At 40.5% G+C, this 128,305-nt stretch overlaps 3 protein-coding genes and 3 non-coding genes across 6 annotated transcripts; 3 read left to right on the top strand and 3 right to left on the bottom strand.

The window, feature by feature from the left end:
- Positions 1-11,247: 11,247 nt before the first annotated feature.
- Positions 11,248-11,943, top strand: LOC112087547. The gene has a single exon (XM_024157455.1). The coding sequence runs from the start codon at positions 11,248-11,250 to the stop codon at positions 11,941-11,943; it is 696 nt and encodes a 231-aa protein (XP_024013223.1).
- Positions 11,944-16,375: 4,432 nt separating this feature from the next.
- LOC18020647 lies at positions 16,376-18,123 on the top strand. The gene is made up of 4 exons (XM_006403319.2): positions 16,376-17,047; positions 17,141-17,253; positions 17,336-17,577; positions 17,651-18,123. The coding sequence occupies exons 1-4, from the start codon at positions 16,376-16,378 to the stop codon at positions 18,121-18,123; spliced, it is 1,500 nt and encodes a 499-aa protein (XP_006403382.2).
- Positions 18,124-51,093: 32,970 nt separating this feature from the next.
- Positions 51,094-51,200, bottom strand: LOC112087688. Its single transcript, XR_002900233.1, has one exon. It is a non-coding gene; the product is annotated as a small nucleolar RNA R71 (small nucleolar RNA).
- A 23,667-nt stretch (positions 51,201-74,867) lies between these two features.
- On the top strand, positions 74,868-84,555 carry LOC112087546. The gene is made up of 9 exons (XM_024157454.1): positions 74,868-75,223; positions 76,063-76,256; positions 82,307-82,536; positions 82,612-82,905; positions 83,031-83,185; positions 83,314-83,650; positions 83,717-84,000; positions 84,063-84,328; positions 84,386-84,555. Exons 1-9 carry the CDS (start codon positions 74,868-74,870, stop codon positions 84,553-84,555), a joined length of 2,286 nt encoding a protein of 761 aa, XP_024013222.1.
- Positions 84,556-100,147: 15,592 nt separating this feature from the next.
- LOC112087707 lies at positions 100,148-100,253 on the bottom strand. Its single transcript, XR_002900251.1, has one exon. It is a non-coding gene; the product is annotated as a small nucleolar RNA R71 (small nucleolar RNA).
- An 11,708-nt stretch (positions 100,254-111,961) lies between these two features.
- On the bottom strand, positions 111,962-112,068 carry LOC112087670. Its single transcript, XR_002900216.1, has one exon. It is a non-coding gene; the product is annotated as a small nucleolar RNA R71 (small nucleolar RNA).
- Positions 112,069-128,305: the final 16,237 nt, after the last annotated feature.

Here is a 128,305-nt window from a genome sequence, read left to right as displayed (position 1 = left end):
GTTTTTATTACAACCTGTTTTTTTTCATAGAAACCTTTTGATTTATCCCATCTATTAAATTAAAACACAAACACTTTTAGTGTTTGCTTCCAAACATTCCAAAGTTTTTAAAAAATTAAAAACTTTGAATTTTTTAAAAAATTATCCAAATTTATCACAATATTATTTAAAAATATAATCGTTTTATATATACATTAATTCGAAAATTAAGATATTAATTTAGATATTTTTAGATTTCTTTGAATATATGTTATATTTAATTTAAATTTTAAATTATTCAAAATTTTAATAATTAAATTAATTTACGAAAATTTGGATTTCATTTAATTTAAAATTCAAAAAATTCAAAAAAGTTATAACTAAATTTTATTACGAAAATTTAGATAATAATTTTAATTACTTTAGTATTCTTTAAATACATATCAGATTAAATTTAATTTTGAATTAAATAATATTTTTATAATAGTGCGAATGCTAAACGAATATTGTATTGTATTTTATGATAATCAATGGGTCTAAAATATTAAATATTTAAAATTAATAAATATTTATATTATACAATAATATTATTTTATGATAATCAATGGGTCTAAAATATCAAATATTTAAAATTAATAAATATTTATATTATACAATAATATGATGGAGTTGATTAGGGTTATGTATTTATACTTAAGGTCGTATACGGGTTAGTTTGTTAAAACATGTAAGATTTTAAGATATTTTGAGATAATTAAATGAACAGGTTAGCCAATTTATAGATATATTTTTTTTATAATAGCACAAATGATAAATGAATATCATATTATATTATATTATAATCAATCGGTCTAAAATATCAAATATTTAATATTAATAAATAATTATATTATACAATAATATGTTAGAGCAAGTTAGGGTTATGCATTTATAATTATAATTTTATACAGATTAGTTTTTCAAAACATGTAAGATATTAAAAAATAATTTAAAATCACTAAATGGATGTGTTAACCAATATATATATATATTTATATATTATGTGTAAATCTAAATTCACATAATAAGAAAGTTCATAATTAACATTAGATCGATATATTCTTAATTAACTTATACTCTTATTCTACTAATATACAAATAACAAATTTTTTGATTTTAAAAAATAAATAAATAACAAATATAAATTATATCTAAATAAAAAATATATACAAATTATATTAAAGATAAAAAGCAAAAAATTCCCATGCAGTTTTATTATAAAACTATTTTCACAAACCTGAATTTTAAAAACAAATAAAAAAAAACTCAAAGGTTAAAAAAGAGTATACAACAGATGGTGTTTAGCTCAAGACTCTCTCGCGATGAACAAAGAGTTTGATCTAGCCAACCACAATGGAATAAAATTTAGGAGAGATTTTGTCTTTGTCACTCATCATATCTTTTTTGAAATTTTCCAAAAGTAAACGCACTAGATGACCATGATATTGTACCATATTTGCAAGAATATCTATCACACTATTTCGACACTGTTAACATTCTAATAAGGCAACTTTACCCCTATGCTCCCTATTTGCTAGCAAGCACAGCTGATCTTGATAAGATATTGGCGTCAGAGAGAAACAATAATATATTCCACAATAATTTGAAATTCAAATTTCTTTTTAATATTTAATAATGAGTAATAAGTCTCATCGATCAAAATAAATGTCGAACACTGTTAAACAATATTTTTATTAGGGTAATTTATTAGTTAGACTGAACCCAGAAGCTTCTTTCTCTTGTTTTCACCGCCGTTCATCCCTGGAATCGAGTATCATCCAATTTTACAGTCAGTGGTCGCCGATTTCTTTAAGTAAGTTTTTCGTTACACCACTTCTCGATTTTGGACATGAATTTTTGCTTTTGATATATGACTATTTGTTTTCGTCTGAAATGTAATAAAAGGATGCCTAACATTCAATTGCCTGAGAGAATTTTTGCTGCCGGCCAAGAGCCCGTCGGAGAGAGGGTGAATTCTTACCAAAAATGAAAATCGGTACAGGCTATTATGAATGCTCTCGACGAAGATGAAGCAAAGAGGCTTCGTGATTCCCAACTTGGACGGCTCCTAGAGACGATGGAGAAGCCTTCATTTTCCGGGAGCTTTGGCTATTACATGCTCGCTCGGCTGTTGCGTGTGAAGAAGAAGCATGAATTATGGTTTCTGTTTGCTGGTCGCCCAGTGAGATTTTCTCTCAGAGAGTTTGCTCTAGTTACAGGGCTCGAGTGTGGGAAATTTGCTCAGACGAGAAAGATTAAAAATCTTGTGGCCCAAAAACCGTACTGGCCTGAGCTCTTTGGGTTGCTTAAGTCATGCAATGTTGATTCCGTCATCCACATGTTACAGAAAAGAAAAATTTCAGACAAAGAGAAGAGATTCAAATGCGCCAGCCTCGCTGTAACTGCCTCTGTTTTGGTTCCTACCTCGCATGTTACCAAGATTGTCCCCGAGCATGTCGAGCTCATAAGGGACATAGATTCATTTCTTTCATATCCTTGGGGTAGAGTTGGGTTTGATTTGCTCGTATCTAGCATCAAATCGAAAGATGAATTGGAACTCTCGCAGAAGACAATCGCCGTAAAGGATTTTTTTATGCCATCCAGCTTGTAATGATGGCTGCGGTGCCGACGCTTACCGAGGTAGTTCAAGCTCCATCCGGTGAGTCTGATAGTGACTACGAGGATGAATGTGACACCGCCGCCGATGTATCCACCGGACAAGAGGCCAATCTCGGCTGCGATGCCTCTGATCTGGCTGAAAGAGCCACATCTTCCGGCGTTGTGAAAATGATGCTTAGTCCCAGCCATGCACGAGAAATCGACGAGGAGGAGAAGATAAATTACCTGACTTCTTGATACTGTTTACAATTATAGTTAACGGTTACATAATCTGAGCGTTGACAAATTAATAAGTAACCTTGGAAATATTTGTCACTCAGTTTAATATCAGTTACATTTTGTTGTTCAACGATACAATTTCCTGTAACCTATAACTTTCCCATTTCAGGCATTGGTTTATTCCATTATCCGTACGGACGGGGTCTGTGCTATCGAAGGGATGGACTTACGTTGGGCTGACGAAGTTGGTGATGAGTCCGTAGATGTTATGGTCAAGCTTATCGGCGAAGGTTATCGTTTTTCAGGTGATATGTTCACGGGTGGTCTTACAACTGCTGACTTGGTCCGTATGCGAACTGATAAGGCTCTGAAAGAGAAAGAAGCTAAAGACAAGAAGAAAAAAGACAAAACCGGCGACAGTTCATCCTCATTTGCTACGGTTGATCAGGAGGGGATCGCTGAGCTGGTGCTTGATAAATTGAAGCCTGAGTTGCAGTCCTTCAGTAATAGGTTACGGGCCAAGGACCCTTCACCCTTTAGTTGTGCCTTCCCTGCCAGTAATGTGTCACAATCTCACCTGACTCCTCCAGGAGCAAACACCACATCCCAAGACTTACCGACCCAGCTTGCTGAGGTTAGCTTTTCACCACCCATGTAAAAATATAGTTGTCTACATATACTTGTAACATAGTTACAATATATATTAACGAACACAATTAGATATAGAGAAGTATTATTATTTGTACATGTTTACAACACAGTATATCACCGAGTCTATTATTGTTTGTATTTGATGACGTCCCTCTCTAATGTCCCTCTACCAGCTCGCACCCCAACATCAATCTTGCACCATTGGGGGAAGCACGGAAGCGGTATAAGCCAATCTTTAGTATTTGTTCTGTTGTTACATACGAATCACTAATTTCCATATATTGAATGTAGATGGATTTACTGTTGTCCGTGTCACCATCCTTTTCTCTCGGTTTAACGCAAGACGAACAATTTGTGGCCTAGAAGCCCGATTACATAAATGACAACGTCTCCGACAATGATGAAGTTCTACCACGCAAAAGCAAATGAGTCAAGACCTCATCTGTTGTTTACAAGGATTATCAATGCGCTTTCAACCGTCCAGCAGCTGCTAAGTGCACATTTACAATGCCATGCGACCCCAATGTCAATTATAGTGCTCGGTTTGTGGAGCTCAAAGCCAAGCTCACGCACGACAAGTAATACATACAGCAAATTATCTTTATAATAAACGTTTTACCCGATATATTTATTATTATCCGTCAAATTTCGTGTTAACGTAATAAATTATATTTTAGACGTCCAATGGAGATTTACGAGGGTGCATCTGTTGGTACCGAAGATGTTCTTGCTATCGGCGACCGCATTCGTGTGCTTGATTCTAAGGTAACACTCTGGAGACCTAATCCCTCATATTTAAATTTGTTTTCTTCAGTTTACAACACTTTGTTAACATATAGTCATTAATTATTTTCTAGATTGTGGACGCCTTAATGTTCTACGTCCGTCACGTTTCCGGCCCTCAGATGTATCCGATGAATCACACAAAGATAGAGTTTTTTTATACGATCTTCCTAAGTCTTATTAAATCTCAATATGCTAAATTTTCCAAGACCGCTGTCAAAGATCGTTCGAAGTTTAAAATCGACGGATCGCTGCTATCGTACTTCGAGTCAGACAACCCGCGGCGCCCTCTTCCGGAGGCAATGTACTTCCCATTCAACTTTGACAAAAGACATTGGGTTGGTGTATGTGTGAACATTCCTAGGGCTGCTATTGTTGTCCTCGATTGCAACGTTGCTTTTCGTTCTGACACTGCCCTCAAGCGTGACTTCACCCCCATCTGCAATATGTTTCCTTTCATTGTCAGAGCCGCAAGCACGAAGGCTTTACGTGACGAGAAACCATTTTCCCTGGAGAGAGTTACGGGCATTCCACAGAACGAGATCAACTCAGATTCAGCCGTCACCGCTGTTTTGCTTATGCAGGCCCATGCAAGTGCTGGATTGGACGGATGCCGAACCATTACCCCTGAGTTGCTGACATCGGAGGCCTATAAGTTAGCTGTTATGTTTTACGATGAGTTTGGGCCGAGTCCTTAGCCTTAGCTATGAGAACGTTTCATGTGAGATGCTAACATTGCTTTGTATTTTACAATTACTCGTTGGATCTTTCTCTAGTTCGTAATTCATGTTGACTTTATTTTAGCATGTTAGCATTAATAAATAGTTGCTAAAAAAATTGTTGGATGTATGATTATGTTTAACAAGTACCAATGTTCCATATAGATTCCCTTCTTAACTTGTTGATCGTTCTATTAAATAACTTTATTTCTTACATACACTATTTTTTTCGTTAAATTGACTTTATCTTTTTTTTGTGGGCTTAGTATATAAATTTCTGTTATAATACGACATTACTATATTTATCTGTTAACTTTGTTACTACCAATGTTCTTGTTGTCTGCTTCTAAATATATTTGGTAAAGCGATATTGACATCAAGTTACGCTTACTTTATACTCTACAGAATTTAGTTCACACCCAATTAAACTCTTACGGTCTAAAGTCAGTCTTACCCTCTTACACATTTAAGTCTAACTCTCTTTTTACTTTCTAGCACGCTTTCTTCTAACAAATCCAATTCACTCGCATATATATTTCTAATATCTAACTGTCTTTTTAGCCTTTAACATTTTAATTCATAAACATATTATTTCACATTGCTTCAAAGCAGATACCATAAGTATTCAAACATGCATATTAAAAACGGGAGAAAGGACATCTGAAACATTCCGAGACTGTATCACACACGATTCAGTCTTATCAAGGGACTTACGCTTAATATTATACAAACACACCAGATGAAAATTTGGCCGGCCCTGAGTTCGGCTCACTTCCAAAATAAAACACGATCGCTTCATAGAGTCCTCCTCCCACTACCATCTTCTTATATTGGATTCTTACAAGTGGCTCGGTTGTGGCCCCGACCACCACACCAACTACATATCGTAAGACGCCTCACAAATCGCCCCTGCAAACTTAAGGGATAAATACACTTCGTTATAAACTTACTTTTAATGCTAACGCTTATTTTACCGTCCACACATATAAATGCTTGTTAAATCATAACTTACTCTGAATTCACCACGTGAGTATATACGCTGCTTACGTGGGCGTCCATGAGGGCGTCTGGTGGCGGGTGGCAGTAGGGCAAAGTTTGAAATAAGGTCACCTTCTTCACTGGGCGACTGATAATCGGGCACTGGGTAAATACTCACCGCGTAAGCCATTCGCCAAAATTTGGTCGTTAATTCCTCCCCGAACAGCTGTTTAACATTAGCATTTGACCTTACGGCAGCTGTTACCGCATGCGAACAAGGGATAGATAAGAGTTGAAACTCGCAGCAACTGCAACTCTTCTTGCATAGATCCACACGGAAAGTGAACCCTGCTTTGTCTATCACTTCGAACTCACTATCGTTGATGTGCTTTACCACATACCCGGTCCCTTTCTCGAAGTTAGAAGCCACGATTGCCTGAACTCTTTTCGTTAGGACACCCGAGTCGTTTGTAGCCTTCTCCCGCCGTCCATTAAACCAACCCATCAGGGTGGTGCGAATGTGTTCCAATAGAGCCAGAATTGGAAAGCCCCGAGTTTCAGCCATTGTAGCGTTTAATGACTCAGCTATGTTGCTGGTCATGACCTCACTCCACTAAAATGTGCACGGGTCCATTGCTCAAATCCTATGGCGGCGAGGTATTCTGCACAAGAACGATCGATTTCCACTATCTCGTTAAAGTGTGTGTTAAAATCCGAGATGTGATATGCTCTGGCTGCCTTGGATATCAGATATGCTAGTTGCCGTTTTTTGAAGATGGCTCGGACGTTCCTTTGCAAGTGAACAACGCAGATCCCATGCCTAGCTTGCGGATACACCTATAGGTAAACAATATTTATTACTATAGAGGTCTAACTTAACAAGTTACACACAACTTAAAATTTCCCCATAATCATCGATTGTAGTTCATACCTTGCTTAAGGCAGCGTATATTGAGTTGTGCCGGTCGGAGACAAAGACCACGTCGTTTGCGTCGGGAATTACATTCAGCAGATTTTGAAAAAACCAGGTCGAGGATTTGTCATTTTTCCCATCCACAATGGCGAATGCCACCGGAAAGATATGAAAATTTCCATCATGCGCGCTCGCAGTTAGCATACAGCCTGCCTAATTACACTTGAGATGCGTCCCGTCCACTACAACCACCTTTCGCATATACCTCCATCCTTGCACACCAGCTCCAAATGCGACGAAAAGGTATTTGAAACGCTGCCCCTGGCCTTCTTGTATGTCGGTCTCTAGATTAACAATCGTTCCAGGATTTGTTATCACCAGTTGTTGGAGATAAGACGGTAACAACTTGTACGACCCGCCGTTATTCCCCTTCGCATAATCCATTGCCACATGTCGGGATCGCCAAGCCTAAATTTAAATAATCAATGTCTATCTTCATGATTACCATCTAATAAATTAAATAGACAATTCAACATATCTTGCCTTCCAGTATGAGATAGGTACATCGTGGTCAGCTCTCATCATCTCCCGCACCTCATTTGGTTTTGGTCCCGCCCCGCGTCCTGCGTACCTTGCTCGCAGCATGTCTCCTATTACCGTTGATGTTGCATGTCTTTGGAAATTCCCTCTCTCGTCAACCGTGCATAAATGATCAGGTTTCACCCTCCTCACTTGGTACCACTCCGACCCACTCATCTTCACCGCATAAACCCTCCATGTACAGTTTTTGCCAACACACTCTAACACCATAACAGTTGGTGTAGACTTCTTGTGGGTGAACCAAAACTTGTGGTGCAATGCGTACATAGCCATGTGGAGCTTGAAGGCTTCCCTGTTTTTAAACATCATACCCACGTACACCTCCTCGGTCCTGCTTAAACCGTCCCCTGCTTGTTAACAAAATTCGTTAGCATACGATTTACATATTCAACATTCGATTACGATGTTATTATTATAAATACCCGGTATCAAATTTCTTACCGACAAAAACATCGCCTATCATATCTTTCTCGTCGGTGTCTTCAGCTATGGGGTCATTGTTCTCCGATCCTGATAGACAGGCTAACGTCAAAGCCAGATGAGACCCACTCTCTGAGTTGTTCTCTTTTGCCTTCCCTTTCCCTTTATCTTCACTAAACGTCAGAGTGTGTGGCGTCACGTCACCAACTTCTCCTCTTCCAACAACTGCATTGCATGAGTCACCGGTAAATATTATAGCTTTAACTAAATTTCCTAGCCTGCATACTCTCTTAACCGTACCTTTCACTGGTGTCATTAAGGCTAGATTGGCCAGTGCATTGTCAAAGCTCACTGGACCCATGTTGGTGTCCTCTTCATCAGTAAGCCTTATGATTTCTTCGTGTTGTCCATCTCCATTGCCGGGATTGTTGCTGGATCCCGCAGATGACTGGTTGTCACTCAGCTGGACAACTTGGTTCGTTGTGGATTGCTGATGGGCAGCCATGTGCTGGGCTTCCAGTTCCGTCGACTTCTTTAGTAAGAGTTCTAGCTCATCTGACGTGCATACATCTTCCAACACACTCTGGCTGCACCGAATCACATCTTGTGAAAAGAACCCTACATACACAATTTTAAGTTACCTATTTTGTTATATACTATGAAAAAATCGTTATTAGCATTTACCAGTGAATCTTACCACGGTAGTCGAAACTCCCGAACTGGATTGGCAACGGTTGCACAGATACCGGATTAGATGGTCCTCCAACGTCGTACGTAGCACGTTTCTGAAACTTGTAACGGTTAACGACATCATTTCCTACCGTCACACACATCGGTAGCTCGGGAACCTCCATACGAACAGCCATGAAAACCTCCACGTCTGCGTTGTTCAGCACATCTATCGGCGGAGTTGGAGGTCCGGTGGGTACCAACATCCAGTCAGGGAATTGGTAGCTCAATGCAACCTCTGTGGCGGCGTCAACATTGCATCACACTCTAATACTGTTCATAAGCCCGTCGAAGCTCGCGTTCTCAGAGACCATCATGCAGAAGCTTTCACCTTCGCTGTCGACCTTAAAACTCCAAGCACCGACTTCCGATCTTTCCCACGACCCACAGACAAGCATAACCAAACTTCCAACCATCTAGCAAATAAACCAAAAACAAATTTTCCATCTACTCATCAATTTATAACTTCTCGGTAACTTTACAGCGAAATCAACATTTATGGAAGTATTTAATGTTGTAAAACGACATATTTCAGACTCTATTGCTCCGGGAGTGGTACTTACTAGGTTACAAAAGGAATATATTGAAGACATCTGAGTTTATTGTCGGCTTACCTTTAACGGAAGAAACGGTAGTATCTTTCTTGACTTATTCAACTAGAAGACAACTTTAACTTGAGGATATCTTTGTGTTCTTTTTCTGAGGTGGCTGATAAAATGGGAATTGGGGACGATACCTATTTATATAGAGGGTAAAAAACCCTAATAACATACACATACATACATACATCCCATGACATGCCACATACACATACGAAATCTCTTAGATTTGGCATTAAATGCGTAGCTTCGGGAGAGAAGATTTTCTGTGGACACCAGTAACCTATTCGCAGACCTATGAACCGCTATAGACGTCTAAGTTTGTAGATAATATCTGCACAATATCTTTATTAAATAATTATTTTATTACTGCCTAAATTACAAAGATTGTCGCCAAGGGTTTTTCGGTCATAAACCACCATTTCGAAATCCAAATTCTCCCTTGCTTTACTGTTTTTCCTATGGACCAAATTTTGACCAAAATGACGAATTTCTAGCAAATATACCCTTTTTCCAAATCTCTTCCCAAGATCACTTTCATTGTTTTCGAAAAATGCAATATTTTCTCAAATCATCAAAGAATTTTGTGTTTATCTAGGATTCTTCATGCCGCCTGCAATCTTTTGAAAGTTATAAGTTAAGTTAAAACGCAGTGTAGATTTATAAGAAAAAAATTATATAACGTCTAATAATTATATTACAGAGAGTTAAAGGAAGGACAAACCTTGAGAGTTTGCCATAGCCACTCCCTGAACTTACCTTTCCATCCAATCTAAGGTTCTGCCATCCCAGCCATCTCCGTCATGGAGACGTCGGCCCATCCTTAGAGGATACCCCTCCCCAAACGCCAAACCCCTCAAGCATTAACCAGAATTCAATGAGTTCAAATCTTTCAGATTCATCTGTTCCTACTTTATCCTCCCTTGTCTTGGTGGAAGTGATCAACGGAGTTGCCCAAGCCTCGATCCCAAAGGAAGTTCTTGACAATGCCCAATTTGTTTTGACTAACTACATAATTGGACACTTTATTGGTGATGCTCTCCACATCGGAAAAGTACACGCTACTGCTAACCGGCTAAGGAGTACGCAGGGGAAACCTACAAAGTCGATGCCCAATTTCCTAATCCTAAATCGGTTTTGTTTCGAATTGATGATGCTCAAGCCAGGTCATGTGTCCTCTGGAGGCATTTATGGCATATTGCTGATATTCCTCTCGTGGTCCAAGAGTGGAATCCAAGGAACTCAGATCTTCGACCGGATCTCACCTCAATGCCAATTTGGGTAAACTTCTCGAGAGTTCCAGATCAGGTTCTACTAGCTCCTACCTCTTAAAACATTGTTGCTGCCTCTGAAGCTTCTCGCACTTGAACCATTATGCGGCGGTTGTGGAGCAGTTTTTTGGGCAGAATTTTCATATCACTTGGTTAAAATATGTTGACAGAAACACCACATTCTATCATTGTACAGTGCAAACTCGGAATTCCAAGAACATCATTAAGTGAATGATGAATGATGCAAGAGACTTAATAACAGACCCTACCGCAATCAAGACTGAAGCGGTAAATTATTTCATTCAGTTCCTACAAGCTCAACATAAACACTACCCGACCCTCGTCAGAGAGGACCTGTCTGATCTCATCTCCTTTAGATGCTCCCACACCAGAGTGACTCACTGGTCGCAAACATTACTGCAGAGGAATTAAAGTAAGCACTTCTCTCTATGCCTCCCAACAAAACCCCTGGACCTGACGGTTTTACATCAAAATTCTTTCTGACAACCTGGTCTATTCTAGGATCTGATACGGTCACTGCAGTTCAGTCCTTCTTTCAATACGGTCTTATGTCCTGCGGAGTCAACACTACTTCTCTGACACTAATCCCAAAGAAAACAGACGCAATGGGAATACAAAACTTCCGTCCGATTGCTTGCTGTAATATGCTATAAAAGGTCATCTCCAAAATCTTCGCAAATCATTTCAAAACAGTGCTCTCGGAGAGCATGGTATCGAATCAGAGTGCGTACATTAAGGGACATCTCCTGCTGGAAAATATACTCATGGCCACAGAGCTTATTAAAGACTACCATAAGGACACAATTGACCGCCGCTGTGCATTCAATATTGACATATCCAAGGCATTCAATTCCGTACGCTGGGAATTCATTACTCTCACTCTCGAAGCTATGGGGTTCCCATCGCTCTTTATCTGTTGGATCTATCATTGTATTTCCACTGCAAATTTCTCTTTAGTGTTGAATGGAGTGCTTGGTGGTTTCTTTAACAGTTTAAGAGGGCTTCGACAAGGAAGTTTTCTTTCTACTTATCTGTTTGTCATAGCGATCAATGTCTTGTCTCACATGTTGGATAAAGCTGCACGTCAAGGGAAAATTAAATTCCATCATTCCTGCAGCGAGGTCTGCCTTATGCACCTAAGTTTTACTGATGCTATGTTGGTATTCTTGGATGGATCGCCGGAATCTCTCATTGCTACTATCAGTGTGCTCTCCAAGTTCGAGAAAAAATCGAGTCTAGCAATCAATGCCTCCAAATCCTTGCTTTTCCTAGCAGCTAAAACATATCCTTCCATTACTCAAGCTGTAGTGAATCTTCATATATCTCCTGAAAGTCTCGTGAGATATCTTGGTCTTTCTCACGGCCAAAATTATGTCCCAGGTAGACTACAAACCACTCATTGACCGGATTTGATCTCACATGGTCTCATGTTCTAATAAATCGCTCTCTTTTGATGGCTGCCTTTAGTCGGTAATCGGTAGCATCACTAATTTTTGGAACTCGATTTTCCAGCTACCAAAGCGGTGTATTCAGACAATCGAAAGCTTATGCTCAGCTTTCTTATGGTCTGGCTCTCCGCATGATTCAACAAAATCTAAGGTGGTATGGGCAGAGGTCTGTAAACCAAAAAAAAGGAAGAGGATTGGGGATTGGAAGGCTGGTAGACTCCTCTCAATCATTCTTATTGAAGAGGATATGGAGATTGCTTGAAAACTCGGGTTCTCTTTGGGTTGCTTGGACAAGGCATTACTTGCTCAGGAATTCAACGTTTTGGGATGTAAAGGAAGGTACAAGAGGCTCCTGGATATGGAGGAAACTACTAAAGCTGCTTTTTTGTGGCTTTTTTTTATCCGAGTTGAGGTGAGAGATGGGACCACCACTTATTTCTGGTCAGATAATTGGACTGGTATGGGTTGCCTAATTAATGTTATGGGAGAATCTGGCACTCGAATCTTGGGATATATGTCAAACAGCAAGAGGTGGTTCGCAATCAAGAATGGGCTTTCCGTCGATGCCGAGGGGCTCAGGTGCAGGAGTTGATTCAATTCATACAATCTATAACGACCCCAAGATCTGATGCTAGACAGGATCTCATCCGCTGGAGACATGATACAGATGTCTATAAAGATCATTTCAGCTCAAAGAACACATGGGAACAAGTTCAAGAGGTTTTCCCAAAGGTTTGGTGGTTTCATCTTGTATGGTTTCCCCAAGCAAATCCCGAGAAACGCATTCATTCTTTGGCTGGCAATCACGGATAAACTATCCACAGAAGCAAGAATAAGAATATAGGGAGCAGTGCAACCTTGTGTACTTTGTGGTGAGATAAATGAAACGAGAGATCACCTATTCTTTGTGTGTCCCTTTTTTCATGATATGGCACTAGCTTTGCTCAAAGCTCCTTGGCACCTGTATCAACCCTGACTGGCAGATCACCATCCGCTCCCTGAGAAGCCATTGCCTGAGCAAAGTCGACTCGCTACTGGGCTGACTTGCACTACAAGAAACTGTCTACAATTTCTGGAAAGAAAGGAATGGAAGGCGATATGGTCGTCCCCAATACACCGCTCTCCAGCTCACCCACACAGTTGACAGGGATATCCGTGCTCTCATCACCTATCTGCACCACGAGGCATCAGAACATCACACTGATCTCCTGAATCGGTAGTGTGATCTCAGACATATTTCAAGATAACCGATGGTGTTGACAGGGACGTTTACATATCGGCTCTGGCGTTGATTGGTTCACCCGCTATCACCCGCAAACGTTGCATTTGCGGTTTGTAGCGGTTAGTGGCATTTTATAACAATCATAGAAATCGCTGTAAACCGCTTGTATTGTTTTATACCGCTGAAATTCAAAAGCTGCTTCCTGCCAGCGTTTGCGGTTGCGGGCGGTAGCGGTTAGGTAAAAAACAAAATGTACGTTAAAAAATGGAAAATCACGTAAAAACAATTAGTTACAAAATTAGTTTGTTATAATTCTTTTTTTTTGTTCTTCGAAAAGTTACATAGTTAAACGAGATGACATATGTATTATTTCAACGGATCATTGTGAAAAAATAAACTGAAGATAAAGAACCTGAATTTTTGAGTGTACTCCACAAAGAACATATTCTGAAGAATATTACTGAGCAATTTGAAGTTGATTTGAGTTGGATTCATGCAAAAAAACGATTATATCAACTGAAAAATTTTTACACTATGCATAAGACAAATCCAGAATATCCATATATTGGAGCAAATTTTTTTTCCAGTTTATTACATTACTAGATATAATTGTAGGTGATGTTTCCAACAATTGAAATAAAATATATTATTATAAAATTTATTAATTTTTTAAATAATTATTTAGTATTTATTTATAATTTTTATTATTAATTATTTTGAATTAGTGATTTTGATATATAACATAATAATATAATTTTTATGTTTTTTATAATTAAATATGATATTATTTTGGTAATTTTAAGTGTAACCGTTCAAACATCTGCTGGTTTGCGAGTCAAAAATGTCCCGCAAACGAATCTGCCCTAAAAAATTTAACCAATTATACAAACCACATAATATCACTCAAAACCGTAATCGGCCGCTTTCGCAAACTCCCGCACTCGTAACCGTAATCGCTGCGTTTAAACAAATAAAACCCTCCGTTGCTTGATGCTAAAGTTGTAATAATTCAGTTTTAAATTCTCTTGCTGCATTTGCCTAAAACAGTTCGGTTTGGCACTTCATCATGCCAAATTTTGTATTTTTTTTTGTTGATAAATAAATTTAACATTTCAACCCAAAAAAGCTAATTATATTACAGTCAAAGTGTTTAACACATTATTTTTCTGTAAAAAGAAAAGTTATTTTAGTGGAGAAATCAAGCTCTATTGCTTCCCTTATACGGTGGGATTCTGTGAAATCTTTGAGATGTGACATTAAATGGAGAAAAGCAGGCTTTGGAGCATAATGAGAATGTTTTAATTCCCAATCAAGATTTTCATCGTTCGATTACATTTTTTTTTGGATTTTGATTGTTTTGATCTTTCGACCACTTTTTATCGAAATCCATCAAAAAACACAAAATCTAATAATGAGAGAAATGCCCCACGCCATATTAAATTCAATCAATGCTCATATATTCATCTTCTTTTAGCTAGTATAGTTGCAATTCGTAATTTGTATTGAACGTTAAGCTCGACTTTATAGATATTTTATAAAAAAAACAAAGAATTTATACAGACTACTCAACTAAATATTGACTAAACATATTGTTTTCAAATCCATGTATAGGTTAGATATTCCAAAACTTACTGAGATCTTAAAATTTTATTTTCACTATAAGATTTTTAAATAACTTCAAAGAACAAAGAAACACACATGAGACTACTCATATTTTTCTTTTGACGATAGTTTTTCACATTGCATAGGGTTAGGGATATTAACGGATTTTATCATCAGTATATATATGAATGAGAAAATGAGTCATCAAACCATTTTTGAAGTGAAGAAGAATGATGGATATATCTAGTAGTACGGTAGAGAATCTGGGGATGCATGAATCATGACCATGGATCATAATAAAGAACAAAAAGTACTTTATAACAGAAAGAGTCACAATTATTTAATTTTCTATAAATGGGAAACCATTAAAAGGCAATATAAACCATGCCCTACAAAGATTTTAAAGCACACCATGCTGTATATGCTTGCCTCATCAATATATATGTATATAACAAATCTTATATCTATGTGTATTCATGGATATAAAATAAGACGAAAACGTGTGAATTTGAGTGTTATAGGGTACATACAATATATGGAATAGGAGTGTGTGTATATTATAAACTTGTACCAACCCATCAAAGTGTGTGAAATGCCTAACAAGCCAAAAGATGCGACAGTCTGACGTTGATGGTGGAGTCTTTCACTTTCCCTTTGGATTCATGAGTGGATAAGCCATCAAAAAATGTTTACATATTCGTATACAATATTAGCAGAAACTAGCAGCATATATACATGTTGAACGATTAGAATCAAATATAGACCAAAATATTTTAAACAGAAATTAGTTTCTTAAGATAGGTTACTATAATATTTTATTCGAATTGAAAACGAATTTAAAAGTTTGTATACTTATGAAGTTTGAATGTTGATATATAATTTCTTTAGTTTGTTTGATTTTTACCAGTTGATACACACAACATACTGGTGTATATCTTAACTTAAAGAAGTATTCACATCGTATCACATTTCAAGATTCTTTGACGTCATTTGCCTAAGAAAATATTTTTGAAGGTGTGATTTTGGATTTTAGAATGTAATACAAGCTCATCAAATTAAATAGCTAATGATTGGATGATCCTTTTTAAGCGTAAAGCAAACAAAAAGATAGTTACAAAAGTTGGAAATCTAAGTGATGCGCGCGTGATGACGGCTTATGGCTATTAATGACATGTAGACGTCATTCAAATTATCAGTTTTTCTTTATAAGAGAAAATAAAAGGTTTTACTTCTATTTATTTTCATAATTTCATGATAAGTATAAATAAGTTGTAACGACTAACCAGAGGGAGGTACAGTTGATGAAATGGAGGCGAGTTATTTTTCCTCTCTCTCCCTTTCTACATCTTCTAATCCAGTTAAAGATTCGTCTCACAAACGCAAACTTACTCTGACGCAACAAACTTTCCCGGCGGCTACCCCTAACACCACCGTCTCTAGCTATGGCGAGTCTCTGCCTCTCAATCTCTCATTCGTTCTGCCTCACAAATCTCAGGTTATTACTTTTAGTTCTTGTTATTCTCTGTTTTTAGCATAACTCGTAACAATAGGAAATTACAGAAAATGGTGGCGAGTTCTTCTGCGAGGAAGCTAAAGTCGATGACAACTGAAGCGAGTTCCCTTTCTTCATCTTCTAATCCAGTGAAAGATTTGTCTAAACAACGCCTACTTACTCGGACGCAGCAAACTCTCCCGATGGCTACGGCTAACGCCACCGTCTATGACAATGCCGAGTCTCCTGATAATTATCTGACTATGCCTAATTACGCAACCATTTCCGGCACAGCCATGTCTCCCACTCTTGATCTCTTGTTGGTTCCACTTCCACCTCTAAACTTACCTCTAACAACCACTCCGGAATTAATCAACTTGATTGAATCCGTCCTTAAACAAGACCATCCACGTCCTCATCAACAAAAATTGCCAGATTTCACAGAGAACAGAAATACAACTATTCTTGAAACCCCTAAGAATCTGGAAAAAACAAAGGCTATGAATTTCCCAATCTCCAAGATCACAATTGGCCAATGGACCAGCACGGCGGTGTACTCGGATGATCTTAAGGCAAAATTCTATTTTGCAAAGAAGAAGCTTATGTGGGAGATTCTTGACAATCTAGAAACAGGAACACAAATGGCGAGGCTGAAGAGAAAGATCGAGATCCAATGGGCTGATGTCTTATCTTTTAAAGGAACTTTTCATCCACATGATAAAACCGGAACCCTCCAAATCGAGGTAGTATACATACTTTATATAGTTATATATTCATATGTTTTACACCTTTTGTTGCTAATATTGAGCCTAACTATTGTGAGATGTTATGTGCAGTTGGGCAAACGTCCAATGTTCTTCAAGGAGATTAATCCACAGGCAGGAAAACACACTCAATGGAAACAGATGGATCGAGATTTCACTGTAGATCAGTCTGCTTCTAAATGCAGGTTCCATTCTCTATCCTTGATCCTCCTTTTTGGTTTTAGTACCATTTACAGTGATTCAAAGCCTCACATTTATATATAACAGGAGACATACACTTCACTTTTCTCCTGGAGTTCTGCAAAAGAACTTGGATAACCTTGTGTCCAGCGATAGCTTTTGGTCGAAACTTGTCAAAGTCACTTTCCCAACTCTACCACATTCTCTTTACTTCGACATTGGCTATGGAAACAACAACAAAAAGAATAGCTACAACTCGTCTCGCTACGGCCGATGCCAGACACTTAGCTTCAACGTCCACAAAGACATTCATCATCACCATCCTCAAGGTATTTAACTTGAACCTTACGCAAATCATTTTATATGTTAGTATGTATCTGAAAGAACCCATTATTTTGATAGGATTTGGTTATTTGCCAGTGCGAGAAGTAAACTTTAACGTGGCAACTCAGTTCTGCGCTAATGATAAGAAGCATATAAACTCATTTGTTCAAGACAACCGTAAAAAAAAAACTATGATTCAGTTACCTGAGATGCAAGTTATCCAACCATCCTCTCAGATAATCAACAGGGGAAGGTATTTTGACGAGTCGCAGTTTAATAGTCAAATAACCCAAAATGAGCGCCAAATGAGAAATACATGGGAGTTACGCGAAAGTCAAGCATTACTTGAGACACAATGTAACTCGATGATATTTGAACACATGAACGAAATATCAATATATCAGGTTGGACCGTATCTACAAGGCTACATAGCTCAAGAAGGAGAGACACAGAACATGGAATATACACATTTCGATGGTAACTTTCAGTCCAGCGGCATATGTTCTTATGATCAATACTTCAACAATGGTTCAGTGCCTCGGGATTTGTAAATATAACGTTTTAGGTTCTTCTTTCGTTGCTTCATGTTCCCTACCATTTCTTTCTCTTTGGATCTTCTTTGTTTTTTTTTTTTCTTTTTCTTTTCCAAACCTCCTGGGGTCTTGTCATGCAGAAAGTGTATATTCATAACTCTGTTTGTTATAAATGGAAACCCTAATTCTGTTAGAGTCTTAATTAGTTTAAAAGATTGAAAATTATATTTTTTTCTAGTCAAATTAACCTAACGGGGAACCATACTGATTTTTCTTATTCAAGCACATATTCTATTTATAGTCGGATGATTTGGTCATTCTTTCCACCGAATACCTTATCTGCGGGTCTGCAGTTGCTTCTTGAAGCGACATCGAATCACCAAGGTTCTGGAATTAATTCGAGTAAAAGAGCAGTATGCGCAGCAATGGACGATGCCACCTGCTTTCTTACAATGGAATCTCAACCTTTCAAAATAGATTTCATCTAAGACTATTCTCTGACCAAAATAATAATTCTTTGAATTTTTGGTAGAATAACATCTACATATGGCTTGTGGGGACATTCCTGTTCTGGTTTGTTCTGGCTATATCTACTTTGATAATATTATTCCCAACGAATCCGGTGTAAGAAAACCCATCTTCTACTTTCTAAAGCCTAGTTATTGGACTGGCAAAGAGGGCAACAAAGTGGAAAGTATGTTCTCTTGCACTTGTAAAAATTCAGTGGGCTGAGAACATGTAAGCCAAACATGTTCCTATTCTTTGCAGAAGGGAGCATTTGTAGCTGTATTGGTTCAGTTCCTCCGATAGAACATATTACGCCAGAGGACAAAGATGTGCTCGAAGGGGAGACCGTAGTTAAACAGCAATCAATGGATGGAATTGTTGATCCTGACATTGCAGTTCAGATACATGGTCTTGCAAAGACATATCCCGGAGCCACAAAGCTCGGATGCTGCAAATGCAAGAAAACTTCCCCTTTTCAAGCTGTAAAGGTATTTTATTTCTTGATAACAAAACAATGAAAAAAAAGAAGAAGAAGTGATATCTTGTAATGTATGCTCTTTCCCAAAGTTATTCCTCAGCTAAATCACGGAATATATTCATGGTTTGTGGATGAATATTGCCAAAGATCAAATGTTTTGTCTTCTCGGACCAAATGGTGCAGGGAAAACAACTACTATCAGTTGTTTGACTTGGATAAATCCAGTTACTGGTGGTGATGGTAAGAAAGCTTGCTCACCTTTGTTTTCTTAAGATTTTAACCATTCTAACTGGATGTAATTTTCTGATATAACAGCAATAATTTATGGAAATTCCATAAGAAGCTCTGTTGGTATGTCCAACATTCGTAAAATGATAGGAGTTTGTCCTCAGGTTTGTTAAATTTGTTCTTCCATTGTCTTCTTACACAATGATTTATTTGCTCTGCTTAAATGGTTTATTTCATCATTGTTGTAAAATACAACTTCGGAAAGTCGTTCGTATATATATAAAGTATATGTAAGTACTAGAGAAAAAAGACTTCGAGAGAGAAAGAGTTAGCGAGTGATGAACAATACCAAAGATCTCTTTTTATTTCTCACACTAGATTATATTACATTTATAAAGCCAAGCTCACCTATATATTGTGGAGAAGCTTGGAGACAAAGTTTTAGAAACTTGGAGACAAAGCTTTAGAAACTTGGTGACAAAGTGATTCAAGGGGGATGAATCTCTAGGGAGGATGGATACTTAATAGATAAGAATCTTGAGGAGAGAGCTATTCTCAAATGTATAATCAATATATTTATAACACTCCCTCTTGATTATCCATTTCTATTGATACAGTGCATACTGTCTTGTTAAAAACCTTATCATGAAAAACCCTGTTCTAGGAAAAAAACCATGACAAGAAAAAAGAGTGCAGTAAAACTCCCCTTAGAAAAGACATATTCTTCTCTTCACAAGTCTCGTAGATGGCGCAGTGCTGTAAATATATTTTCTGAATACTGTAGTAGGAAGTGCCTTTGTGAAGAGATCTGCTGCATTGTTGCTTGAACATCGATCTTCCCGTTTTTCTCGAGTTCTTGAGTATATGAAAGAAATCTTGGAGGAATATGTTTTGTCATGTCACTCTTGATATAACCTTCTTTAATTTGGGCGACACAGGCAGCATTGTCTTCAAATATTTTTGTGGGCTCTTCATCTTTGATTATTCCGCTTGATTCTTGGATGTGTTGAGCCATTGATCTAAGCCACACACGGTCTCTGCATGCTTCGTGAAGCGCAATAATCTCTGCATAATTTGAAAAAATGGCGACCAAAGTCTGTTTTTGAGAACACCACGAGATCGCCGTTCCACCAAATGTGAAAACATATCCTGTTTGCGATTGCGCTTTATGCGGATCTGACAAGTATCCTGCATCTGCAAAACAAGCTAGACCAACCTCGGTGTTTCTTGAATAAAATAGGCCTAAGTCAATTGTACCTTGTAGGTAACGGAAGATGTGCTTTATTCCATTTCAATGTCTGCGCGTAGGGCATGCACTGTATCTTGCAAGTAAGTTGGTAGCAAAAGCTATATCTGGTCAAGTACAAATTGCAAGGTACATTAATCCGCCAATAGCACTCATATAATACTTCAGGACCTAATATTTTTTCGTTATCTTCACAAGGTCGAAATGGATCCTTGTCAATATCAAGCGATCTATTGACCATTGGAGTACTTAGCTCAAAAGAGTCGCTTTATCTATATTAAAGCGTTTTAACATCATTTTGGTGTAATTTGATTGATGCACAAATATTCCGTCTTGCAAATGCTTTTACTGGAGCCCTAGACAAAGTTTTGTCTTTCCAAGATCTTTCATTTTGAACTCTTCTTTCATATGAGTTGGTGCATCATCAATCTCCTTTTGAATTCCAATTATGTTCAAGTCATCAACATATAAAGCAATGATCACAAATCCTGATGCGGATTTCTTAATAAATACACAAGGGCATATCGCTTTGTTGATGTATTCTTTACTCAACAAGTATTCACCTAAGCGATTATACCACATGCGTCCAGACTGTTATAGTACGTAAAATGATCGCTGTAATTTGACTGAACATATTTCCCTAGATGCTTCCGGCATCTATGATCCTTCTGGCATCTTTGATCCTTCTGGGATCTTTAACCCTTCTGGGATTTTCATGTATATGTCATTATCAAGTGAACCATATCGGTATGCAGTTAGCACATCCATCAGGTACATCTCAAAACTTTTAGATGCCGTTAGGCTCATTAAGTACCTGAATATGACTACATCCATAACCGGAGAATATGTCTTTTCATAATCAATTCCCAGTATTTGACAAAAGCCTTGTGCAATAGTCGGACCTTATACCTTGTGACCTCGTTTTTCTCATTTCTATTTCTCACAAAGACCCATTTACACCCAACTAGCATTACATCTTCAGGTGTAATGACTACTGGTCAAAATATATTTCTTTTATTCAGGAAGGATAATTCATTTCTCATGGCCTCTTGCTATTTCTTCTAGTCAGGCCTATTCTAGCACTCTGACATGGAGCTTGGGTCTGGATCATCTTCATGATCTATTTCTCTGGATACCGATAAATGGAACAATTTTATTTGTATCATCTATCTCGCTTCTAGCCCATAATGTCCTAGTTTGGGTGAAGCTAATGGAAATCTCATATTTTTCAGTATCGGGTTCATCTTCTGGACAAACCTCTTTATCTGGTTCTTTCGGAATTTTTTCACAAATGTTTTCTGGACATTTTTTTTATTTGGTTCTTCTGGAACCTTTTCTTTCGAGGATTTCTATCCTTCGAGCTCATCTGCCTCCCACGCTTTAATTGAACCTGCGGTTCATTTGCTCTATTTCCATCAATACATTGTTCCGGATCATTTATTTTTGATGGAGCAATAACAGCAGGGAAATAAGACTTCGTCACCCTTCTCGTATCTGTGAATGCATCATGTAACTTTTTTGCTAAACTTTGTAAATGTATTATTTTCTGAATTTCCACCTCGCGCTGATTGGTAAGAGGATCAAGAGAAGCCAAAATTTATGTACACCATTTGATATCTTTTGATGATTCTCTGGATCCTCCCCCCAACGTGAGAAGTTCACTTTTATCAATGTGGCAATCAGCAAAACGCGCCGTAAACATATCTCCAGTAACCGGTTCAAGATATCTAATTATAATTAGGGATGTATAGCTGATATATATATATATAAATTTCCAATCTCCTGTGTGGCCCCTTTTTTGTTTTTTGTGGCGGAGCTATCGGGACATAAATCGCAAATCCAAAAATATGGAGATGGGACACATTTGGCTCCTTGCCAGATGTTAACTGTATTGGAGAATATTCATTATATGCACTTGTCCTCACCTGGACCAATGACCCAACATGCAATATAGCATGTCCCCATACAGTAATTGGGAGCTTTGTTCTCAATATTAACGGTCTTGCAATTATCTGTAACTGTTTAATCAAAGACTAAGCTATGCCATTTTGTGTACGAACATGTGGAACCGGATGCTCAACATCGATTCCCAGTGACATACAATAGTCATTAAAGGCTGCTAAAGTGAATTCACCAGCGTTGTCTAGCCTGACTTTCTTTATGGCATAATCAGGGAATTACGATCTCTCCCTGATTATTTGGGCAATGAATCTTGCGAAAGCCATATTTCTAGTGGTCAATAGACACACATGTGATCATCTACTGGATGCGTAAATTAATACCATGAAATATCTGAATGGCCCGCATGGTGGATGAATCGGCCCACATATATCACCATATATTCTCTCTAAGAATACATGAGATTCATTCCAAACTTTGGCTGGCGAGAGCCTAATTATGAATTTTTCTTGAGAACATGCTTTACATAAAATTCTCCCGATTGAAACATCTTCTGGTTTTTCAATGGTTGGCCACTCGAATTTTTCACTATCTTTCTCATCATGACTGATCCCGGATGGCCAAATCTTTCATGCCATACTCTAATTGCACTAGTAAACTTCGGGTTTACTTTAACATATGATTCAGTCATATTTATTTTTGTGCAATATAGTCCAGAGGACATCATTGGTAATTCTTCCAATACATGTCTACTCCAAAATGTAATGTAAAGATATTCAATGTCATTCTTATTCATAGTCTCCATATGATATCCATTACTGTGGATATCCTTAAAACTTAACAACTTTCCAAAAGAATCGGCGGAATATAATGCATCTTGCAAATTTCGTCCCCTTTGGCATTGAAAAAATTGCTCTTTCAAAGCCTAATATAATATTTGGATTACCAGATATAGTACTCACGCTTCCGGAGGAGTCTTTTATTTTGAGATAGGATAAATACTTTTTGTCTTTAATTATTGTGTGTGTCATAGCACTGTCTGCTAGACAAATATCTCCATCCTGAATCTCAAACTGCAACATCTTCTGGATCACAATTATCATAAAGATAAATATATTATTAAATCGATACATAGACCTTAAAGGTTATTTTACATCAACAAAGACCATCCCTTTTTTTCTTAACAAAAGACTACAAAACTATATTATGTTTTTATTGAAAAAGAAATAGGCACTAAGTTACATTGATCTTAGTCGTTTCCTTTCCGTTGATTCTTCTGGATCAACGAGAAAATCTGCGACATCAAGATGAGTGGTGTCACTTCTGCCATTAAAGGGGGGTCCGACTTCATCAGAGATGAAATTGGTTTCAAAATCCTTTCCTTTATCTTTTTCTTTGTACAGATCGGCTAAATGTTTTAGCGTACGACGGGTACGTGCCCAATGATTTTTCATGCCGCATCTGTAACAAGCAATTTCTTTTTGTTTTTCTGCTTCCCGACCAACATGATTTTCTCTTCCTCGTCCACGACTTTGTCCACGACCACGACTTCGACCGTGTCCGCGTCTGTGTCTGCATCTGCGTCCTCGTCCTCTTGTATTATTTTGACTGGATAATGCAACATTCGCTTCTGGAAATGGCGTTGATCTAGTTGGACGAGTTTGGTGGTTTAACAGCACGAGCTGATTATTTTATTCAGCCACAAGGAGGACTTGTACCAACTCCAAGTATGTGGTGTATCCTTTTGCATGGTATTGTTGCTGCAGGATTACATTTCTAGGATGGAATGTTTGGAGAGTTTTTTCGATCATATCGAAATCACTTACTTTAGCTTCACATAACATCATCCTAGAGGTGATTCCGAACATCGCAGAATTATATTCACCAACACTTTTGTAATCCTGGAACCGGAGATTCAACTAGTCATGCTTGGCTCTCGGTAAGATCACGTATTTCTGGTGATCAGACCTGTCTTTAAGTGACTACCAAAGATCTGCAAGATCTTCTTACGTGATGTATTCCTCTTTTAAATTATCATGGATGTGGTGGAGCAAAAGATCATAGTTTTCGCTTTTTTCTCATCTGATGTCGTTTTCAACTTGTCGATAGTATCGAGAAGCTCGTTTCCTCTTAGATGCATTTTTGCACCTACTGCCTATGACATGTAATTCTTCCCAGACATATTAAGAGCAGGGATCTCGAGCTTTGCCAAATTTGACATGATAACTATATAACAAAAATTTAATTATCAATTTAGCAAAAAACCTTTTAGATTTTACCTTTTTTTCTAAATAAATCGTGGTAAAACTTTCAGCATAATAACGGCATAATCTAAATCAATAACAAAAAATTAAGGAGGCATAGTGTAACATCCGAGTTCGGGAAAAACTGGGAAAAGTCGGAAAAATGATTTTAGTTGGGTGAAACTGGATTCAGTCGGGTGATTCCGAGCTAAGTCCAGCTTTTGCTGAGCTAAATCAGGTTTTGCCGGGCTGAATCAAGTTTGGCCGAGCTGGAATCAGCTCGCCGGGGATTTTGGGAATTTTAGCTGGGAAATTCCGACAAGCCGAGTTTTTCGGGATTTGGTCGGAATTCGGACAAGGTTGGTCCGGAACAGACAACCTTGGTCGAGATCGGCGAGCGCGGGAGCGGTTAGCGGGTAAAGACGCGCTAAGGCGTGAGCGCGGGAACGGTTATGAATTTTAGCCGAGCTGGCGTTGCGCGGGAACGGTTATCAGTCGTGCGAAAGCACGCGGATCGTGCGGATCGTGGGGGAAAACGTGCTGAATGACGCGGGAACGGTTTTTGGGCGGTTTTCTGTGGAAAATCGTGGGAACGCCTATATAATAAAGGCTTCCGGATCATTTATTCTCTTCGCGCGACCCAAAAGAACTCAGAAAGATTGAGAGAAATATTTCTAAGAGAAGTTAGCCGAGAGAAAGTCTGTTTGGCCGAGAGCGATCGGATTCTGGCCGAGAGCGAGTGCATTTCTGTCGAGCGTGGTCCGGATTCTGCAGAGCGATTGTGGGAACGAGTCTGATCAATCGCGATCTCTGTCCTTACCGAATTCTGTCCGATAAAAGCTAAGGTGAGTGCGTGACCGTGGCCTGTTGGTCGTATGCTTGCTTAGATTCTGGTCGGTTGCGTGTTATTATGTGCTTGTCATGGCATCTCTGCTTGCTATGCCGTGTGATCGATCCGCCTTACCGGCGATCTAGATCAGGCAAGGCGCTCGCGGCTGTGATGCTCGCCGAGGCTTGTCTGGTCGCTGGATGATCGGCCGGGTAAGCGCGTATGTTCATCGCGGGTAGTTTTCTGTTCTGATGAGCATTGGGCTCGATCTCTGTTTGATACGATTTTACTTTGGCTTGGTGAGACGGGATGACCGCTCTCACTAAGCATTCTGTTTGCTTATGCCTCCTTTGTGGATGCAGGTAAAGAGGTCTGATCAGCGCGCGGACTATGGCTGGATCGGGATGGATGGTAGGATCGGGTAGATAGGTCTTAGTCGATGTAATAGCTTATATGCGAACGATCATTGTACTAAGAACCTCGATTTAATTCAAGTATTCTGTTTTAATCTACTTAAGCATGGCTAAAGTTGTCTAAACGAACCTACTGCGAAAAATGTTAAGTAAAAACTCGGATGGAAATTTGCCTAAGTGTTAGTTCAAAACGGAAATCCGGGTTAGGGTGCTACACATAGCCTACCATATAAAGTGATAACACCGTATTTTGACCACTTTTATGGACCATAATCGTATCTTATGCAGGTGTTTTAACTCTGTTTTCAAAGTTTTTTAAAGTTTTTTCAATGTTTTAGAGTTTCAAAAGACTTTACAGGAAACTTGGGCAAAAGATATGCAATTTGGAACAAATGAGCAATTTTGGATAAATGCAGACTGTCAGAAGTATGACAAGCGATGAAGACCTTTTCACCGTCTGATCACCCCTAAAATTTGAGACAACATATAGGATCCAACCAGCTCTCTAATGCATTTGGTTTGGAGACAATCCAACGGTTAGATCTTCAGATACTCCCAATGCAAGAATGACAGAAAATGCAGTTCCGGAAGAGAGCATGTGCCGGGACCGCGGCCAACACCCATTTTCCCGCGGGTAGAGCCACCGCGACCGCAGACTTTGGTCGTTCACTTTCCCGACGACTTAATTAAAGCCCAGATCAATTCCTCTCGTTATTTTTGAAGTCCTAAGTGTCCAGAACCACCCCATAAGCTATAAATACCCCCTTTAGGTCATTCTAAAGAGGGGAGACCGAAACTAATAGACAAAGGAGAGAGAGAGAGAGTTCGTGTGGAACCCTAAAGAGGAGGCCGCCGTTTTAAGGAGGAGGAGCCGCCGCTGGAGAGCATCATCGCGCCTCCATCGTCGCCTCCGTTCTTCGTTTTTCTTCCCTCTTTTCTTTAATTTCCTGCACTTTCAATACTCTGTGATGATTGTTTACAATATGTTTGAGTAGTTACCCAGTTGGGTTTAAAGGGATTTTTCAAAGGGAATTTCATGTGTCTTTGCTTATGAATCGATAGATTTAGGATTATTAATCTTCTAGATGTTCTTCGTTTGCCTTTAATCTTACTGCGTGATTCTTTGCTGGCCACTTAGAAGCCGATCTGATATGATATGTTGCGAAAGTTTTCATTGATTGTCTGAACTAGGGTGAAACGAGCAATTCTTCTATAGGAGTGGAAACCTACCTGTAGTTGAGTTGTGAATGTTGATGAGTCTTGTTCTGCTACTGCAAGGATCAGAGTAGAAACCTACTGATCAGGGTTGCGAGAGATAGTTGTTTAGTGCTGCGAAAGTAGGCTATTCATATTTCCGTGCCTCGAGTTCTAGAACATACGTAGTTGATTACCTTTATCACTTGTTTAAAATTGACATAGCTTAGTCCATGAACCCCTGCGAAACCCCTTGATGCCCAACATTTGTCTTTAATTGCTTACAACCTTTGCTTTTTATTCGATTTTTCCTGCTTTCAAATTGTCTTTGATTTATTCGTTTATTACCTGCTTTCATTAGCCTTGGTTTAATCGCTTTTTACTTGTTTTAATTGCCTTCAATTGCTTTTGTTTTCTTTGCTTTCTAGTTTAGATTTAGTGACAACCAAAACCCAAAACCAAAACCCAAACCGTTTAGTTCTAATCTGATTTAAGCATTGCAGTGAATTCGTACTGAAACAACTAAGTCTCTGTGGATCGATACCCTAAGTACTACAGCGCACATATGTGAACTTGCAGACATTTAGGGGTTACAAATTTTAAATCTGAAGCTTAGTAAAACGAAAACAACAACCCCGCGTTTACACTCGCATCATAAAGGTGAAGGCAAACCCTACTATAGTTTTTGAGGAGGCAGAGCCTACCATATAAAAGAGAAGGCAAAGTCTACCAGAGATTTTGAGAAGGCAGAGCCTACCATTCCGTTTTTAATATATAAACTTTATATGATAATATGAATGTAAATGTTACCTTCAAATTTGTGAACAAACGAACATAAACAGAGAGATGATCGTGTTTTCTGTATACGAACGAGTAAGGAGACAATCGTGCTGATAACGTGTTGTAAAATACAACTTCGGAAAGTCGTTCGTATATATATATGTAAGTACTAGAGAAAAGAGACTTAGAGAGAAAGAGTTGGAGACTGAAGAACAATATCAAAGATCTCTTCTTATTTCTCTCACTGGATTATATTACTTTTACAAAGCCAAGCTCACCTATATATAGTGGAGAAGCTTGGAGACAAAGTTTAGAAACTTGGGGACAAAGTGATTCAAGGGAGAAGAATCTCTACGGGAGATGAATACTTAATAGCTAAGAAGCTAGGGGAGAAAGCTATTCTCAAATGTATAATCAATATATTTATAACAATCATCACAATTTTTTTTGTACAGTTTGATATCCTTTTGGATGCTTTGTCCAGTGAACAGCATCTCCACCTCTTTAATCGCATTAAAGGGTTTCCACCATCATTGATCAAATCTGTATGTCATCCTCGAATAATTTTAAATTTACTTCATTCATGTATTTTACTGATGGTATTTGATAATGTGAACCTCTGGCCAATCATATACCTTTCCCTTTGATTTTTTGCTTACTAAATTTCTTTCAGCTATACAAATTGTAGAGGAGTTACTTGCAGAGTTTTCGGGGAAGCTACAAGACAGAGGATCAGAGTTTGGTATCAAAAACATCCAATTCGGGCTTTGATGCGTGCTAGTGTCAACTACGTGAGGGAACAAGTTTTACCCTTAACAAAACAAATGAAAGCCGCAAGTGCACAGCTAATCAGTTGTAGTATTTAGGGATCGAATCCACAGAGATTTGTGTGCCTGGTATTCTTCTACGGTTCTTAACTTTATGTCTAGACTAAATTGGTTTTAAAGGTTGGTTGTTTTTCTTGCGAATTAAACTAAAACAAAAGAAAGCAAATAAATCTATCCTAAAAAGCAAGTAAAGAAAATCGAATGAAATGCAAATGGAATAAGTAAAATATCGAACTAAACGAAAATAAGACAAGTAAAATATCGCATGAAAGGTAAGGGATCATAATCGGTTTTAACACTAAGGTAGATAGATTGGGATTGACAGATAACGATATATGAGTTCTAGAGCTAGAGTACGGCGGTATGACTACGTCACTGTCGTGATCATAACCAACTGTTTCTTGCAACCCTGACCAGTAGGTTTCCACTCTGGCCCTGGAAGGGAGAGAACGCAAGAGCTGCACAAGACTCGTCAATACTCACGATCTCGCCGCAGGTAGGTTTCCACTCCTACGGAAAAATCGCCGGTTTTCATTCTAGGGCTGATACTTAATGAAAACTTTCGCAACACTAACTATCTAGATCAGATACTAGGTGATCAATCAAGCATACATGCAATAAGAACAAGAATAAACAGAGAACAGGTCGAAATCCCAGATCTATAAACCTAGATGTCTTAATCGATTATGAGAGCCCCTTTCGGGAACCCTAAGCCCAACTCGGGATCTACTCAGACATGGCTGAGTTCGACATCATCATTGGTTTTAATAAAAGTAATGAAAAACAGTAAAGAAAAGAGATAAAGAAAGCTTCTCTATTGAAGAACTCGGACTTGAACAATCTTCTACAAAAAAATCTCATAAAAACGGCTAAAGGAAAAGGGTTTCTGTAAAGTATGAAGGGTTCTCTAAAAACGACCTAAATGACATGTATTTATAGTCTCCAATACTCCATGGTCTCTAGGGTTCCGGAATTGAGGCTGAGAATGACTTTGGGCTTCAGATATGTGGGCTTTAACTCGAAGATTGATTGTCGCGGTCGGGAGTGTTGTGACCGCGGCAAATAGCTTGTTGGCCGCGGTCGGGAAGCTTCTGACCGCGGCAAATAGCTTGTTGGCCGCGGTCGCGTGAGTTGCTGGCCGACTCCGCGTGGCTCCGGGGCTAATGGAATAGCTTGAGATCCAACCGTTGGAATATCTCCAAACCAAGTGCATTTGAAAGCTGGTTGATTCTTCTATAAGTTGTCCAATTTTGAGGGTGATCAGACGGTGAGAAGGTTTTCGTCTCTCCATGAGAGTTCTGACGGTCTGTATTTATCCAAAAGAGTCTTTTTGTTCCATTTTGTGCCTCTTTATCCAAAATTACCTGAAAAGTCTTTTAAAATCCGGAAACATAGAAATCCTTTGAAAACCTTTGAAAATAGAGTAAAAACACCTGTAAAAGATATTAAAATGATCCATAAAAATGGTCAAAATCCGGTGTTATCAGGCTTGCAACTCTTGAAGAAGTGTTTCTCAACATCGCAAATCGGGCTGAACTAGAAAGGCGAATCAACACAATCCAGAAGGTGAAGCAGCTCTCACCCGCGCCCCAACCAACCTACACTGCAGCTGCGCCCTCCTCACCCGCGGTGAACTCATTTCTAAGCCTAAGAAGCCCAACTCAAGGCCGAAGTCACTCCCTGCACTTATTCTACAAACCCTATATGCTCAGAGAAGAAGAGAGACTATAAATACATTGTCTTTAGGTTTCTAAAACAATTAGTTGATATGTTCATAATTTGCATCATTTAGGTTGCATAATTCATTCTAAACCATGTTTTATTCCATGCATTTTAGGTCCTTAGGGTTTGTTTTAGAACTTAGGAGATGCATTAGGTCCCAATGAGTCTTTGCATGTTTTGAGTGTTTATCAGGTGTATTTGGAGCTGAAAAGATGAATCCAGGAGGTGGAATGGTGATCAAAGCTTGAAAAGTGGTAAAATCGGGTTTAAGGAGGTTCTCGGCCATTCTCGCTGACCAGGAAGGTTTTTCTCGGCCATTCTCGCGTACCAGGAAAGATTTTATCGGCCAAATCACGTACTGCGGGTGGATCTTATCGGCCAACACGAGTACCGGCTAAAGGATCTCTCGGCCAAAATCTCCGGGTGCAGACACGTTTCTGAAATCGCCTGTCCGGGGAACCTTCCGGTCCGATTCAGATGTCGGGTGCTTCTTAGAAGTTGGAGAGGATTGGATCACGGTTTCATTGCTAGTGGAATCATGGAATTCGGACGCGTGAGCAGAGAGTTACGCTCGTCGGAAGAAACCCCTGTCTCGCTGCTGTTTTGGACCGAGCCGATGAGCTCCGAAGAATGCAAAGGACAGTGCACTTCCACGCCGATTCAGTTTCCGGGGCCTTCATGAGAATCAGAGACATTTGAGTCCTATTTCCTGAACGTCCAAGATCATTCAATTCGGAGCTATGAGCAGGAAGATACGGTCTCCGGAATGGACACATGTTTAGACGCCTCTCTCTGTTCGTGTAAATGCACTGCAAAGATGTGCCCTCCAGGAAGCCTTCCACTTCCTAAGCACCGAAGCTTCCTTCACAAAACTTGGATTTAAAGGAGTCCTCTGTCGTCTGAAACCGGAAGCACTCAATTCGGACAAGTTTCGTGGAAGTTACACTCTCCGGAATGCGAAGTGGTCCAAGCTGCTCTGAATGCTGCGAGATGGTCTTGCGACTTGGTTAACCCGCAGGCCTGAAGATGAATGCCTGAAAGCTGATGCTGCGAGTTGAAAAGTGCGGGTAAGCTATCACTGGATGAGGTTTGAAGCTCCCGAGCAAGAGAAATGCTAAGTCCACAATCGTGCGACTTAGGCATGCGAGTTAGCCGCGCCTGGAACTAAGCCGCACGATCACTCGCAAATCACTCCGACTTGAGCCTGCGACCTAGGTGAAATGGAAACCAACCCGCATTGAATGTACATCCCCCAGAAACCGCCTTGGACCTGTGAGTTGAAGAAGAAGAAGATCAAGCCACAGCAACACTCGCAAAACACTCCTACTTGGGCGTGCGGCTAAGACAAGCGATTTAAGTCTCACAAGCAGCATTCTTCATCTACTGCGACTTGGGCGTGCTACCTGGGAGACACTGGACCAATCCGCAGTAATTCTACTTTATCCATTAAAGCCGGGTCAGGACCCGGTTTGTTCCGGGCTGACCCGGTTCGTTTTTAGAGAGGTATAAATACTTTTTAGGGTTTTTTCTGAAGAACTAAGCTTTATTCCTTTTGTCTCTTGCCTCTTTTGTGAAAAAGACTCCACCAAGAAGAGAAATATCGATTTTTGGCCTTTTAATCAAGAGAGTTTAAGAGATTATTGAGTTTTAAAGCCGCTTTCTTCTTAATCTATCATCTCCACCTCTATTTCTCATCATTAATCATGCTGATCTTCTCTACTTGCAAAGGTTTAAGAGAGATTAGTATGATTAGTGAGTAGTCACCTTAATGAGGTTTTAGATATGTAGGTTAGGGTGCTAAAGTGTTAGATTAGGAGTGCTTAGGGCTAGATTCATTGATTCATCTCTCTAAACAGCTGTTCTCTATGCTAGATCCTTGCATATCACTTGAGATCTAGATTCTGGGAATTTCATGCACCAAAAGAGTTTGATGAAATTCCTGAAAGAGCTGTATTAGAGGTTTAAACATTTTATGCATGATGATGTATTGTTAATTGCTTGAATGATCATTAAGAATTGTTTATTAATGCATATTGATTCATATTTCACAAATGGGAATTTGGTTTGAAAATGGATTAGTATAGGAGTTAATACCTTCATGAGAGGATTAACCTAGATTAGAGTTCTTAAGCATTTGAATCATTTCTCATCATTGTCATTAGCATTTCTAGTTTAGCACCAAAGCACCCTAACCAACTATCATGTCTAGAATCTCATGCCTCCATCATATCACATTCACATCATTTGTCATTGTCACTAGTCTTTAATCCTGTTTAAGTTTGTAGTTGTCATTAGTTACTCAAAATCACTCTTGTTTGCTTGAATTAAGAACATAATCACATAGTTTAGTGTCTAACACCACATCTGGATTGATAAACCTCTTTGTGCTACTTTGACAAGGGAATTGATAGCCCTGAGACCTTAAAAAGTCTTATCAATCATTAGTCTCTTTCATGCTTTAGATAGAGTACTCATTATTTAGGTTTTAGGTTTTTTGATATAAGACTCGGGTGAGGCTTATATGATTGTAGAATCGATGGCTTGGTGGGATCAACACGCTGGATTTCACGCTTTCTCGTGTGGATCAGTGGATGGAGATGGTAAGACAAGACTTGTTTCCACAAGGCTTGAATCGATATGGGATCTGTCAAGCTGGCTTTGACGCTCTCTTTTGAGGGATCGGTGAATGATTGCAAAGTGGATCGAAGGCACCACAGAGATGATGTGAGGATCTCTGATACTGCAAAATTGTCTCTCGCTGAATCACACACACAAGAACAAGCAAGACTCTCAAGCACAAGCTAAGAGAACGGTGTTATTTTATTAATATCGGGGGAAAAAGGTGAGTACAACAGCTGCGTGTGGGACTTTATGAATAGTCCATCAGCTTTGAACCTTCTAGGGTTCGACTCTTAAAAAGAAAACAACACTAAGGACTCAAAACAACAAGATTTGTAAGAAGTAAATAAAGAAAATGGCAAGGCGTCTCATTTGGATACAAAAATAGAAAGTTCACTTAAAAATAAAAAAAAAAGAAACTAACTACATGCAACCTTTTCTGGACTTGTTCCGTGGACCTCTGAGGCTTCTCTAGCGTGTTAGACACCACTACGATACTTCCATGTTACCTGCACAGATCGTATAAATTGAAAATAGCTGGTTATGGCCGGTTATGAGCTTGCTTGTTGTGGGGTTGGTTGAGTCGCGTTTCGGTCCATGCAGCTCATTAGTCTTGATGTTTTTTCATCTTGAGTCCTACTAACGTCATGTCTTGTGAGTTCTTTGAGTATCTTCACGTGTCCAGCTTCATGTTCTTCCTCTTGTTCCATTTGCTCGCTATCGGCTTCATGTCTTAAGATTGTTGTATCTTGAAGCTCCAAGGCGGTCTCTTCGAGATTCTTGGTGTTCCGAGCTTCATTTCCTGCCAAATAAACATGCATACCTTGATTGGGTCGAGGCTGGTCTTCTTTGAGGCTCAAACGCGCGAAACCTTCCATTATGTCAAGTTCGGGTGCTTTGAGGCTGTCTCGCATGTTGTGCTCTTGTGAACTGGTTTTGAATGCATCTCCAAGCTCCATGGTGCTTAGTAAAGCTTCTACGGCCAAGTCGAACCCTTCCCTCAGCCTTCTTGCTTTGTAACGACTCATTGGTGCTTCTTTGAGCTCAGGAACAAGTGTTTGGTTTGATTCTGGTTTGATGACCTCATCATTCCCTCCCTCTTCAAGAGATTTTGTCCTCAAAACTGTGTCACCTGCATCATAAGGAGACTAATCAGCAGCGTTAAAGATATGTGATATTTTAAACTCACCTGGAAGTTCCAATCAGTATGGATTGTCATTGATCTTTTCTAGAACTTTGAAAGGTCCATCTCCGTGGGGTGCAAGCTTTGAACTCCTTTGTTGTGGGAATCTTTCTAGTCTCATGTGTAGCCAAACCCACTCTCCTGGTTCGAATACAAACTTCTTGCGTCCTTTGTCAGCCCTCCTTTTGTATTCCTCCGTCTTTTTCACTATGTTATCCCGGACCTTCTGATGTATCTTCTTCACGAACTCCCCTTTCTTAAGACCATCTAAGTTGACTTGTTCAACTTGTGGGATGGGCAAAAGATCCAAGGGCGTTAATGCATTAAAGCCATACACAACTTCAAAAGGAGACATCTTAGTAGCCGAGTGATTATAAGTGAATTCAATAAAAGGCAAACACTCTAACCATGTTTTTAAATTTCGACCAAGAGTGACCCTAAGTAAAGTAGATAATGTTCGGTTTACCACTTCAGTTTTCCATCCGTTTGGGGATGACAAGTTGTAGAGAACAGGAGCTTGGTGCCAAGCTTCCTCCAAAGGGTTCTCCAAAAGTGACTTAAGAACTTAGAGTCTCGGTCATAGACAATTGTTCTTGGCACTCCATGTAGTCTCACCACTTCTTTGAAGAACAGGTCTGCAGTTTGTGTGGCGTCATTGGACTTGTCACATGGTATGAAGTGCGCCATTTTTGAGAAACAATCCAAAACAACAAAGATCAAGTCTTTGTGTCTGATCTTTGACAACCCTAGTACGAAATCCATAGAAATATCCACCCATGGTGCGTTACGAATAGGTAAAGGTAAGTATAATCCATGAGGATGTAACCTGGACTTGGCCTTGTGGCAAGTAACACAGTGTGAACAATGTATTTCCACATATTTCTTGAAGTAAGGCCAAAAGAAGTGATCGGCTATTACGAGCAGTGTCTTGTCCACTCTGAAAGGCACATGAGACCTCCACTGTGTGCTTTATTCAGCAATAGCTCCCTCAAAGACCCTTGGGGAACGCATAACCTCTTGTCTCGGAATAGAAACCCATCGTGCAAGTGGTACGAGCTAAAAGCTCCTTTGCCATACCCTTGATAAGCTTCTCCGAACTCTGGATCATCTTTGTATAGCTCCTTGATGTGCTCAAACCCAATTAACTTTGCCTCCATAGTAGAGATAAAAGCATGTCTCCTTGAGAGTGCATCGGCCATTACATTTTCTTGCCCCTTCTTGTATTTGATCACATAAGGGAAAGTATAAACTCTAGCCATTTAGCATGGCGTCTCTTAAGCGCGGTCCATCCTCTTAAGTGCTTCAAAGTCTCGTGATCAGTATGGATGATGATTCCTTGGACAACAAGTAATGTTGCCAAATCTCCAATGCTCGGACCAAGGCATATAACTCCTTGTCGTAGGTAGGATAGTTTAGTGTGGCTCCACTGAGCTTTTCACTAAAGAACACCCCTGGTCTCTTTCTTTGATGTAGCACAACTCCAATTCTCACTCCTGATGCATCACACTCCACCTCAAACATTTCCTCAAAGTCGGGTAGGGCTAGAACCGGTGTTTGTGTTAAACGCTTCTTCATGTCTTCAAATGTTGCATCTTGAGCTGGACCCCATGAGAATGGCACATTTTTCTTGATCACCGCGGTGAGTAGTGCTGCTACCGTGCTGAAATTTCGTACAAACCGTCTGTAGAAGCTTGCTAACCCATGAAAACTCCTGACTTGACTGATTGTAGTTGGTGTATGCCACTCTCGTATAGCCGTGATTTTCTCATCATCTACTTGTAGTCCCTATTCACTAACTACAAAGCATAAGAAAATAAGCCGGTTAGTACAAAATGTGCAATTTTTAAAGTTAGCATATAGGCCTTCCTTTCGAAGTTTTTTAAGCACTAGTTCAAAGTGTTAAAGATGATCATTGAGGTTCTTACTATATATAAGTATATCATCGAAATAAACAACTACAAATTTACTCATATAGGCTCGAAGAACCAGGTTCATAAGGCGCATGAAGGTACTTGGGTGCATTAGTTAAGCCAAAAGGCATAACTAACCACTCGTACAAACCTTGTTTGGTCTTAAATGCGGTTTTCCACTTGTCTCCTTCACGCATTCAAACTTGGTGGTATCCACTCTTTAGGTCCACCATTGAGAAGATCGTGGATCCACTCAACTCGTCCAACATGTCGTCTAAGCGTGGAATAGGGTGTCGGTACTTGATGGTGATGTTGTAGATGGCACGGCAGTCCACACACAATCTCCATGTGCCATCTTTCTTTGGCACTAAGAGAACTGGCACAGCACAAGGACTGAGGCTCTCTCGGATATAGCCTTTGTCCATTAATTCTCACACTTGTCTCTCCAGCTCCTTAGTCTCCTCGGGATTCATTCTATAAGCTGGCTTGTTGGGCAATGGTGATCGAGGAACTAAGTCAATTTGGTGATCTATTCTACGAAGTGGTGGTAAGCCTCTAGAGGTATCTCTTCGGGAATCTCAGAGTTACATATGCCTGCACTCAAACACTCTTTAAACATCATTAGTAGCACGGTGCCATTGGCACTCATGGTTTTTCGAATATCACTAGATGATAAATAAAGATTATTTTTACTTATCTCGGCCTCTTTGTTCATATGTACTTGCATTTCATGTACCTCAGTGGGGCTAAGAGGTGCAAGATTATACTTATTCTCCTTGTGCATGAAAGAATAATGATTGGTGCAGCCATTGTGGTTTGTTACTCGGTCAAATTGCCACGGCCTGCCGAGTAGTAGATACCCTGCTTGCATTGGCACCACATCACAAGTGACTTGATCATGGTACTTGCCAATACTAAAAGGCACTGATACTTACTCGGAGATCCTGAGCTCGGTCTGATCGTTTAAACACCTTAATTTGTAAGGGCGAGGGTGCTTTGTCTTCTCAAGACCTAGTCTGTCAACCATATACTTACTAGCCACGTTAGTGCATGAACCACCATCTATGATAAGGTTACATACCTTTTTTTGAACGGTGCATCTAGTGTGGAAAATGTTTTCTTTTTGGGCTGTCTCCTCGGGGTGAGCAAGAACTTAGCACTCTGCGAGTTACTAGTAGTTCACCAGTATCAGGGTATTCGACCTCCTAATCTATGTCATTAGAGTCATCTTCTTGCTCATCTTGAGACTCATAATCCCCACTTCGTGTGATGATCATGACTCGTTGATTTGGGCATTTCCATGACATGTGACCCCTGCCTTGACATCTAAAACACGTTATGTCACAAGTCCTTGAAGTATTGTTAGAAGACTTACCTGGCTCAGCTCGGTTGAACTTGGGAGCCTCGGCGTTTTTGCCTTTAAACCTTGAGTCAATCTCCACGGCTTTGCCCTTGTCTACTGGTTTAGAGATGCTGGTGTTCCATGTTTGATTCGTACGGTTGCAGTTGGTGAGAGAAGTTTTGAGTTTGATTTGCTGCTCCATTTGCACGGCAAGATGCAACAACTCGTGCAATCCAATGTATTCAGCTCTCTCCACCTTTCTTGCAATTATCTCTTGCAAGCCGTTGATGAATTGTGCCATTAAGGCCTCCTCTTATTCCAGAGAGTTCATCAGCTTCTCAAATTCCTCAAAGTATTCGTCTACGCTTCTGTTTCTCTGACAACTTCCGAAAACGCTTTTGTAAGTCTCTATGGTAGTGTTTAGGTACATACCTGAGTCATAGGAGAAATTTCATGTCACTCCAAGTAATGACCGGTCCAAAACGTTGTCTTCTTCTCTCGGCCACGTTTCTGTCCCACCACGCCAATGCATTGTCACTGAGTTGTGCAGCGGCAACATCCACCTTCTTCTGTTCAGCGTAGCCATAGCACTCAAAGATGTGCTCTAGTCGTCTCCCCCAATTTAAGTATGCTTTGGGATCAGATTTTCTTGCAAAAGTGGGAGGTGTTAGTTTAAGATCATGAGTTTGCTCTCGGGCTACTACCCTAGCAGGATTTATCTTTAGAGGATCTTGTCTCCTCTGATGTCGATGTTGAAGAGGGTCGGGTGGGAGATCATCCTCCAGTCCTAACATCTCTTCATCATCACTTGCTTCACCAGCTGGCACTTGTGCTCCTCTAACCGGGTCTCTCCTTGGTTGTGCTTCAAATCGGTTGATCCTTGCTCGAAGCTCTTGACGTATGTTGCCCATTTGTTGAGTATGTTCCTCAACTCTTCCCTCATTGCGTTCATCATTTGAACAAGAGCGTCGTTCAGAACTAGCTCCCTAGATCTTATTAAATGTCCTTGTACTCAACAAAAACAACAAAAGGATCAAGGTACCACAGACTACTAGGCGCTTTAGAATAATTTAACTTGATACTCAAATAAACAAGACAAACTTTTTATAGGATTTTCGGATTTTGGTTTGTGAAATAAACTAAAGACAGCGGTTTTAAACTAACAATGCAACATATTCTTTTTTTTTTTACTAATGAATACGCAAGCAAACAAACTAGTTTTTTTTTTTTAGGATTTTCGGTTTTATGAGTCAAAACAAACTAAACGAGTGTGAACAAAACTAAAAGTGCAAAGGATAGAAAACCAAAGGCATGAACCTTTAGCTCGGATACCAAAAATGATATAAGACTCTGGTGAGGCTTATATGATTTTGGAATCGATGGCTTAGTGGGATCAACACGCTGGCTTTTACGCTCTCTCGTGTGGATCAGTGGATGGAGATGGTAAGACAAGACTTGTTTCCACAAGGCTTGAATCGAGATGGGATTTGTCAAGCTGGCTTTGACGCTCTCTTTTGAGGGATCAGTGAATGATTGCAAAGTGGATCGAAGGCACCACTGAGATGATGTGAGGATCTCTGATACTGCAAACTTGTCTCTCGGTGAATCACATACACAAGAACAAGCAAGACTCTCAAGCACAAGCTAAGAGAACAGCGTTATTTTATTAATATCGGGGGAAAAAAGTGACTACAACAGCTGCGTGTGGGACTTTATAAATAGTCCATTGATAACACCGTATTTTGACCACTTTTATGGATCGTTTTGAAATACTTTTTCTATGTTTTTATTGCTTTCAAGTACTTTTATTACGTTTTTCTAGTATTTGTAGTTCCAAGACTCTTTTTAGGAAACTTAGGGAAAATCTTAACAAAATGGATAGAAGACCAGATTTTCAGCTCATAGTCAAACCGTCAGAAGTTCACACCCGATTCAAGGCCTTCTCACCGTCTGATCCAGCTCAAATTTGGAGATCGCAGAGAAGGAACTATCAGCTTTCCAGCACACTTTACAGTTTGGCAATCCAACGGTTCAATCAAAAGTTACGCGAAGAGCAAGATGTCCCGTAAACCAGCCGGCAAGCATTTCCACCCGCGGCCAACAGCCATTTCACCATGGTCAGAGGCTACCAGACCGCGGCCATTCCCCGCGGGCACGCACTTCCCGACCGCGGCCAGTCAACTCCGGGTTAGAAGGCCTATTTCTGAAGCCCAAATCATTTTCTCAGCCTCAATTCCGGAACCCTAGATACCATAGAGCATTGGAGACTATAAATACTTATCATTTAGGTCGTTTTTAAGAGAGACAAAATACTTTAGAAGAATTTTTACTTTAAGCTCTTGTTTTTAAGTTTAGGGAGAGAGAGATCTATTTCTTGAACCCTTGTTCTTTCTTTTTGAATTTCGATTATTGCTCTACTTTTTAATACTATGTTTTTGATTACGTTCATCATGTCTGAGTAACATTATTGTTGGGTCAAAGAGATTTTCGATGGGGATATATATGTTTGATGAGGATTCCATGAGTTATTGAAGCCAAATCTTAGAATTTTTTCTTCTGAATTTACTTTTACTGCATGAGAGTAGTGTCATGAACTACAATTTGATCCAGATGCTTGGTGACACGAAAATGTTCATCCGGTGTCAGATCTAGTTTGGGAAAGCAAAACAAACATAGGAGTGTTAACCTACATATGGGCGATTTGTGAATGCTGACGAGTCTTAAACATAATGCATCTTTTCTCTTCCAGGGCGAGAGTGGAAACCTACTGGTCAGGGTTGAGAGAGATAGCTGTCTATGATCACCACAGTGGCGTATTCATACGTCCGTGACTCTAGTTCGAAAAATTTTAGCTAAGATCTTATCAAATTTAATCTTTAGCAATATTTTGATCGTTCATACCCCGGAGAAAACTTCCCTGAAACCCATCGCCCTCTTTTCTATAGATTTACATCGATTTTATTTCAAGCTTTAGTTCATAATTTTCATTCTCTTAATCGATTTTCATTTAAGCAATTAGGTTTAGCCACTTTTCTCGTTTTTAGTCGATTTCATTAAGTTTAGTTATTAGGTCATTTTAATTCCCGTATTTTCCCATTAAGATTAGTTTTTACGTTTTAAAGACACCACCAAAACCCTTACAAAATCGTCTGGTTCTAGACTTCCTTACTTTATATTTCTTTTGAAGACTTTTGCAGGAAAGATCATCCTTCCCTGTGGATTCGATCCCTAAGTACTACAATCGATCAGCTGTGCACTTGCGGCTATTGATTTCATTTAGGGTAAAACTTGACACCCTCACCACACGACACATCAAGTTTTTGGCGCCGTTGCCGGGGAAGGCATGCATTTTCTTTTCCGCAAAACCCTAAGAAAGGTTGGTAAATCGACTTTAGAACCCTTTTTCTGCATATTTCCATTTTTTCGGTTCTTTTGTTTCCATTTCCGAAGCAATTGACCCTATAAATCGAAATCCCTACTATGAGGGAGGTTTTTACAACACTCCTCAAACCACCAGACGCAGAGAAGAGCAATACATACGTGATCTCTACGACGAAGTTCAAACCTCAAACTACCGAACATTCCTGAACGAGCCCTACACGCCCCCAATGGTAAATCCTAGATCACCTATGCATCACCTACCTCACCAGATTCTCCAGCAAGATGAGAACGTCCAGCTAAGTAATCGATTGAGTCAGCTTGAAGCCTTAATCAAGCAGTTCATAGAAGCTCAAGCAGTTACTACAGCTGCTCTAAATGAAAGGATTGATGGAATATCAAAGCTTTTCAATGAGAAGATCGATAACCTTGCTTCCCAGGTCAAATCAATAGAAGAACGAGTAACCAAGGACGCAGCCATGATCGCTAACAGGTTTGACAGCATTGAGGAAGAACAAGCAAAGCACAACTACGAGCTCCGCAACACTAAGAACAAGGTCATGGACCTAGATTTCAAACTCGATGATGTGGACAAAGCCCTCAACAAAGCTAAGAACGAGTCTTACGACTTCACAATCGAAGTTTCAGAGAAGGTATACAAAGTCATTGACAAAACCGAAGAGCTTGATTCAACCATGGACAAAGTAGTCTATGCTCTTGATGAAGTTAAAGAAAAGGTTGAGGAGATCGTGCAAGGACTTGGAAAGCAGATTCCAGCAGCCAAAACTAAAGACTTAAGTCTAGAGAGGGAGTACACCAAGCCAAAAGACCCAGGAGATCATTCAGGAAGCAAAGGAGCAAGCAATTGCAGACACTAAACTCGGAGACATTCTCCCGCAGTCGCGTCACCTGTGACCGCGGCAGAAGCACTTTCCCGTGGTCGTGCTCGGTCTACCCGCGGCCCATAGCTGTTTTCCCGCGGTCGCGTCTCCTGCAGTCAAGGCCAGCAGAAAAACGTTCTGAAACAGCCTCGTTCGGTTTATACAAGTAGTTGCTTGACTGATGCACCTTCTGGAATGACTAAACCCCTCCGTCAACAACTAAATTGCTCCATCAGCACCCAAGAATCTGAAGATGAAGAAAAGCCACTGCCCTGCAACATGGCCTTGTCTTGTGAAGATGAGTATGAAGAACAATACTCAGAAGATGAAGTGTATGAGTTGTTTGTAGAAGATCCAGACGCAGGATATTTCTCTGAAGAAAGTACGGGTGAAATTCAATGGATCACTAACAACATCAGTAGAGAGAAGCTGATAGAGTTTAACAATCTGGTCAAGACATTCCCTGCTCACCTAAGCTTTAAAGATATCTGGAAATTTGGTTGCCTACAAGTATTTTTCAGGTACTGTAAGAAGTCTAAAGAAGATATCCATAAGTACTTTATGCGAGCTCGATACCTAATATCACCAGAAGTAGCTGTCTATGCAATTCATCTTCAAAAGCCTGAAGAATGCAGCTACTACACTAACAAAATCAGCAAAGAGAAGCTTGATGAGTTTAATGATGTAGTTCAAAATTTTCCTGAAGGATTCACCTTTGCCAGAGCTTGCAAAGACTTCATGATAGGCCATTACTTCTGTGAGAGCAAGGAATCAATCCCTGAAATAGACGACTTGTTCAATCATGCCAGAAGAGGTAAACCTGTTCGAACACTTCACAAAATCGAAGGTGCAGGTCAGTTTCTCATCTCTTGTTCTATTAGAGGTGAAATATTTAAAGATATACTTTGTGATTCTGGAGCTTGTCTTAACATGATGTCCAAGGCAATTGCTTTGAGACTTGGTATTAAGCACCTGCGCAGGACTAGAGCAAGGATTAGTCTAACTGGTGATTCCAATGCAACACCTAAAGGAATAGCTCATGACATTCCTTTGAGAATAGAAGATTGCATTGTGTCTGTCGACTTCTACATTGTCGAAACAAGGGATGCAGCAGATCTAGTGATTCTCGGATGGTCTTTTCTAGCAACTTCTGGAGCTATAATGGACTGGCCAACCGGAGGATTTCATTTGCTAATATCGACAGAGATGTCTTCACAGAAGCTGTACCATAAAACAGCAAGGCTGGAAAACGTTCCGGGACAGAAGAGTTTGAAGTAGAACTTTAGAGTGACGAAGAACCTGCTAGGCAAAGCAAGGAGATTTGGAAAAAGACTTTTCTTAGGACAAGGTCTTCTTCATTGGATTAAGCCACGTCCTATACCAAAGTCGAGCTAAACGACTTAAAACAGAAGCGCTTAATGGGAGGCAACCCATTTAGGTATTGTTTTCTCTAGGATTTTTCTTCCTTTTTCTATTGATCTTTTTCTTTTTCTTAGTTTCAGGTGTTTCTTATAAAACAAAAAAAACCAAAAAAACCAAAAAAAACCAAAAAGAAGGATGGTCCCTGACTGCTCGGCCCAGCAGGAACCAAGGAGAAGCAGGAACAAGCCGCAGTTAAGCCCCGCGGTCGCGAGAGCTCGGACTGCGACAAATACAACTTCGACCGCGGACGCATCTTTCTGACCGCGGCCGAGCACCAGTTTACCGTGGTCGCGTGACCCCTGACCGCGGCAAATGGTCGTTCAGATGATACCCGACCCCAAACCACCCACTTCACCTCTTTCCACCTCACCAAGCCCCACTCCACCTCATTCATCATTTCCCACCACCTTCCATCACCACCTATCACCTTCCCAAACCTCTCCGAATGGATCCGGTCCATCTCCACCAGCATCCCGGATCCAGGTAAGTTCTCTTTCACCTTACCAAATTCGATTATCTATGCATTTTTCTCATCCAATCTCGACTTGTTTCACATTAAGGACAGTGTGATATAAGTCTGGGGGAGGATTTCATCCCTTTCTAACCACTTTTCTTTCATGAGTCTTGCATTATCTACACTTTTTGCATTTTCTTTAAAGTTTTTCAAAATCGGTTTTCAAAACAAAATTCGTTTTAAAGGGAATGGTGAACATGAATCAATGATAGTTGACTGTGTGCTTTTATACTGTTCCTAGTGACATGCTCATTCATGATTTAGGACTAAACTAGGTGGTAGCTAAGCAAATTTGAAATGAAGTACCCCAGAGGAATTTGAATGATTTTGATTTAGATGAAAGAATATACTAGCTCTGTTTTATTTGGACTTAACTTGGACTTAATTCTCTCATTAAAGCATTAGACCAGGGAAACGAATCATACATTCAGGACTCATTTACCGTTTTACCACTCTCTGTTGATCTTGAATGGCTAGTTCATCCTTAGCTAGTTCCCCACCTTAACCAAGCCTCTTTCAAACCACATGCACTCTTGTTTTCTATTGACTTATATGCAGATATGTGTAAAAACATTGGAGAGAAAGAGGAACGACGCAGTTTTCAGTCCCCAAAGAGAGAGACCTGCGATTTTGCCGGAAAACTTCTCGGAAGGATTCAACACATGAGGAAGCTCAGTTTGCCTTTGAAAAATCTCAAATTTTGGTACAATCTCGTCCTCTAGTCTCTCTCTCTCTTTAAAAGACATTTCCCCTTTCCAAAAAAAAAATCCAAAAATTGGAGAGGAAAATAAATAAAGGCCTTAGAGAGTCTAGAGAGGTCGAATTTTAAGTCCCAAGGCAAGATAGAGTTCGATTTTATGGAATTTTTGGAGATCATTTTCTGATTCCCGAAAAGAATCTAAGTCTGGGGGGAATAGCTGTTCACAACAAAGGAGGAAAGATTATGCAACAACATTGGACAAGAAGAAGTGACTGAAAATCGCGGTCATCAACAGGTCCTTATCTCTCTTGCGGTTTTGCATATTATCTTGCATCCTCCAGATTCATCAGGTAACCTGAAACACTTTAACTCCACCACTTAAACAGTCCTTTAATGCCAAATGCCGTCTACCCTGGATGATGTCTTTAATGAGAATTCACTATTGCACTTAATGAATGTAGAGAACTAGTTGACTGGAATCAAGATTTAGATTGTTTAAGTTTTGCATGACGGAAAAAGTGGACTAGTATCTTTTGTGTCTTGGTGAGAATTTTCTAGACTAAGCTGTGGATTGATGCACGATCTTTGGTCCTAGTTTCAGAGTTCATGTCTCTGAGATTTGTGCATTTCCTATTTTTGTTTTCCCTTAACCAGTTTAGACTTTTGCTTTGTTTGGGGACAAACAAAGGTTTAAGTCTGGGAGAGTTGATAACACCGTATTTTGACCACTTTTATGGATCGTTTTGAAATACTTTTCTATGTTTTTAATTGCTTTCAAATACTTTTATTACGTTTTTCTAGTATTTGTAGTTCCAAGACTCTTTTTAGGAAACTTAGGGAAAAGCTTCACAAAATGGATAGAAGACCAGATTTTCAGCTCATAGTCAAACCGTCAGAAGTTCACCCCCGATTGAAGGCCTTCTCACCGTCTGATCCAGCTCAAATTTGGAGATCTCAAAGATGGAACTATCAGCTTTCCAGCACACTTTACACCTTGGCAATCCAACGGTTCAATAAAAAGATACGCGAAGAGCAAGATGTCCCGTAAACCAGCCGGCAAGCATTTCCACCCACGGCCAACAGCCATTTCACCACGGTCAGAGGCTACCCGACCGTGGCCAAGCATCCATTCCCCGCGGCCACACACCTCCCGACCGCGGCCAGCCAACTCCGAGTTAGAAGGCCCATTTCTGAAGCCCAAATCATTTTTTCAGCCTCAATTCCAGAACCCTAGACACCAGAGAGCATTGGAGGCTATAAATACTTATCATTTAGGTCGTTTTTAAGATAGACGAAATACTTTAGAAGAAATTTTACTTTAAGCTTTTGTTTTTAGGTTTAGGGAGAGAGAGATCTATCTCTTGAACCCTTGTTCTTTCTTTTTTAATTTCGATTATTACTCTACTTTTTAATACTATGTCTTTGCTTTCGTTCATCATGTATGAGTAGTTTTATTGTTGGGTCAAAGGGATTTTCGATGAGGATATATATGTTCGATGAGGATTCCATGAGCTATTGAAGCCGAATCTTAGAACTTTTTCTTCTGAATTTACTTTTACCGCATGAGAGTAGCATCATGAACTACAATCTGATCCAGATGCTTGCTGACACGAAAGTGTTCATCCGGTGTCAGATCTAGTTTGGGAGAGCAAAACAAACATAGGAGTGGAAACCTACCTATAGGCGATTTGTAAATGCTGACGAGTCTTAACCATAATGCATCTTTTCTCTTCCAGGGCCAGAGTGGAAACCTACTGGTCAGGATTGTGAGAGATAGTTGTCTATGATCACGAAAGTAGCGTATTCATACGTCTGTAACTCTAGTTCGAAAAGTTTTAGCTAAGATCTTATCAAATTTACTCTTTAGCAATGTTTTGAATCGTTCATACCCCGGAAAAAACTTCCCTGAAACCCAGCGCCCTCTTTTCTATAGATTTACATTGATTTTATTTCAAGCTTTAGTTCATCATTTTCATTCTCGTAATCGATTTTTATTTAAGCAATTAGGTTTAGCCGTTTTTCTCGTTTTTAGTCGATTTCATTAAGTTCAGTTATTAGGTCATTTTAATTCCCGTATTTTCTCGTTAAGATTAGTTTTTACGTTTTAAAGACACCACCAAAACCCTTACAAAAATTGCCTGGTTCTAGACTTCCTTACTTTATATTTCTTTCGATGGATTTTGCAGGAAAGATCCTCTTTCCCTGTGGATTCGATCCCTAAGTACTACAATCGATCAGCTGTGCACTTTCAGCTATTGATTTCATTTAGGGTAAAACTTGACACCCTCACCACACGACACATCATCCATCAGCTTTGAACCTTCTAGGTTTCGACTCTTAAAAAGAAAACAACACTAAGGACTCAAAACAACATGACTTGTAAGAAGTAAAAAAAAAAATGGCAAGGCGTCTCATTTGGACACAAAAATGGAAAGTTCACTTAAAAATAAAAGAAAAGAAACTAACTACGTGCAACCTTTTCTGGACTAGTTCCGTGGACCTCTGAGGCTTCTCTAGCGTGTTAGACACCACTAGGATACTTCCATGTTACCTGCACAGATCATATAAATTGAAAATACCTGGTTATGGCCGGTTATGAGCTTGCTTGTTGTGGGGTTGGTTGAGTCGCGTTCCAGTCCATGCAGTTCGTTAGTCTTAATGTTTTTTTCATCTTGAGTCCTGCTAACGTCATGTCTTGTGAGTTCTTCGAGTATCTTCACGTGTCCTGCTTCATGTCCTTCTTCTTGTTCCATTTGCTCGCTATCGGCTTCATGTCTTGAGATTGTTGTATCTTGAAGCTCTGAGGCGGTCTCTTCGAGATTCTTGGTGTTGCGAGCTTCATTTCCTTCCAAATAAACATGCATACCTTGCTCGGGTTGAGACTGGTCTTCTTTGAGGCTCAAACGTGCAAAGCCTTCCATTACGTCTAGTTCGGGTGCTTTGGGCCTGTCTCGCATGTTGGGCTCTTGTGAACCGGTTTTGAATGCATCTCCAAGCTCCACGGTGCTTAGAAGTAAATCTTGTACGGCCAAGTTGAATCCTTCTCTCAGCCTCCTGGCTTTGGAATGAGTCATTGGTGCTTCTTTGAGCACGGGAACAAGTGTTTGGTTTGATTCTGGTTTGATGACCTCATCATTTTTACTTTTATACTTTTGTAGAAGGCTTTCTCGCCAAACTCTGTCTTCAATAAGAAAAGCTTTTCTTCATCCTTTATCTCTTTACTTTACTGCTTTCTTTTTTAAAACCAATGATGATGTTAAGCTCAACTATGTCTGAGTAGTTACCTTGTTGGGAAAGGGACCATAAAAAAAGGACCCTATGATCGAAAAAATCTAGAGTTTTTAGATTAAAGATTTCGATTTTAAATTATTCTCTTATTCATCCCGATCCTAATATTGTATGCTGGATCGATAACCTAGCATTGATGTGCTCAGGTTTACCCTAACATTCTGCAAGTGCACAGCAGTGCGTTGTAGTACTTAGGGGTCGATCCACTGAAGACCAAGTAACTGCGCTACAAATTTATTTGAGATGAGAATTGAGCTAAGATGAAAAATATGAGTGTTTGTTTGGGGGTTGTGAACAGTGAAAAAATAATGAATATTAAAATTGAAAAAGAGTAAATATATAGATCAAATCAATACGAGAAATCATTGGGCATTAAGAAATTCGCCACGAATCATAGATTAGCTAACAAGATAATTGGATGTAGAATTTTTGATAGATATGTTCTTGAACTTGAACCAAGACTAATATACTCCCATAGTATCAATCACAAATTCAAGCCACTTAGATTATTGAACTCACATTCATTCTCTAAGTATCCAAATAAATTTAGGTAATTCAACAACACTTTCGGTGAGTTAATCAACCTAATCGCAGAAGCTAGGTTGTCAATCAATCCACAACACACAAACACATATCCAGACTAAGAACTTCTAAAGATAAACCCTAATCTAACAAACAATTAATCAATCCATGAATTTCCTTTGAAAATCCCTTAGAACCCAACTGAAAAATTACTTAGAAATAGTGTAACAAAGCATCATAAAAGTATTTAAAGTTGCTGTAAATTGAAATAGAGAAAGGTAAAGAAACGAAAAACACGTTGAAAAAGGAGATCCGATGGGGCCCCTCTCGGTGGCTCCTCTTTAAAGACAGTGGCTGTAACACCCCCGACTCGGTCTAAATCTGAGTGCAATGACCGGCCGCACAACAATCAAACAAGAACATGCACGCCCGACTGTTCGAACCCAAACCGGATCGACGGTGCTACTATTGCGTGCACAGACTGATGGCCCGAGGTTCTTGTCGTGCACTGATAACACCTAATTTTGACCACTTTTATGGATCACTTTCAGTATCTTATGCAGCTTTCACTCAGTTTTAAAGGTTTTATAAGTGTTTTCCATGTTTAGGAGTTTTAAAAGGCTTTTCAGGAAACTTGGAACTTTGGAGTGCATTTTGGAGCAAAAGTACATTTTTGAATAAATTCAGACCGTCTGAAGTTTGGCAACCAATGAAGACCTTCTCACTGTCTGATCATCCCTAAATTTGGAGACATTATAGAGGAGACAAACAGCTTTCCAACACACTTGGAATCAAAGCAATCCAACAGTTAGATCTAGATATCATCAATGCACTGAAGGCTAATCAACACAAGTCCAATCAAGCACATGTGCTTTCACCCGCGGCCAGCCTTCTTCCCACTACGGCTCAAGAGGTTTCACCCTCGGTGGACCTATGTCCGAACCTCAGGAGCCCAAATAAGGCCCAAGACACTTCCTGCACCCAATTTACAAGCCCTAAACGCCAAAGACTTGGATAAACACTATAAATACTCATTTTTAGGTCTTTTGTAAGAGAGCCTCTTTCTTCTCTTTGAGAGAGACCTCATTTGTAGTTTTAGGTTTTATTTTTATGCATTTGTAGAAGCTCTTCATCGCCACTCTGTCTTTAATAAGTGAAGTTTTTCTGCAACCTTTTGTTGCTTTATGTTCTTCTTCTTAGTTCTAAACCGATGATGATGTATCTCAGCCATGTCTGAGTAGCCACCTAGTTGGGTGAAAGGGTAATCCGAAGGGACCCCATGATCGAATGACATCTAGGTTTTTAGGAAAAAGGATTTCGATTTTTAACATGATTCTCCCATTCATCCAAATCTCAAAGCGGTAATTCTGGATTGATCACCCAAAATCCGATCCTAGGTTAAATCCGAGCCACGAGAGTGTTACATCTGGGTTGCCTGAACTGGATCTTATGGACGTCACCGTCGTAGGAGACAAAAGCTACCTACGTAGGATACGTAAGCCGAGATGGATTCCAATCTACAAAGCATGATCTTGTTCTGGCATGAGAGCGAGAGTTAACTGCCATGAACAAGTGATTAGATGATTCGGGTGACGAGAGTTGGCTGATCTTACATGTGTCTATCCTTGTTTCAGAGTAATAGAAAATACTTGCCTAAATTCCTTGTGTTTTAGAACATGAACCCTAAAGATGAATCTTAAAACCCAGCGCCGTGTTCATATAGTTTTTAACCGATTTTTATTTTCAGTTTTTTATTCACTGCATAATTAGATTTAGTGACAAACCAAAACCCCTTTTTATTAGATTAGGTTTACGATTGTTTTTAGCATCAGTTAGAAATCCTCAACACAAAAATCCCTGTGGATTCGATCCCTAAGTACTACTGCGTTTGCTGTGCACTTGCAGCTTGTCTAGGGTAAAACTTGTGTTGCCCACTGCACCCACATCAAGTTTTTGGCGCCGTTGCCAGGGATTTGTTGCTGTTGACTTGATTTCTTAATCTAATTTCAATCCTAAACCTCAAGATTTTTGAGTTCTGCTGGAGATTTTCTAACTCCTCTTTTTATCTTTGCTTTCTTTGCTCACAGGTGCATGAAAACTAGGAGAAATCCTGACGACATCGTATTGCCCTTAGACGAGATTGCCAAAAACGAAAGAGCACTTAGGAAACTCAGAAAGAACACTCAAGATGGCCAATCTGAATGCCCGTCGGGAAAGATCTTTTAAACCGTGATCAGGAGGATCACGTTGGAGATGATGACCGTGATTCTATTCATGGTGATGGCCTAGATGCTGCCCATGAAATAGATGGCCAGCCACAACTTGCTGAAGTGGGAACCGAGTCCCTGCAAATGCTGCTCAAGCCGCTGATGACCAAAGGAGACAAGACCAAGTCGATCCTGAAGAAAAAAGGAATGATGAAAACATTGTTCCACCTAATGGTAGAGAAGCCAATCGACCCATACAGCTTGCCAATCCTGCGAGAAGACAGCCTCGGAATAGACTCATTGCCAATTTCGATGCACCTCACCAACACTTCCAAAATCGATCAGCTATTCAAATTCCTGTTCCAAGAGGAGATCATGAGATAAAACCTCAGATTGTCTCTTTGGTGAAGCAGAACCAATTCCATGGAATCTCTACTGAGCATCCAATGGACCACATTGATCTTTTTGAAGAAATCTCTGGAATGGTGAGAACAACTCCAGAAACTGTGGACTATGTGAAGTGTAAGCTTTTTCCTTTCTTCCTAAGTGATAAAGCTTTTAGATGGTTAAAATCTATGCCATCTTGTTCTATTACTTAAAGGGAAGAATGCAAGTCAGCTTTCCTGAACCACTTCTACACCAAGTCAAGATCGAACAACCTGAGGAACAAGATACAAAGTTTCCAATAAGGCCCATTAGAATCATTCTATGAAGCCTGGGAGCGATTTAAAGAGTATGAAAGAGACTGCCCTCATCATGGTTTCTCTGGAGCAAACCTGCTAAGCACCTTCTACAGAGGACTACAGCAGAAGTATCAACTCTCGCTTGACACTGCCAGCGATGAAGATTTCAGTTCGAAAACCATACCACAAGGGAGAGCACTCATCGAAAATCTGGCCATAGCTAACAGTAATAACAACCTTGAGGATGACAGATCAAAGAAGACTATCACTAGTCATGAATCAAGGGAGATTACTGAGCTAAAAAGAATGGTAAGTCAACTTCGTAAGTCTCAAAACAAGAATATACATGCTTGTGATACTGCTGCGGGAAATGAAGAAGATGGAAGATATGAAAAAGATGATTATATATTCATAATTTTCATGTTTAGGATTGCATTTTTTATTCCAATTTTAGAGTCTCATTCATACATTTTAGATAGATTCATCGTGTTTTACACTTGTTTTAGAGTTTTAGGGCTTTGCATTAGGTCCAAGAGAGTTTTGCATGGTTTGAAGTGTTAAACAAGTGCTTTTGGAGCTTATTTGGAGTGGAGGATGTGATTCAGATGAAGAAATGGAGTTGAAATGATCAAAAATGGTGTAAAAGGGCAATTTTGAGTCTCTCGGCAAAATGTTGTACTGATGGTCGGAGATTCTCGGCCAAAATCTATCCTGCGGGTAGATCTCTCGGCCAAAAACACGTACTGGCGGTTAAGTTTCTCGGCCAAAAATCTCAGGTGCAGATACATGTCAGAAATGACGTTACTGGAAGGTCTTTCCATCCGATTCAGCTGTCGGGGTCTTCATAAAAGTTGGAGATAATGGAGTCAAAAACCCAGAATAGTTCGAATCATGGCATTTGGAGCACTGAGCTGAAAGATACGGCCACCAGAAGACAGACCTATCTCGCGTCCATTCCGGAGAATTTCGATACGTCTGAAAGATTACCTGTCCGGGGAGTTTTAAAGTCCGATTCAGTTTACTTGTCTCGCGACAGTTTCAAGACCGATCCGATGAGTCACAAAGATTGCGTGAGATGATGCCTTTCCATTCTGATTCAGTTGCCGGGGCCTTCATCGAGATTCAAATTCTTTGAATGCTCTTTCCAGAACGTCTGAGATTATCCATTTTGGAGCTGTGTGCTGAAAGACACCGTCTCCGGAGTGAACACTGGTCCAAAAGCTTCTTTTTGATAGTTTCAATGCGCTGCAGAGATGAGCTGAGGGAACCTTCCACTTCCTAAGCTCTGAAGGTTTCTTCACAAAAGTTCAAGATATTTGAGTTCTCTTTCCACCGAAGTTGAAATCATGCCATTTGGATCCATATCCTGGAAGTAACGCTCCCCCGAATGCGTAGTGATCCAAGTGCGACTTAGGCATGCGAGTTGGCCGAGCAGAGAACTGAACCGCAGAAAGACTCGCGGTTTACACCGACCTGGGCCTGCGACTTGGGACTAAAGATGACCAACTCGCACACATATTCTCTCCATAATGCGTCCTGGATTTGCGAGTTGAAGAGAAGGAAGCCTGAACAGGATAAACACTCGCTGTTTACATCGAGATAGGCATGCGGCTGATGCTGAAGGATTTAAGGTGCACAAGGCTGTTTCTATGGCTGTGCGACTTGGGCCTGCGACTTGGGACTAAACATGACCAACTCGCACACATATTCTCTCCATAATGTGTCCTGGTTGTGCGAGTTGAAGAGAAGGAAGCCTGAACAGCACAAACACTCGCTGTTTACACCTAGATAGGCATGCGGCTGAGGCTGAAGGATTTAAGGCGCACAAGGATGTTTCTATGGCTGTGCGACTTGGGCCTGCGACTTGGGAAGCACCTGACCATGTCGCACACTTGAGTCATGACCCATTTGAAGCCGGGTCAGTACCCAGTTTGTCCTGGGCTGACCCGGTCCGCAAGAGACACTATATAAGTTTTTTAAGGTTTTTTCCAAAAGACAAGCTTTATTCTCTTAATTTTTTTGCCTCTTTTGTGAAAGACTCCTCTTAAGAAGAGAATTATCTCCCTTTTTGATTTTAAATCAAGAGAGAATCACAGATTTTTGTGTTTAAAGCTGCAAATCCATCATTATCCATCTTCTCCATCTCTATTTCTCATCATTAATCATGCTAATCTTCTTAACTTGCAAAGGTTTAAGAGAGATTAGTATGATTAGTGAGTAGTCACCTTAATTAGGTTCTAGATATGTAGGTTAGGATGCTAAAGTGCTAGATTAGGAGTGCTTAGGGCTAGATTCATGCTTTCATCTCTCTAAACAGCTGTTCTCAAGGCTAGATCCTTGCACATCACTTGTGATCTAGATTCTCGGAATTTCATGCACCAAAAGTGTTTGATGAAATTTCTGAAAGAGCTGTATTAGAGGTTAATGCATTAGCTGCATGATGATGTCTTGTTATTAGAATAAATGAGAGGATTAATCTAGATAAGAGTTCTAAATCATTTGAATCATGTTTCATTATTGTCATTAGCATTTCTAGTCTAGCACCAAAGCACCATAGCCAACTATCATGTCTAGGATCTCATGCTTCCATCATTTGTCATTTGCTACTTGTTTTGATCATTTGCTTAGTCATTAATTTTTTTGTCTTTAGTAGTCATTAGTTCAATCAAAACCTCACTTGTCCATTTGAATTAAGAAACAGATCACATAGCTTAGTGTCTATCACCACATTTTTGGATTGACAACCTCTTTTGTGCTACTTTGACAAGGGGATTGATAGCCCCAAGACCTCAAAAATACTATCAGATGGCATGTATCAAGAAGAGGAAATCAATTTCATGGGAGCTCAAGCATACCATAACCGATTCAGTCCAGCTTTCAACAACAACATCAGGAATGCTGGTGCCAACTTCAACAATCTCTTATATATGAATCAAGGAGCCGAGAATCAGCTCTATCCACAGCATCAAAGGAGTTTCCAAAACAAGTTTCAAAATGGGAACTATGGAAGAGGAAACTTCCAGCAAAGACCACCTTTCAATCCTCAACAAGCACAGACCAGCTCATTAGAAGCAACCCTTTCCCAGCTAAGTAACCAGGTAAAATCGCTTGAACAAACTATGATGCAGACGACTCAAGGCAATGAGAAGTCAATAAGGTAAATGGGAGTGAAGATCGATTGTATGTACAATGACTTGAATGGGAAGTTTGAATCTCTTGCGACCCATGTCAAGAAGCTGGAACATCAGATAGGTCAGACTGCAGACTCAATGAAGAGACAACCAAGAGTCTTGCCAGGAAGAGTGGAGGATAATCCAAAGAAGTTCTGCAATGCTATGACAGCGGTTTTGGAAGAAAAACCTGTCGCAGACTCTAAGTAAGAGTCGACACCTGAACCTCTCATGAAGGAATCTAAAACCGAGCATGAGAGAAGCCAAGTCATTCTGGTTAAGGTACCCAAGCGCTTGCCTGACCAAAGACTCAAAAAGTCTAAGGATCCAGGGCGTTTTTTCTTCACTTGTTCAATCTTTGGAATTGAATTTTCAGATTATTTATATGATTCTGTTGCTAATGTGAATGTTATGTCAAAATCTGTTGTTGAGAAACTTGGTATAGGTACATTAGTCCCATCTCCGGTAAGAATAATCTTTGGTGATTCATTGATAACACCGTATTTTGATCACTTTTATGGATCATAATTGTATCTTATGCAGGTTTTTTAACTCTGTTTTCAATGGTTTTTAAAGTGTTTTCAATGTTTTAGAGTTTCAAAAGACTTTACAGGAAAATTGAGAAAAGATATGCAATTTGGAACAAATGAGCAATTTTGGATAAATGCAGACCGTCAGAAGTATGACAAGCGATGAAGACCTTCTCACCGTCTGATCACCCCCAAAATTTGAGACAACATAGAGGATCCAACCAGCTTTCTAATGCACTTGGTTTGGATACAATCCAACGTTTAGATCTTCAGATAATCCCGATACAAGAATGACAGAAAATGCAGTTCCGGAAGAGAGCCATGTGTCGGGACCGCGGCCAACACCCATTTTCCCGCGGGTAGAGCCACCACGACCGTGGAACTTAGTCGTTCACTTTCCAGACGACTTAATTAAAGCCCAGATAAATTCCTTTCGTTATTTTTGAAGCCCTAAGTGTCCAGGACCACCCCAAAAGCTATAAATACCCTCTTTAGGTCATTCTAAAGAGAGGAGACAAATAGAAACACATACTTAGAGAGAGAGAGTTCGTGTGGAACCCTAGAGGCCGCCGCCGTCGATCCCGAAGAAGGAGCCGCCGCTGGAGAGCATCATCGCACCTCCACATGCAACTCTGTTCTTCATTTTTCTTCCTTCTTTTTTTTAGTTTCCTGCACTTTCAATTTCGTTTATGATGCTTTGTTACAATATGTTTGAGTGGTTACCCAGTTGGGTTTAAAGGGATTTTTCAAAGGGAATTTCATGTGTCTTTGCTTATGAATCGATAGATTTAGGATTTATAATCTTCTAGATGTTCTTTGTTTGCCTTTAATCTTACTGCGTGATTCTCTGTTGGCCACTTAGAAGCCGATCTGATATGATATGTTGCGAAAGCTTTCGTTGATTGTCTGAACTAGGGTGAAACGAGCAATTATTCTATAGGAATAGAAACCTACCTGTAGTTGAGTTGTGAATGTTGATGAGTCTTGTTCTGCTATTGCATCTTCTCCCTTCCAAGATCAGAGTGAAACGCTACTGATCAGGGTTGCGAGAGATAGTTGTTTAGTGCTACAAAAGTAGGCTATTCATACTTCCGTGCCTCGAGTTCTAGAACATACGTAGTTGATTACTTTTATCACTTGTTTAAAATCGACATAGCTTAGTCCATGAATCCCTGCGAATTACCTTTGATGCCCAACGTTTGTCTTTAATTGCTTACAACCTTCGATTTTATTTGCTTTTCATTCGCTTATTACCTGCTTGCAATCGCTTTGTTTAATCGGTTTTTAATTTTCTTTACATGCTTTCGTTTTTCAATTGTTTTTACTTGCTTTGCTTTCTAGTTTAGATTTCGTGACAACTAAAAACCAAAACCAAAACCCAAACCTATTTAGTTCTAATCTGATTTAAGCGTTGCCGTGAATTCCTATTGAAACAAATAAGTCTCTGTGGATCGATACCCTAAGTACTACAGCTCACATCTGTGCACTTGCAGACATTTAGGGGTTATAAATTTAAAACCTGAAGCTTAGTAAAAACGAAAATAACAAACCCCGCTTTTACACTCGCAATAAAGTTTTTGGCGCCGTTGCCGGGGACTTTGATTTGTTTCGTTGCGAATCCCAGCTTAAATCCATTAGAACACTTGTTTACTTTTACTTTTTCTTTTGAATTTTTCAGGTATCTCTGCGATGAGAGACCGGGAACATGTTCCCGGGACTCTTGGAGATCCACCATATCGTGTGGATGGTGATCCAAGCGATGATGACCTGACTGATGATGAGTTTGAAGAACCGATCTATGATGACAATGAGCTAATCGGATCGACAAAACATGAAGATGATGATGAACTGATTGGATGTTTCGATTCACTCGAGAAATTCTTGGGAGATCGAAGCGCTATTCAACCAGCCTTACCAAAGGATGGCAAAACCGAAATTAAGGTACCCTATATCCATTTAGTTCAACAAAATCAATTCCATGGTTACAATTCCGAACACCCGATTGACCATATCGAGACGTTCAAAGAATTATGTGCAACCATTACAGCAAATGGGGATTACCACAAGTGTAGTATTTTCTCATTCTCTTTAAGAGACAATGCCAGCAAATGGCTAAAATCTTTGCCACCTGCTTCACTAAAAACGTGGGCAACGTGTAGAACTGCTTTCCTAAATCGTTTTAATACTAGAAATCGTTCAAATCTCTTAAGAAACAAGATAAGAACTTATAAACAGAAAGAAGATGAAGATCTTTTAGATACTTGGGAAAGATTTAGGGAATACGGAATACCAAAGAGATTGTCCACACCATGGATATACCGAGGAATACCTGCTGGGTATCTTCTATCGAGGTATTACTCCATAGTTACGACACTCTTTCGACACAGCAAGTAATGGAGACTTCTCAACTAGATCTGTAGAAGATGCTCATGTTTTCATCAACAATTTCTCAAACAGCATCCGTAATCAAGCAACCTTTGGTAATTCTGCACTTCCTGAGAAGAAAGAAGAAATTTCAGAAGTTATGAAGTGTCTCCATCACATAATGAGTCAACTTGGATTGCAACAACCAAACAAGGTACACAATACGTGTAACTTTGAAGGTTGGGACAACCCAATGGATTCTTATGATCAAGAGATGATGAACACTGCAGAATTATATCAAATTCAAGATTTTCCATTCGTTTCTGATCACCGCGGGTCCATTCATCCGGACCGCGGCAAACCAAGCTTTCACCGCGGTCGTGATGATGCTGACCGCGACAAGACCTGTTTCACCGCGGTCGCGAGCTTTCTGACCGCGGGAAATTGTCTTCCGAACTCGCCTAGAAACCACCTTCTGAACCAATCTTGGCTATTCAATGTAATCCTGTTCCATATTCTAGTTTTCCCTCTTCTGAAGCTGAAAACCTAAACAAAAAGATTCTAGAGCTTGAAAAATCTAGGTCTCAACAGATTAGTGATCTTAGATCTGAAATAAAAACGATGCAAGAGGATTTCAATGAAAAATTTTCCACCCTCCTTAGCCTGATGATCAAAACCAATTCTAGAAACATAGAAAATTCTGAAAAGAAGCTAAGTGAAAATTCTTTCGAAAGCTCAAGTGAAGCAGATCCCTCCGATCATGTGAAAGCTATCACACTTAGGAGTGGATTAGCTTACAAAGAGCCTGAATTTCCTAAAGATCCCGAAGATGAAGAAAAGGGTAAGGAAAAGGAAAAAGAAAGAGAAAGAATCACGGTTGAAGATGTTGAAAGAGAAGTGGTAGGAGAGAAGGATGGAGAAGAAGTTAGAAAAGATTCATCCCGGGAAATCCTTGGAGAAGACCCGATTCCACCTCCACCAACTCGTGTCTACAAACCTAAACCACCTTATCCTAGAGCCTTAAGAGCCCCTAAGAAAGAGAAAGAAAAAGCTAAGCTGAAAGAGTTGATCGATCAATTAAATGTGAGATTACCTTTCGTAGAAGCTTATGCTATGATTCCAGCTTTAAGAAAATACATGAAGGGTATTCTAACAAATTCTTTAACTCTTGAAGAAGGCGTTATGATGATAACCCATGAATGTAGTTCTATCCTGCAAAGCCGAATCCCTGAAATGAAAAACGATCCTGGAAGCTTGGTACTTTCATGCACCATCAATGATGTATTTTTTGAGCGTGCTCTCTGTGATTTAGGATCTAGCATATAATGATACCTCTTTCAGTAGCAAAACGTTTAGGACATCACACTTTAAAGCCCACTAAATTTTCTTTAGTACTAGCTGATTGTTCCGTTAGACAACCTGTAGGTATCTTAATTGATGTTCCTGTCGAAATCGAAAAATGTTCCATACCCACCGATTTCGTAGTTCTAGAACTAGAAAGAGAACCTAAGGATCCACTTATTCTTGGAAGACCATTCTTATCTACAGCCGGAGCCATAATCAATGTTCCTGAAGGAAAAATTGACCTTCATCTAGCTGGCCTAGTTATGCAATTTGACATGAATAAAAGTTTCGATAAACCGACTCTGGATGGAAAAATTTGTTGGGTTGATGAGTTAGACGGAATTATTAAGGAAGTCTATGAAGATCTGCTTCTAGACGACCCTTTAAGTGTCACGCTTTCACCCGCAAAAGACGAACGCAATTTCCTTGAAGAAATTTCGAGTGAATACACGCGTATGCTTGATAAGTCCGAAACTTATAGAAAACCTCTGAACTATTTAGATCTTAAGGACCAAACAAACATTCCTACACCTCCTAAAGACACTGCTGCAGCAGTTAATGATCTTTGGAGCGAGCTTAAAGCCCCTAAAGTCGAGCTTAAACCTCTTCCCATCGGACTTAAGTACGCTTTCCTTGGACAAAATTCTACTTATCCTGTCAAAAGAAACTCTGGTTTGACGGAAGAAGAAACCACAATGCTGTTGACTGAGCTGAGAAAGCATAGAAACGCCTTAGGATATTCGCTTTATGACATACCTGGAATCTCTCCAGATCTTTGTATGCACAAGATAAATCTAGAGGATAATGCTAAAAACTCAATCGAAAGTCAAAGGAGACTGAACCCTAATCTCATGGATGTTGTCAAGAAGGAGATTATGAAGCTTTTAGAAGCTGGAATAATCTTTCCTATCTCAGATAGCACTTGGGTTAGCCCAGTTCATGTTGTTCCGAAGAAAGGAGGAGTCACTGTCATTAAAAATGATAAGGATGAAATGATCGCTACAAGAACAGTAACTGGACATCATATGTGCATCGATTACCGGAAGCTGAATGCAGCAACTAGGAAAGATCATTTCCCACTTCCTTTCATAGATCAAATGCTAGAAAGGTTAGCTAATCACCCTTACTATTGCTTCCTTGATGGATACTCCGGATTTTTTCCAAATTCCTATTTGCCCGGAGGATCAAGAAAAAACGACATTCACTTGTCCATATGGCATGTTTGCTTACCGACATATGCCTTTTGGACTGTGTAATGCACCTGCTACCTTCCAGCGGTGCATGATGTCGATCTTCACAGACTTTATTGAAGATTTCATGGAAGTATTCATGGATGATTTCTCTGTCTATGGATATTCTTTTGAAAAATGCTTAGGCAACCTTGGTAAAGTTTTGCAAAGATGTGAAGATAAGCACTTAGTATTAAATTGGGAAAAATGTTACTTCATGGTACGAGACGGAATCGTGCTTGGGCACAGAATTTCGGGAAAAGGAATTGAAGTTGACAAAGCTAAAATCGAAGTCATGACCAGCCTACAACCTCCCACAAACGTAAAAGGAATTCGTAGGGACACGCAGGATTCTATAGGCGCTTCATTAAAGATTTTTCTCAAATAGCTAGACCTCTTACGCGTTTGCTTTGCAAGGAAACGAACTTCGAGTTCGATGATGAGTGCTTAGCCGCGTTTCATAAGATCAAAGAAGCCCTTGTTTCCGCTCCTGTCGTGCAAGCACCTGATTGGGAACTCCCGTTCGAAATCATTTGCGATGCAAGTGACTATGCAGTCGGAGCAGTGCTTGGCCAACGAAAAGATAAGAAACTGCACGTAATCTACTCGCAAGCAGAACTCTAGACGAAGCTCATTGCAATTCTGCTACAACAGAGAAAGAACTTCTAGCTGTTGTATTTGCATTTGAGAAATTTCGTTCTTATCTCGTAGGATCTAAGGTCATAGTTCATACTGATCATGCTGCAATCAAATATTTAATGTCTAAGAAAGACGCTAAACCTCGGTTGATAAGATGGATCCTCCTACTGCAAGAATTCGATATCGAAATTCGAGATCGAAAAAGAGCAGATAATGGAGTTGCAGACCATCTTTCACGAATTCGAGTTGAAAAAAGATTGCCCTTAAATGACAGTTTGCCAGAAGAAAACATCTATGCTATAGATACAACCCCCACCAATGCCAATACCGCACCACCACGTCCACTCATGCGAAGAACAGATGCTTTCAACACCCCATGGTTTAGGCACATAGTGAATTACCTAGCAGCTGATGTAGAACCACCACAATTCTTCGGGTATAGGAAGAAAAAGTTTCTGAAGGACATAAGACATTATTTTTGGGATGAACCCTATCTCTATAAGAGATGTGCTGATGGGTTATTCCGAAGATGCGTGGCTGAAGAAGAGATGGAAGGAATTTTATTCGGATGCCATAGCTCGTCTTACGCAGGACATTTCGCAACCTTCAAAACCGCTTCAAAGATCTTACAAGCAGGTTTTTGGTGGCCTACTCTGTTCAAAGATACTCAAGCTTATATATCGCGATGCGATAAATGCCAAAGGATGGGCAACATAAGCAAAAGGAATGAGATGCCTCAAAATTTTATTCTCGAAGTCGAAATTTTCGATGTCTGGGGAATATATTTTATGGGACCCTTTCCTACTTCTTTTGGAAACCAATACATCTTAGTAGCAGTAGACTACGTCTCTAAGTGGGTTGAAGCAGTCGCTAGTCCCACCAATGATGCAAAAGTCGACATGAAGCTGTTCAAATCTGTTATATTCCCGCGTTTTGGAGTTCCTAGAATTGTGATAAGCGACGGAGGATCACATTTCATCAACAGAGTTTTCGAGAATCTTCTTAGAAAGAATGGAGTTACGCATAAGTTGCTTCTCCATACCATCCCCAAACCAGCGGTCAAGTAGAAATCTCAAACAGAGAAATCAAGTCGATCTTGCAGAAAACAACTGCAGTACATCGCAAGGATTGGTCTACAAAGCTTGACGATGCATTATGGGCATATCGAACAGTATTCAAGACACCATTGGGAACAACACCATTCAACCTAGTTTACGGGAAAGCATGTCACCTTCCAGTAGAACTAGAATATAAGGCGCAATGGGCTATCAAGGAGATGAACATGAACCTGAAAACAGCTGGAGAAAGAAGACTACTTCAACTGCACGAGTTAGAAGAAATCCGACACAATGCTTACGAAAACTCGAAGATCTACAAGGAGAAGACTAAAGCATATCATGATAAGAAGATTATTCATAGAACCTTTGCTCCTAACGATAAAGTTCTTCTTTTCAATTCTCGTCTTAAGCTTTTTTCAGGAAAATTACGTTCAAGATGGTCAGGACCCTTCACGATAAAGGAAGTCAAGCCATACGGAGCCATAGTCCTGTGGGCCAGAACCGGAAACTCATTTACAGTGAATGGACAACGTGTAAAGCCATATCTGGCTGAAGAAACAGAAGACGAAAGAGAAGTGATGTTTTTGATTGATCCATCATCGGCCAATGATGAGATCAATAAGTGTCACGACCCCGGTTAAGTCTAATCGAACAACAATGTCAAGCTAACGACTAGAAACAAGCGCTTAGTGGGAGGCAACCCACTTGGTATTTTATCTATTTTCCTTTGACCTTTATTTTCTATTTCCATTGCTTTGCTTCTGTTTCATTTAATATCAGGTTTTCAATAAGGAAGAACAAACACAAAAGACGAGCAGCACTCTCCAACACGATAAGTTCACTTAAACATTTCAACTTTTCTCTTTTCTTTACCATTCTTTCCAAGATTTATCACACCGTGGACAGTGTGAAATAAGTCTGGGGGAGGATGTTCATCCGTTACTAATGAAATTTGATTTGTTTTGAGTTTGTTTTGGACACATTAAATTTTTCTTCAAAATGTTTTTCATAAAAAATTTTCAAAAATCGTTTTCCAAATGTTTTTCAAAAGTCTTCAAACCAGGAACACAATAAACATTACTATGATGATTTAGACCAGTGTGCTTCTACGCTATTTCCTCGTTTTTTGCTCTTTTTGGTGATTTAGGCCTAGACTAAGCGGTAGCTAGAATACTTGCATTACGAAATCCCACCAGAGAACTTCTATTCATGGAGATTTTTTCTGACAGGATATACTAGCTCATTTTATCTGGACTTAATTTTCTCATTAAAGCGTTAGATCAGGGAAACAAATCATACATTCAGGACTCCTTTATCCTTTTACCACTCTTTGTTGATCCTGAATGGCTAGTTCATCTTTAGCTAGTTCCCCACCGAACCTAACCTCTTTCAAACCCCATGCACACTTGTTTTTCATTGTCCTATATGCAGATAAGTGCAAAAATGTTGGAGAGAAAGAGGATCAACGCGGTTTTCAGTCACTGAAGACGGAGACCTATGATTTCATTGGAACAATTAAACAAAAGGAGAAAACTCAGTTTGCCTTGGAAAAACTTCAAAATCTTGGTACAATTTCGTCCCTTAGACTCCCTCTCTATAAAAGGTGTTTCCTTTTTTCAAAAAAAAAAAAAAACAAAATATGAAGGGAGAGGAAATTTAAAACCTTAGAGAGTCTAGGAGGATCAAATTTTATACTTGAGGCAAGCTTGATTTGAATTTATGGATTTTTGGAGATTATCTTTATGATTCCCGGAAAAGATCTAAGTCTGGGGGAACAGCTGTTTAAAACAAAGGAGGAAGATTATGCAACAACATTTGGCAAAGAAGAAGTGACTGAAAATCTGCGGTCATCAACAGGTCCTTCTCTCTCTTGCGGTTTTGCATAATATCTTGCATCCTCCATATTCTTCAGGTAACCCGAAACACTTAAGCTCCACCACTTAAATAGCCTTTAATGCCAAACGCCGTCTACCCTGAATAATGTCTTTGATGAGAATTCACTACTACACTTAATAAATGTAGAGAGATGGTTGACTGGAAGTTGGATCTAAGTGTGTAGATTTTTGCATGACGGATTAACAGATTAGTTTGCTTTTATTTTGGTGAGAATTTTCTAGACTAGATCCAAATAGATGTTTCATGATAAGTTATGGTTTAGAAGGACGGTCACTGAGATATTGTTTAGTTCCTGCGATTTTCAAAATTTATTTCCTGACTTAAGTTTGTTTGAGGACAAACAAAGAGGTAAGTCTGGGGGAGTTGATAACACCGTATTTTGACCACATTTATGGATCATAATTGTATCTTATGCAGGTGTTTTAACTCTGTTTTCAATGGTTTTTAAAGTGTTTTCAATGTTTTAGAGTTTCAAAAGACTTTACAGGAAACTTGGGCAAAAGATATGCAATTTGGAACAAATGAGCAATTTTGGATAAATGCAGACCGTCAGAAGTATGACAAGCTATGAAGACCTTATCACCGTCTGATCACCCCCAAAATTTGAGACAACATAGAGGATCCAACCAGCTTTCTAATACACTTGGTTTGGAGACAATCCAACGGTTAGATCTTCAGATTATCCCGATAAAAGAATGACAGAAAATGCAGTTTCGGAAGAGAGCCATGTGCCGGGACCGCGGCCAACACCCATTTTCCCGCGGGTAGAGCCACCGCGACCGCGTAACTTGGTCGTTCACTTTCCAGACGACTTAATTAAAGCCTAGATAAATTCCTTTCGTTATTTTTGAAGCCCTAAGGGTCCAGGACCACCCCAAAAGCGATAAATACCCTCTTTAGGTCATTCTAAAGAGAGGAGACGAATAGAAACACATACTTAGAGAGAGAGAGAGAGTTCGTGTGGAACCCTAGAGGCCGCCGCCATCGATCCCGAAGAAGGAGCCGCCGCTGGAGAGCATCATCGCGCCTCCACCTGCAACTCTGTTCTTCGTTTTGCTTCCTTCTTTTCTTTAGTTTCCTGCACTTTCAATTTCGTTTATGATGCTTTGTTACAATATGTTTGAGTAGTTACCCAGTTGGGTTCAAAGGGATTTTTCAAAGGGAATTTCATGTGTCTTTGCTTATGAACCGATAGATTTAGGATTTATAATCTTCTAGATGTTCTTTGTTTGCCTTTAATCTTACTGCGTGATTCTCTGCTGGCCACTTAGAAGCCGATCTGATATGATATGTTGCGAAAACTTTCATTGATTGTCTGAACTAGGGTGAAACGAGCAATTATTCTATAGGAGTGGAAACCTACCTGTAGTTGAGTTGTGAATGTTGATGAGTCTTGTTCTGCTATTGCATCTTCTCCCTTCCAGGAACAGAGTGGAAACCTACTGATCAGGGTTGCGAGAGATAGTTGTTTAGTGCTACAAAAGTAGGCTATTCATACTTCCGTGCCTCGAGTTCTAGAACATACGTAGTTGATTACCTTTATCACTTGTTTAAAATCGACATAGCTTAGTCCATGAATCCCTGCAAATTACCCTTGATGCCCAACGTTTTTCTTTAATTGCTTACAACCTTCGATTTTATTTGCTTTTCATTCGCTTATTACCTGCTTGCAATCGCTTTGTTTAATCGCTTTTTAACTTGCTTTACTTGCTTTCGTTTTTCAATTGTTTTTACTTGCTTTGCTTTCTAGTTTAGATTTCGTGACAACTAAAAATCAAAACCAAAACCCAAACCTATTTAGTTCTAATCTGATTTAAGCATTGCCGTGAATTCGTACTGAAACAACTAAGTCTCTGTGGATCGATACCCTAAGTACTACAGCGCACATCTGTGCACTTGCAGACATTTAGGGGTTATAAATTTAAAACCTGAAGCTTAGTAAAAACGAAAACAACAAACCCCGCTTTTACACTCGCAATCATTCATCTCTAAAGAGGACAGAATGAATGATCCAGGACTTGCCACTGGTCACTGGAAACAAAATTATCCCAGCAGATTTCCAAGTCTTAGATATGTACAAAGACAAAGAAAGACCCTTGATATTTGGTCGGCCATTCTTAGCTACTGTAGGTGCTGTTATTGACCATGCAAATCGCTGTTTAGTTTTCTTAAATGTGGACAGAAAAAAGTTCTATAAAACCACACCGGATCAAGCTCCAAACCGCAAGGATAAGAGCAAAGAGAAGATGTTGGAAGACAAAAAGGAACTAAAAGCACTTGAATCCAGGCAATTTGAGAAGATCAAAATAGTGGTGCCACCAGACATCATCAAGGAGAAGGAGAAAAATCTTGAAGAAATTGTTGAGAAGACAAGACATGTCTTCAAATATGGAAAAATCTTTAAGAAAGGAAAAGAGATTGTGATTCAAGATGAAGATGATCCAAAGTTCAGACTAAGGAGAACCCCAAGGACTCTTACTTTAAGAGATCCTACTTCCTTTTCTCAATCCTAATCCTGCCAAGAGTCTAGCTAAAAGACTTTAAACAAAAACACTTAATGGGAGGCAACCCATTTGGTATGATTTTTCTTTTCTTTTTTTATTTCTTTTCTATTTGATTTCTTTTCTTTTTTTGCATTTCAGACTTTCATAAATCCCAGAAAAACCAAAAACAATAAAAAAACCAGAAAATAAAAAAAAAGAATAGGAGAAGAAAACAGGAAAACGGGAGAAACCGGGAATTCCCGGAAGCAATTGCCGTGGCCGCGATCAATTCAGCCGCAGCCGGACCAGCAATCATTGTGGCCCGCGTCCCTCGCCCACGGCCAAACCAGCCTCTGCCGCGGCCGCGCACACCTGGCCCGCGGCCAGGCCTTGTTCGGTTCCCAGGCAAGTTTTTTCCGACTACCTATAAACCGGAACTTCAAAATCCCGATTTATTCCAGGATTGAACCGGGAAGTTCCCAAAGCATAATTTTCGTGTTAAACATGCCAAGGTAAGTCTTCTAAACTTTTTAAAATAATTTTTTCTTAGGAAAAACATCTTTTTAAAAGAAAAAGAGGATTTAAAATATCAAAAAGGTCTTTCTCTTCATCTTCCCCAACAAGCTTGAAGATTTTGAGAAAAAGACCAGATTTCAAACTTGACAAACTAGCTTCAAATTTTCGAACCTGTCTCACTATTTTTCAAAGGAGATTCCAAATCTATCATCACATAAAACTTTCATCAAAGGTATGGTACCAAATTTCTCACCTTTCCTTAAGAACACAAATTTAGGGTTTTCTTAGAATGAGCAGAAATTCACCTTAGGATGATTGGAGATTGTCTTTGAACTTAAGACTAGACTACTGGTAGTTTAATTGCATGATTAAACACTTAGACCATATAGATTTGAAATTTTCAAAAATCTGAGATTTGAGACTTTGAGCAAATTGAAATTTGGAGATCTGTTTGATTCAGCTTTGCAAATCTGGATTGTTTGGTTCTTGTTGATAGAAAACCAGATTAGATTACATGTGAGTGAGCATAAACATCATCTTGATTTAGAAATCTCAATGTGTTGGACATCAATATATCGAACTTGACCATAGATTCTCAGATTTTGTAATGTTTGATGCATTTACAGCTTGTTTGTCATGTGAATGTGTTTGTGATAACTTGTTCATAATAATCGACACCAAATCAGATTGATTCATTCTTTGTCTCGAGAGTTTCATTTTTGCAGGTCATGGATCTCTCTCAAGTTCGACTGATTCGAACCAAGACGAATTCTCATGAGAAAAAAACCCATTCGCAGGAGACATATGACGCATTAAACCATGCAAAGAAGAATCTTTTCAGGAGAGATTAAAAGAGCCTCCACTCAGCTATCTGTACCTCGAAAAGTCAAGTCTTCCTCTAGGTCGAAAGTGAAGTTTGTTGGTAAAGCCATTGACCCAGACATCAACTACTTGGCGCAGCTTAAGAAGCTGAAGATCAAGCCAACTCCAGCAATTGACTACTCAACTCTTGAGATGCTTGGATTCAGAGAATATGTGATATGGTATCTTGATAGGCTTGGAATAAGATCATTCATGGAGCATAATTTTCAGACCTATGAGAGCCACACCAAGGAGTTCCTCGCATCAGCAACTTTGAGCTACAAGAAGAGAGCTACTTCTAGAGCTCTATATGGCACACTCTCCTTCTCTATTGGAGGTCATCTCTACTCTCTTAACATCTTAGAGATGTGTGATGCTTTGAAGTTGCCTTATTGTGATGAAATTGCATTGGAGAAGGATCCAGATGAGGATCTTTGGAAACTGATGGGTTATGGAGTATATGACAAAGGAAGGTCCAAGGCATCATGACTTTCTCATCCTGCTGTCCGCTATGTGCATAAGCTACTAGCACACACTGTGTTTTCGCGAGCCAACCAAGCGAATGTCCTTAAGCCAGAGTTGGTGACACTACAGTTACCGTTCGCAGATCACCCCAGGTTTCCTTGCTTTGCTTATATCATTGCAAAGAACCTAGTGAAGGTTAACCATAAGATGCTTACATCTGATTGTCAGGACTACTCACCAGCTTTTGGGAGCATCATTACTTCGCTTATGATAGCAGCAGGAGTTGATTTTTCAGCTGAGACACCTCTTACAGAGGATTGGTTTGATCTCTGTCAGTTCTCTAGAGACATGACTATCACCAGGGCCAAGATGGACCCAATTGGATTTGCTTACAAGCTCTGCATTAGTTCCACCGAGTACAGGGTCCTTCTACCATCAGATTCAATGTCTCGTCTCCGAGATTGTACAGACCCATGATGGAAATCAGAGACTAGCGACTTCCTACCATCTTTGCCACTCTTACCTCTGACCATGAAGCAATTTCTGGCTGCAAAAGCCAAGAGAGAGGTAGCTGCAAACAGCAGGAGACTTCAGCCTGCACCATCTTCATCCAGAGCCAGTTCTTCTCAGATTAGAGCATCCACTAGGAGTGATGCAGACTTTGCAGCTTTGAAGAAAAAGCTTGACCAGCAAGAGAAGATCAACAGGTGCATGAAGAGGCTACTGAAGAAGAACCGCCGGTTTGATGATGACTCCTCTGCCACAGAGACAGAAGACAGCCATGAGACATAGGTGCCTATCCATCACCATCACCACATCATACCCACGGTTCTATCGCCATTATTCTTTTTTTTTTTAATTTCACCATCTTCTCACCAACTTTTTCACACTGGAGACAGTGTGATTTAAGTCTGGGGGAGGATGTTTATCCATACTAATCTATTTTTCTTTATTTCTTATCTTTTTCTGCAATTTTTTTTTAAAAATTCTCTATGCTAATTAAAAGACCTTGAGTATTTTTCAGGAATGTTTGACACAAAACTATGATGAGTAAGACCCATGTGCTTCTAAACTTTACATGCTAGTTTCTTTTGTTGTTAGTACTAGACTAGGCGGTAGCTAGAGTACTTGCAGTACAAACTCCCACCAGAGGATTTCTATTCATAGAGATCTTTTCTAACATGATATACTAGCTCATTTCACTTGAACAGAATCTTGACATCTAATTTTCTCATCATTGGTTTTAGCAGGCATCATGATACACATCTAGGACATCTTCACCATATTGTTACCATTTTTTGATGTCCCAGATGGCTAGTTCATCTTTAGCTGGTACCACACCCTTTACCAAAAAAAACCATCATTTCAAATTGCATGCATTATCTCTTTAGCTCTTTTGGCAGATATGTGCAAAAACGCCGGAGAGGGAGGAACAACATGGTTTTCAGTTATTCAAGAGAAAGACTGAAGAAATTTGGGGAAGTGGAGCATCAAGAATCTATCAAAGTAGAATGGTGCCTCAAAAATCTTGAACTTAAAGGTAAATTTCGTGCCTCCTAAGACTCTACATCCAAAGTCATTTTCCCATTTCAAAAAAAAAACAAAAAAAAATGAAAGGAAAGGAATAACAAAAAGCCTAAAAGAGTCTAGGTTGGCCGAAGTTATCTGAAGCAAGGGCTACAAGTATTCATCTGTGAGCATTGACTTTAAAACCTAGACAAAAATCTAAGTCTGGGAGAGTCATGAGGAGAACCTGAAGAAAGGAGATCAAGAATCTTAAGCCAAGAAGAATGTGACTGGAAACTGTGGATATCAACAGCTCCACCCTCTGTTGATGTTTTGCATAATGTCTTGTCTCTCCAGAAAAAGTTAACCCTAAACACTAAGAACCTCACTTTCTAAACAGCCATTCTGAATACCTAGCCTTGACTGCTTTACTAAACTCCTTTTGATGAGAACTACTGGAACTTATAAATGAATGTTAAGAGCTAGTTGACTGGGGGATGGGTTTAAGTGTGTAGACTTTTGCATGACAGATCAACACACTAGTTATGCCTCTGCTTTGGTGAGAATTTTCTAGACTATCCCTGATTTGAGCATAATGACTAACTTTGGTTTAGAAGCATGGTCTCTGAGATGTTGTTAGTTCCTGCGGTTTTCAAACTTCTTTTCGAGGTTCAGATCTTTGGTTTTGTTTGTAGACAAACAAATGTTCAAGTCTGGGGAGTTGATAGCACCTTATTTTGACCATTTTGAAGGATCAGTTTAAGTATCTTATGCAGGTTTTTTCACTCAGTTTTAAAGGTTTTATAAGTGTTTTCCATGTTTTGGAGTTTTAAAAGGCTTTTCAGTAAACTTGGAACTTTGAAGTGCATTTTGGAGCAAAAGTACATTTTTGGATAAATTCAGACCGTCAGAAGTTTGGCAACCAATGAAGAATTTCTCACCTCCCCAAATTTGGAGACAATATAGAGGATACAACCAGCTTTCCAACACACTTGGAATCAAAGTAATCCAATGGTTAGAACTCCAAATATCATCAATGCACTGAAGGCTAATCAACATAAGTCCAGTCAAGCACATGTGCTTTCACCCGCAGCCAGCCTTCTTGCCACATCGGGTCAAGAGGTTTCAACCCCGGTGGACCTATGTCTGAACCTCAAGAGCCCAACTAAGGCCGAAGACACTTCCTGCACCCAATTTACAAGCCCTAGACGCCCAAGACTTGGAGAAGCACTATAAATACTCATTTTGACGTCTTTTGTAAGAGAGCGTATTTCTTCTCTTTGAGAGAGAACTCATTTGTAGTTTTAGGTTTTATTTTTATGCATTTGTAGAAGCTCTTTATCGCCACTCTGTCTTAAATAAGAGAAGTTTTTCTGCAACCTTCTGTTTGTTTACTTTTCTTTTTGTTAGTTCTAAACCGATGATAATATCTATTTCAGCCATATCTGAGTAGTCACCTAGGTGGGTGAAAGGGTAATCCAAAGGGACCCCATGTTCGAATGACATCTAGGTTTTTTAGGAAAAAAGATTTCGATTTCTAACATGATTCTCCCATTCATCCAAATCTCAAAGCGGTAATTCTGGATTGATCACCCAGAATCCGATCCTAGGTTAAATCCGAGGCACGAGAGTGTTGTATATGGGTTGCCTGAACTGGATCTTATGGACGTCACCGTCGTAGGAGACGAAAGCTACATACGGAGGATACGTAAGCCGAGATGGATTCCAATCTACAAAGCATGATCTTGTTCCGGCATGAGAGCGAGAGTTAATTGCCATGAACAAGTGATTTGATGATTAGGGTGACGAGAGTTGGCTAATCTTACATGTGTCTATCCTAGTTTCAGAGTCATATAAAATCTTTGCCTAAATTCCTTGTGTTTTAGAACATGAACCCTAAAGATGAACCTTAAACCAGCGCCGTTTTTCATATAGTTTTCAACCAATTTTTATTTTCAGTTTTTATTCTCTGCATAATTAGATTTAGCGACAAACCAAAACCCCTTTTTATTAGATTAGGTTTACAATTTTTTTTAGCATCAGTTAGAAGTATTACTGAGTTTTCTGTGCACTTGCAGCTTGTCTGGGGTAAAACTTGTGTTGCTCACTACACCCACATCATGCACCAATCAAACAAGAACATGCACGTCCAAGAGCCTAAGGTCGACGTCCGCACACACTGCTCGTACCGAACGCATCTCCCAGATTTTCAACCTGAGACGTGTCTGGTAGTTGGTTCGTCCTGGACAAAGACTAGTATCATTCGAAAACCCGAACCTTTATAAAACATATTTTTACTACATTGTTTGTTATACAATGGGTGTGCCGAAGAAAACATTATACCGAAAACAACTAAAATCATACTTTGTTTTGCGAAAGGCACGAAATCTACACCAACGGTGCTAAACTTCTCTTGTCCCAATTGGCTACCCACTATGGTCACCTGCAAAACAAGTAGAGTCGTGAGTAACTAATTGCTCATTGAGTTCGGTTTCCCTAACCGTTCAAGCAATAACCCAAAAACTCCAAACATCACGCAAAACACGCATCACACAACAACAATAATAATCTCACATCAGATGCATGATAATATACACTTATTATACATGCATACACCCAACATACTCTCAAACTCCAAATCTCTCAGATGCCATTGACCGGATCCCGCACAAAGAAAAATCTCAAATTTTGCACAAATCAGACCCCAGCCACACAGGCTAAAAAGTCGCGACTGTCTTCTCTCATGCATCAGTCATCAACCCGGGATTTCACAACATTCTCATATCCGCCTTGCAAGCCCGGATATCTCATCACATCACATGGCTGAGGGAAGCAACTCATATCTCTCATCGACATGACACTAAAATATGTGCTAGTGCACGTGCCGTGGATTCATATCGCAATGCAACACGCAATATACATACATATATATATATATATATATATCCCTACTTGCTTTGCAGTCAAGCAACAAACAACCCACACCGAGACTCACCTTAGCCTTTCAAGACAATAACGGTTTCTTATGGTTTCGGATAACCTCTCCGTTCACCTACACAACTCAAATTTTTATAGAGATCCAACCAGAACCGAGCCAAATAGAGGTGATATTTAGATTCAGGACGAAAAACTAGGTTAGACAGGTGACTTCAAGCTAAAACGACATACCTTACTGTTCCCGACTTGCTACCCGACTACAGCTCGTGCGGTGGTTTGCGGTGCTCGACGGCAGTCATGGTTGCCGGAAATTTTCTAGCAGAGCTCCGCTGCTCTTTTCTATACTGAAAACTAAATCCTAAAGCTTCTATTTATAGGGGAAATATGGAGATTCTAAAAAGATTCCCGAGCAGTTGTGTCGTGCCTGTAGAAAAGATTCCCGAGCAGCTGAGTCGTGCTTGCGTATGGAGGCGTAAGCAGGTGAAGCAGATCACGAAGCTGCTGTGTCGTGCTTGGCGTGTGCCGGCGTGTGGAGAGCGTATCCCGGCCCGTCAGAGCGTTTTCTGGTGCGTGGAAAGCATTTCTCGGCGCGTGTCTGGCGTGTATCTAAGCTGCTCAAGCAGGCAAGCAGGCTGCTGAGTCAAGCTGCTGAGTCAAGCTGCTGAGTCAAACTGCTGAGTCATTGAGCAGCTACTCCTGACCAACCCATTTCCGACCTTCCGATCGAACCGAAACGACCCACCAAAAACTTATCTTCTATAGCTAAAACTTAAAGCTCTCGACCATTAACCATAGCTGCTTCCTTGATTTTCTAAGCTCTTTCATTGACCACGTCCTGATCTCCTAAACGGCTAATTACAGTGGCTCTCTAAGACTCTTGATAATATTTGGGCACACACCTCTCTAAATGACCTAAAAGAGGTTTATATAGTGTTTGGAGTCTTTGGGAACATCTACGGTTTGCAGGAATAATGACAGGAATGTCGTGGGCTTTAAAATGGGCTTCTGATTCTTGGAAATAGGTTCTCCGTGGTCTATATATTCGCGGCCGCGGTGGAAGGTCTTCCGTCCGCTGGTGAGAGCATCCTCGGGTTCCAGACTGTGTTTATTCACCTTCAGTGCAACGAGAATATCTGGAGATCTAACCATTGGATTGCTTCGATTCCAAGTGAATTGGAAAGCTGATTGACTCCTCTATATTGTGTCCATATTTGGGGATGATCAGATGGTTGGAAGGTCTTCATTTGTTGCAAAACTTCTGACGGCCTGATTTATCCAAAATTGTACTCTTGCTCCTAAATGCATTCGTTTTGTCCAAATATCCAGAAAAATCTTTTTAAACTCTAAAACGTGGAAATAACTTAAAAACCATTGAAAACTGAGTAAAAACACCTGAATAAGATCTTAAAGTCATCCATAAAAGTGGTCAAAGTACGGTGTTATCAACTTTCTCAGACTTAAACATTTGTTTGTCCTCAAACAAAACAAAATTTAAAGTCAGGAAAGAATATTAAATCGCAGGAACTAAACAATATCTCAGTCACCGTCATTCTAAACCATAATCAACATAATGCATTGATAACACATTGTACCATATTTATGGATCACTTTCAATATTTTATGCATGTGTTTTCAATCAGTTCTAAAGGTTTTATAATTGTTTTTCTATGTTTTGGAATTTTAAAAGACTTTTGAGGTTACTTAGGCAAAAACAATGCAAATTGGAGAAAAAATCCACTTTTGGCCAATTTCAGACTGTCAGAAGTTTGATATCCGATGAAGACCTTCTCACCATCTGATAAAGCTCAAATTTGGACACAAGATAGAGGAGACAGCCAGCTTTCTAATTCATTTAGATTGGATGCAATCGAACGGTTGGATCATAAGTTATTTCCAATTTACATAAGACATTTTCTGCAGTCTTGCGAAAGAAGCAAGAGAAGAAATGAAGTTTGGACATCATAGACCAACCACCACGGTCCAAGATCTCGTGACCGCGGTGAACACTATCCTGGCCACGCCTCAGAGCCTCCAACCGTGTTGAACTCACATTTACCAGCGTTGGAGAGCCCAATTCTGCGACAAGCCTATTTACGTCCCAATGGCCCGTTTTCAAGCCCAACTCTTTCTCTCTGCGAAAAAAGCTCTAAGGACGACCAAAAACACTTGGAGACCTATAAATATGTATTTTAGAAACCCTAATTCGTGTGTGCTCCTTTCCCTTTGTTAGGGAGGCACCCAACTTTTGTTTCTTAGGTTTAGATTAGAAGATAAAGATTCTTGTCTTGAACCTTTGCTGTTTCTTTTCATCTATCTATTCAGTTTGTGAAATCTCTTTAACTTTAGTTTTTTATTTATTTCAAAACCAATGATGATGTTGTCAAGCTCTGCCATGTCTCTGTCATGTCTGAGTAGTTACCTGGTTGGGTAAAGAGGGCCTTCGAAAGGGACCCAATGACCGATGACATCTAGGTTTTTAGGTTAAACGATTTCGATTTTAAATGATTCTCCCATTCATCCCATACTCAAAGCAGTACACTGGAGTTGCGAACCAGTGTCCGATCTGTAACATCTCCGATCCGCAATAGGATCACCGGGACAGACCATGGTCGAGAAGTGGGAAAGAAAGGGCGAGAGACTAAGCAAAGAATCGGTCCATGGTCCAAAGTAATCGGGTAAGTTCAGTGGTGATGAGGACATCGAGACAAGCCTAACACTAGCTGATGAAGAGCCAATCAACATACCCACCATGAGACATGCACCAAGGACAAGGTCAGGTACTCAGAGTCTAAGAGAGGAGTTCAACAAGTCAATAGAAGGGCTGATCACTTTTATAGAGCACGAGGAACTCAAAGAGGAGCTACTCAAAGGGGAGATCACCCGAGAGACACCAATGGAGCCTTTAACCGAGCTCGGCACACTTAAGACACAACAAGATGGGAGTCAAGACCTTCAAGAAGCCAAGAAAGTCAAGGAAACACCGAGCAATGACTACTCTCAACTCAAGCTTCAAGCCATATCATTCTTACCTGTTTTACAAGGCATCAAGGACGCTACTACGTTTGTCATCTCCAAGCAAGTGGAAATACCAATCATCGAAGCAATGTAAGTGTTTACAGTGGATTATATTTCATGAGCTTATTGTGTGTTTTGCAGGAGCTTTTCTTTGCCTTAGTCGTTTTTCATAGTTTTTAGAACTTTTCCATTTTGGTTCTTTAGTTAAACAAGGAGCTTCGTAGTTTCCTTTTCTGTATTTTTCGGCCAAGAGAAGCCAGCCCGCTGTCGAACCATTATATAAAGTTCCTTCTCAGCATGTAAACTTTTAACCTACCAATAAAATAACCGAGTTTTCTTTGAAAGCAAAAACCCTAGCCGCAGCTAGTTCTCTTCCTCTTCTTTGGTGCGATTCCTTTGAAGCTGAAGAACAAGACTTATCACAGACTCTTCCATCATCTGTGTGACGTCTCTCGATCCATTGTTACCCGGTCTCATCGTTTCATCACTCCCTTTCTATCGAGTCATCTAGAGAGAGCCGTACGGCCAGCTAGAGATTCACCACCTTTCCACCCAAGCAAGGACAAGTCACTCTTGTTCCTACATGATCTGGTATCAGAGCCTAGGCTCGTGTCAGGTGAATCTATCCCCTTGTTACCTTCTAGTTTCGTTTCATTCTTGAAGAAAATCAAAAAAAAAAAAAATTTAGATCCGTTTGTTTAAGTCATTTCATCTTGTTAGGGTTCTCTAGAAAATCAAAAAACAAATAGTACTGTTTGTTTCAAATTTATATTCTTATCCTCATATCCTATAGTATTATCATTGCATCAAAAAAAAAAAAAGAGAGAAGAGTCATCATACTTATAAGATTTGTAATTCGCGTTTTAGTAGCCAAAAATTTCATACCGCACCAATTGCACTTAATCTTTTGTTGTTTTTGTTGCACGCAGGGACGATATGGGAGAACAAGGAGAGCTTAACATGGCTCAGATGCTTGATAATATCCAAGCTCAACTTGCAACCTTAGGGGAGCGAATGACACGGATTGAGCAACCACCACCGGCCCCAAGAGGACCTATCAGAGGTGTAAACGCGCGGAGGGACAACCAGGACGAAGATGAGGTCATGGAGGATCTTGACAATGGTGATCCACCAAACCAAAACCAACCCCGAGGACAACACTGATGGTGATGGTGACTTGATGTGGTTGTGTCAAGGGTTGTCAAGTTTTACCCTAATTGAAATCAATAGCCGCAAGTGCACAGCTGATCGATTGTAGTACTTAGGGATCGAATCCACAGGGAAGGAGGATCTTTTCTTGCAAAAAGCCTTTGAAATAAGTATTAAGTAAGGAAGTCTAGAACCAAAACGGTTTTGTGGGGGTTTGGTAGTGTGTTTAAAATGCAAAAACAAAATATTAAAAGAGAATACAGGAATTAAATGACGTAATAACTAAACTTAACGAAAATGACTAAAAATGTAAAAAACGGATATCTAATTGCTTAAATGAAAATGAACTAAAAAGGAAAGACAATATTGAACTAAAGCTTGAAAGAAAATCATTGTAAATCAATAAGGAAGAAGGCGTTGGGGTTCAGGGAAGTTTTCTCAGGGGTACGAACGATTCAAAACATTGCTAGAGAGTAAATTTGATAAGATCTTAGCTTAAACTTTTCGAACTGGAGTCACGGACGTATGAATACGCCACTGTCGTGATCATAGACAACTATCTCTCTCAACCCTGACCAGTAGGTTTCCACTCTGGCCCTGGAAGAGAAGAGATGCATTATGTTTAAGACTCGTCCTAATTCACAAATCGCCCATAGGTAGGTTTCCACTCCTATGTTTGTTTTGCTCTCCCAAACTAGATCTGATATTGGATGAACACTTTCGTGTCACCAAGCATCTGGATCAGATTGTAGTTCATGACGCTACTCTCATGCAGTAAAAACGAATTCAGAAGAAAAAGTTCTAAGATTTGGCTCAAAAGCTCATGGAATCCTCATCGAACATATAAATCCCCATCGAAAATCCCTTAATCCCAACAATAAAACTACTCAGACATAATGAACGAAATCAAAAGCATAGTATTAAGAAGTAGAATAGAAACCGAAATTGAAAAAGAAAGAACAAGGGTTCAAGAGAACAAATCTCTCTCTCCCTAAAAGCTAAAGCAAAAACAATACAAGTATGAAGTAAATAATTCGGTGGTGATAGGTTGATATCGATTAGGGTTCCTAATACATGTATTTATAGTACTCAAGACCTCTCTGGACGTCACTTAGGGTTTCTCCAAATGTGGGCTTCAGAAATGGGCTTTTTGGGCTCGGAGTTTGATGGCCGCAGTCGGAACAAGTGTGATCGCGGTGGATGAGTGGTTTGCCGCGGTCGGGATGCTCCTGACTGTGGGAAAATGCTTGTTGGCCGCGGGTGGAAGTGCTTGCCGGCTGGTTTACGGGACATCTTGCTCTTCGCGTATCTTTTGAATGAACCGTTGGATTGCCAATCTGTAAATTGCACTGGAAAGCTGATACTTCCATCTTTAAGGTCTCCAAATTTGAGCTGGATCAGACGGTGAGAAGGCCTTCAATCAGGGGTGAACTTCTGACGGTTTGACTCTGAACTGAAATCTGGTTTTCTATCCATTTTGTTAAGCTTTTCCCTAAATTTCCTAAAAAGAGTCTTGGAACTATAAATACTAGAAAAACGTGATAAAAGTACTTAAAAGCAATTAAAAACATAGAAAAAGTATTTCAAAACGATCCATAAAAGTTGTCAAAATACGGTGTTATCAACTCCCCCAGACTTAAACCTTTGTTTGTCCTCAAACAAAGCAAAAGCCTAAACTGGTTAATTGAAAACAAAAATAGGGAATGCACAAATCTCATAGACATGAACTCTAAACTAGGACCAAAGATAGTGCATCAATCCACAACTTAGTCTAGAAAATTCTCACCAAAGCACAAGAGATACTAGTCCACTTTTTCCGTCATGCAAAACTTAAACAATTTAAATCTTGATTTCAGCCAACTAGCTCTCTACATTCATTAAGTTCAATAGTGAGTTTTCATTAAAGACATCATCCAGGGTAGACGGCGTTTTGCATTAAAGGGCTATTTAAGTGGTGGAGTTAAAGTGTTTCGGGTTACCTGAAGATCTGGAGGATGCAAGATAATATGCAAAACAGCAAGAGAGATAAGGACCTGTTGATGACCACAGTTTTTCAGTCACTTCTTCTTGCCAAATGTTGTTGCATAATCCTTCCTCCTTTGTTGTAAACAGCTGTTCCCCCAGACTTAGATTCTTTCCGGGAATCAGAAAACAATCTCAAAAACTCCATAAAATCAAACTCCAGTTGCCTTGGGACTTAAAATTCGACCTCTCTAGACTCTCTAAGGCTTTTATTTCCTTTCTTTTCTTATTTTCGGATTTTTTTTTTTTTTTGGAAAGGAAATGCCTTTTAAAGAGAGAGAGACTAGAGGACGAGATTGTACCAAAATTTGAGATTTTTTTCTAAGGCAAACTGAGCTTCCTCTTGTGTTGAATCCTTCCGGGAACTTTTCCGGCAAATCGCAGGTCTCTGTCCTTGGTGACTGAAAACTGCGTCGTTCCTCTTTCTCTCCAACGTTATTGCACTTATCTGCATATAAGACAATAGAAAACAAGAGTGCATGTGGTTTGAAAGAGGATTGGTTAAGGTGGGGAACTAGCTAAAGATGAACTAGCCATTCAGGATCAACAGAGAGTGGTAAAAGGATAAAGGAGTCCTGAATGTATGATTCGTTTCCTTGGTCTAATGCTTCAATGAGAAAATGAAGTCCAAATTAAGTCCAAATAAAACAGAGCTAGTGTATCCCTTCATCTAAATCGAAATCATTCAAATTCCTCTGGGGTACTTCGTTTCAAATGTGCTTAGCTACCGCCTAGTCTAGTCCTAAATCATGAATGAGCAAGTCACTAGGAACAGTCTAAAGCACACAGTCAACTATCATTGATTCATGTTCACCATTCCCTTTAAAACGTAATTTGTTTTGAAAACCGATTTTGAAAAACTTTAAGAAAAATGCAAAAAGTGTAGATAATGCAAGACTCATGAAAGAAAGGTGGTTAGAAAAGGATGAAATCCTCCCCCAGACTTAAATCACACTGTCCTCAGTGTGAAACAAGTCGAGATTGGACAAGAAAAATGCATAAATAATCGGATTGGTAAGGACAAAGAGAACTTACCTGGATCCGGGATGCTGGTGGAGATGAACCGGATTCATTCGAAGGAGTTTGGGAAGGTGATTAGGTGGTGATGAAGGTGGTGAAGGGTGATTGGTGAGGTGGAATGGGGTGAAAGGGGTGGTATGGGTCGGGTTTGGATGTCAACGACCAAGTGCCGCGGTCAGGGGCTGCACGACCGCGGCAATCAAGCACTTGGCCGCGGTCAGGATTACGCGACCACGGTTGATGATGGGTTTCCTGCGGTCAGAACATCTGCGGCCGCGAGAGCTTATTTTGCGGCCTCTTCCTGCTTCTCCTTGGTTCCTGCTGGGCCGAGCAGTCAGGTACCATCCTTCTTTTTGGTTTTTCTGGTTTTTTTATTTTTTTTTTGGCTTTTTTGTTTTATAAGAAACACCTGAAACTAAGAAAAAGAAAAATATCAAAAGAAAAAAGAAAGAAAAATCCTAAAGAAAACAATACCTAAATGGGTTGCCTCCCATTAAGCACTTTTGTTTTAAGTCGTTTAGCTCGACTTTTGGTGTTGGACGTGACTTATTCCAATGAAGAAGACTTTGTCCTAAGACAAGTCTTTTTCGACATCTCCTTGCTTTGCTTAGGAGGTTCGAGATGGTAGCCTCCTCCAGGATCAAAAATCAGTCTTGGAACTTCTTTGAGGTATGAGTCTTCAACACCACTTGTGACAGGAGAACGTCTTAGATGCTTGTATGATGAGGCGAATAAGGTCTCTCTCACTTCATGAAATTGAACCATGTTGCAAGATACAAGGACAGATGATTCTTTATGATCTGAAGTGGTGGAGATGGTTAAGCATCCAAGGTGAGGACAGTTTGCTTGGAGAGGTGTCGCCATGGCTTGAACTGTTGGAGAATTGGTAAAAAGAGCATTGGCCGCTGGTGGAAGTGTCGTGACCGCGGTGAAAGGTGGTTTGGCCGCTGGTAGCACACACGCAACCGCGGGGAAAGGTGGTTTGGCCGCTGGTAGCGCACACGCGACCGCGGTGGTGAATATCCGAGAAAAGGTATCCAGATCCTCTTGCTTCTTGTCTCCAATTCTTTTTCCTTGTGGGGAGTCTTTGGAAAAGAGTCTTGAGAGCCATTTAAGCTTCACTCTTGCTTCCATTAAGTCTCCATTACCTCTCATAAGAGCATTAGTTAAAGGTATACATAAGGAAGTACCTTTGTTCGTCAAGCTTGTAAATCCAGCGTTTTCTTTGGGTGCTCTTCTCTCTAGAACGTATCCAACATCCTTTGTAGCTCCTCCAGGGTCAAATATTGGATCATCTTCGCCTCCTATTGTCAGACAATGAGAATTCCTTGTAGTAATCACCGGGTATGGGGTTTTCTTGTTGATCTTCAGGAAACTCATATGTTGATGCAGGTAGTTGATGAGTGTTCCAACATATGCTAGACACGAAATACCAAGTATCAAGGGTTTTGTTGCATTGTTTCTCATCTCCATAGCATGGGAACCAGTAGAAACAAGACAACCTTTCCCTTGAAAAGGCAATTCTGGTTTGGAACCAAGTAGAGCTGTACCAGAAAAATATCCATAGTGAATATAAATCTTAGAGGGATGAAAAATCGAAATACCTGTATTCTCTGCAATGGTCTTTGGTATGAGATTCACATCAGGTCCAGATTCACAAAGAGAATCACGAAATTTCACTTCCTTGATTGAGAATGGGGCATCAAACTTCTCGGAATCCTTCGTCTTAGAAAGTGCCTTCAATGGTGGTTTTGATGTCACCATTAGTGTCTTATCTTACACGTGGTCTGTCTCACAGTCTAGGTGGTGAGGAGCTGAAGGAGAAAAAGATTTTGGTTCACCAAGAGGAAGTGACTTATGATCTTGTATGTCATCTCCAAAACACTTGAACGAATCGGTAGAGACGAGATCGTCACTGGGTATGGAAAGAGGTTCTCCTTTTTCTTGATGGCTGGCTTCCACGACGTGATGATCCAAAGGATTTTCATTTGATGGCCTCTTTCTAACAAACTTGATGGAGGATTCTCCATCTACTTCACAAGATACCCAATACCCATCATCCATAGATTCATTGAGCTCCTGAAGCATATCATCAATCTCGGTTTGGGAGACAGACGACATATTTTCATCAAAGAGAGGATCATGGATATCTCCGTGGGCATTGTAAGTTGTTATGGTCTCCCAGAAGAATCCTTTTTCCTTGAAAATCCCTTAATCCCAACAATAAAACTACTCAGACATAATGAACGAAATCAAAAGCATAGTATTAAGAAGTAGAATAGAAACCGAAATTGAAAAAGAAAGAACAAGGGTTCAAGAGAACAAATCTCTCTCTCCCTAAAAGCTAAAGCAAAAACAATAAAAGTATTAAGTAAATAATTCGGTGGTGATAGGTTGATATCGATTAGGGTTCCTAATACATGTATTTATAGTACTCAAGACCTCTCTGGACGTCACTTAGGGTTTCTCCAAATGTGGGCTTCAGAAATGGGCTTTTTGGGCTCGGAGTTTGATGGCTGCGGTCGGAACAAGTGTGATCGCGGTGGATGAGTGGTTTGTCGCGGTCGGGATGCTCCTGACTGTGGGAAAATGCTTGTTGGCCGCGGGTGGAAGTGCTTGCCGGCTGGTTTACGGGACATCTTGCTCTTCGCGTATCTTTTGAATGAACCGTTGGATTGCCAATCTGTAAATTGCACTGGAAAGCTGATACTTCCATCTTTAAGGTCTCCAAATTTGAGCTGGATCAGACGGTGAGAAGGCCTTCAATCAGGGGTGAACTTCTGACAGTTTGACTCTGAACTGAAATCTGGTTTTCTATCCATTTTGTTAAGCTTTTCCCTAAATTTCCTGAAAAGAGTCTTGGAACTACAAATACTAGAAAAACGTGATAAAAGTACTTAAAAGCAATTAAAAACATAAAAAAAGTATTTCAAAACGGTCCATAAAAGTGGTTAAAATATGGTGTTATCAAACACCAACGAGGTCGAGGCCAAGACGATGGCAAAGACCTCAAGCTCACCGCACCAACATTTGCCGGCAAGGTGAACCCTGATGCGTATCTTGATTGGGAAAGAAGGATGGAATACATCTTCGATTATTACCAATACTCGGAGGCTAGAAAGGTGTCCTTAGCGGCTGCACAGCTAACTGACAATGCCTTGGCGTGGTGGGATCGAGATGTTTCCGAAAGAAGAAGGCATAGGCATGGGCAGGTCAATAATTGGGAGGAAATGACATTCAGCCTCAGAAAGAGATATGTCCCAGCCTAATACCACCGAGACTTGCAGAAGAAATTTCGCAAGCTCACTCAAGGAAGCAAGACCGTGGAGGACTATTTCGAAGAGTTTGAGACTCTTAAGAACCGACTTGAAGTAGAGGACTCAGCTGAGACCCTGATGGCCCAATTCATTGATGGTCTTAATGATCGAATTGCTAGAAAGGTCGAGAGGCAGACTTACCACGACTTGGAGGACGTGTTGCATCATGCCGTGCAAGCTGAGCAACACATTAAGAGGAAAAACACTTCCACAAACCGTAGAAAACCACCTGAACGCCACAACCTCAACGAGCTCTTGAGAAGGGCAAAGCGGTCAAAGTGGATAACCGGATCCACAAGTCCATTCCTGAAACTTCCAAAGCCAATAGACCCGAGGTAAGTAAAGCTCCTACACAACGAGCTAGAGATATAACTTGTTTCAAATGCCAGGGCAAAGGACACTATGCGAGGGAATGCCCAAACCAAAGAGTAATGATCCTCAAATCTAATGGCGAGTATGAATCACAAGACGAAGGGGAGGAAGCTGAGGACACTGATGAGGACATAGTCGACTATCCTGACCAAGGAGAGCTCTTAGTAGTAAGGTGAGCACTTAGTGCACTCTTTGAGCCAGAAACCATTCAGAGAGAGAACATATTCCACTCTCGGTGCACTATAAATGTCAAGGTATGTAGCTTGATCATTGACGGGGCTCTTGCACTAACGTGGATAGCAAGTATCTTGTAGATAAGCTAGGGCTCACCAAGACTAAGCATCCTCGACCCTACAAGCTCAAGTGGTTGAACAATGAAACTGAGCTCAAGATTGCTGAGCAAGTAACTGTACCCTTTAGCATTGGTAAGTATACGGATCAAGTGGTGTGTGATGTGGTCCCTATGCAAGCCGGGCACTTACTCCTAGGGAGGCCGTGGCAATTTGACAAGGAAACTCTACACAATGGACGCACAAATTACTATACCTTTACTCATAACAACAAGAAGCATAACCAAGCACCACTCACTCCGCAAGAAGTGCATGACATGCAAAAGGCCATGTCTCGAGGCTCAGAGGTAAGTAAGACCAACCTTTATGCTACCCCTACGGTTGTGCTTAAATCTCTTGAATCACGAGAACAGGTGCTACTAATGATCTTCAAGGAAGGTTTGTTTTCAGGTCAGGAACAACAAGAGATCCCTCCAACTGTTAAGGAGCTGTTGGACCGCTATTCTGATGTGTTCCTGGAGGAGATTCCACCAGGCTTGCCTCCCATTAGAGGAATAGAGCATCAGATTGACCTGATCCCTGGAGCACCGTTGCCAAACCGAGCCGCTTACAGAGTTAATCCCGAGGAGGCCAAAGAATTAGAGAATCAAGTACAAGACCTAATGTCAAAAGGCTATATACGCGAGAGCCTAAGCCCGTGTGCTGTCCCTAACTGGTGCCCAAGAAAGATGGCTTATGGAGGATGTGTGTTGATTTTAGAGCCATCAACAACATCACCATCAAATACAAGCATCCCATACCTCGACTTGATGACATGCTAGACGATCTTAACGGTGCCACCATCTTCTCTAAGATCGATTTGAGAAGTGGATACCATCAAGTGCGAATGAAGGGAGGAGATGAATGGAAGACGGCGTTCAAGACAAAGAAGGGCTTGTACGAGTGGCTAGTGATGCCATTTGGACTCACCATCGCCCCAAGCACCTTCATGAGGCTCATGAATCACGTTCTAAGAGCCTACATCTGTAATTTTGTAGTAGTGTACTTTGACGATATACTAATTTACAGCACTTGTCTTGCAGATCACCTGGAGCATCTCTCACAAGTTCTAGAGACACTTCGGTCAGAGAACTTATACGCCAACATTAAGAAATGCATATATTGCACTGATCAAGTAGTATTTTTAGGCTTTGTTGTTAGTTCACAGGGTCTGAAAGGTTACGAAGAGAAGATCAAAGCTATTCAAGATTAGCCCATGCCCACCACCATCGGCCATTTGAGGAGTTTTCATGGTCTCGCAAGCTTTTACCGCCGATTTGTCAAGGATTTCAGCACCACTAACATCGGTGATCAAGAAAAACGTGGAGTTCAAGTGGAGGCAAGCATATGAAGAAGCATTTAACAAGCTAAAGGATAGCTTAACACATGCGCCTGTTTTGGTACTCCCAAACTTTGAGCTAACCTTTGAAATTGAGTGTGATGCGTCTGGTACAGGTATAGGGGCTGTGTTAACCCAAGGAGGCAGGCCCGTGGCTTAATTCAGTGAGAAACTAAGTGGAGTATCACTCAATTATCCCACCTACGACAAAGAGTTGTATGCACTAGTAAGGTCCCTTGAAACTTGGCAACATTATTTGTTATCCAAAGAGTTTGTTATTCATACAGATCATGATACCCTCAAGCATTTGAGAGGACAAACTACACTTAAGAAGAGGCATGCTAGATGGCTAGAGTTCATCGAGACCTTCCCTTACATTATCAAGTACAAGAAGGGCCAAGAGAACATAGTAGTCGATGTTTTGTCAAGAAGGCATGCTCTCATATCTACGATGGAGGCCAAGGTATTGGGTTTTGAACATATTAAATTACTTTATGAGAATGACACAGACTTTCAGGAAGCCTTCCAAGAGACCAACAAGGCGGCTTATGGCTCATTTTATCAACACGATGGATTTTTATTCAAAGACAAGAGGTTGTGTGTGCCGCAAGGTTCTATGAGGGAACTACTAATCAGAGAAGCTCACGGAGGAGGGCTCATGGGACACTTTGGGAGGGACAAAACTCTAAGTGTGCTGATGGAACACTTCCACTGGCCACATATGAAGCGAGATGTGGAGAGGTTTTGTGCAAAGTGCATCACTTGCCTTAAGGCAAAGTCCAGGTGTCACCCATATGGCCTTTATTTACCTTTGCCTATCCCTAACCTACCATGGGTAGATATCTCCATGGATTTTGTTCTAGGGCTGCCAAAAATCAACAAGAAGGACTCTATATTTGTAGTGGTGGACCGATTTTCCAAAATAGCCCACTTCATCCCATGTAACAAGGCCAACGATGCTACACAAACCGCTGATCTCTTCTTCAAGGAAGTGGTGCGTTTACGTGGAGTTCCAAGGACCATAGTCTCTGACCGAGACACCAAGTTTCTCAGTCATTTCTGGAAGACGTTGTGGAAGAAGCTAGGGACCAAGCTGCTCTTTTCCACCACATGTCATCCACAAACTAACGGCCAGACTGAGGTAGTAAACCGTACACTCTCCACCTTGTTGAGAGCTACGGTGGGTAAGAACTTAAGGAATTGGTTGTCGTGCTTACCTTATATTGAATTCGTATATAACCATGCTAAACACTCAGCTACTAAACAATCCCCTTTTGAAGTTGTATATGGGTTTAACCCTTTGACCCCATTAGATCTTTCACCGTTTCCCCAAGCTGTCTATTCTAGATCATAAGGGATCACCAAGGCTGATTTTGTGAAGAAGCTACATCAACGAGTTAAGGAAAACCTGGAGAAGAAGACTGAGAAATACAAGCAACAAGTTGATAAGCACCGGAGGGAGATCACATTTGAGTCGGGGGATTGGGTCTGGCTCCACATGAGAACTGAGAGATTTCCACAACAAAGGAGATCAAAGCTCTTACCGAGGGGAGATGGACCTTTCCGAGTCCTGGAGAAAGTCAATGACAACGCATACAAGCTTGACCTGCCAGGTGAGATGAACATTTCTCCAACCTTTAATGTTCCTGACTTAGCTCCTTTCCATGCAGGAGATCTTGTTCTGCGGTCAGAACCTTTTCTAGAGGGAGGGAATGATGAGGACATCGAGACAAGCCTAACACTAGCTGATGAAGAGCCGATCAACATACCCACCATGAGACATGCACCAAGGAAAATGTCAGGTACTAAGAGTCTAATAGTGGAGTTCAACAAGTCAATAGAAGGGCTGATCACACTTATAGAGCCCGAGGAACTAAAAGAGGAGCTACTCAAAGGGGAGATCACCCGAGAGACACCAATGGAGCCTTTAACCGAGCTCGGCACACTTGAGACACAACAAGATGTGAGTCAAGACCTTCAAGAAGCTAAGAAAGTCAAGGAAACACCAAGCAATGACTACACTCAACTCAAGCTTCAAGCCATATCATTCTTACCTGTTTTACAAGGCATCAAGGACGCTACTACGTTTGTCATCTCCAAGCAAGTGGAAATACCACTCATCGAAGCAATGTAAGTGTTTACAATTGGATTCTATTTCACGAGTTTATTGTTTGTTTTGCAGGAGCTTTTCTTTGCCTTAGTCGTTTTTCTTAGTTTTTAGAAATTTTTCATTTTTTTGCTTTAGTTAAACGATGAGCTTTGTAGTTTCCTTTTCTGTATTTTTCGGCCAAGAGAAGCCAGCCCGCTGTCGAACCATTATATAAGGTTCCTTCTCAGCATGTAAACTTTTAACCTATCAATAAAATAACCGATTTTTCTTTGAAAGCAAAAACCCTAGCCGCAGCTAGTTCTCTTCCTCTTCTTTGGTGCGATTCCTTTGAAGCTGAAGAACAAGACTTATCACAGACTCTTCCATCATCTGTGTGGCGTCTCTCGATCCATTGTTACCCGGTCTCATCGTTTCATCACTCCCTTTCTATCGAGTCATCTAGAGAGATCCGTACGGCCAGCTAGAGATTCACCGCCTTTCCACCCAAGCAAGGACAAGTCACTCTTGTTCCTACATCAAGTGGTCTAAGACTTAGCCTGGGAAAAGAAAGGAAAGACCGAAAAGATAGACGGAAGAAGCTCAAAAAGCTGTACGGAGCTAAAACCAGCTGAACTACCGAGCTAAGCTAGCTGGATTAGCTGCCGGGAAGCTCAGTTCAGCTAGGCTAAGTGATCAATAGCTGGGTTCAGTTGAGTGAGAGTTGAGCTAGCTGGGCTGGGCGGTTATGAGCAGTTATGGCCGAACGGTTGCGAAGCCTATTCACCAAAAAACTCACCTGTTCAGCCAAACAACACGCACCTGTTCGCATAAGGCAGTTACAAGAGGGAGAAAACTATAAATAAGGCCCTTTGTCCTCATTTTTACGCATACACAAGTAAGGGCAAGGTTTGGCCGATAAAACTGAACCAAAGGTTGAGAAAGAGAGCGAAGTAAGCCGGAGAAACAGGTTATCAGGCCGGAACGGCGGTATGTGGGTTGCAAAGGCAGTCCAAGGGAGAAGTCAGGCTCGGAACGATCTGACCGCATGTGTTTCTAAGGTGAGTTCCTAGAGTTTAAAAAGTACGAATTAGAATTTTTGGTTTATCCGATGTTTGGCCAAGTCTGGACTTGGCCGGACCGAGCGTGGATCTTAGACGGATGTACACACGGATCGCCGGCCTCAGAATCTAGATATGGCCAGTGAATAGTTAGTCGAAGATATGGTTGTTTCTGGGTATGCAGTCAGGCGAGTGTTTGGGGATGGATCTGAATCCACCAAAACTCGGCCTGGACCGAAGCGAACCTTAATCCGACTAAGTTTAAGAGTTCGATGGAAATATAAGGTATAGGGAATTATAAGCACTAAATGCATACATACGCATATATGATACATAAGCAAAAGAAGATATATTTATGTGGTTGGTTTTCAGGTAAAGATGGCGATCTTGGGAATGATTTGGCTTAGGCGTGCAGACCGTTTAGTTGTAATGAATCATTTTAGTTATCAATAAAGTATATGTAACTATTTCCTATAGCGCATATTGACTCTAACTTAGTTGAAAAGTAAGCGTTTTCAGCTCTTAGAGGTTCTCAATCCCCTTGTCATAGTAGCACAAAGAGTATCAATCCAAATCAGGTGAGTTCAGACACTAGATCATGTAAGCTATCACTTAATTCAAGCCAAGTAAACAGTTTATGGTTCAAACAAGTAACAAAGTTAAACAAGCAAACTAAAACAAGTCTAAAACGAGATTAAGATGTCTACTAAGAAACAAAGAACACTAAACAAGATGACGAATATGATGAGATGAGGTTTAGAGCTCCAGACATGATAGATGGCTAAGGTGCTTTTCAGGATTTAACTAAGTAGCTAATGAACAATGATGATAAATGATCTAAAGAGCTCATGATTGATAACAAGTTTCAATCTTTCTCAAGCATCAAAACACAATCTCAAACATTATTTCATACCCAATCATCATTAGAGAAACAAATGAAAGAGATGCATGATATGTAATTTAAGCTCAAAACAACACTCCCATGGGAATCAAACATTAGACTCTTGTATAACTGGTTCAGACATTTCATCAAAAACTTTTGGTGCATGAAATGTCTTCAATCTGGGTTTAAGTGATATTCAAAAACCTAGCATTAAGATCAGTTAAACAAGAACAAAGATCCATGAATCTAGTCCTAAGCTAGCTTAATCAAACCCCTAGAGAACCCTAACCTACATATCTAGAATTCTAATAAGGGGACTACTCACTAATCATAATTAACACACTAAATCCTTTGCAAGATGTGTTGTTAAGCATGATTAGTTGATATAAATAGATAGATGATGAAGAAAATATGATTAAAGCTCTCAAAACTATTTTGATTAGACAGAAAATTGGAGATCTCTCTCTCAAAAAGGTGTTCTCTCACAAAAAAAGGTCAAAAGGCTTAAGGGAAAATGAGACCTCCTTTAAGAAAAAACCTTAAACCATATATATAGTGTCTCAAACGAACCGGGTCAGCCCAGGACAACTTGGGTACTGACCTGGCTTAAATGGGTAAAGTTTCAAGTGTGCGAGTTGGTCAAGTGCTTCCCATCCTGCAAGCCTGAGTCGCACAGCCTTGGAACTTGTCTTGTGCGCCTAAACCTCTTCAGCCTCAACCGCATGCGTATCACGGTTTGTTCTGCGAATACATGTGTTGTTCAGGTCTTCTGCTCTTTAACTCACACAACCAAGACGCATTCTGGAGAAGATATGTGTGCGAGTTGGTCTTGTTCAGCTCCAAGTCGCACGCCCAACTCGCACAAGTCTAAACCTTGTAAACTAAGCCGCATTCCCTTCTCGGTCTTAACTGCAAACATATGTGCGGTTCAGGATTTCTTGCTCTCTAACTCGCACACTCATGTAGCACAGGTCTTGAAGCATGTGTGCAAGATGGTCTCCTTCACTTTCAAGTCGCAGGCCCAACTTGGTTTGATCTGCGAACACATGTGCGACTTAGTTCATTGCTCGCACAACTTGTTGACTTAGCATATTTTCAGTTCGGAGGTCTTTGCCCTTGATCAGGGTTTCCTTACCCGCACAAATCCAGTCTCAGCCTATTTCCAGAATTCAATCCCTAAATGCTGCGAGTTAACCAAGTTGCATAACCATCTTGCAGCATCTCTTGTCATTTCAGACCACTTTGGGTTTGGGGCGGCATAACTACCAGGATATAGATCCAAATGGCATGATTCGAGTTCCAGTAAAAAGAGCACTCAAACATCTCGAACTTTTGTGAAGAACATAATGGCATCCGAGGAGTGGAAAGCCTCCCGGATCGCCGATCTTTGCAGTGTATCGGAAAGACCCGGAGAAAGGCTTCTAAACCCCTCTTCATTCCGGAAACGTTATCTCTTATCTCAGAGCTTAGAATGGTGTGATCTCAAGTGTTCTGGAAAGAATAGTCATAGCTCTTGAATCTTGATGAAGGCTCTAGAAACTGAATCGGAGAGGAAGGGCATCGTCCTGCGTAACCTTTGAAGCACATTGGATCAGTCTGCAAAGGAAGCGAGACAGACATGTCTTCTGATGGCTATAACTCACAGCTCAATGATCTGAATCCACTGATTCTAACTGTTCTTGAACCACAACTCAATCTTCTCTAACTTTCATGAAGACCTCGGAAGCCAAATCGGACGTTAAGACTCCCCGGATGGCTGATCTTTGATGCATGTTGGGAACCGAAGATTTATGCCGACTCTTCATGTACCGCAGTAAGCTTTCTATCCGATAAAATTCCAACCCGTCTCGGCATAAAACTCAGCCGATGCAGAACTTGATCCGGTGCAGCCTTTATCTGATGAAAACTTCACCGGTAAGTGATGGGCTTGCGGGCCTAGGGTTGTTTTTTTAACAAGCCCATTGGTCCTCCAAAAGTTTTAAATTTATAAAACCCTAGTGTCTGTAAGTGCACAGATGTACGTTGTACGACTTAGGGTGTCGATCCACAGAGAGGATGTCTAATCTGCAAGAAACAACAAACTAGAAAGTAAGCAAACTCATAAACCAATAAAAGATTTGGGGTTTTTGGTTAAGATCCTAAACTAAACCTAATCTAGTATTCACAAGAGATGCAATGCATGATGAATTGTTAAAAGAACATCTAAAGCATATCGACTCAAACTAAAGACTCTTAAACTCATAGGTGGCGATTTAGACTTCTCCAATTTACTCTAATTGATGTATGGTGGCATTTCCAACTAGCTTCCGGGCGATTTATCTTCATCTGTTTCTGGGAATCTACATTGAAGTAGAATAAACACATGTATGATTAACCAACTGTCGTCACCTTAATCAACTAATCTCTTAGATCTAGCAATTAACTCTCGCTCTCATGCTAAACTTAAGATCATGCATTGGACACTGAATTCGTCTGCTCACATCTTCTCTATAGGTAGCTTTCGACTCCTATAGCGACTATGTTCTTCTGAAGCTAGTTATGGATGATCTGATACAGCACTCTCGTGGCTCTGATCGATCCTAGGCTCATGAATCTACTCTCATGCTTTACGAATGACTTAGAAGAGATGAGATCCAGAATATGGCTAAGAATAATAGAAATCCTAACCGACATATATGCTTGTCGATATCTTCAAATAACTTGACTCTCTGGGACTAATCTACATGATGCAATGAATGATGAAAGACATAAAAGAATGCAAAAGAATGAAACAGAAAACTTAAGATAAAAAAGAGGAAGAACAATGGATCTGGGGAAGAATCCCCATCTCCATCGCCTAACCCTAGAAAAACAAAGTTTGGTGGCTCAAAATCTCATTACAGGAGCACAAACCCGTTTAGGGCTGCTAAACAATGTATTTATAAGTCCTAAGGTCTTCTAGGTCTCATTTAGGGCTTCTCTAAAGAGGAATGGCGAAGTGGGATTTGATGATGGGCCTTGTGGCTCGTCCTAAGGTCCACTGGGGGTGAGAGTCTTCCAAGGCAGGTAAAACATGTGTTTCCCGCGGGTGAGAGTCTTCCGAGACTGGTGAACTGGGTCAACTTGTTCTCCATGTATCTTTTGATTGCACCGTTGGATCTTTGTGATGTAAAGTGCTATGAAAAGCTGGTTGTCTCCAAATTTGAGCTGGATCGGACGGTGAGAAAGTCTTCATTTAAGGCTGAACTTCTGATGGTCTGACTCTGAGCTAAAAATGTGGATTTCTTCTATTTTGCCATCATATGCCCTAAGTTTCCTGAAAATAGCCTTGAAACTAAAAATACATGGAAATCATAATAAAAGTTCCTAAAACTAAGTAAAACTTTTGAAAAAGCATTTGAAATCAATGGTGAAAAATGGTCAAAATCAAGTGTTATCAACTCCCTCAGACTTAAGACTTTGTTTGTCCTCAAACAAAACAAGATCTAATCTGGAAAAATATCATTCAACAAAAATGAGAGGGAACTCAAAAATATCAGCAACCATACTTCTAGACCTTAATTAGGAACAGTGCAATCAGATCAAGTCTAAAAAATTCTCACCAAATACAAACATAACTAGTCCGTTAATCCGTCATGCGAAAATCCACACACTTAGAACTAACTTCCAATCAACTAGCTCTTAACATTCATTAAAAGTTTCAGTGGTTCTCATCAAAAGGACATTAAACAAGGCATTCAAGGTTAGGTATCAAAAAGGCTTTTTAATGGTAAGGCTGATGTGTTTAAGGTTACCTTTTTTTTGGAGAGACAGGATATTATGCAAAACAGCAAGAGAGGATGGAACTGATAAATGCCCCCATAGTTTCAGTCACACTCTTCTTGCTTCAAGATTTCTGCTCTCCTTTGTTCAGGTTCTCCTTATATTTCCCCAGACTTAGATTTTTATCCAGGTTGTGAATCCATAACTCCTTAAGTGAATACCTATTGCCTTGGCTCAAGTGATTTCGGCTTCTAAGACTCTTTAGGATTTTAGTTTCCTTTCCTTTCTTTCTTTTTCTCTTTTTTTTTGTTTTTTTTTTGTTTTTGATGAAAGGGAAAACTGCCTTTTGATTTGGAGTCTTAGGGAGCACGAACATTACCTTTAAAAATGATTTCTTCTGAGGCATCAAAAGATTTCTGGCACACTCCCTTCTGGCCTCTTTCAGTCTTTCTTTTGAGTGACTGAAAACTATGTTGTTCCTCCCTCTCCGGCGTTTTTGCACATATCTATCGATATAAACTTAAGAGAGAATGCATGAGGTTTGAACATGAAGGTTTGGGTTAAGGGTGTGGTACCAGTTATAGATGAATTGGCCATCTAGGACAATAAAGAGTGGTAACAATAAGGAAAATATGTCCTAGATGTATATCATGATGCCTTCTTTAAAACCATTGATGAGAAAATTAAATGTCAAGATTAAGTCCAAGTAAAATGAGCTAGTGTATCCTGGCAGAAAAGATCTTCATGAATAGAAGTCCTCTGGTGGGATTTAGTAGTGTTAGTATTCTATCTACTGCCTAGTTTAGTACTAAACCTTGAAAGAGCTTTTATGAATGATTGGTGTAGAAGCAAACAGGTTGGTTATCATCATCGATTTTGTCATTATTCCCTCAAAATGTTTTTGACATTTGAAAACACTTTTTTGAAACTCAAAAAACTTTGAAAAGGTTTAAGAAAATCGAAAAATTTGAAAAATTTTAAAGAAAATGCATAATGCAATGGCTCATGCAAAAAAAAGGTGGTTAGAAAGGGATGAAATCCTCCCCCAGACTTAAATTACACTGCCCCCAGTGTGAAATAAATCAGGCAAGGATGAGAAATAGAGTATGTGAAAGATTTAAAAAAAAAAGTTTAAGGAAAAGAAAACTTACCTAGTGGTGGTGATGCTTGATCAAACATGGATGCTTGGGACCCAACACTGGTTTGAACAAGGTGGTGGTGGTGGTGAGTGTGGCCAAGGTTGAAATAGCGGTGGCCAAGGGTGGATGGAAGTGGCCAAGGTGGAACAGATGTGGCCAAAGGTGGGTGGAAGTGGCCAAGGTGGCTGGCTGTGCTGGCCACGGATGAAGACATCCCGGCCGCGGTAGGACGCCCGTCGGCCGCGGTTGAGGACGTCGCGGCCGCAGTAAAACTTCTGCTGGCCGCGGCCGAACCTCCTTTGGCTGCAGTCAGCTTCTTTTCCTCTTTTTTTTGTGGCATACTAAGGCCTGTCTAAAATAAGAAAAACAAAACTTTTAATAGAAAAAGAAAGCTTAAACAAAAACAAATAAGTACCGAAAATGGGTTGCCTCTCATCAAGCGCTTTAGTTTATAGTCCTTAGCTAGACTTTGCAAAGAAAAAGACTTAGTTCAAATAGGATCTTGTCCTAAGACAAGTCCTTTTCGAAATCCTCCTGTTCTGTCTTGCAGGTTCTTCATCACTCCAGAGTTCTTCTGGTTCAAATGCCTGGGCTATTTGCTCTCCTCTTTTGCTCTTAAGTGGTGTAGCTTCATAGAAGATGTCCTTGTCGATATTGGCAAAGGAAACTCGCCTATTGGGCAGATCCATGATGGATCCAGCAGTTGCTAAGAAAGGCCATCCAAGAATAACTGGATAAGAGTCATCTTTGGTCTTCACTGTGTATAAATCGACAGGTGCAATGCAATCTCCAATCCTTAGAGGAATGTCTCGGGCTATCCCTCTTGGTGTTGCACTTGAATCATCTGCTAAGCTAATCTTTTTCCTGGTACTTGAGATGTTCGTAATGCCAAGTCTCAAAGCAGTTGCTTTGGACATCATGTTAATGCAAGCTCCAAAATTACAAAGAATATTGAGGAATCTTTCACCTCTAATGTCACAAGAGATAAGAAATTGACCTTTGTCTTGAACTTTGTACAGAGTTCGAACTGGTCTACCTTCTTGGGCGTGTGTGAACAAATCTTTCATCTCTTGGATTGATTCTTTTTTGTCACAAAAGAAGTGGCCGATCATGTAGTCTCTACATGCCTTGGCAAACGAAATTCCTTCTGGCAGTGATAGAGAAGACATCTGGATCAAACAACCTAGGTCTGGTCACATGAGGTCGGTTTTCTGATGAACAGGCTTCACAAAGCGGTTGAAAGTTCTCCCAATCTGAGAAATCATGCTTCACCGCGGGTGAGGAGCTCGGAGCCGCGGTGGGAGTGGCTCTGGCCGCGGGTAAAGAGCTCGCAGCCGCGGCCAGCTCCCTCCGGCTCTCTATGCTTGCTTCTTCAATATCTTCTTCTCCATTGTTGTTGTCTTGCTTCCAGTGGTTTTCAGACACATCTTTGGTATCCAAATCATTGATTCCAGAGTTCAGATCACACTCCTTATGATCTTTAGAGAGTCTTTCAACTTTCTCTTCTACTTCATCCAAAGCATAGACAACTTTGGCTAAAGTAGCATCAAGCTCTTCTGTCTTGTTTGTGATCTTTTCCATCTCTTCACTCATCTCTATCAGACGAAGGGCGATGGTGTTCTTAGCCTCGGCTTCTTCGATGTCTTTAAGTCTTTTCTCTAGAACTGCATCATCTTTGAGCTTTTGCGTGAGCCTTCATTCGGTCAGAGAGACACTCAAACTTTCTGCTAAAATCAGAGGACATTGATCCAATTTCACACAAAGGTTAGATTCAGCAATGGCTTGTAGATCAAGAAACTCATTCAGTGTAGTGTCTAATCGTTCTAGTTGGAGCCTAAATCGATCAGCCTCAGCGTGTTGGTGCAGAATCTGATGAGGAAGAGGGATGAGATGGTTGATGGTTCACCAGGTGTGGCGAATAGGGCTCATCTCGGTGGTGTGGAGGTTGCGAGTCTCCATGGTGGTGGTTTGGATTAGGGTTCTGAAGATGATGATCAAAATCACGCCTGGAGGGTGATTCATGCGCATGGAGCTTCACACAGGTCGCATGACCTTCACTCAGGGTTAGGGTTTCTCCTTGAATGATCCATGCTTCAAACGTTTCTGAAACTAGCGCAAACAGAAGAAAGAATAAGCTAGAAAAAGAAAAAGTTAGGGTGTTTATGAATTTGGTTTACTTCCTATGTTGCTTTGGCAGAAACTCGAGATATATATAGTCGTCTGCGGCTTCAACCTCCCAGGTTTAGACCTCCAGCGAGTTCATGCGTCCCCGGCAACGGCGCCAAAAACTTTATGGGCTTGCAGGCCTAGGGTTGTTTTCTTAACAAGCCCATTGGTCCTCCAAAAGTTTTAAATTTATAAAACCCTAGTGTCTGCATGTGCACAGATGTACGTTTGTAGGACTTAGGATGTCGATCCAAAGGGAAGATGTCTAATCTGCAAGCAACAACAAACTGGAAAGTAAGCAAACTCATAAACCAATAAAAGATTAGGGGTTTTTGGTTAAGATCCTAAACAAAACCTAATCTAGTATTCACAAGAGATGCATTGCATGATGAATTGTTAAAAGAACATCTAAAGCATATGACTCAAACTAAAGACACTTAAACTCATAGGTGGCGATTTAGACTTCTCCGGTTTACTCTAATTGATGTATGGTGGCATTTCCAACTAGCTTCCGGGCGATTTATCTTCATCTGTTTCTGGGAATCTGCATTGAACTAGAATAAACACATGTATGATTAACCAACTGTCGTCACCTTAATCAACTAATCTCTTAGATCTAGCAATTAACTCTCGCTCTCATGCTAAACTTAAGATCTTGCATTGGACACTGAATTCATCTGCTCACATCTTCTCTATAGGTAGCTTTTGACTCCTATAACGACTATGTTCTTCTAAAGCTAGGTATGGATGATCTGATACAGCACTCTCGTGGCTCTGATCGATCCTAGGCTCAAAGAATAGGTCATGAATCTACTCTCATGCTTTACGAATGACTTGGAAGAGATGAGATCCAGAATATGGCTAAGAACAATAGAAATCCTAATCGATATATATGCTTGTCGATATCTTCAAACAACTTGACTCTCTGAGACTAATCTACATGATGCAATGAATGATGAAAGACATAAAAGAATGCAAAAGAATGAAACAGAAAAGTTAATAAGATAAAAAGGAGGTTTAGGGAGAGAGATCTATCTCTTGAACCCTTTTAATTTCTTTGTTATTTTCGGTTTCTGCTCTAATTTTTAATACTATGTCTTTGCTTTCGTTCATCATGTCTGAGTAGTTTTATTGTTGGGTTTAAGGGATTTTCGATGGGGTTATATATGTTCGATGAGGATTCCATTAGCTATTGAAGCCGAGTCCTAGAACTTTATCTTCTAAACTTATTTATAATGCATGGGAGTAGCGTCATGAACTACAATCTGATCCCGGTTTTGGGTGTTGCGAAAGTTTTCATTCGAGGCCAGATCTAGTTCGAGAAGAGCAGATCGACCATAATAGTGGAAACCTACCTATGGGAGAGCTGTGAATATTGATGAGTCTTAAGCTTACTACGTATTTTCTTTTCCAGGGCCAGAGTGGAAACCTACTGGTCAGGGTTGAGAGAGATAGTTGGTTATGATCACAATAGTGGCGTATTCATACGTTCATAATTCGAGTTCTATAAATTTTAGCTAGGATCTTATTAAATTTACTCTTTAGCAATGCTTTGAATCGTTCATCCCAGAGAGAGAGTTGATAACACCTGATTTTGACCACTTTTATGGATCACTTTCAGTATCTTATGCATGTGTTTTTACTCAGTTTTAAAGGTTTTATAAGTGTTTTCTATGTTTTGGAGTTTTGAAAGGCTTTCCAAGAAACTTGGGACTTTGGAGTGTATTTTGGAGCAAAAGTACATTTTTGGATAAATTCAGACCGGCAGAAGTTTGGCAATCTATAAAGACCTTTCCACTGTCTGATCATCCCCAAATTTGGCGACATTATAGAGGAGACAACCAGTGTTTCAACACACTTCGAATCAAAGCAAGCCAACGGTTAGATCTCCAGATATAATCAATGCACTGAAGGCTGATCAACACACTTCTTCCCACCGCGGCTCAAGAGGTTTTACCCCCGGTGGACCTATGTTCGAACCTCAAAATCCCAACTAAGACCCAAGACACTTCTTGAACCCATTTTACAAGCCCTAGACGCCCAAGACTTGGAGAAACACTATAAATACTCATTTTTAGGTCTTTTGTAAGGAAGCCTCTTTCTTTTCTTTGAGAGAGAATTCATTTGTAGTTTTAGGTTTTATTTTTATGCATTTGTAGAAGCTCTCCATCGCCACTCTGTCTTCAATAAGAGGAGTTTTTCTGCAACTTTGTTTCTTTTACTTTTCTTCTTCTTAGTTCTAAACCGATGATGATGTCTACCTCAGCCATGTCTGAGTAGTCACCTAATTGGGTGAAAGGGTAATCCAAAGGGACCCCATGTTCGAATGACATCTAGGTTTTTAGGGAAAGGATTTCGATTTTTAACATGATTCTCCCATTCTTCCAAATCTCAAAGCGGTCATTCTGGATTGATCACCCAGAATCTGATCCTAGATTTAATCCGAGCCACTCACGAGAGTGTTGCCTGAACTGGATTTTATGGGTTGCCTGAACTGGATTTTATGGACGTCACCGTCGTAGGAGATGAAAGCTACCTACGGAGGATATGTAAGCCGAGATGGATTCCGAACTACAAATGAGTTAGCTCTCAAAGAGAACTCATTTGTAGTTTTAGGTTTTATTTTTATGCATTTGTAAAAGCTCTCTATCGCCACTCTATCTTCAATAAGAGAAGTTTTTCTGCAACTTTGTTTCTTTAACTTTTCTTCTTCTTAGTTCTAAATTGGTGATTATTTCTACCTCAGCCATGTCTGAGTAGTCACCTAGTTGGGTGAAAGGGTAATCCAAAGGGACCCCATGTTCGAATGACATCTAGGTTTTTAGGGAAAGGATTTCAATTTTTAACATGATTCTCCCATTCATCCAAATCTCAAAGCGGTAATTCTGGATTGATCACCCAGAATCCGATCCTAGGTTTAATCTGAGCCACTCACGAGAGTGTTGTATATGGGTTGCCTGAACTGGATCTTATGGACGTCACTGTCGTAGGAGACGAAAGCTACCTACGGAGGATACGTAAGCCGAGATGGATTCCAATCTACAAAGCATGATATTGTTCTGGCATGAGAGCGAGAGTTAATTGCCATGAACAAGTGATTAGATGATTAGGGTGACGAGACTTGGCTAATCTTACATGTGTCTATCCTAGTTTCAGAGTCATAGAAAATCTTTGCCTAAATTCCTTGTGTTTTAGAACATGAACCCTAAAGATGAACCTTAAATCCAGCGCCGTTTTTCATATAAGTTTTCAACCGATTTTTATTTCCAGCTTTTTAATTCTCTGCACAATTACATTTAGTGACAAACCAAAACCCCTTTTTATTAGATTAGGTTTACGATTGTTTTTAGCATCAGTTAGAAGTTCTCAACACACAGATCTCTGTGGATTCGATCCCTAAATACTACTGTGTTTGCTGTGCACTTGCAGCTTGTCTGGGGTAAAACTTGTGTTGCCCACTGGACTCACATCAAATTTTTGGCGCCGTTGCCGGGGATCTTTCGCTGTTGACTTGACTTCTTAATCGAATTTCAATCCTAAACCTCAAGATTTTTGAGTTCTGCTGGAGATTTCTAACTCATCTTTTTTATCTTTGCTTTCTTTGCTCACAGGTGCATGAAAACTAAGAGAAATCCTGACGACATCGTATTGCACTTAGACGAGATAGACAAACACGAAAGAGCACTTAGAAAACTCAGACGAAGAATGCTCAAGATGGCCAATCCTAATGCCCATCAGGAAGATCTTTTAAACCGTGATCAGGAGGATCACATATGAGATAATGACCGTGATTCAGTTCATGGTGATGACCTAGATGCTGCCCATGAAGAAGATGAACAGCCACAACTCGATGAAGAGGGAAACCGAGTCCCTCTAAATCCTGCTCAAGCCGCTGATAATCAAAGGAGACAAGACCAGGTCGATGGTGAAGGAAGAAGGAATGATTAAAACATTGTTTCACCAGTTGTTAGAGAAGCCAATCGACCAATACAACTTGCCAAACCTACGAGGAGACAGCCTCGGAATAGACTCATTGCCGATTTTGATGCACCTCACCAACACTTCCAAAATTGATCAGCTATTCAAATTCTCGTTCCAAGCGAAAATTATGAGATAAAACCTCAGATTGTCTCTTTGGTTAAGGAGAACCAATTCCATGGAATCTCTTACTGAGCATCCAATGGACCACATCGATCTTTTTGAAGAAATCTTTGGAATGGTGAGAACAACTCAGAAACTGTGGACTATGTGAAGTGTAAGCTTTTTCCTTTCTCTCTAAGTGATAAAGCTTTAAGATGGTTAAAATCTATGCTATCTGGTTCTATTACTTCATGAGAAGAATGCAAGTCAGCTTTTCTGAACCACTTCTACACCAAGTCAAGATCAAACCAGCTGAGGAACAAGATACAAAGTTTTCAACAAGGCCCAATAGAATCAGTCAATGAAGCCTAGGAGCGATTCAAAGAGTATGAGAGAGACTGCCCTCATCATGGTTTCTCAGGAGCAAACCTGCTAAGCACCTTCTACAGAGGACTACAGCAGAAGTATCAACTTTCTCTTGACACTGCCAGCAATGGAGATTTCAATTCGAAAACCATACCACAAGGGAGAACACTTATCGAAAATCTAGCTGTAGCCAACAGCAACAACAACCCTGAGTATGACAGATCAAAGAAGGCTATCACTAGTCATGAATCAAAGGAGATTGCTGAGCTAAAAAGCACTGTAAGTCAACTTCTTAAGTCTCAAAATAATAATATACACGCTTGTGATACTGCTGCAGGAAATGAAGAAGATGGAAGATATGAAGAAGATGGCATGTACCAAATGGAAGAAATCAATTTTATGGGAGCTCAGGCATACCATAACCGATTTAGTCCAGCTTTCTACAACAACTTCAAGAACTCTAGTGCCAACTTCAACAATCTCTCATACAGGAATCAAGGAGCCGAGAATCAGCTCTATCCGCAGCAGCAGAGGAGTTTTCAAAACAAATTTCAGAATGTGAACTATGGAGGAGGAAACTTCCAACAAAGACCACCTTTCAATCCTCAACAAGCACAGACCAGCTCATTAGAAGCAACCCTTTCCCAGCTAAGCAACCCTTTCCCAGCTAAGCAACCCTTTCCCAGCTAAGCAACCAGGTAAAATCGCTTGAACAAACTATGATGCAGACTACTCAAGGCAATGAGAAGTCAATCAGGGAAATGGGGGTGAAGATCGATTGTATTTACAATGACTTGAATGGGAAGTTCGAATCTCTTGTGACCCATGTCAAGAAGTTGGAACATCAGATAGGTCAAACTGCAGATTCAATGAAGAGACAACCATGAGTCTTATCAGGAAGAGTGGAGGATAATCCAAAGAAGTTTTGCAATGCTATGACATCAGTTTTGGAAGAAGAACCTGTCGCAGACTATAAGGAAAAATCGACACCTGAACCTCTCATGAAGGACTCTGAAATCGAACATGAGAGAAGCCAAGTCATTCCGATTAAGGTACCCAAACGCTTGTTTGACCAAAGACTCAAAAAGTCTAAGGATCCAGGCCGTTTTTCCTTCACTTGTTCAATCTTTGGTATTGAATTTTCAGATGTCTATGTGATTCTGGTGCTAATGTGAATGTCATGTCAAAATCTGTTGTTGAGAAACTTGGTATAAGTACATTTGTCTCATCTCTAGTAAGGATAATATTTGGTGATTCATCTCAAAAGAGAACAGAAGGAATGATCCAGGACTTGCCACTGATCCTTGGAAACAAAATAATCCCAGCCGATTTTAAAGTTTCGGAGATGGACAAAGATAAAGATAGACCTTTGATATTTGGTCGCCCATTCTTAGCTACTGTAGGTGCTGTTATTGACCATGCAGACCACTGTTTAGTTTTCTTAAATGTGGACAGGAAAAAGTTCTATAAGACTACACCAGACCCAGCTCCAGATCGAAAAGACAAGAACAAGGAGAAGGTGTTGGATGACAAAAAGGAACTAAAAGCACTTGCATCCAGGCAATTTGAAAAGATCAAGATAGTGGTGCCACCAGATATCAGCAAGGAGAAAGAGAAAAATCTTGAAGGATTTGTTGAGAAGACAAAACATGTCTTTAAGGATGCAAAAATCGTTAAAAAAGGAAAAGAGATTGCGATTCAAGATGAAGAAAATCCAAAGTTCAGGCTAAGAAGGATCCCAAGGACTCTTAATTCAAGGGATCCTGTCTCTTCTTCTCAATCCTAATCCTGCCAAGAGTCTAGCTAAAAGACTTTAAACAAAAGCGCTTAATGGGAGGCAACCCATTTGGTATGATTTTTTTTTCTTTTCATTTCTTTTCTATTTTATCTTTTCTTTTCTTTTTATGCATTTCAGGCCTTCATAAAAACTAGAAAAACAAAAACATTCAAAAAACCAGAAAATACAAAAAGATATGAAGAGGAAACAGGAAAACGGGAGAAACCAGGAATTTCCAGAGTATAGTTCACCGCAACCGCAATCGATCCAGCCGCGGCCAAGCCCTTCTCAACCGCAGTCCACACACCTTGCCCGCCGCCAAGCCCATCTCTGCCGCGGCCGCACGCGTCTCACCCGCGGCCGGCCCTTGTTTGGTTCCCAAGCGAGTTTTCCCTGTTTCCCAAAAAACCGGAACTTCAATTTTCCGTTTTATTTCGAGACTTAACCGGGAATTTCCCGAAGCGTAATTTCCATGTTAAACACGCCAGGTAAGTCTTATAAACTTTTAAAAATAAAATTTTCTTAGGGAAAACACTTTTTTAAAAAGAAAAAGAGGATTTAAAAGATCAAAAAGGTCTTTCTCTTCATCTTCCCCAACAAGCTTGGAGATCTTGAGAAAAAGACAGATTTCAAACTTGACAAATACTTTCCAAATTTTTGAACATATCTCACTTTTTTTTCAAAAGGAGATTTCAAATCTGTCATCACATAATACTTTCATCAAGGTATGAGCCCAAATTTCTCACTTTTCCTTAAGAACTCAAATTTAGGGTTTTCTTAGAATGAGTACAAATTCACCTTACGATGATTGGAAACTGTCTTTGTACTTAAGACTAGACTACTGGGTAGTTTAATTGTATGATTAAACACTTAGACCATAGAGATTTGAGATTTTCGAAAATCTGAGATTTGAGACTTTGAGCAAATCAAATTTGGAGTTCTGCTTGATTCAGCTTTGCCAATCTGGATTGTTTGGTTCTTGTTGATAGAAAACCAGATTAGATTACATGTGAGTGAGCATTAACATCATCTTGATTTAGAAATCTCATGTGTTGAACATCAATATATCGAACTTGACCAGAAATTCTCAGATTTTGTAATGTTTGATACATTTTCAGCTTTTTTGTCATGATAATGTGTTTGTGATACCTCTATAAACACCTTGTTCATAAAAATCGATACCAAAGCAGCTTGATTCATTCTTTGTCTCGAGAGTTTCGTTTTTGCAGGTCATGGATCTCTCTCCAGTTCGACTGATTCAAACCAAGACGAGTTCTCATGCGAAAAAACCCCATTCGCAGGAGACATATGATGCATTGAACGAAACATAACTGAGTGATGATGAACCTCTATCCACATTCATTTCCGCGCAAAGAATAATCTTTTTAGGAAAGATTGAGCGAGTCTCCACTCAGCTATCTTTCCCTCGAAAAGTCAAGTCTTCCTCTAGGCCGAAAGTGAAGTTTGTTGGTAAAGCCATTGACCCAGACATCAATTACTTGGCGCAGCTTGAGAAGCTGAAGATCAAGCCAACTCCAGCAATTGACTACTCAACTCTTGAGATGCTTGAAATCAGAGAAGATGTGATATGGTATCTTGATAGGCTTGAAATGAGATCATTCACGAAGCAAAATTTTCAGACCTATGAGAACCACACCAAGGAGTTCTTTGCATCAGCAACTTTGAGCTACAAGAAGAGAGCTACTCCTAGAGCTCTAGATGGCACACTCTCCTTCTCTATTTGAGGTCATCCCTACTCTCTTACCATCTTAGAGATATGTGATGCTTTGAAGTTGCCTTATTGTGATGAGATTGCATTGGAGAAGGATCCAGATGAGGATCTTTGGAAACTGATGGGTTATGGAGTTTATGACAAAGGAAGGTCCAAGGCATCATTACTTTCTCATGCTGCTGTCCGCTATGTGCATAAGCTACTAGCACACACTGTGTTTTCGCGAGCCAACCAAGCGAATGTCCTTAAGCCAGAGTTGGTGATACTACAGCTACCATTCACAGATCACCCCAGGTTTCCTTGCTTTGCTTGTATCATTGCAAGGAACCTAGTGAAGGTCAAGCATGAGATGCTTACATCTGATTGTCAGGACTACTCACCAGCTTTTGGGAGCATCATTACTTCGCTTATGATAGCAGCATGAGTTGATTTTTCAGCTGAGACACCGCTTAGAGAGGATTGGTTTGATCTTTCTCAGTTCTCTAGAGACAGTGCTATCACCAGGGCCAAGATGGACCCAATTGGATTTGCTTACAATTTATGCACCAGTTACACTGAGTACAGGGTCCTTCTACCATCGGATTCAATGCCCCGTCTCCGAGATGGTTCAGACCCAGGATAGAAACCAGAGACTAGCGACTTCTTACCATCTTTGCCACTCTTACCTCTAACCATGAAGCAATTTCTGGCTGCAAAAGCAAAGAGAGATGTAGCTGCAAACAGCAGAAGACTTCAGCCTGCACCATCTTCATCCAGAGCCAGTTCTTCTCAGATTAGAGCATCCACTAGGAGTGATGCAGACTTTGCAGCTTTGAAGATGAAGCTTGACCAGCAAGAGAATATCAACAGGCGCATGAAGAGGCTACTGAAAAACCGCCGGTTTGATGATGACTCCTCTGCCACAGAGACTGATGACAGCCATGAGACATAGGCGCCTACCCATCACCACATCATACCCACGGTTCTATCACCATTTTATTTTATTTTATTTTAAACTCTTTTGCTTTTATTTCACCATCTTCTCACCAACTTTTTCACACTGGGGACAGTGTGATTTAAGTCTGAGGGAGGATGTTTATCCGTACTAATCTATTTTTTTTTTGTTTCTTATTTTTTCTGCAATTTTTAATCTTATCTTTTTCTGCAATTTTTATGCTTATTAAAAGACCTTGAGTATTTTTCAGGAATTTTTGACACAAATTTATGATGAGTAAGACCCATGTGCTTCTAGACTTTATGTGCTAATTTCTTTTGTGATTAGTACTAGACTAGGCGGTAGCTAGAGTACTTGCACTACGAACTCCCACCAGAGGATTTCTATTCATAGACTTTTTCAGATAGGATAGACTACCTCAATTCACTTGAACATAATCTTGACATCTAATTTTGTCATCATTGGTTTTAGCAGGCATCATGATATACATCTAGGACATCTTCACCTTATTGTTACTACTTTTTGTTGTCCTAGATGGCCCGTTCATCTTTAGTTGGTACCACACCCTTTACTTAAACCTTTATGTTCAAACCTCATGCATTCTCTCTTTCGTTTATATCGACAGATATGTGCAAAAACGTCAGAGAGAGAGGAGCAACATGGTTTTCAGTGACTCAAGAAGAAGACTGAAGAAATTTGGGAAAGTGGAACATCAAGAATCTATCAAAGATTAATGGTACCTCAGAAAGCTTGAATTTAAAGGTAAATTTTGTGCTTCCTAAGACTCTACATCCAAAGGCATTTTCCCCTTTCAAAAAAAAAAATTCGAAAAAATAAAAGGAAAGGAAAAACAAAGAGCCTAAAAGAGTCTAGGCTGGCTGAAATTATCTGAAGCAAGGACTACAAGTATTCATTTGTGAGCATTGGTTTTAAAACCTGGACAAAAGTCTAAGTCTGGGGGAGTCGTGAGAAGAACCTGAAGAAAGGAGATTAAGATCTTAAAGCAAGAAGAATGTGACTCGAAACTGTGGATATCAACAGCTCCACTCTCTCTTGCTGTTTTGCATAATGTCTTGTCTCTCCAGAAAAAAGTAACCCTAAACACTAAAAACCTCACCTTCTAAACAGCCATTTTGAATATCTAGCCTTGATTGCCTTGCTAAACTCCTTTTGATTATAACCACTGAACTTATAAATGAATGTTAAGAGCTAGTTACCTGGAGGATAGGTTTAAGTGTGTAGATTTTTGCATGACGAATCAACAGACTAGTTATGCCTATGCTTTGGTTAGAATTTTCTAGACTATCCTTAATTTGAGCATAATGACTAACTATGGTTTAGAAGCATGGTCTCTGAGATTTTGTTCGTTCCTGTGATTTTCAAACCTCTTTTCTAGGTTCAGATCTTTGGTTTTGTTTGAGGACAAACAAATGTTTAAGTCTGGGGGAGTTGATAACACCTGATTTTGACCACTTTTATGGATCACTTTCAGTATCTTATGCAGGTGTTTTTACTCAGTTTTAAAGGTTTTATAAGTGTTTTCCATGTTTTGGAGTTTAAAAGGCTTTTCAGGAAACTTGGGACTTTGGAGTGCATTTTGGAGCAAAAGTACATTTTTGGATAAATTCAGACCGTCAGAAGTTTGGCAACCTATGAAGATCTTCTCACCCTCCGATCATTCCCAAATTTGGTGATATTATAGAGGAGACAACCAGTTTTCCAACACACTAGGAATCAAAGCAATCCAACGGTTAGATATCCAGATATCATCACTGCACTGATGGTCGATCAACACAAGCCCAGTCAAGCACAAGTGCTTTCACCCGTGGCCAGCCTTCTTCCCACCGCGGCTCAAGAGGTTTCACCCCCGGTGGACCTATTTCCAAACCTCAGAAGCCCAACTAAGGCAAGACACTTCCTGCACCCATTTTACAAGCCCTAGACGCCCACGACTTGGAGAAACACTATAAATATTCATTTTTAGGTATTTTCTAAGGGAGCTTCTTTCTTCTCTTTGAGAGAGTACTCATTTGTAGGTTTAGGTTTTATTTTTATGCATTTGTAGAAGCTCTCCATCTCCACTCTGTCTTCAATAAGAGAAGGTTTTCTGTAACTTTATTTTTTTTACTTTTGTTCTTCTTAGTTCTAAACCGATGATGATGTCTACCTTAGCCATGTCTAAACCGATAATCCAGCGCCGTTTTTCATATAAGTTTTCAACCGATTTTTATTTCCAGCTTTTTAATTCTCTACACAATTACATTTAGTGACAAACCAAAACCCCTTTTTATTAGATTAGGTTTACGATTGTTTTTAGCATCAGTTAGAAGTCCTCAACACACAGATCTTGCAGCTTGTCTAGGGTAAAACTTGTGTTGCCCACTGCACTCACATCAAGAATTTTCCTGAAAACCCAGCGTCTCGTATTTATAAGTTTTCGCCGATTTCAATACAAGTTTTAGTCCTTAGGTTATTTTTCTTCATTCCAGCCGATTTTCATTCAAAGCAATTAGGTCTAGTCGTTTTCTGGTTTTTAGTCAATTTCATTAAGTTTAGTTATTAGGTCATTTTAATTCTCATATTTTCTCGTTAAGATTAGTTTTTACATTTTAAAGATAACACCAAAACCCTTACAAAAATCTCCTAGTTCTAGACTTCCGTACTTTACATTTCTTTCGAAGGGTTTTGCAGGAAAGATCCTCTTTCCCTGTAGATTTGATCCCTAAGTACTACAATCGATCAGATGTGCACTTGCTGCTACTGATTTCATTTAGGGTAAAACTTGACAACCCTCACCACACGACCACATCAAGTTTTTGGGCGCCGTTTCCGGGGAAGGCACTCATTTTTTTTCCGCAAAACCCTGAGAAAGTTTGGTAAATCGACTCTAGAACCCTTTTTCTGCATATTTCCATTTTTTGGTTCTTTTTGTTTCAGTTTACGAAGCAATGAACCCTATAAATCGAAATCCCTACTACGAGGGAGGTTTTTACAACACTTCTCAAGCCACCAGACGCAGAGAAGAGCAATACATACGCGAGCTCTTCGATGAAGTTCGAAACTCAAATCTGATTTAGTGAGCATTCATGGACGAGCCCTACACGCCTCCAATGGTAATCCCTAGATCACCTATGCATCGCCTACCTCACCAGATTCTCCAGCAAGATGAGAACGTCCAGCTCAGTAATCGATTGAGTCAGCTTGAAGCCATTATCAAGCAGTTTATCGCAGTTGAAGCCGTCTCAAGAGCCGCCCTTCATGAGAGAATTGACAATACGTCGATTCACTTTAACAAAAAGTTTGACGATCTTTATGCTCAAGTCAAATCCATCGAGACTCAGGCAAACAAAACGCCGAGACTAATAAAGAGAGAATAGAAGAAGTTGAAGGACGAGTTGGAGAGAACGAAGTCAGCATTCGCAAGGCTAGTGGAAACATCCGCACCTTAGAGATCAAACTCGATGAAGCAGAAGAAACTATCAATGATCATAACAACCAGACTTACTCCTATATGGAAGAGATTTGGGATGGAGTACACAAGTTTCGAGACAAAGCAGAAGAGATCGACTCAACCGTGGACAACGTTGTCTATGCTCTTGATGAAGTCGAAGAGAAAGTCAAAAAGCTTATGCAAGGGCATGAAACGTATGGTTCGACACTTCCCATCAAAGATCTTGACCCAAGAGAAAAGGAAATAAAGTTGGAAGATCCAAAAAACCATTTAGAAGGCAAAGGAGAAGATGAAACAACTGAACCACCTCGGATTCCTTCACCAGCGGTTGCACCTCCCGCGACCGCGGCCAACGACCCTCCACCGCGGTCGTGTGTCCTCCACCCATGGCAAACCATCGGTCAGATTCGCCTCAACCTTCTCCTGCTCTTACAGGCCATTGTTCGTTAGATGCACCTGCTGGGATGGTCAACCCCTTTTCTCGAGCAAACGGTGTACGCCATCAACTCCAAAACAACTCATGGAGAGGATGAGGTACTTCCTTGCAGCATAGTTTTAGCTTATGAAGATGAATATGAAAGACAATACCTTGAAGATGAAGACTATCGTTTGTTCGTGAAAGGAGGCAATCCAGACAGATTGGTGGAACTAGGAGCACCAATCTTCAGAGAAAGGCTCATCGAATTCAAAAACTTTGTGAAGACGATCCCTCTCTATAAAGGTTTTGATGATGTATGGGATCTTAGTTGTTTGCAAGTTTCTTTAGGTTCAGCAAAGACACAAAAGAGGATATCTGTGATATGTTCATAATTTACATCATTTAGATTGCATAATTCATTCTAAATCATGTTTTATTCCATGCATTTTAGGTCCTTAGGGTTTGTTTTAGAAATTAGGAGATGCATTAGGTCCCAATGAGTCTTTGCATGTTTTGAGTGTTTATCAGGTGCATTTGGAGCTGAAAAGATGGATCCAGGAGGTGGAATGGTGGTCAAGGCTTGAAAAAGGGTGAAATGAGGTCTTTGGAGGTTATCGGCCATTCTCGCTGACAAGGAAGGTTTTCTCGGCCATTTTCGCGTACCAGGGAGGATTTTATCGGCCATTTTCACTTACCGCGGGCAGACCTTATTGGCCAAAACGCGTACCGGCCATTGAATCTCTCGGCCAAAATCTCCGGGTGTAGACACGTTTCCGAAATCGCTTGTGCGGAGAACCTTCCAGTCCGATTCAGTTTCTGGGGCCTTCATGAGAATCAGAGACATTTGAGTCCTCTTTCCAGAACATCCAAGATCATCCAGTTCGGAGCTATGAGAAGGAAGATACGGTCTCCGGAATGGACATATGTATAGACGGCCCTCTCTGATCGTGTAAATGCATTGCGAAGATGAGCCCTCCAGGAAGCCTTCCCCTTCCCAAGCACCGAAGCTTCCTTCACAACAGTTGGAGATAAATGAGTCCTCTGTCTTCTGCAACCGGAATCACTCAATTCAGATAAGTCTCCAGGAAGTTACACTCTCCGGAATGCGAGATGGTCCAGACAGCCCAGAATGACTAAGTTAAACATGCCGCGATGGAATGCTACGGTCCACACTTGGCCGTGGCAACTTTTGCACACCCTCGGTGAATGACGCGATCTTCATGCCACGGTCTACACTTGACCGTGGCAAACACACACTTGGCTGAGAGGATCTTTGCAACCATTCGGCGATTGACACGGCCTAAATACCACGGTCTGAGGCTTGACCGTGGCAACTTCTTGCAACCTTCGGCGATTGGCACGGGCTGAATGCCACAGTTTGGGACTTGACCGTGGCAAATGAACAATTGGCTGGAGACAACTTTTACACATCTTCGGCGTTTGACACGGTGACTTGCCACGGGTTTCAGACGAAGCTTGATCAGACCGTGGCATCAAATGGAACCAAGAACACAAGTGAAAGCTTTGACACGGTCAAGATTGCCACGGTCACACCAAGAACACACCAGACCGTGGCAAACCCATACTTGCCCATCAAGGCCGGGTCAGTACCCGGTTTGTTCCGGGTTGACCCGGTTCGCCCAAGTCTTCTATATAAGGTTTTTAGACCTAATTTGTGAAGGACCTTTTATCTACTTTTTGTTTCCTTTCCCCTTTTGTGAAAAACAACTTGTCACACCTTGATTTGAGAGTTTAATATCGATTTGGAGTTTCTTTTCATCTTGTTTAATCATTTCTTATCATCAAATCACACTTCTAATCATGATTAACAACACATCTTGCAAAGGATCTAGTGTGTTAATCATGATTAGTGAGTAATCCCATATTAAGGTCTTAGATATGTAGATTAGGGTGCTTAAGTGGTAGATTAGTGAGCTTAGGGGTTAGATCATGCATATTCCATTCTCTACAACTTGTTCTCTATGCTAGATCCATACAAATCATATGTGGTGTAGATTCTGGGCATTTCATGCATCAAAAGTGTTTGATGAAATGCCTGAACCAAAATTGTTAGAGGTTTAAGTGTTATTCATCATGGGAATAATTGTTTATATGCTTAAATGACAGATTAAACTGATTCTTAGTGCTTGTTAACTCATGTTTCACTGATGATGATTGGGTTAGAAACTGTTTTAACATAGGGGTTAATACCTTCATGAGAGGATTAACTTAATTAAAGATGTTTATGTTGAATGGCTTGCTTGATCATATGATTCATTAGCTCATTAGTTTATTGCTGAAGGCACCCTAATCCACTATCATGTCTAAGACCTTTCTCATCATCATACATATATTCTCATCATTTGTCATTTCTTAGTTCTTGTTTAGTCATTGTCATTAGTCTTAAGTTTGTAGTTGTCTCTAGATTAATCAAAATCACTCTTGTTTGCTTGAATTAAGAACCTGATCACATAGTTTAGTGTCTAACACCACATCTGGATTGATTAACCTCTTTGTGCTACTTTGACAAGGGGATTGATAGCCCTGAGACCCTAAAAAGTCTTGTCTATCAATTGGCGCCGTTGCCAAATTGTGGTTTGTTTAGCATTAAGCTCTGATCTGTTCTTGAGATCAAGTGCTTACTTTCTTGTTTTTACTGATTACTTTCAAGTTCTGTTTGTGATTTCAGGTGTATGAACACCAGGTCTAGATCAAGAAGCTGTGGTCCACCTTTCCCTCTCAACGACAATATCAATCTTTTGGTACCAAGGAGGAGAAGGGACAGACGTGGTAGACAGATTGATCAGGCTGAGATGGCAGAACAAGGAGATCACGTGGTAGACATAGAACAACCAGTTCATGAGCAACAGGCTCAAGGAAATGGAGCTGGTAATGGAGTTGGTCAAGGGCTGAATCAGGGTAATGTTCATCAGGAACAGGTGCACCACCAACAAGCTTATGTCCACCAGGGACAAGCTCAAGCTCATCAACAGAGGCATCAGGCCAATGTTCAGCAAAGACAACAAGTGCACCACCAACCCCACTCTTTCCAACAACAGCAAAGAAGATATGAGCAACCCCAAGTCTATGTTGGAGAGAATGACAGGGCCAATGCTCATCAGTATGGAGCTGGTATTCAGGCACCACCTGTGCAAAACAACAACTTTGAAGTGAAGGCATCATTGCTGAATATGGTCCAGAATTCAAAGTTCCATGGGTTAGCAATGGAAGATCCCTTGGAACACTTGGACCAGTTTGATAAAGTGTGTGATCTGACCAAGATTAATGGAGTTTCAGAAGACAGCTTTAAGCTAAGACTTTTCCCATTCAGTCTTGGTGACAAAGCTCATCAATGGGAGAAGAATCTTCCAAGAGGCTCCATTCAAACCTGGGAGCAATGCAAGCAAGCCTTCTTATCTAAGTTCTTCTCCGCCTCAAGAACTGCAAAACTAAGGAACCAAATCTCTAGCTTCACTCAGCACAGCAATGAGAGTTTTGGTGAAGCATATGAGAGATTCAGGAGCTACACAAACCAATGTCCACACCATGGGTTTAGTGAGGTTTCTCTTCTCAGCACACTTTATAGAGGAGCTCTTCCCAAGATCAGAAACCAGCTGGATACTGCTTCCAATGGGAACTTTCTGGGTAAAGAGATACATGCTGCTTTAGAGCTAGTGGAGAACTTAGCATTGAGCAATGATACTTATGGTGAAGACTATGACACATCAAATAGGTCTGAAGGTTCAAGCTCAGAACAGAGGCTCACCAGAGAAGTTAAGGAGTTGAGAAGTGAATTAGGCAAGTTGAAGTTGGTAAATCACAAGCCAATGCATTTTGTTGGAGAGTATGAGGAACCATCTCAAATCTTTGAGAACATAAGTGAAGAGGGTCTCACCCAAGAGGAGCTGAACTACATTGGGAATCAAAGGTTCCAGAGATATCAATATGGTAATGCCAATCCAAACCTCTCTTACAGGAACACCAATGTAGCTAACCCACAAGACCAGGTGTATCCCAACTCTCAAGCTCCACAGAACTTTGTTCCCAAGAACAACTTTCAAGGATCTTTTCAACCAAAGAATTAGTTTGCTCAGAATCAAGGTTTTGGTCAGCAACAGCAACCATTTCAGGGTCCTAGTTTCAGTACACAGCAACAGAAGGCACCACCAGGGTTTGGTCCTCCACAGTTCCAACAGCAAGCGCCTGTTCAACAACAGTTTCAGCCACCACCGGTTCAACAACAGCCACAGATGGGTTCAGATATGGTTGGTATTCTGCAACAACTACTACAGGGTCAACAGATCTTTGCAAGTCAGAATACAGCCATGCAACAGGAAATCAAGAAACTGAAGCAGAACCAGGCCTCAAGCTCAAAGAACCAAGGTCACCTACCTGGAAAACCAGAACCCAACCCCAAGGAATATGCCAAGGCCATTACACTGAGGAGTGGAAAGGAATTACCTGGTATTGAGAACAACAATGTGATCATTGAGGACAATGATCAAACTGAGGGGGAGGCAGCCTTAAAAGAGGATCAAGTTGCTGAGAAACCAAAGACAGAAAAGGGTAAAGAGGTAGCAAAGGAACCAGAATCAGAAAAAGTATATGTGCCACCACCTCCATACCAACCCAAGCTCCCATTTCCAGGGAGATTCAAGAAGCAACTAGTGGACAAGGCAAGATCTGTATTTGAGAAGGCACTCAATGAGACACCACTCACTATGCCTCTCATTGATGCATTCTTAATGATGCCAAATATGGGGAAGTTCTTGAAGGATGCCATTCTGAACAAGACAAAAGAGCTTCAAGGCATAGTAGTACTAAGTCATGAATGCAGTGCTATCATTCAGAAGAAGTCCATTCCAAGGAAGTTAACTGATCCAGGGAGTTTCACACTCCCTTGTGCCATTGGACCTCTTCTATTCTCTGGATGTCTTTGTGATCTAGGAGCATCAGTCAGCTTGATGCCATTCTCCATAGCAAAGAAGCTGGGCTTTAGAGTCTTCAAGCCTGCAAGGATCTCTCTTATCCTTGCAGATAGATCAGTTAGATTGCCTGTTGGTATGTTGGAAGATCTACCTGTTAAGATTGGTGGTTTTGAGGTTCCAACAGATTTTGTTGTGCTGGAAATGGATGAGGAACCAGTACATCCTCTTATCTTGGGCAGGCCATTCTTAGCAACTGCAGGAGCTATTATTGATGTGAGAGGTGGGATAATAGAGCTTCAACTTGGGTCTGAAAAGATCAAGTTTGATGTAAATGAGATGATGAAGAAACCCACCATTGAAGGTCAATGCTTCTATGTGGAGACAATGTATCAGTTGGCTGATGAGTTGCTTGAGGAGCTGAACACAGAGGATCCTCTTCAAGCCACTCTAACTCAAGAACAAGGAGACAATGGGCTCTTAGCTGATGCAAGTGAAGGGTGTAAGCTGTATCTGGACAATGCAAGAGAGCTGGGTCCTGAGACAAGGTTTTTGGAGCTGGAACAAAGTGGATCTGAGGTTTTTGCAATCAAAGGATCAGACACCAGCCAAAGCAGCTTGGACCAGGATTGCAATGAGACTGATGCACCCCCTGTTGAGCTCAAGCCTCTACCAACAGGGCTCAGGTATGCTTTCTTGGGCTTAAACTCCACATATCCTGTCATCATCAATGATAGCCTATTAGAGGATCAAGAGAGTGCATTGCTTAATGAAATAAGAAAGTTCAGGAGAGCCATAGGGTATTCTTTGGCTGATATTTGAGGGATCTCTCCTGACATTTGCACCCACAGGATCCACCTAGAGGACCAATCTATGTCCTCTATTGAGCATCAACGACGACTTAACCCCAACCTTAGGGAAGTGGTTAAGAAGGAGATACTAAAACTTCTTGAGGCAGGGATAATTTACCCAATATCTGACTCAAGATGGGTGTCTCCTGTTCATGTTGTGCCCAAGAAAGGTGGAATCACAGTGGTGAAAAACGATAAGGATGAACTCATAGCTCAAAGAACCATAACCGGCCATCGCATGTGCATTAACTATAGGAAATTGAATTCTGCTTCTAGAAAAGATCATTTCCCTTTACCATTCATTGATCAAATGCTTGAAAGGTTAGCTAATCATCCTTATTTTTGTTTTCTCGATGGGTACTCGGGGTTCTTCTAAATTCCCATAGATCCCCGGGATCAAGAGAAAACAACATTCACATGCCCTTATGGCACTTATGGTTATAGGAGAATGCCTTTCGGTTTATGTAATGCACCGGCCACTTTTCAAAGATGTATGATGCACATTTTCTCTGATATTATTGAAGAGAAAGTTGAGGTGTTCATGGATGACTTTAGTGTCTATGGCTCCTCCTTCTCGGATTATCTCTCTAATTTGACACAGGTGTTAGAGAGATGTGAGCAGCACAACTTGGTGCTGAACTGGGAGAAGTGTCATTTCATGGTGCAAGAAGGAATAGTTCTTGGGCACAAGATATCTGAGAAGGGTATTGAGGTTGATAGAGCAAAGGTAGAAGTAATGGTGAACCTGCAAACCCCCACTTCAGTCAAAGGGATAAGGAGTTTCCTTGGGCATGCAGGATTTTACTGAAGATTTATCAAAGACTTCTCAAGAATTGCCAGGCCCTTGACAAGACTGTTGTGTAAAGAAGTGGACTTCATCTTTGATGCTGAATGTGAAGAAGCCTTCAAGTTGATCAAGGAGGCATTGGTTAGTGCACCAATAGTTCAGGCACCAGACTGGTCCCTTCCTTTTGAGGTCATGACAGATGCATCTGATTTTGCTGTTGGAGCAGTGCTTGGGCAAAAGAAAGACAAGAAGCTGCATGTCATCTACTATGCCAGTAGAACACTTGACTCTGCTCAAGAGAAATATACTACTATGTGAAGGAGATGCTGGCAATAGTCTTTGCCTTTGATAAGTTCAGAAGCTACCTGGTGGGATCAAAAGTCATTGTATATACTGATCATGCAGCCCTCAGGTATTTGATGACCAAGAAAGATGCCAAGCCAAGGCTGTTAAGATGGGTTTTATTGCTCCAAGAGTTTGATATGAAAGTGCTTGATAAAAAGGGGATTGAGAATGGGGCTGCAGACCATCTCTCAAGGCTGAGGATTGAAGAAAAAGTCCTCATAGATGATGCTTTGCCTGAAGAATCTCTGATGGTGCTCCATTCCTACTTGGAGTTTGAGGAAGTAGAGAGCATTCAAGAAAGGAGGATGCCTTGGTTTGCAGACATAGTGAACTATCTTGCATGTGGGGTGGAGCCTCCTGAATTAGATGCTTACAAGAGGAAGAAGTTCTTCAGAGATGTCCAGAGATACCATTGGGATGAGCCCTACCTCTATGTTCTGAACAAGGATCAACTGTATAGAAGGTGTCTTGCTGAGGAGGAGATGCAACCTGTGTTGCAAGAGTGTCATGGTTCTGCTTTTGGAGGTCACATGGGGGCATTCAAGACTGTAGCTAAGGTTCTTCAGAGTGGGTTTTGGTGGCCTATAATGTTCAAGGATGCTCAGTTGGTGGTTTCAGCATGTGATGCCTGTCAGAGGCATGGGAACATATCAAAGAGGAGTGAGATGCCTCAAAACCCCATTCTAGAAGTTGAGATCTTTGATTGCTGGGGGATTGACTTTATGGGACCTTTGATTTCATCCTATGGGAATCAGTACATACTTGTTGCTGTGGACTATGTGTCCAAATGGGTTGAGGCCATTGCTTTCCCTACCAATGATTCCAAGGTTGTAGTGAAGCTGTTCAAAAGCATTATCTTCCCAAGATTTGGTGTTCCAAGGGTTGTTATCTCTGATGGAGGATCTCATTTTGTGAACAAGACTTTGGAGGGCTTGTTGAGAAGCCATGGAGTGAAACACAAGGTAGCTACTCCTTATCATCCTCAAACTAGTGGCCAGGTTGAAGTATCCAATAGACAGATCAAACCCATTCTTGAGAGGACTGTTAGCTCAAGCAGAAAAGATTGGAGCAAAAAGCTAGATGATGCATTGTGGGCTTATAGGACTGTCTTTAAAACTCCAATTGGGACATCACCATTCAGTCTACTATATGGGAAGAGCTGCCACCTTCCTGTTGAGCTGGAATATAAGGCTATGTGGGCTGTGAAGTTGCTGAACTTTGATATTAAGACAGCTCATGAGAAAAGGATCATGCAACTCCATGAACTTGAGGAGATTAGGCTTGAGGCTTTTGAAAGCTCAAAGATCTATAAGGAGAAGACCAAGGTTCTGCATGATCAAAAGATTCTGAAAAGAGAATTCAAGAATGGTGATTTGGTGTTGCTTTTCAACTCTAGACTTAAGTTGTTTCCAGGAAAGCTTAAGTCTAGGTGGTCTGGACCTTTCAAAGTTCTTGAAGTGAGACCTTATGGTGCCATTGTTTTAGAAGGGAAGAATGGTCAAGAATTTGTAGTGAATGGACAGAGAATCAAGCATTACTTAGTTTCACAAGGGAAGGAGGAAGCTACATCAGTTCCCCTTCTTGATCCACCAGCCTGTTAATCAGGTTTCCAAAGTCAAACTTAGAGAGTTTAAACAAAGTGCTCTTGGGAGACACCCCAAGCTTATCCTTTGTAAATATGCTTTTGATCTTTTGATTTCTTTCTTTTTATGTTTTAGGATGTTTTGATGGGTTTGTTAAGTGTCTACAGCTGTTAGGTGTGAGTCTGAACCCTTGGAAAGTGAATGCAAAATGAAAAGAGATGAAGGAATGGAGACAAGCTTGTGCTCGGACTTTGACATGGGCACCGGCCACGGTCAAGAACAAGGCGTGGCAAGCCTCTTTGTGTTGCCACGGGGAGATAATCACGGTCTCAAGGCCAGGCCGTGGCAAAAGAAGCATATGTTCGGCGATTGCCACGGCCTTGTGACATGGAACGTAGGCGACCGTGGCAAAAGAAAAAGAGGAATGACCAAGGCTCGGGGTTTGCCACGGTTGAGATTGCCACGGGAAGGAGCTAAAGCCGTGGCAAGGTACACAAAAATGCCCAACGTTCGGCGATTAACACGGGCAACAAGACACGGTTAAGGAACTTGGCCGTGGCAAAGGAAACAGTGCATAACTTCGATTCGGGGTTGGCCACGAGGGGATTGCCACGGTGAAAAGGCAGGCCGTGGCAAAGAGAGACAAGATGGCACATGTTCGGAGAATGCCACGGTCTAGAGGACACAGGCTAAAGGTTTGACCGTGGCAAAGATTTGGAAGGTTTGACCGAGGATTGAGCACGGCCACGGCGAGATTGCCACGGGGAAACAACCAGGCCGTGGCAAGAGAAGGGAAAAGATGACATGGTTCGGGGTTTGCCACGGTCTGAAGACACGACCAAACCAAGACCGCGGCAAAGAGGAAGCATTCACGAGTTCTTGCCACGACCACGTGCCATGGTCAACCAGTCGCGACCAAAATTTGAATTTTGGTTGACCGTACGGACGTTGACCGGTCAACACACACGCCAAGCCAGCTGTTCCCCACCACTCCTTCTTTTTCATCGCGAGTTTGCTCCTTTCTCTCCATTCTTGAGCTTTAAACTTTCATATCTCTCTCGTTACTGCATCAAATTGAGAAATTCCAACTGCATTGAACTCGTAATCCTGTCTACTTTCATGCTGCACATTCGTTTTTCACTCGAAACTTGAAGATTCCAAGGTATTTAGTCTGTTAAAACTCACCTTTTCCATGCTTTAGTGTACTGTTCATGAAAAGAAAAACAAGTGGAATCGATTTTAATGAGCTTCTTGATACCTTGGAATCACTTTGTGAGTATTGTGCAAGTAGAATGGATAGGAATTTCATGGATCTTGCTTGAGAACAACCTGTTCTTGGAATTTTTGTGAAATTTTTCTTGAAATTCATTAAGTGAATCGATTTTTTTAAAAATTGTGTTTCAAGCTGAACTCTTTGTGTGCATTGCTTGTTGCTATTACTTTGAGTTTACTGAGTTTTAAATCAGCTTAAACTACATTCTTTTCAAGAGAAATCGATTTGTTACCACACATGAACTTGGTGAATTTTGGAAAACTTTTGTTGTTCTCTTGCTTTGGTGCTTACAGCTGTTTGAGAAAATGCAGATGGGAGGAACAAAAAGAACAGCAGCCATGGATAAAGCCAAAAAAGAGAAAGGTGGAGCTTCAGAGGATCAGATTTTGCCTTTTGGGCATAAGGTTTTCAAGAAACAGAAAAGGCAAAGAAAGCCAAAGGATCCAGGTGAGAAGAAAACAAAGAAAGTTGTTGTACCAAAGAAAACAAAGGCCTCTACCTCAAAAACTTCTGGTAAAGAGCTGGCATTGGTTGAGGTCGTTCACAGGGCAGGAAAAGAGGTGGCTGTGGTTGAGGATGAAGAAGGAACAGAGAGTGATCCTGAAACAGCATTGAAACGGGTTAAGAAAGCAAAGACAAGTTCTGAGGACAGTGAACCAACTTTTGATGACTACTTTGCTATGTTCAGAGGTGTAAAAGTTCTGCAGACCAAGTTCCCTGATATGGAATTTCTGAGGAAGATGGGAATTCTTGAAGAGGTTCAGCTCATTTTCAACAACATGGGGTTTGGTGGATTCTTTAACATGAGAGATGTGGCTCATGATGGTGTTACACAAGAGTTTCTTGCATCCCTTCAAGTTTATGGATATGGCCCAAGAGATGAAAAAATCAATGGGGGCAATGGTCTTGGGCACATAGAGTTCACAATAGATGGTACACAACACCATGTAAGCTTCAAGGAACTAGATGAGATCTTTGCTTTTCCAAGACCTGCACAAGAACAGACAGTGAAGTTCACATACCCTGATCACATGATCACTGACTTGTGAGATACAATTGCTTTTGGGAGCTTCAGAGGAGGAAGATGCAAGAGTTCATGGATAAGAAACCCAGCAATCCGCTATGCTCACAAGGTGCTTTGCCAAATGTTCTTTACCAAGCACAATGATGGAGTGGTGCATCTAGCTGACATGGAGCTATTGGGTATGGGTCTTCATCCTCTCATCAGTCACTTGAAGAGCAAGAGAGAGTTTCACCTCCCACATTACATCCCATCTAGTGGTGCATTCTTGGCACGCCAAATGCTGATTTACAAGGACATTTCTTGGAGTGAGGGTAAAAGAAAGAAGCTCACTAAGTTGCACAATGGATGGCTAGTGACAAAGATTCAGAAAGCAAGAGGTTTTATCTTTGATGATGTTGAGGCCAGGCCTGAGTTGATTGATGAAGCTACCCTCACCAAGGTTGGGTTTCTAAAAGCAAGAAATGGTGAAAACTTCTTGTACACCTTCAAGCTCTTACAAGATGAAAAGGTTCATGTTCTGTTGCCACACCCAGCCATCACCACGCTCACAGAAAGGCACAATGTCTCCTTTATTGTCCTAAAAGATCAGCTCTACAACCCAGCCATTCACCCTCCAATTCCCAAATGCAAGAGAACCGCTAGTTCTAAGGGTAAAGAGCCAGTTTAAGAGGAGGACACAACTAGGACCGCTGGTTGTGAGAATGAGGAGCCAAGAGATTTTGAAAGAAGGATGGGAGCAGGGAGGTATCACTTTGATCCTTACTTTTGGGGTGAGCCTGACTATCACACAAGGAAGCTGTATTCCAGAGTTAACACCCTTCAGAGATGGTGCAAATGGCAAGACAAAACCATCACCAAGCTAGTTGACTGTGTTAGGCAGCTTAAGAAGAAGGTTAAAAAGCTCACAGCTCCAGCCACCTCACCCAAACGAGATACAAGAGAAGAGGTGGGAGAAAGCTCAGCTGCTCATGACCTTGTGCTACCACCAGGAAAAGAAGATTGGGTGAACCCGGCCACAGCGTTCCTACCAGACTCACCTGAGAGCAGCCCACCCAGATACTCAACTCCATCATGTTCCACCTCCAACCCATCCCACTACTTGGGATCAGACCTCAGCGATTGAGGTAAACACTCAAAACCTTGTAAATAGCATGTAGATTTTCTTTTCTTTTGCATTTTACTTGTTTACTTTGTTTTAACTCCTTTCTCATGCTTCTATAACACAAGGGACTGTGTTATTTAAGTGTGGGGGAGGAGTTTCATCCTTTACTAATCATGTTTTCTCTTTTCTTATTTTACACTTTGAGTCTTGAGTCACATTCTAGTTGCATATACATGTAGTCTCATCTGAGTGCATATAAAAACCAAAAAAAAGGAAAAATCTGAAAAATTTACACAAAAAAATGATCATGTAGTTGCATTCTCATTTTTAGGATTGAGTCTAGATTGCATATGCATGTAGGTTGCATCTTGCAAGGAGTAATGATAGGTTTCCTAGAGAGTACATCACTTTGAGAACTTGAACTAAATATGCTTGTGAATCTTTTTATATGCTTGCAAAGTCTGAAATGATCTGAATCTGAGAAGCAAGTTTGAATTGAACTCAACTCTAATTAAGTGAGAACCTTGAACTTGACTTGAAAATATCTTGTGATGCATTGTTTGAAAAAGCTTGTGGATACCGATTTACATACTTGAGCTAGAACCATTGTTTTTACCACTCTTTTTCCTTAGCTCAAGTAGCTGAATCCACATCATGGATCAGTTCCCTCACCTTGAACCCATCCTTCTTTCAAGCCAATGTTTGTGTGTGAATTTAAAGGCCACCTTGGATCAAACTTAGCAGAAAGTGTTAGGTTTAGAGCGACAAGGGCAGGTCTCATTGAGTGCTGTGTTCCAACATCAAGGAACTGAGAGTTTTGGCGAGGAATAAGTGTGGGGGAAAAGACTTGTTGGTGAGTGGAAAAAGGTGAGATGAGTGGGAAAGAGAGAGTGGAAATAGCTAGGGGAATGAAAGAAAAAGAAATCAGTCTTGGTGTTTTGAGAAAGTGAGCTCTGGTTTGTTGAAAAGAAAAAGTCTAGCCTCTAAGTAAAAAGGAAAGAAGCCAAAAGGCTCAAATGTTTTGAAAAGAAAGAAAGAAGAGGCTAGAGGTTGTAAAAGAAAAAGAGCTGTGTAAAGTTTGAGTTCCAAGACTTGAGAGTGAAAGTGAAAAGTAAATCCCCTAGTGAGAGGAAAATGAGAGTGAAAAGTGAGGATTTTTGAGCAAGTGAGGAAGCTTTGAGTTGAGGGTGGGGTGTGATGAGTCTTTGCCCTTGTATGCATAGGTTGCTTTTTACCTTTAGCATTCTGCCAAAGTTTGATCATTCATAGAGAGATCCCTTTGCTGCAATAAACCCACTTGAACATTGATGAGATCATTTTAATCTCATAGCCTCTCCCTAGCCAAGCCAGCTTGTTTAAGCATTGCATCATGAGATCCACCTAATAAAAGCTTAATGAATGTGAAAGAGTTGAGAGAGAGAAGAACTTGTGGAGATTCCTTGCTGAGTTGATATATATCTGAGTATGACTTTGCATTGCATAATTGAGCATGAACTTGAATTCTCATTGTGATCACTTTTCTCAAAAAGGAAATGTGAAATCCCATGCATTCAACCTCTTTCTCTCATTTGTTTTTGTTTGCTTGAGGACAAGCAAAGGACAAGTGTGGGGGAGTTGATATGTTCATAATTTACATCATTTAGGTTGCATAATTCATTCTAAATCATGTTTTATTCCATGCATTTTAGGTCCTTAGGGTTTGTTTTAGAACTTAGGAGATGCATTAGGTCCCAATGAGTCTTTGCATGTTTTGAGTGTTTATCAGGTGCATTTGGAGCTGAAAAGATGGATCCAGGAGGTAGAATGGTGGTCAAGGCTTGAAAAAGGGTGAAATGAGGTCTTTGGAGGTTATCGGCCATTCTCGCTGACCAGGAAGGTTTTCTCGGCCATTTTCGCATACCAGGGAGGATTTTATCGGCCATTTTCACTTACCGCGGGCAGACCTTATCGGCCAAAACGCGTATCGGCCATTGAATCTCTCGGCCAAAATCTCCGGGTGCAGACACGTTTCCGAAATCGCCTGTCCGGGGAACCTTCCGGTCCGATTCAGTTTCCGGGGCCTTCATGAGAATCAGAGACATTTGAGTCCTCTTTCCAGAACATCCAAGATCATCCAGTTCGGAGCTATGAGCAGGAAGATACAGTCTCCGGAATGGACTTATGTATAGACGGCCCTCTCTGATCGTGTAAATTCATTGCGAAGATGAGCCCTCCAGGAAGCCTTCCACTTCCCAAGCACCGAAGCTTCCTTCACAAAAGTTGGAGATAAATGAGTCCTCTGTCTTCTGCAACCTGAATCACTCAATTCGGACAAGTCTCCAGGAAGTTACACTCTCCGGAATGCGAGATATTCCAAACAGCCCAGAATGACTAGGTTAAACATGCCGCGATGGAATGCCACGGTCCACACTTGGCCGTGGCAACTTTTGCACACCCTCGGTGAATGACGCGATCTTCATGCCACGGTCTACACTTGACCGTGGCAAACACGCACTTGGCTGAGAGGAACTTTGCAACCATTCGGCGATTGACACGGCCTAAATGCCACGGTCTGAGGCTTGACCGTGGCAACTTCTTGCAACCTTCGGCGATTGGCACGGGCTGAATGCCACGGTCTGGGACTTGACCGTGGCAAATGAACAATTGGCTGGACACAACTTTTACACATCTTCGGCGTTTGACACGGTGACTTGCCACGGGTTTCAGACGAAGCTTGATCAGACCGTGGCATCAAATGGAACCAAGAACACAAGTGAAAGCTTTGACACGGTCAGGATTGCCACGGTCACACCAAGAACACACCAGACCGTGGCAAACCCATACTTGCCCATCAAGGCCGGGTCAGTACCCGGTTTGTTCCGGGTTGACCCGGTTCGCCCAAGTCTTCTATATAAGGTTTTTAGACCTAATTTGTGAAGGACCTTTTATCTACTTTTAGTTTCCTTTCCCTTTTTGTGAAAAACAACTTGTCACGCCTTGATTTGAGAGTTTAATATCGATTTGGAGTTTCTTTTCATCTTGTTTAATCATTTCTTATCATCAAATCACACTTCTAATCATGATTAACAACACATCTTGCAAAGGATCTAGTGTGTTGATCATGATTAGTGAGTAATCCCATATTAAGGTCTTAGATATGTAGATTAGGGTGCTTAAGTGGTAGATTAGTGAGCTTAGGGGTTAGATCATGCATATTCCATTCTCTACAACTTGTTCTCTATGCTAGATCCATACAAATCATATGTGATCTAGATTGTGGGCATTTCATGCATCAAAAGTGTTTGATGAAATGCCTGAACCAAAGTTGTTAGAGGTTTAAGTGTTATTCATCATGGGAATGATTGTTTATATGCTTAAATGACAGATTAAACTGATTCTTAATGCTTGTTAACTCATGTTTCACTGATGATGATTGGGTTAGAAACTGTTTTAGCATAGGGGTTAATACCTTCATGAGAGGATTAACTCAATTAAAGATGTTTATGTTGAATGGTTTGCTTGATCATATGATTCATTAGCTCATTAGTTTATTGCTGAAGGCACCCTAATCCACTATCATGTCTAAGACCTTTCTCATCATCATACATATATTCTCATCATTTGTCATTTCTTAGTTCTTGTTTAGTCATTGTCATTAGTCTTTAAACCTGTTTAAGTTTGTAGTTGTCTCTAGATTAATCAAAACCACTCTTGTTTGCTTGAATTAAGAACCTGATCACATAGTTTAGTGTCTAACACCACATCTGGATTGATTAACCTCTTTGTGCTACTTTGACAAGGGGATTGATAGCCCTGAGACCCTAAAAAGTCTTGTCTATCAATCTGAACCTAGTTTAGGAGAGCCAGACGTCTGTCTTTTCCCAGGACATCACCTGATGCTGCAGTCTACTCAATCCACCTCCAAAAACCTGAGAATGCAGCTACTACACCAACAAAATCAGCAAGGAAAAGCTTGATGAGTTCAATGATGTAGTTCGAAATTTGCCTGAAGGACCTTTGCTAGAGCTTGCAAAGACTTTATGATAGGCCATTACTTCTGTGAGAGCAAGGAATCAATCCCTGAAATAGAAGACTTGTTCAATAATGCCAGAAGAGGTAAACCTGTTCAAACACTTCACAAAATCGAAGTTGCAGGTCAATTTCTCATCTCTTGTTCTATTAGAGGTGAAATGTTTAAAAACATACTTTGTGATTATGGAGCTTGTCTTAACATAATGTCCAAGGCAATTGCTTTGAGACTTGTGTTAAGCACCTGCGCATGACTAGAGCAAAGATTAGTGTAGCTGATGATTCCAATGCAACACCTAAAGGAATGGCTCATGACATTCCTTTGAGAATAAGAGATTGCATTGTGCATGTGGACTTCTACATTGTCAAAACAAGAGACGCAGCACATCCAGTGATCCTCGTATGGTCTTTTCTAGCAACTTCTGGAGCCATCATGGACTGGCCAAACCGGAGAATTTTATTTGCTAATATCGACAAAGATGTCTTTACAGAAGCTGTCCCATACAGCAACAAAGCAGGAAAACGTTCTGCAACAGAAGAGTTTGAAGAAAATCTTCGGAGTGACGAAAAACCTGCCAAGTTAAACAAGGAGATGTTGAAAAAGACTTGTCTTAGGACAAGGTCTTCTTCATTGGAATAAGTCACGTCCTACACCAAAGTCGAGCTAAACGACTTAAAACAGAAGCGCTTAATGGGAGACAACCCATTTAGGTATTGTTTTCTTTAGGATTTTTCTTTCTTTTTCTAGTGATCTTTTTCTTTTTCTTAGTTTCAGTTGTTTCTTATAAATCAAAAAGCCAAAAAAATCAAAAATTCGAAAAAACTAAAAAGAAAGATGGTCCCTGATACGATCTCCCTAAGGACTACACACACTTGGATCGGCGGGTTGATAAATCCTTGACTCCGAACGTCTCTTGGAGCAGATGCTAAGGCGTGAGAGAAGACTCCCGAAAATCTTTAGGCCCAAACTCACGAAGAACGGTTTGAAACAAGGGGGTGGAACAAAGATAAAAAGAACTCGTCGGTAAAAGGATGTTAAGGCGTGAGAACTAGTTCCCGAAAATCCCTAAGCCCTGATTACGACTAACGAAATCTTTAAACTTTGCAGATGAAGGCTGCGTCAAGTTCTATTGATTGAACTTGATAAACCGAAAATAATTCTATGCTAACCACCTGAGAATCAACAAAGTTCTCAAAAGAACAAAGGAGAAATTTCTCAAAATTTTATTAAGAAAAGTGAATGACTAAAATGAGAGGGTTCGTGGCCTTATATAGGGGCGGATCAGTCATGCATAGGAAATTACAAAGAAAATAAATGAGTTTGACTACAACTTGGACTGACTCTTCACCTATCTTTGACTGACCCTTGAGCTGCTTCAGCGAAAATGACCCTTGAGCTGCTTCAGCGAAAATGACCCTTGAGCTTCTGACCCATGAACCAAGCACGTACTGAACCGCGGCCGTGTGGTGGTATAGCCTTTGACCTCATTAAAACCCTACCCGGTAAACCTATTGGGATAAACCCGGATGTAAGGAAAAAGAGTACCAAAAACTATACCAGGCCGAAGTCAGTAAGTACCCTGGTACGTGAGAAGGGTCATGGCTTCGGTTGTTGCTGGTTCCATGTTCTCGTTGCTGAGCTCGGTAAGTATCTTCTGAACGGCTCCTGCCAACCTCCTGGTGTGTGATCTCATCATTGGCCCGTCCGGAATGACCAAGGCCGCGTCCGGTTCCTGCTCCATGACCTGATTTTCGACCTGCGGTTCAGCTTCTGGTTCCATGATCGCATCAGTCCCTGACTGCTCGACCCAGTAGGCTCATAGGAGAAGCGGGAAACAGGCCGCATTTAAGCCCCACGGTCGCAGGAGCTCGGACCATGGCCAAGCCCAATTCGACCACGGCCGCGTCTTTCTGACCGCGACCAAGCATGCTTTTACCGCAGTCGCGTAAGCCTTGACCGCGGCCAATGGTCGTTCACATGACACCCAACCCCAAACCACCCACTCCACCTCACTCCACCTCACCAAGCCCCATTCCACCTCATTCATCACTTCCCACCACCTTCCATCACCACTTATCACCTTCCTAAACCTTTCCGAATGGATCCGGTAAATCTCCACCAGCATCTCGGATCCAGGTAAGTTCTCTTTGGCTTACAAAGTTCGATTATCTATGCATTTTTCTCATCCAATCTCGACTTGTTTCACACTGAGGAGAGTGTGATTTAAGTCTGGGGGAGGATTTCATCCCTTTCTAACCACTTTTCTTTCACGAGTCTTGCATTATCTACACTTTTTGCATTTTCCTTAAAGTTTTTTAAAAACGGTTTTCAAAACAAAATCTGTTTTAAAGGGAATGGTGAACATGAATCAATGATAGTTGACTGTGTGCTTTTAGACTGTTCCTAGTGACATGCCCATTTATGATTTAGGACTAGACTAGGCGGTAGCTAAACACATTTGAAATGAAGTGCCCCAGAGGAATTTGAATGATTTTGATTTAGATGAAGGAATACACTAGACCAGGGAAACGAATCATACATTCAGGACTCCTTTACTCTTTTTACCACTCTCTGTTGATCCTAAATGGCTAGTTGATATGTTCATTATTTGCATCATTTAGGTTGTACATTTCATTCTAAGTCATGTCTTATTTCATGCATTTTAGGTCTTTAGGTGTTATTTTAGGACTTAGAGGTTTGCATTAGGTCCAAGTGAGTCTTGCATGTTTTGGAGTGTTTACAAGTGATTTGGAACCAGTTTGGACCTGAAAAGATGAAGCCAGGAGAAAAAACGGTGAATGGAGCTTTAAAAATGGTGAAGACAGCCTTTTGGAGGTTATCGGCGCTAGCCTGTACGGCGGGAAGCTTTTCTCATGATTTTCATGTACCGCGGGTAGATCTCTCGGCCAAAACATGTACTAGCTGTTCAAGGTTCTCGGCCAAAAATCTCGGGTGCAGATACATCTCCGAAATCACATTACCGGAAGATCTTGCCGCCCAATTCAGCCTCCAGTGTCTTCAGCAAAGATCAAGATATTTGAGTCTAGATTTCAGAACAGTTAGAATCGATAAATTTGGAGCAGCGAGCTGAAAGATACGGCCACCGGAAGAAAGACCTGTCTTCCATCCATTCAGGAGCAATCCAATATGTCTGAAAGATTGCCTGTCCGGGGAGTTTTAACGTCCGATTCAGCTTACAGGGTCTTCAATAAAATTGAAGATGATCAGGTCAAGGATCCATAACAGGTGGAATCATTGGATTTGGAGTCGTGAGCAGAGAGTTAAGCTCACCGGAAGACACACCTGTCTCGCTACAGCTTCAAGATCGATCCCATGAGTCACAAAGATTGCATGGGAAGATGCCTTTACAGTATGATTCAGTTGCCGGAGCCTTCATCAAGATTCAAGGTCTTTGCGTTCTCTTTCCATAACATCTAATATAATCTAGTTTGGAGCTATGTGCTGAAAGTACCGTCTCCGGAGTAAACACTGGTCCAAGAGCCCTTTTTGATCATTTCAATGACACTATATAAGTTTTTTTAGGGTTTTTTCCAATGAAAAAGCTTTATTCTCTCTAATTTCTTTGCCTCTTTTGTGAAAGACTCCTTTGAAGAGAAATATCCCTTTTTGAGAGTTTGAATCAAGAGAAGTCAAAGATCTTTGTGTGACTAAAGCTGCAATCCTTCTTATCTATCATCTCTATCTTCATTTCCTCATCATTAATCATGCTTGACAACACATCTTGCAAAGTATTGATTGTGTTAAGTATGATTAGTGAGTAGTCACCTTAATGAGGTTCTAGATGTGTAGGTTAGGGTGCTAAAGTGTTAGATTATGAGTGCTTAGGGCTAGATCCATGCTTTCATCTCTCTAAACAGCTGTTCTATAAGC

Source organism: Eutrema salsugineum, unplaced genomic scaffold (genome assembly GCF_000478725.1).
Source record: "Eutrema salsugineum unplaced genomic scaffold, Eutsalg1_0 scaffold_17, whole genome shotgun sequence".
In the NCBI taxonomy this organism is placed as follows: domain Eukaryota; kingdom Viridiplantae; phylum Streptophyta; class Magnoliopsida; order Brassicales; family Brassicaceae; genus Eutrema; species Eutrema salsugineum.
This window is presented reverse-complemented; position numbering and strand designations above follow the sequence as displayed.

Coding starts and splice junctions, on each gene's coding strand:
- LOC112087547 (XM_024157455.1), top strand. CDS start 11,248: ATGGTATCGAATCAGAGTGCGTACATTAAGGGACATCTCCTGCTGGAA.
- LOC18020647 (XM_006403319.2), top strand. CDS start 16,376: ATGGTGGCGAGTTCTTCTGCGAGGAAGCTAAAGTCGATGACAACTGAA. Junction 17,048..17,140: donor CCGGAACCCTCCAAATCGAG/GTAGTATACATA, acceptor TGTTATGTGCAG/TTGGGCAAACGTCCAATGTT. Junction 17,254..17,335: donor CAGTCTGCTTCTAAATGCAG/GTTCCATTCTCT, acceptor TATATATAACAG/GAGACATACACTTCACTTTT.
- LOC112087546 (XM_024157454.1), top strand. CDS start 74,868: ATGAGACATGCACCAAGGACAAGGTCAGGTACTCAGAGTCTAAGAGAG. Junction 83,186..83,313: donor GGAGAGCTCTTAGTAGTAAG/GTGAGCACTTAG, acceptor TAACGTGGATAG/CAAGTATCTTGTAGATAAGC. Junction 84,001..84,062: donor ATACGCGAGAGCCTAAGCCC/GTGTGCTGTCCC, acceptor TGTTGATTTTAG/AGCCATCAACAACATCACCA.